Source organism: Antechinus flavipes, chromosome 5 (genome assembly GCF_016432865.1).
Source record: "Antechinus flavipes isolate AdamAnt ecotype Samford, QLD, Australia chromosome 5, AdamAnt_v2, whole genome shotgun sequence".
Classification (NCBI taxonomy): domain Eukaryota; kingdom Metazoa; phylum Chordata; class Mammalia; order Dasyuromorphia; family Dasyuridae; genus Antechinus; species Antechinus flavipes.
This window is the reverse complement of record NC_067402.1, coordinates 67,626,766-67,760,281: the sequence shown is the minus strand read 5'-3', so window position 1 is coordinate 67,760,281 and position 133,516 is coordinate 67,626,766. Positions and strand designations below refer to the sequence as shown.

Here is a 133,516-nt window from a genome sequence, read left to right as displayed (position 1 = left end):
AAATAGATATGATGAAATGGGGAAAGCATATAACTCCTTATAAAATAGATTTGATGAAATGGAAAAGGCAAATAACTCCTTACAAAATAGATATTAAAAAGAAAACAAATCACTGAAAAACAGAATTTGTGAAATAGAGAAAAAAATGCAATGAACAAAACAACTCATTTAAAAATTCAATTGGCCAAATACAAAAAGAACTAAAAGGTAATTGAAGAAAACATTCACTAAAAGTTACACTTGAACCGTGGAAATGAATGTCAATAAGATATCAAGAATGAGTCAAACAAAACCAAAAAAAAAAAAAAAAAGAAGAAGAAATAGAAAAAAAATGTAAAATACCTCATTCAATATTTTTTGCTGTTTCTCTTCTAGTTTTCATTTCTTGTATGATGTTGACTACTTTCTCATCTAAGCCACTCATTTTCTTTCCATTTTTTTTTTCCTATAGAGCTTTTCTTTCTTTTTTAAATCTTGTATCTTTTCTTCTAGGTATTCATGAAGTACTTGTGGAAAATATGTTTTTTTCCTTTGAATCTCTGCTTACAGTTGTTATAAAATTTATTTGCTCCTTGCTTAGAGGATATCAAGATTTGCAACAATTTTTCATATTGGTTGGTATTATGTTTGATTTCTTCATCTCTCTGGCTTTAGTTCCTGAACTGGGATTTTGTGATAAACAAACCATGATGGCCAAGTTCCATCTCTTCCTGTGCTTTTGGATGGTATGGCCTGCCCTGCTTACTATCACAACGGGCCCCAGATTTCTTCATCCATCTCTACTTTCTGAAGTTAAGCTTCCTGGACTTTTGCAGTTCAGAGAGCTAGATCTTCAAGCTCCTCTCTGGTATTAAGAAATAACACCAAGGATCTCAAATATGCTTCATAAATGTCTTCTGTTGCCTAAAAATATCTTGTATTTGGGATCACAGATTTATAGCTGGAAAGAATCCTAAACACTGTGCAGTACTGGGGTCCATAAGCTTTTTTATGCCACACTGGTGAAGTATATGAACTCTCTAGAATGTTTTCAAATGCATAAAATAAAATGCAAAGGACTCCAAAAGAAATCCTTTTGATGTACTTAGCAGTACATCAAAAGACAATTTTTAAAGTTCAGGGGCCCCAATGAGGAAACCAAATTATCACTCTTTGCTGATGATATGATGGTATACTTAGAGAACCCCAGAGATTCTACCAAAAAGTTATTAGAAACAATCTACACCTTCAGCAAAGTTGCAGGATATAAAATAAACCCACATAAGTCATCAGCATTCTTATATATCACTAACAAAACCCAACAGTTAGAGTTACAAAAAGAAATTCCATTTAAAGTAACTACTGATTGTATAAAATATTTAGGAATCTATCTGCCAAGGGAAAATCAGAAACTTTATGAGCAAAACTACAAAACACTTTCCATACAAATTAAGTCTGATCTAACCAACTGGAAAAATATTAAATGCTCTTGGATTGGGAGAGCAAATATAATAAAGATGACAATACTACCTAAATTAATCTATTTATTTAGCGCTATACCAATCAGACTCCCAAAAAACTACTTTGATGAATTAGAAAAAATAACAACAAAGTTCATATGGAAAAACAAAAGGTCAAGAATTTCAAGGGAGTTAATGAAAAAAAAAATCAAATGAAGGTGGCCTAGCTGTACCAGATCTAAAATTATATTATAAAGCAGCAGTTACTAAAACCATCTGGTATTGGCTAAGAAATAGACTAGTTGATCAATGGAATAGGTTAGGGTCAAAGGACAGCCAATAACTTTAATAAGATAGTGTTTGACAAACCCAAAGACACCAGTTTCTGGGATAACAATGCATTATTTGACAAAAATTGCTGGGAAAATTGGAAATCAGTATGGCAGAAACTAGGCATTGACCCACACTTAACACCATACACCAAGATTAGGTCAAAATGGGTTCATGACCTAGGCATAAAGAATGAGATTATAAATAAATTGGAAGAGCATAGGATAGTTTACCTCGCAGACTATGGAAGAGGGAGGAATTTATGACCAAAGAAGAACTAGAGATCACTATTGACCACAACATAGAAAATTTTGACTATATCAAATTGAAAAGTTTTTGTACAAACAAAACAAATGCAAACAAGATTAGAAGGGAAACAATAAACTGGGAAAACATTTTTACAATCAAAGGTTCTGATAAAGGCCTCATTTCCAAATATATATAGAGAATTGACTCTAATCTATAAGAAATCAAACCATTCTCCAATTGATAAATGGTCAAAGGATATGAACAGACAATTCTCAGATGAAGAAATTGAAACTATTTATAGACATATGAAAATATGCTCCAAATCATTATTAATCAGAGAAATGCAAATTAAGACAACTCTGAGATACCACTACACACCTGTCAGATTGGCTAGAGTGACAGGGAAAGATAATGGGGAATGTTGGAGGGGATGTGGGAAAACAGGGACACTGATACATTGTTGGTGGAATTGTAAACACATCCAGCCATTCTGGAGAGCAATTTGGAACTATGCTCAAAAAGTTATCAAACTGTGCATACCCTTTGATCCAGAAGTGTTTCTACTGGGCTTATACCCCAAAGAGATACTAAAGAAAGGAAAGGGACCTGTATGTGCCAAAATGTTTATGGCAGCCCTGTTTGTAGTGGCTAGAAGCTGGAAAATGAAAGGATGCCCATCAATTGGAGAATGGTTGAGTAAATTGTGTTATATGAATGTTATGGAATATTATTGTTCTGTAAAAAATGACCAGCAGGATGAATACAGAGAGGACTGGCGAGACTTACATGAACTGATGCTAAGTGAAATGAGCAGAACCAGGAGATCATTATATATCTCAACAACGATACTGTTTGAGGATGTATTCTGATGGAAGTGGATCTCTTCGATAAAGAGAGCTTTAATTGATCAAAGATGGACAGAAGCAGCTACACCCAGAGAAAGAACACTGGGAAATGAATATAAACTGCTTGCATTTTTGTTTTCCTTCCCGAGTTATTTATACCTTCTGAATTCAATTCTCCCTGTGCAACAAGAGAACTGTTCGGTTCTGCACACACATATTGTATCTAGGATATACTGTAACCCATTCAACATGTAAAAGACTGCTTGCCATCTGGGGGAAGGGGTGGAGGGAGGGAGGGGAAAAATCGGAACAGAAGTGAATGCAAGGGATAATGCTGTAAAAAAAATTACCCTGGCATGCGTTCTATCAATAAAAAGTTATTTAAAAAAATAAAATAAAGTTCAGGGGCCCCAAGTAAAGACCTCTGGTCCAGTCCAACCCTTCTTCATTTGACAGCTTAGGAAACTGATGTTTAGAGAGTTTAATGTCTTGTGTAAAGTAGTGAAGAGAGTTGGTAGTTAAACGTATGTTCTTTGACTAAATCTGTCATTCCTTCCACTTCTTACTGTTTACATATTACATCTTCCCAGAGAACAAGAACTTCAGAACAATTATTATTTTCATTTTCCCTGCATTCCCAGCATTCAATACATGGTCTTGAACCTAGTAGCTTCTTAATTTTTAAAAATTGAATCAAATCTATTCTAGGAAAAAACCTTGAAATATATGATAAATGTCCATTGTTCCAATTATGGTATGCAGACAGAAAACCAGTTGATTGAACTTATTTATTGGTACTTATATGTAGGACAGTCAGTGCAGACAGACCATGAGGTTATTTCAAAATTGAATAAAAGGAAGAGAGTGGAGTAGATTGCATTTGAGAAATTGTATAGTTCCTACCCTTAAGAGCTTACAGGAGAGGGGACTAGGAGGGATATGACATGCACATAGATAAGTATAATAAAAGCCGTATTGTGATGAGGACAAAAGAGAGAGCCACATAAAGTGGTCTATGGAAAATTTGAGGAGAAAGGAAACATTTTAAATTTGGAGTCACCAGCTGCTTTGCTTAAACTGACTGGCAGGAGGCCAGTCCAATTGAAAACTCCTATTGCAGTATGAATCCGAAATTTGAAAGAAAAGATTTGCTTTTGGATAGTTGCTGGCTATCAATGTACTAAAAAGTTGCCTGAAGAGCTTAGTTTTCTGGCTGCAAAGTCATAGTGAGTCACCTCACTGGCACTCCAGAAATTACCCTTCAGGACCTCTCCTTCCTTTATTAGCCAATTCAGCCACCAAAATAAAAGTTCCTTCATGCTTCTAGGATTGTAACACAACCTCAGACACAGACAAGTCATATCCCATACCTTCTGCCAGTCACGCTTTTGAGAAAGGGGAATTGAATTTAGTAATTGAAGGTCAGATGCACAGAGCTCAGGCTTGTGACATCATTTTTGCTTAGCTCCCCTTACAAAGCAGTATGGTGTACTAGAATGATCATTACATTTAACTTCAGAGGATATGGGCTTAACCCATATCCTGGACTCAAGTTTATTCATCTATAAAATAAGAGGGTTGAACTAAATAATTTTGACCATCTTTTGCAGCTGTAATTTTTTTTTGAAGGTATCAGAGGAGCAAATTGGATGAAGTAGCCTCAAAGCCAAGAAGAACTTGTCCAGGCTCAAGTTACTTAACCTCTCAATGTTCTGGGCAACTTAATAAATCTGTAATTGAAAAAAAAAAGATGCCACACTTTTAGAAATACAATTCCTAGTTCACTCTCTATTGCTATCCTTATTACTATGGACTTGACAAACATTAATAAACATAAACATTTCCATATCCAATAAAAAATAGAAAGTTTGCACATGAAATCACAGATCTTTAATATCTTTACAACTTTTCTTTAAAAAAAAAGAAAGAAATAGACTCCACACAAAAGTTCCAAAGCTTTCCTCTCAACTCTAATCTATCCAAGTTCTTTTTTAAAATATCTTCTGTCATTGGTTGTAATTCACTTGTTTCAATCCTGTCTGACTTTTCATAACCCCATTTGGGGTTTCCTTGGCAGAGATACTGGAGTGGTTTTCCATTTTCTTCTTTAATTCATTTTACAGATAAAGAAACTGAGGCAGACAGAGTTAAGGAATTTGCTAAGGGTCACAGAACTAATAAGTTTCTGAAGTCATATTTGAACTCAAGTTTTCCTGATTCCAGACCCAGTGCTCTATCCACTGCTAATTGCTCCAGATCTTTTGTCATGGTTTTAAGCAATTCAAAACTCAATTGTAGATTCATACAATTGAGCTTGTTGTAAGGGCTCCTATTCTTTTTTCCCAGTGTCTCAATAATCAAGAGTCATATACAATCAAATGCAGAAGAAAAAAGAAAAAGAAAGCCTTTATCATAGCCAAATCACTACAATGTTCCTCCCAGTGTTGCTTTAACACTTACTCATATATTGTCCAACACATTATGTGATGAGGGGTACCAACTGTTATTTATATTGACATCTATTATGTGCCCTTGCTATTCTTCAGCTCTGACTCCACCTTTTCCACTTCTCAGGTGCAGAAAGAAGCTTCTGGAGTTCATCTCCAAGGCAGGGCCCTAGTTGTATCCCTCCGAATTTATTCCTGACATTAGATAATTTGAATAAATTCCAATAAATGCCCAAGATTTAGAATTGACAAAATACAAAGCAGAGTGATATGATAGATGTTATTTCTATCATTTACTCATGCAAAAAGGTGGAGACTCAGGTTGTGGTAATTCATTTAGAAGCCTAAAGGTCAAGCTAACTTGAGAGTCTGTATTCATTATAGGCCCCCTACATAGCAGAGGCTCTATTAGCCCAGGCCTGGGCCCCAGTTCCCTCACAAATACACACAGACAAAAGAAACCTCATTCTCCCAGGAACATTTAGGACAGCATGAATGTATTCTGGACTCTTGCCAAAAGCCAAGAATAGGACAATAGAGAGAACCAATGTGCATAACCCACAACTCCATAAATGCAGAAGCAGATCACCTCTGCTTGTGAAACCCAGGTTCTCTGGGAAGCTTGGTCCTGAAAGTATATATAATACTAGCACTCAAATCTCCCATTATCACTACTTTGCAGAAAATTCTTTAGTATGCTAAGCAGCCTGGATTAGGGAATCTGTGCTTTGTTCTATAGGCAATGGACATTGTTATCCCTTCTGAGACACTGTGATGGCTGTCCAATACTGCCATGGGGTAAAGGAAGGAGTACTCCATTGATTTTATTTATAATATTTATAATAGCTCAAAAGAAAAACTTAACAGAAATAGTGCATTTTAAAAAAATCTAAAATAAAACAAACCACTAAAACTTGGCTATTTCAATACCATGAGTAATGATCCTACTTGTTGCTATTAATAGGTATGTGTTGGAGGTTGAAATTAAGTATGGGAAAGGAGGCTTGAGATAGATACCTGGAAGAGATTTTGTGATTTAGGCAATATGGGAACTCTCTCCATGACCAGCACTATCTTTACCAGGCCATATTACTTTTCAAGTGGTTTTTGTACATATATGCTCACTAAAATTCAGGTTAATACTGAGATAGGACTTTGTGTAGAAAGCAAAGTGATCATAATGTGAGTAAACATAGCAATTCTTTTTCCTGTGGGCAAAGGAAGCAGTTTTATCTAGTTCTTTTGCATAACAGGAAGCTCATAAGGAAAGGTTCAGAAAACAATACATAATGAAAGGAAAAAAATGCAAGAGACAACATCTACAGCAGTGGTTCTTAATCTGGTATCAATAAATTTTTTTAAACAATTTTGCTTTTTTAAAAATGTTGATTATTTTATTTTTCTATGTCAATGTAATTGCAGCTTTTTGCCATTCTATATATTTTATATAGAAATATATAATATTTCTGAAAATAATATTCTAAGAAGGAATCCATAGACTTCACAAGACTGCCAAAAAGGATTCATGACACCAAAAAAATTAAGAACACTTCATAGATGGTGACATATATCCTTCCCCAATATGTTGGGTAGAAAAAACCTGTGTAGAAGGTCATGGTAAAAATTTCCATATAATGAGCCTTTATTTATGGGTCATGGAAGCCTATCCTCAAGATCTAGTAAGATTACAAGTCCATCCAATTATTGGGATGTTTGTATCTCTACTAGCACCAAGTAGAACCCTGGGTATCTTATATGCTTATTGAAGTGATCAAATCTCCCGCCTAGTTGTACAGATTCATAATTATATTGAAGTACATTTTTTTAAAACCACTTTGAAGATTTATCTCATATCAATGCTTACAAACTGCTCTGATGAAAGATTTTTTTTTAATATTTTAAAAAACTATAATAGATGACTATGACTTGAAGTCATCTCACAAATGAGTACTGAAGAAGTCTTAATGGCATAGCCATTATTAAAATATTGACTTGTTATAAAGCTTATAAGGCATTACTTTAAAATATATTTTATGATGGCATAAATTTTATAAACCAATTGACAAGCATTTAATAAGCATCTTTCTATGAGCCAGGTACTGTGCTGGGTTCTGGGTATACAAAAACAAAACCAAATATCTCTGCCCTCGAGGGGATTATGTTTTCTTAGGGAAAACAACAAAAGGCTCATATGAGTAAATACAAAATACTTTCTAAGTAAATATAAAATAATTTGAATAATGGGTGGAGGGAGATCTTACAGCTAGAAGGAACCTGGAAAGGCCAGAGTCAGTACTGCCTAAAGTCAGAGGCAGTAGTTGATGTGAGAAGTTTGAAGGAAGTTAAGGATGCTTAAAAGTAGAGATGAAGAGTGAGTGTATTCTAGGCATGGAGAATAGATTGCAAAGGCACAGTGATGGAAAGAAAATAGAATGGAATTTGCCTGAAACAGCAAGGAATGCATGGATAGTGTCTGAAAGGAAGTAATTATGTGATCAATCTGGAAATGAAATCTGGAGCAAAATTGCAGAGAGCTTTAAATGTCTAACAGAAGAGATTTTTGTTTTATGCTTGAGGAAATGGAAAGTCACTGGAACTTTCTGAAGAGAGAAGTAAGCAACATTGTCAGACCTATGCTTTTAGAATTTCATTTTGGCATCCTAACATAGTAAAGAGGGCTTCAATGTAGGAAAAAATGAAAGGGAGATTATCCAGGAATGTTTTCATAAGGGCTTATAAATAATACATGGAGATCTATATGAATATTAGATAGATGTTCTACAACATGACCAAACTATACAAATATGCATATTTACCAATAGACATACCATCCAAACTATTAACTCTGACTTGAGCAAAATAGTCTCTTGCTAGATTGCTTTTCTCTGACTTCTAAAGTTGACAAAGTAAAATTCTTAAAGCCTTTATTTTCTACTTGTATCTCTTGTTAGTATATCATGGAACTTTCATTATTAGTAACCGTATTGAAAACATGTTAATATTTCAATTGGTAAAGAATGCTCTAAAATGATTTTTAAAAGTTTTTTCAAAACACATGCATGGATAATTTTTCAACATTGACCCTTGTATAGCCTTGTGTTTCAGATTTTTCCCTCCTTCCTCCCATCCCCTCCCCTATATGACAAGCAATCCAATATATGTTATACGTGTTACAATATATGTTAAATCCAATATGTGTAAACATTTATACAATTCTTTTGTTACACAAGAAAAATCAAATCAAAAAGGAAAAAAAATGGTAAGAAAACAAAATGCAAGTGAACAACATCAAAAAGAGTGAGAATGTTATGTTGTGATCCACATTCAGTTTCCACAGTCCTCTCTCTGGGTGTAGATGGCTCTCTTTATCACAAGATCATTGGAACTGGCATTAATCATCTCATTGTTGGAAAGAGTCATGTTCGTCACAATTGATTGTCATATAATTTTTTTTGTCAGTGAGATGTTATTAAATACTATATATACAAAATCAAAACCAATACAATCCCTGCTTTCAAGCATACTTTTTATAGGGATATATGGAAATGAAATGTCTCATAGCATTTTGATAGATGTACTATGTGTCTTTCTCATTATATTATAATTACTTGTATTATGATACTTATAATACTTGTATATAATACTTATATTACAATAACTTTTTCTATATATATATATACCACATACCACACATATGCATACACAATATAGTATATATGATATACATATTCTATATGTGTATATATGTAGGGGATTGTCATATAATATTGATGTTGCTATGTTACAATGATCTCTTGATTCTGCTCATTTTACTTTGCATCATGTAAGTCTTTCCAGACCTCTCTAAAATCATCCTCTTGATCATTTCTTATAGAACAACAATATTCCATAACATTTATATACCATAATTTATTCAGCCATTCTCCAACTGATGGGCATTCACTCAGTTTCCAGTTTCTTGCCACTATGCAAAGAACTGCCAAAGACGTAAAATGGTTTTCGAATAACTCGAGCAAGGTAGACATCCAATTGCATATTAGTCAGAAATAGTAGTATTAGCAAATTGATTATCTTCTTAATACTTCAGTTTCTGTAAGTAAGACTATTGGTACCTTGCTCTTTGCCTTTTTTTTTTTTCTTGTTCCCTGGTATCTTTCCTATGGAAATTCTCTTCTCTGGGTCTTGCATAACTCAGAAAGCCCCTAGTGCAAAGTCCTGAATGTAATATTTACTTATTCTTTAAATGCAGTAACTGTATATAGATGGTTAGCTCTGTGACAACGAAAGACATTTTGTTTACCCCAGTATATTCTATAGTGTTCTGAGTTTAAAAGAAATCTAGTAAATGTTGAAACTGAAAATGCTAACTGACCTGATTCCCTAGTATTGAATGTAAAATTTGTGGAATTCAAATATATTTATGCAGTATAAATGTTTTCATTAATCAATGACCATGGTGACCTGTTAACTAAACAAAATGAAAACCAAGTTCATGAGTTTTCTAGTTCTTATTTCCTACTCTAGCATGAGAGAAAGAGAGAGAGAGACAGAGAGAGAGAGAGAGAGAGAGAGAGAGAGAGAGAGAGAGAGAGAGAGAGAGAGTGTGTGTCAGAGAGACAGACAGAGACAGAATCAGAAACAGGAAGAGACAGAGAGAGGAGTAAATATTAGCAGACGTCAGTAGGACATTAATCAGATAATTGCCTAAAGTTCTCACTTTAATTTGCTAGTGTAACTGTGGCCTTTATGCCCTTGAAATTTTGTTGAATTGTCTCATTTTACTTATGTTTTACATTATAAAATCAGTGAGTGCAATTGTGTAGGAAAAAATGGAGAAAGACATCTCAAAATGTAGCACCAGCATCCTAATACAGACAGAAAAGCTGTGGAGTGCAGCTAAATGATACAGAATTGCCAAGTCAAAAACAATGATAATTTTTGACTCCTAGCCCTCTTTAAAGTTAAAAAGCATTTTACATACCTATTTCATTTGAACCTCCTAGCAACCCTGTGGGGTGGATCTACAGGTATTATACCCATTTTACAGATGAGGAAACTGAGGTTCAGAAGAGTTCGGTATCTTGCCAATAGAAATTTAAAGTTGCTTGTTTGTGTTATAATTTTCCTACCTCATTTCACTGTAAATTTCAAATGAGCAAAGAATATGTATAGTGTTTTTTGTGAGGATTATGTCATCAGATGTCAAAGAAACTTCTACTAAAGAATATAACATTATAATTATGTTCATATAATTATTTGTAATATGTATATAGACCTCATGTTTCAATATGCCTAAAACATACTAAATTAGGGATATATGTGTATATATAATATATATATGAAATGTACATGTATATAAATATACATACAAAGAGTGAAATGCCTCTATAAAAATGACTTGTATTGAAAGAAAATGTTTGTTCACAAATCACATCTCAAAAGGTCCATTTTCTTTACTGAGTTGAGATCTTAAGGAATTTTTGCTATATATGAATATAAAAGCATATCTCATACTTAGAATCAATTAACCTTAGATTCTGGGGTTTCCAATTCAGCCCATAGCACAAGTTGCCCACTGTTGGTTTTTGAATCTGAGCCATGTACAATAGTGTTTTCTGAGGCTTTGGTGTGTCTGTCAATTGATGGTCAGGGAAGGACCAGTACTTGCCAGCTCTGAAAAACAGTGCCTTCAGCTTCAGTTCGTGTGCTGCCCCTTGCCTACAATCTAAGACCCACTTCCAAAGAAAGGCCAGGACTTGCCTGTCAGCTAAAGGACAATGTTTATAGAAAATCAGGGTATCAATAGTTCAAGGAATTGTCCCCTGGAACCTGCAGTTGTCTAAAGCCCTATAAATGTGCTATTACCTGCCAGAGAGGGATGTACTGTGAGAGCAAGGGGCGTCTGCCCTGTATGATTCCACGCAAAACTCTTTTTCCTACCGACCTCCCCCATACCTACTACCCACCTCTTTCTTCAAGCAAAGCCAATCCTCAATTAACTGGAAATTTAGGGTACAAATAGCTAAGAAAACAAAACATTCTTTGTACAGTATTAATTCATTAACTCACATGTGCATGTATCTGTAATATCCAGCATATACTTTTGAATGTATTGACTTTTGTGAGCTTATATTTTCAAAACTGGTGTTGCATTAGTTTCATAATTAAAATTTTAAATTACTAGATTTTTGTCTGTTTGAAAAAGCACAGTTGCAACAATTGAGTAACTGACTCAGCTTACAACCAAAAAGAGACAGAGCATCAAATTTCCCAGTCCACTTAATTTGAAAGCCTGCCAAGATAGGTGAAAGACCTTATAAATATGTAAAACAGGAAGTTCAAATAACACAGTCATGTAAATTTCCAGTGATTGATGCACTTTCAAACATTTTTTTAAAAAGAAAGATGACCATTCAAAGCAAAGCCTTTTTAAAAAGTGGCCCTCACCAGGTGTTTCTCAAGAGTCCAAACTCTGCTTTGTACTTATAGAATTGTGTGTATTAGGGGTTAAAAAAATACATACATATATTGTATATACACATACATATACACATATACTTCCTGGAGGCTAGGGGAAGGCACGGTGGGAGGAACCAAAAAACTCTTTGCCACAGCCATTTTGTTTGTGGGCAGCATGGTAGAATTCTGTCAGTCAGTATAAGGAGGGGTTTTTAAATAGAATTTGGAGACCACAAATTATACCTGCTGTTTTTTAGGTGCCTAGTGAAATTGATATCATTGGCATGCATTTACATGCTAGGTAGTCGTATTCTTTGTTAACGAAGATAATTTTATAAACCTGAAACCTTAAACATTCCTGAATTTTGTTGAGGGTGGCAAGGCTTTATAGGTGGCCTAACAATATTGAATCTAAAAGACTCCTCCACGATGACTTTAAAATGACCACTTTTGTGTCCAAATTGCTGGGTGATTTAACAATAAAATATTTTTTAAAACTAAACACTTCCTTGAGTAAACCATATTGTCTCGGCAAGCCGCACAGTTTAAAAAAAAAAAAAAAGACAGAAATCCATTTCTTGAGGCCATGAGGAAGGTATTTTCTAGAGAAAGCAAGATAGTCATTGAGAGCTATTGTTTTGCAGTGTCACTTAATATCGAGCCCAGACTTTTGTCATTTGGGTGGCTGTGCTTTTAAAAGCCCAGTGTAAAATGGCACACACACTGCATTTTTTTTTCCCAGGCTGCAGGAGGGGGGGAGCGGGGGATAGTGCAGACTGTAGGGACACTGCCCTCCTAACCAATCAGAACACGCCTGTTTGCCATTGCAAAGTTGTTAACCCCAGAGTCTTCTGGCTGCTGGCTGCCTCCTCTGCTTTTAATCTTCTGTGGATATTGCTCCGATTTTTCCCAAACGCCCACAGATCCTGGGGGAAACCACCTCATGGAGCCGCTGGTCGTGGAAGAAAGTATTACTTTTTATTTACCAAATATTTCTAAAATGTTTGAAGATCCATATGCTGCATGGAGGCTGCTGTTTCTAAGGGCACAAGTATCCAGCTTATATTGTTACAATTATTTTGTAAGGACTGGCTTCTTTTCTTCCTTCACTTATGGTAAGTTTGTAATTTTAAACATCTCTATTGTTGAATCTTTGGAACGAGCCACCAGATTAAAAAGATTTTCATTGTGTTTTCAATGAACAAAACAAATCTTGGTGATTTTTTTTTTTCCTTTAGCTTTGGTCTCTGCATTTTCTATCTAATCCTATCTGGTTAATTTTGACAATTAAAAAAAGACCAAAACAGTTCTTTCTATTGTTAAAGCAAAATATTTTTAAAATGTAGATTATACTTCAATTACCGTGAACTGTAGAAGAACTCAAATATTTCAAGATGGACTTGTTTTGTGCCAGAAATGCTGGCAATGCCAAATATGTGCATATCCTCCTTTATAAAAATCTTGTACTACCTAATTTGTCCACGACTAAATAATCAGCATGCATTACGGTTGTAGTTTTAAACATTTTCTAAAACGATTCCGGTCGCTCTTCGTGGATTCCTTCGATACAAAGTACAGAAAAGCTGCCCTTGGTATAATGAAGGTGGAGATTGACATAACAGGGTTTATATTAAGTTATGGCTGTTACTAAATAGTGGGTCTTTTATTTGCAGGGCAGATCTTTTGTAAGGCTACTCCTTGGAAGCAGAATTTCTCACCAGCTCCTCATTAGGCGCCTTTCACAGATATTTTGTTTGTTTCCGAAAAGGTACATTTGGGAGACATTTTGTAATTTTTGGCATTTTTCTAGGGTTTTTTTTTTTTTTTTTTTTTTTTTTTTTTGCACACGGTGGGAGATCTTTTTTGTTTTGCATTGATCTGTGTTGGTGGCGCTGTAGTGCTCCTCAACAATTTATGTCAGTTTTCACTAAAAGAAAAAAGGAGAAAAAAAGAAAGAGGTGGGGCAAGATGGGATCTATTATCTTTGCTTTTTCTTTTATCGGAGAAAGTTCGATTTGGTCAGAGGAAATTATTCAGTTGCATTATCTCAGCTATGTTTTCTGTGAACCCTGGACGAGAGCAGACATGTCGTCACAACCCGTCCAGGAGCTATCAAGGAGAGGCGTACAGTTTGCAGCTGTGTTTTAGAAGGGGCTCAATGGGATGTGTCAGTAGATCAGATTTCTCCAGCAATAACCATTTTAGCTCCCACTTGCCCCTTCCCAGTAGGATTTTGTATTTCTTTGTATTCCAAAATCATGCCGCATAAAATATTCATTAAGCCATACACACACCTTCCCAACTTAGCAAAACATTTGCCTTAAAAAAAACAGTTGTGAAAGTTCAATTTCATATTTTTATATTTAAGTAACTGTTCTAAGTTTTCTCCACAGAATTACCTAATAATTTTGTAGATCATGTTAATTCATTTTTTGTTTTGTTTTCTTTTTTAATTAAGTTGTTTTTGTTTTGTTTTGTTTTGTTTTTAAAGGAGTTGCCTTAAAATTCATTTACACTGTCCTTTAAAATAATAAATATTTAGAGTTGGGATGATCCTTTAGATTTTTATGTACAGCTATCTCTGACTTAAAGGTAGTTGGACACATAACTAAGAGTAAAAATAGGATCTTCTTAACCCTTGTTCATATTGGGAATTTTTCCTGGTTAGAAAATATGAGATCAGGCCAAAGCCTGCTTTGAACAGTAATGTATAAGGATCTTAGATCGATTTTACTGATCTCTGCAAACATTTCTATTGTTTACAGAAGCACTAAGCAGATTCCTCCTTTGAAAAGAGAAAAGGAGCAATTGGTAATAATGATTTAAAAGTACATTACTTTGCCAGATGAAAGAATTTTAAAATGATTGAAATAGACCTCCCAATGCACTTGTAGGTGTGATTAAATGAATTCTTTCTAGAGAGACTGAAACCTCCAACTCCAAAAATAATGTTGGCATGATTGTTCAGTGATTTGATTCCCTTGGAAACTATACGAGTGCTCTTTTCCACTTATGCCATGTCACCAGTTAAAATATTTGAAGCGTATTTGAGAAGAATGTTTTAGAATTTTTTTTAAAGCAAATCATATCTATGTTATATATGGGGGCTTTTTCCTTTAACTTGAAAAATATTTTTCTTCGATGCTTATGTTTTGTTTGCAAAACAAACATTTATTTATATTAATTTTAAAATGTGCTGTATCTTTTATTTGAAAAGCTTTTAGATGGCTACAATGAGCCCTTTTGTAGACTGCTTACGAATGAAATATCGTATATGCATGTTTAAATCTTTGACATACTGCTAGGGAATTTAGCCTTCTGAAAGAAGTTTATCTACAGCATAGTTTGTGCTTTCTTTCAAATTTATTTGCTAAAGATTACTCAATTGGTAATATTTTCAGTCTACTTCATCTGTGAAAAATATATGTGCTTGTATAACCTCCCACCCTTTTAAAACAAACTGATGCTGTTAACTCCATATGTAGCTATGCCATGCTCTTTGTTCTCCTACATCATTGACTGTTAGTTACATCACTGATTATGAAGCATCCAATACAGTTGTAGATTCATTTGGATTCAATTCAACAAGCACTTATTAATTGCCTCATGTATGCAAAATGCTGTGTTAGGTGCTCAGAGAGATAAGTGTAGGTGAGATTGCTCTCATGTATATATTTGCTTTTTCAATGTGAATTTATAAATGACATATTTACACTATATAAGGTAGGTTTAAAAGGCTATCCTTACATATGTATACATGTATACCTGCATCACTTCTTTCACCTCTTCCCAATTTATAAAAGCCAGTATATCATCATGCTTCACTTATCTTTTGAGTCACTCAAATTTTTTTTAAAAATAATTTTAAAAAATTTAACATGTTCTTGTAAAAGTGTCTAGTTTTAAAATGTTTGGGTTTTTACTAGTACTATTACAGTAAATGATTCGTTAGTATGAAATTATGGAAAGATCACTGGATTTAGCCTTGGAAGACATAGGGAATCTAATGCTGCCATTTTTTAGCAACATGACCCTGACTTAGTCTTTCCTCTTATTGGGATTGTTTTCTTCTTTGGCAAAAAAGAGAGAGTTTAAATCTAAGGCTCCTTCTAACACAAACATTCTATAAGTCTGTAAAGGGAAGCAATTATAGACACATTTTTAATATTATCTCATATTACATGAAGTAGGAGTTTAATAAGGGTTACCTAGAATTATTGAAATAGAAAAAAATGCAAAAATAATATTTTCATCATTTAAACACTTCCCCTCTTCTTCTCAGGAGTCTTTAATGAGAATTATTAACTGAAATATACTGGATTGATTTTCACCCTCTTAGATTTCTTTCAGCCCTTGTAATTGAAGAACTAAGAAAAATAATGACATGGCAGCAAACTCACTGAATTTAAAGTCATAGGATCTTGTGTTTGAATCCTGAATTACTGCCTGTGTGACCTTGGGCAAGTAAGTCATACTCATCTCTCTGCATCACATTGTCTTCATCTGTAAAATGAAGGGATTAGATTAGATAATTGATCTCCAAAGTCCCTTCAGGCTCTAATTTTTATGATCCAGAGAGAGTTAACATTTTACTATATGGATAATCCACAATCCAAACAAATTAACCTCTAAGGGCTTTGAGTTGGCTGCTATTAAATGAATTAAACTTTAGTTTAAGAATTGGTTAGAATGAAGTTGGTAAATCCCAAGAACAAATTTTTCTTAGGAAAGAGACTTTACTGATTGAAAATATCATATCAATGAAATTGAAAATGTCATATCAAGTAGCAGGGGAAGAAGGTGCAGGACTTAGCATGGTGGAAGACTAGTGAACTTTTCTGGCTACAAAAAGTCTAATCCATGAAGAGTTAACAAAAAGCTAAAAAAAGCCTTATCAGAGAAATTTAAATTATTTAAAATAAATGTGTGAAATAAGCTCTAAAACCTATGTAGAACACACTGAAACAAACTAATATAAAAGGAAAAATACTGGCATAGAATAGGCCTGACATTTTTCAGAAACAAGAACAATAAAATTATAGGAATATTCCATCAGATTCTCATCATGTGATTGAAAAACCTGATCTGATAGGAAGAAAAAAGATATGATGAACATTTCTAAAGATTTCTTAGGCATATGATTCCATTTGAGAGATTTCTTATTTTTTTGTGAGACAATACAGATGAATTATTGTATTGGGGATTTTTTTTTCTTCAAATCACAGATTGCTTTTTGAAAAGGGAGTAATTGAATAGAGAATGGTGTTTGTGTTACATGATTTAAAAACAAAAACAACCGGGAACAACAAAGGGATGATACATTTAAAATGTTTATATATTTACAGTTAAAAGGAACTGTTTATTTAATTTTGCATTTTTCTGAGTGGCCTCATTTTAAAGCAATTTTAAGGCTAAGAATTTTAGAATTTTAGAATCCTCAGTTAAATCCTCAATTTTAGTGTAAAAGGTCAATTAGGCTCTCGAGTGAGAAATTACAAATTCAGTAATTTTTTAAAAAAAGATTGAGAAGAACCCAAGACCCGATCTTCTGATAATCATGGGCGTGTCTTTGGAAGATCCAGGTAATAGGCATTTTGTTTTTGAGAGCTTGATATAGTACTATTTTGAACAATTTGCTCACATTTTTGAGGGGAAATGTAGAAATAAATATAATCTGTAAAGATAAAAAACAGAAGAAATAATATCTAAAGAATATTTTTCTTAATGGCTCCATTCCTAATGTGCTACCATTAGACATTGTTATTGAGGTATCTTTAAAATGAGAATAAATTAAATATTTATGAAGATTACATTATAGAGCATTTTCTATAATGGCTAGTTAATTGAATGCATTGACCAGAAAAGTGAGATTAGAACTGTATGGATAAATTGGTTGACTTTGAAAGATTCAATAAGGTACTATTTGCTATGGCTTATCCACATGGTCTCATACTAGGAAGTGGGTATTCCATGTTTGTTTCACAGGATCTAGAGCTGGAAGAAAACTTAAAAATCTATTCCAACCCCGCCCTTCCCATCTTGAAAACCAAGTAATGGATGCCCAAAGAAATGGAATAGTTGACTAAGTAGCAAGTAGCAGAACTGGGATTCAGACTCATCTTTGGAATTCAATTTTATTGTTTTATTTCTGTAACAAGATGCCTTAGAAAGAAGGAGAAGGCAGAACTTCATTGGAATTAAAACTGGTGAATTTGCATATTAGACAGACATGTAAGCCAGTTAAAATAGAGAATGTTTATTAAGGTGACCTCAGAATTTATGTGATGAAAATATTTTTTTTCCTTACAGACTGAGCCATAAAGCAAGAGGATTAGCTTAGCCATAATTACCCATGCCAGCAGAGGGGCTAACACTAAAAAGATTGGACAAACAACAGGAAAGGCACCCCCAGATCAATTGTGACTGGGATGGAGGGACCCAGGCCTTGAGCTACAAGAAACAGGGGATGAAGGGAGAGACCTAGAAACACTATAAAGCTGATACTGGTAGAAGAAATAGGGTCAAGCCAAATCAAGGAAGGGATAACCTGGGGGATCCTGCCTCGGAGGAACTGGACCATTTAGTAACTTTCTTTTAACTAATGATTCATGCTTATTAAGGGTTAAGCTCAGTTTTCATCTGTGTTGGTTCTCTCTATATTTTGGGACCCCTTGTCAACCTGTTCAAGTGACTTAAGGTCCCCTCAGGGTACCGAAACTGAAAGTATACTAATGATATATATACTTCTTTAGCCTTTCTCATTAATAGTCAGGATAGTTAAAAATAGCCAGTTATGAGATGACTGGTTTTCTGTTCTCTTCCATCTGTAGTCCTACCCCATTGATCTTCTCCATCTGTACCCATTCCCAGAAATGGACTTCCCAGAACTAGCCTGATGATATCCCAGGATCCTGTAGATGCCTTTTATCTTAAAGTTTGAGGCTTTCTTCCCAGATCCCCCTATTTCCTCTGAATGTTTCTCTGAAAATGCAGCAGGTTGCTCCATTTGAATTTTACTTGCCCTGGGCCCCAGAATTCTCCTTACTCCTCTATCTAATTCTTTTACCCTTTCTTTTGACTCTTTTTGTACTTGCTGTCCCCCTAAATTGTTCTCACTTCTGACTTTAGGCTTCCTTGACTTTCTTCAAGACATAATTCAAAACCCACCTCCTTCTAGAACCTTTTCCCAGTTTCTTCTTCTGCTACTTCCTTCCTCTGGGAATATTTCTATGTACTTTATATTTAGCTTCTAGGTACATAGATATTTACGTGTTGTATCTCCTATTATGAACAGCTAGGTGGCAAAGTGAATTCAATGCTGGGCCTGGAGTCAGCAAAACTCATCTTCCTGAATTCAAATCTGGTCTTGGATACTTCCTAGTTGTGTGACCCTTAATCTGTTTGCCTCAATTTCCTCATCTGTAAAATGAGTTGGAGAAGGAAATGGCAAACCACTCCAGTATCTCTGCCAAGAAAACCTCCCACATGGAGTACCAAAAGGTTGAACAAGACTGAAACGATTGCATAACAAAAATGCCCTGTTAGATATGAGCTTCAAACACCTTTACCTTTTTTTTACCTTTAAACAATTAATAAATGTTTGTTAATAGAGTGGTTGACGGATGAGCAAATATTTTAAGGATTTTCTAATTCAAATTTTTGTGATAAGTGATCCATTCCAAGGAAAGTGCCAAGAATAGGTAGGTGTTGGACTGTGGCAGTACATTTGTCAAACTGTAAGCAGATGTCCTAAGCAGTCCTCAGGTAGGACTGAACTTTCTTACTGAGAAATGCAAAAGTTCACTTGATATTGAGGTTCAGGGTGAATACAAACCAGGAAAACACAAAGAGAAGAAGTGGCTTGGTAGATAGAGAGCTGGCCTCAGAATCAGGAAGATTTGGATTCATCTGCAGCTTATTGCCTCCTGAGCAAGTCAAGTGTCTTTGTGCCTCCAGACAACTCTATGAGACAATTGCATAATAATTGCTGATTTTTACTTTCTAACTCTAATAAAAGTTTATTTTATCAATGATATCACAGATCTGAACTCCAGAATATTCTGATACCATGAAATAAGGAAGAATTATTCATTTTAGCAGCAAATTTCTCAAGTATTTCATTATCAAAAAATAATACTTTAAAATAAAATTTGAACAGATGAATGTTTTACTCTCTGATTGCTTTGGACAAGCCATCCTGAGCCATGATATATTTATAATTAATAATTTCCATATTAAACTACCAGTAAACCTCATTTTATGTAGCAAGTATGTTCAGTAATGATGTAGATATAATTACAGTTATACGCATTAGGGGAGCCGTCTAAAGCAATATTTTATTTAATTATTTTGTAAATCATGTTTTGGTAAACCTTAATATTCATATATTGGGCTTACTTAAATCAAGGTATGCTTGTAACATAATTCAACTCTTAGAATTTTTCCTGAAACTCATTAAAATGCTGAAACTTTTGCAGGAAAAAAATGAATGGTAGAAAAAATACCAACCTAGAAGCTGAGAAATTTGGATTCTAATTTCAATTCTGCCCCTAACAAGCTGTTGTCAACAACATTGGCAAAGTTATTTAATTTCTTTGAACATCAGTTTTTCCATTTGTAAAATTAGGAGTTTACAATAAATCTGTATCAGACTGTAAAATTCTATTTTTCTATGATTGCTTTTAGAATTTAATTTTCCTACAGAAAGAAATTAGAAATACAATTTGACTTTAGTGAATTGAGTGAGATAAATATCATAAAACTGACCCAAGAATTTAGAGAACTACTTCTCAAAAGGTCTTCCTATGTCAATTGAATTGTCCTAATTCAGTTAAGATTTGGCAAAAGTTTAGGAGTCATTATTGGCTAATTCAGTTAAGATTTGGCAAAAGTTTAGGAGTCATTATTGGCTAGAAATTTTATTTTTCACACAGGAGGCAACAGTTAGAGAACCAGAAGAAATCTTTCTTGTTACAATATAACAATAAGGCAAGGAAATTTTAATTTACCCAAAATGAAACATATTTCCTGACTCTTTTTAAAAAAGTGATACCTTTTGTTTTTATTACCATCTTCACTTCTAAATATATCCCTGCCCCTTTACATATGCAGTCATTTCTTGTGACAAGATTAAATAACAAAAGGGAAAAAAAAATAACCATTGGGGAATAACAACCAAGTCAAACAATGTACAACATTTTATGCTCATAGTCATCTACTTCTACAGTGAAGGGAGGAGAATACTTTTTTTTCCAGCTTTTTTTAGGGCCCAGTTGGGCTGTGATAATCACACAAACATTCAGTTGACTATTTCCATCCTCTTTCATCTTTGGTTGTGCCTTACCTTGTGTGTGGAAAGTTTTTAGTTGCTGGTATTTGAAGGAAAGAATTCAACTGAACTGTTTCCACAATAATTGTAGAAAGCAATAGTAATATGAGACAATACCACAGTGACAATGTGATAAACTTTGTATTTACCAATAGTCCCCGAATTGACCAACTTAGAAAGTTAATGAGGAGGAAACTTCAGGAATGAGAGTCAATAAGGAAATGCAATATTATGAGAATATAGCCTGATATTTGAGTTATAGTTCAGAACAGTACATAGCCTAAAATCATGAATAATGTTGTCCTGAATCAGTCACTAGCCAGGGCTTTGTTTAGTCCCATTATTCTAATAGTAACATCAAGGAACATTTTATTCTCCATGATATTGTCTTTAGAAATTTGGTATGTTTCCCGCAGAGCTTTAACTTCCATTTGTTTTGCCCATTTTTGGTATTCCATATTTCATTCACCCATTTTTGGTAATTAAACCTTATCAGCTTCAATGTTTAGAAAGGCAGCATGGTGCAGTTTGGAAGTTCAAGGACATGAACTGGAATTGAGCTCTTCTGCAATGTGTGTCAAGGCCATATCATTTATCTTATGGTCCTTAGTTTCTTCATGAAAGGGTTGTATAAGCAGGCTTTAAGTTCCCATGGAGCTCTAAAACTGTGCTAGGTCTTGTCATTTAAATCCTTTTAAATCCTCTAGGTGACCACTTTAGATTAGAGTGTAGGAACTGGAATGGAGGAAAAATGATCTTGAGGCCTCAGACACTTACTGTGTCACCCTGGACAAGTTTGCCTCGTTTCCTCATCTAAGTTGGAGAAGGAAATGACAAACCCTTCTAGTATCCTTGCCAAGGAAACCCCAAATGGGGTTCCAAGAGTCAGACACAACTAAATAACAGTAACATTTTCAGTTTGCACAACTTCCAAGGACAGTGAATGAGTTCTAGATGTTTACTAGCCCCCACAGCAGAGTAGTTAATTTTGTTTGCCTTTAAAACTATCTTCTCCAAATTCCAGGGGTTTTCTCTTCTTGCTAATATTTTTGTATTGAGATTTCATGAACAATTATCTGGGTTTGTTCTTCTCATAGCCATGATAAGTTGCAGAAATAGTTACATTTTTGAGAAATCATTATTCCTTTTGCTTCCTGTTTTGTTCTAGTAAGTTTAGTTCTACTTTACTATCATAGTACTTGGAATTTATTTGCCAGCATTTAAAACCTTAGAAATATTCAAATTGATAGTTTGTTGTTTAACTTCTTTATACCCTGCAACTATGTGCTCATACAAATTTTATAAGTTATTTAGTAACAGTGTAAAACTGGTATAACCTTGATTTGCTATACAAATAGCAAGTTATATCTAGAAGCTCTCATCTTATGGCACTAGCAGGTCTTAGAATTTTTATCCTCTAAATCTTTATGCCTTCTATTACCCCTTACTAATAAATACACAAGAAAATTTCAGTGTTGTGGAGAAAAGAACACTATTGGGGAGGATGTGATGCTAATGATAGATTCGGGTTACATCTCAGGTCTTTTCCACATTTCCCCTTGGAATTAATTCCACATCTACCTTGACAGGGACACAGGTGTTACAAAACTGTGTTACAAAAACACTGTAATTTTCTGAGGGGTGAAAAGCATCTTTCCAAAAATCTAATAACCTTGCTTTTTTCCTCTAGGACTTCTTGGAAAATAATTTCAGTGACCTTTGTCTTGTCACTATTAAAGTGAAGATTGTTGAGAAATACCTCATCTTCACAGTTAGCCAAATATATGATCAGGAAGAATTGGCTTCAGCCCCACCTCTGACATCTATTGGCTGTGTGACCTTGGCCAAATAAGTTTCAGAGCTTGAGGTCAGTTGTGTCAAACTCAAATAGAAGTGAATCTTTATTGGCTGTATATTAATTTAGAAAACCCACAAATTAACACTACCTTCTACTGCATTTTTATTTATTTTGTTAATCATTTCCCACCAGTTTGACAGCTCTGTTTTAGACAAACTAAAACTGAAACTTTCAGAGAAGATGATACTCTTGGAGGGAGTTTGCTCACCCAAGAAGTTCCCTAGAACAGTGCAATCACAAGCACAGGATCTTAGTCCCTATACCTATCCAACAATGCTAGGACAAATTAAAAGAAAAATCTATCAGGTGAGTGAGTGGTCTCTTATTATATGTTCTTGACCTTCTGTTTCCAGAAGTCAGTTTTGTTCCAAATAATCAAAAATAGGAAAGAGATTGTGTGATGCTTCTAGAGGTCCAACTCATGCTTCAAACTTCAACTTCATTCCTCAAAGCCTTATGTGAAGCTCCCAAACCAACTCGGGGTTTCTCCTCTATTCTAGGACATGTCTGAGGTTTGATTTTGGCTTGTAAGGCTGGGATCATGTAATGAGCTCCCTAAAATAAATCTAAAACCTGTTGAGCCACTGTTAACCTTATCTAAATTTCTTTGGATCCATCAGACTGGGATAAGATTAAATTACCTTCAGAAAGCAGACCAGCACACTAGCTAGTCATTAGCCAGCATTTCTTATGGCACTAATCCAGTACTACTTAATCTCCATTTCCTACCCAATATCAAAGTATAGAAGGTACTAGAAACCTGTGTCCTAGTTTCAATTCTATCACTAAGTAACTGTGATTTGGGGACAGGTAGTGTCCTTCACATTTTTGGGTTTAATTTCTTCATCTGTAAGTAATCTTCAACATTATTTCCCTCCTCTCAATAGTCTATTAGTTTACTCCACAGTTGAACAGGTAGCCGCTCAACAATTCCTTAAGGAAATGCAGAAATGTGGGGTCAGGTCAGGACATAACTAATACCTTTATCTTAAATAAACAACTCTCTGAGAAAGACTTATAAGTAAAGGTTAGTTTTTTGGTTTTAGTTAGTTAGCTGACCCAAAAATACAACTTCATTGTTGTCAATTCTATTTACAGTATTAATTCTGTGCTTTCCTGAAGAAAAGGCTTAACTCTACAACCTTCCTTCTGCACGCAGCACTCTACCCACCAGAGCCTTTGAAAGCAATAGGTCTCACTCTACACAAAGAGAGACATTCCTGAAGATGTTAATTGTCTAAAATGAAAATGCCCAATATTCTTTCTCAAGTTTGTGAAAAAAAAAAGATTAAATTTTATCATTTGCTGAACATTTAGGGAAAATAAAAATAGGATTCCACATTTAAAACTTGAAGAAATCTGAATTAAAGATCATCTTGACTAATCCACTTATTTTACAGATGGGCAACTTGAGACCCAAGTAAAGTAATTGGCACAAGATAAAGAATAGAAAGAAGGAACTCAAATTCAGGCACTCTTGAGTCGAGGACTTTCCCCCATTATATACGTGATTTTTAATCTTTTTAATGTGTGTTATGGTCTCTTTTGGCAGTCTGGTGAAACCTAAAGACTCCTTCTCAGTTTAATGTGGTGGTAGTGGTAATGTTTTTTAGACTTAGTTTCACTATTTTATCCTGGCTAGAGAAGTATACAGCTTCTTCTTCTAGAGACCAATCCCACTGCTAAGCAGCAAGGAAGCTTTGATCTGTTGTGTTTTTGCACCCTAGATTAGTTCACCTAACTACGCATTAGAGAGCTTGGAGGCTCTTCACTCCTAGTGTATGGGAAATGGTAATATACTGGAACTGTACTTAATATGGACACCCCAGGAACTTTAGCCCTGCACTCAAGCATTCCACTAGCCTCAGTTTCCTCATAGTAGAGTTTAGAGGTATGGGCCATCACACTCAGACAGAATAATGTTTATAAATGTATGAAATAAAATATATAGGATTACAAAGGAAACTAATTTTATTCAAATGTAGTTATCAAAATAGTTTTTTGATTTAAAATTAAAAAGAAAAATTAAAAAACAAGTTCAAGAACCATAGTTAAGAACTACTACACCATCTTGTGAAGACACTATTAGACAAAACTATTGTATTACTTTCTCATATTCATCATTATCTTTGCCATTGAATATTAGACTTGGATGGTATCTCAAAAATCATCTCATTTTCCATATGAGAAAAAAGGAACTTGGAGAAAGTATGTAACTTGCTCAGAACCTTACAGCAACGATTACATATCCAAAGCTAGGACCAATTTCTGAACTATAGAATCACAATATTTTGGAATTGGAAGTCAATGCATACTAGAAAAAGAATTTCTACCACAACAAATCTAGCAAGTGTTTATCTAGCCTTGGCTAATAGACCTTCAGGGCGGAAAAAACCTGCCACTTCCCAAGGTTATCTCTTTCTGCTTTTGGTTGGCACTAATTGTTAGAAAGTGTGTTCCTATATCAAGGCTAAGTTGCCTCTTTGCAACTAAAATTTACTCTATTCACAACAAAAAATATAAATTGATGCGATTAATATGAATAACTCCCATCTTGCTGTGGTTATATTAAATTTTAGTTGCAAAGAAACAGTCATTACAATGTGTATATTGGACTCAAATGTCTGGATTCTTATTGGCTAGTTTCATTTCATACCCATACATATTTTCTCTTCTTCCTACTTTCCCCCATTGGGGAGAAAAAAACACTAGTTATAAATATGTAGAGTAAAACAAAAAAAAATCTTAACATTGGCCGTGTTCAAAAATGTATATCATCCTATATCATGAATCTTCTACTTTTCTGTCAGGAAATGTATAGCATGATTCATTTTTTGGTCTCCTGGAATCATGGTTGATCGTTGTATTAATCAGAATTCTTAAGTCTGTTAAAGTATATGGTTTTTAAAGGCTTTAATAATAGTGTCCTTACTCTTTTTAAATACAAAATGAAATGTGATATTCCTTACTTTCTAGAATAAGAAGTCAGGATTACTTTTTCAATGAAAAAGAGAACAGATAAGACTTCAAGAATGTTTAAATCTTAGGTAGAAGTTATAGACTGTCAAAACAACTATTATTGAAGCAGAAATCTAGATTATGGAGCAATGTGGGGATATAAAGTTATTTGGGAGCAGTTGGATGGCACAGTGAGAGCACACCTGCCCTAGAGTCAGGAGGTCCTGACTTCAACTCTAGCCTCAAACCCCTTAATATTTCCTAGCTGTGTGATCCTAAGCAAGTCACTTAACCCCAATTACCTCACCCCCCAAAAAAATACGTAAGCTTGATAACTAGCAGAAATTATTCTTTAGGCAGCACCTTAGTTTCTTAAATAAATTTCCTCTTTTCCCCAGACACATATTCTAAAATCTTTGGGGATTATATCAGCAATTAGGGCCTGATCTGTAATCCCTCCAGTTTAGTGTAAAATATTTCTCTACCTAAGGTGTTCTATATCTAAAGGTGATGATATATGTGGACTAACATTTTTGATAAGGAGATAATAGAAAATTATTTTCAATGTGATTTAGAGGTAGCATTTACATTTAGTATTATCTTTCTTTCCAAGTTTTAAGTTTGGGTTGGCATGGACTTGCTCAAGGAAAGAAAAGGTTACACAAGCATCCCACCCCAATACTATTACTCAGCTAAGAGTTTGAAAGTGCTTTGCTACTTGTTCACTTTATTCAATGACTAATAATCTAGTTCACAGCTAGCTAGCAGCATCTTAATTTTTAATCCTTTCCTGCCTTTCTTAGTATTCTGCCCCTAAACTATGAAAATGATTTGTTTTCTTAAAACCTCTAAATTGTCTTTGTTGGCTATTTTGGCAGCAACTTCAAAGCAAATGGGGAAAGAAGAAGAGGGAGGAATTTATGGGAAGAAAACATTTTTCCTTGGTTTTCTTTTAAAAATATGATTGTGTGAGGGGCAGCTAGCTGGTGCAGTGGATAGAACACCAACCCTGAAATCAGAAAGACCTGAGTTCAAATTTGGTCTCAGACACTTAACACTTCCTAATTGTGTGATTGCCTCAGCAAATATATATATGTGATTGTGTGAAATATATTCAGGGGATATATGACAGTGAACTGTGGTAACTTCTCCTTGAGAAGTACCAATAAAGAAACAAAGTACTTCCCACCAGACCTTGGCAGTGATCTGGTGTTAGAGTAGTTGTCCAGTCCTTTTTTCCCTTCAGCAAAGAAAAAATTCTTTTTTCTAATTTTCCTAATCTGTCTCTTTGATTGTATATCTTCATTATTTTCTGTGTACTTTGGGATCAGAGGGTTTGTAATTGGGATGATTACATATTATTTGTGATTATTTTAATTATGATTAAGAATATTTATAAATTTTAATTATAAATAATGTACTAATAGATTAAATAATATACTAATAATATAATACTTATAATAATGTAACTAATAATTTGTCACCTTTACTCGCATAAAATCTTATCCTGTCCAGCTGAATAGGCAAAGAATTAAATTAAAGGAGTAATGACAATAAACCATAGATTAAAGAACTAGAAGGGAAGCTAGAGGCTACCTGGTCCAACTACTTAATTTTTCAGTTGAGGAAACTGGGACCCAAAGAAATTAAGTGACTTTTAAGGACACACAAAAGTAACAAAAGAAAGATTTAAACCTCTCCCTGCAAAGTTAGTGCCATTGTCCTTTGTACTTGAAGAGAACCATGACATCAGGGAGATGATGCTATGACATGCAAGTGAGTTGGATTTGAAGACAGAAGGTTGGGCAAGTAACCATCCTCACTTTCTCCTCTGGATCCATCTGGCTTCAGTGGCCAGATACAGATGGGGCCCAATCAGTGATTAGGGCTAGGTAAGAAATGAGGTAAAGAATGGCCTTTTTTACCTAATCAAAAAAAAAAAAAAAATCAATCGAGGAGGGGAGACCCTCAATGTTTCTGGCCAAAAGAGAAACAGTGGTTATTTACATTCACTCTGAACCAATCAGGGCCCAAACCACAGCCAAATAGGGTTTGGCCTAGGTCAATTGTTGATCAATCAATGAGCTCCTGAGTAAGGGTTGGTCCTAGGGAACAAACTCTTAGATATCTTGGGAGATTTCTGTGGCCAAAATTTACATTCTTTTTGTAATCCTGGAGAAACTGAGGCAAGAAAGAGATTAGAGAGTTTTTAATATTTTATTTGAAAGGGAGAGATTGTGCTAAGGGATATTGCCCCCAGGGCTGATGTCTCAAAGTATCCAGCAGCAAATGTGAGTTCTTAATGACATATGTAAGGCTCTAAGCTTGGGTAGACAAAGGGAGGGGTGGTGGTGGTGATGGTGGTGGAGTTCAAACTCTGGTGATCAGGAATCTCCAGGCAGGGACCATCAATCCAGTTCTGACAGGTTGGGGTAGGGCCATAAATTCTAACAAATTGGGAGGACTTTAAGAGGTGTCCAACTAGAGCCAGGAAATCTGAAACTTAGAGGTACAATTAGGTATCTGAGATAAGTCATCTGGAGTCTTATCGTCTGGAATGTCAGATCTCCACAGCTCTAATTATTTTAGTTCTAATAATCAGAAAAGGGGAGTTGCAACCAGGGGGATTGAGGCAGAACAATTTAGGGAAACTGAGGCAGAGCAATTTAGGGAAACTGAGACGGGACAATTAGGAAAACTGAGGTGGGACAATTTAGGGAAACTGAGTTAGGACAATTAGGGAAACTGAGGCAGGACAATAAAAGGGAACTGTGGCACAACGCTTTAGACAGAGCATCAGCAAGTTAGGGTATGATACCCTCTGTGGACTGAAGGGAATGAAGGAAAAGAAGCTAGAGAAGAAAGGAAATATGTCTTGCCCCACCGGAGGGTAGGTTAGGAATTGACACAAAAGGTGGCCCAATTTACTATCCCAAAGATGTCAGTCTGGGCTGGGGAAGATTCTCTCAGTTTCTGGCAAGAATAGAAAACAAATGGCATTTAGACTCATTCTAAGTGTGTGCCTCTGGGACTTGGGCTGGACATATTATTGGTCATTCAATGAAAGCCAGAATGATTTCGATTTAAATGCATAGTCAGGTAGCTCTATTTAAATCACAATAAGCATTATTTTAAAGTCTGCTTTTCAGAGCTACATTTCAAGAGAAAAAAAAAAAACTAGACCCGTTCAAAATTAAATTATCTCAGCTGTTTGAGAAGAAGTAGAAGAGGAAAAGGAAGTCAATTGTACTATATTTTAAATGTGAAGTACTGAAGAAATCATCTTGTCCCTCTAGAAACTAATGCACAATCAATCCAAAGGATAATTATCATAAGTACCTGTGTAACAGGATGTTCTCCCCTTCCTGAGCAAAAAGCTTAGTTGTTAGTTTTTTTAATCCAGAAAATAATAAGGAAAAATAAGACTTAAAAAATATTCAATTTCACATAGAAATTAAGCATGTACTGGAAAGGAAATTATTCTTAAAACAAAAACTATAGAAGCCAGGAAGTAATGTCTTTACCCCTAATTATATGATCCCAGGTAAATCACAGTTTTTCAGTGCTTCACATTTGCAACTGTCAAATCATAAAAATATGAGTACTTCTCATCAACTCAGTGTGAAAATAAAATGAAATAATATAAATATGGTAAGAGGTTAAATATTCTATATAAATTGTAGTTAGCAAGATTCTCCTTCACTTTGGTTCTCCTTACTACCTTGATAGGAAAAAAAAAAAAGACATCTTAGGGTAGCTAAATGGCACAGAAGGTGGAGCACTGATCCTCGAATCAGAAGGACCCAAGTTTAAATCTAGTCTTAGACCCTTAACATGTCCTATTTGTGTGACCCTGGGCAAGTCATTTAGCCCCAATTGCCTCAGCCAAAAAAAAAAAAAAAAAAGAAAAGATGTATTTTTCAAAAAAAGTATGATTACTGACCAAAATAGTGTCATTTTATACAGGTAAGCAATGTACCATCCCAAAAGTAACTTGAGACCCAGTAAGTTATGTGGATATGGTCCTAGAGCAAAACTTTATATGGCCACTTTGAAGCTAGGAAAATATACAATTGTATTTCTTTTTTTGTATCTAAACATGTGCATATTTAAATATTAGTTGACTAAATGATTATTTAAGTGAATCTAGAAAATAACCATTGCTTTTAAATAGCAGCTAAATCTAGCAACTAGTTTGTAGATGGGTTTTCTTTTGAAGTCTTAATGATTTCATTTATTAAAAATTTCAAAATCTTTTAAAATGTTGTTGGGTTTCCAACTCTATATACAAGAAAAAAAATCCTCAGAAAAGTCAAATCACTTGTTCAAGTTAATTGAGCAGGAGATAAAATTAGGATTCTCAGTATTATGTCTTAAATTCATCAGGCTTTGTTAGTAGAGAGAATTTAATCCAATTGTGATAAGATCTCATTTCTACTTAGTTATACACTGGTCTAGACAATATTGGTAAAAATATAATTTTGATGCTACAAAATGGTGATACTTCCATAATTTTATGCTCCAATTTCTTGATGATTAATTAATTAAATCAATGTGAGTCCTCCTCAATGAAACAGATTGCAATCTTTAAATAATTTTTGTTGCAATTCTAGCTATATATAAGTACATAAATTTTAAGAAAGCAGTTTAGAAAATTGAAAATTGTGAATTAAATGAAAGAAACTTAATGATTTGCCTTTTCTGTGCCATGTACTTTGATCTTGATAAGTTGGTGTAGATGCTACCTAAAGAGCTCTTGAAGTGCTTTCTTTTGGGGGAGACAAGGGCATGGTAAATGAAGGAGAGTTAATGACAAAATTCCTTCCTTTCTTCCTTTCTAACCCCAATGTAAAGTAAGTGTAGAAGGATAAGGTTTGCTTGCAAAGAAAACCTCTTTTGGCAAATTTTGTTTATAGACCCAGAAATTAAACTAATAAACATAATCAGTGATATGGGCAGTGGATTGAGCACCAGGCCTGAAGTTAAAAAGCCTCAAATTCCCGAGTTCAAATTTGACTTCAGATACTTACTAGCTCTCTAGCAACCCCAAGGAAACCCCAACAAAAGAATATTACATTTTAAAGACAAAAGTCTAAAGGAGCAAAGGCTAGAGATACTCATGTTGTCCAGTCTTGTCTGACTTCATAACCCCTTGTGAAGTTATATTACATATAACAGCCAGCAAAGGCTGAGACAGATTCATTCCATCGTCCACCTTTGTAATAGCTGGAGGCTGAAGCACAAATCTTTGGATTCAGGGAGATTCAGAAGCCAGAGAAGACAAGCGGGAGCTCAAGCTCTCGGAATCAAGGAGAGAGATAGGCCTTTAAAAAAGCTAATCAGGCTCCAGGAAAAGAGAACAAGACTTTGAAAAAGACAGCAAAGGATTTGAACTTTAACACCTGGCGACTCTTGGGGTGATTACTGAAGTGAAACGAGGCTGCTCCCAGAGACCCCAAGAAAACAAAACCAGAGAACATTTTAAAATGTGGTTTTTGTAGGAAATCTGTGACTGAAATTTCAATTGAATGAGATTCCTTCAATATTGTCACTGCTCCCACCTAGATTTCCAGTTGAATAAGACCACAAGTCCAGCTACTAGTAGTGGACTAATTTTCAGCTCAATAGAAGATGCAGCTAGTCACCACCAAGATAACTTATCTTTATTCCCGGAGGTGGGAGCCTCCTAGAAGAGAGTTTCTCAGAGTTCACCTCATGGCTTCCTTCCCATAGTCAGGGAAGATAGTTTCAGGGTTCCCCCTGCCACATCTACATTTTTGCCTGTCTGGATCTTGCTTAGGCCTGAGCAATCTAAATGTACAAATTTGTACCATTTTTATTTTGTGCTAAGTAAGGATATTATACAACTACTCATCTGATATCTATTTATCTATATATATTTTTTAGTTCCAGGAAGAATTCTGTTTCTGCAGATCAATAATAAAAGTAAAAAAAGAAAAGAAAACTCAATGATTCCTAAGGTGTGTCAGAAAATTTGAGCCAAATTTATTGGTTAATTCTGGTGTCTGAAAGCATCAACTCCTGCTTCCTTTCTTCTAAATAGCATTTAGTTTTTAAACTAAAAAAAAAAAGTTTTAGTTTTAATTATCTTATCTCAGATAAGTAACTTTGCTTTTATAAAACCTTTTATACTTTCCAAAATCCTTTGTTATATGTTATCTTAGTAATCAAAGTCAGGCAGAAAATCTTGCACACATTTGAATTGCCTAAATTAAGCTAATATTGGGGAGAAAAAAGGGTATGCGACCCAAGTATTACCAAAACTATTTTATTATTTATGGAAAAGCAAACATTTGTTCTATATTTTAAATCAGAAAAAATGTTACATTTAGTTAAAATTCTCTATTTAGAATGCTAGGTTCTAGGTGGACAGGGATCATGCCCTATATAACTTTATTACAAAGTACCTAGCACAAGTACCTTACACATAATAAGTTCTCAATAAACATTTGTGTGTGAAAACATAATTTTTAAATGATTATACAGTGCCTCATCTAAAGCTTTTCTCTGATGCCTTATCATAAAACAGATTATCTTAGGTTAAAGGGTGTGCCACTGGAGAGTAAGACCTGGCAGATCCTCTCAAGCAGAAAAGGTTTTGAATATGGACCTGATAACAGTTATTGTTCAAGGACCTACTTGGCTAAATTCAGAGAAACTCATTCCCAGATTAGAAGAAAGTTGCTTAATTTTCCACTCATAGTTCACACCACTGACTGATGAAATCACAGAAGGTTAATGCAATGAAGAAAATAGTTTTGAAATAATTCAAAGTAATTTGAATACTGTATACCAAAATCTATAGTATGAGCTACACTGAATCTACTTTCATTGAATCATAAAATCTCAGGAGTCAGAATTATACTCATTTTGTCCTTGTAGACCCAATGAAATAATAAAAAGGCAATTGTTTTTGTTGTCTAGTAACTAATTGATGAAAAAATCTTAAGTCTTGAATTTGGCTTATAGCAGGCAATTTAAATAAGCCTAATTGTCCCCTGATTGTTCAAGAACATATGCATTCCTTAGTTACAATATGGGGTAGAAACAGTGTTGGTTTTATTTCTAAGGATGTGGATTTGAATCCCAGGTCTGTCACTCACCATCCCAGTGACCTTGAGAAAACCAGTTTCCTGAGGCTCCTTGGGCATTAGGTTCCTCATTTATAAAATAAGGGAATATGTGGCTCTAAAAGCCCCTTTCATCTGTAAAGTTACAATCCTATGATATTAAGGAAAAATGCCATCTTTGTGCTCCCCCAGAATCTGACCTGAAGTCAAGTGCCTGGGTGAATACTATGACTGTATGCAGGTAAGCACCCCTCTTTGTGTTGAGCTAAGTAAGCAGTAAAGTGACAGAGGGAAGCAATTTTCTCCTTTATTTTTGACTATGGACACTGATATAACTTCTGGTGTTTTTTTTTTTTTTTTTTTAATGGACTTGCTAAAAAATTTTCAGCCTTTAATGTTCATATCTGTTCTCAACCTAATTTTTTGCATCATTGATGGGTAATAAAGCAAAATTTAACTTCTTGAACTTGGTAAAATTTTAATATAATCCTAATTTATAAACCTAAATGTGGAATTCTCTGAGCACCCCTTTTTTGTGCTAAAGTTCTGACTGTTGAAAATGAAATAAACTGTTAAGGCTTCTTATGTAATCCTATTTGAGACTATAAATACTAGAGAATGTAAAATCTAATACTCTGAATAACAGTAATTCCTATATATGTAGATCAGATTTGTTTATGCTGAGCTATAAGGACTTTTCCATATTTATTTCCTTATATTGAATATCATTTGGTATAATTACTTAACTAGTACTTAAGTTGGAGCTTAAAACAAGGTAGGTATTCTAACAGAAAGATGGTAGAGGATATTTCACAAACAAAGAACAGTGTAGGTAAAGGTATAGAGATGGGAATGAGGAGAAAGAGAACAGAAGAAGACAGGAGACCAGTTTCATTTCTGTTCTTGTATTCTCTAGATCTAGCAAAGTATTTGGTGCATAGTAGGTGTTTAATTAATAGTTTTTGATTGATTGATATATTAAATTGTCTCAAATAGTATTCATACTACAGGATTTGTCCAATTCTTCCATGATACTCTGTTGTGAACATTCTATACTTCTACTGGAGAAACTTTTCAGTGATTACCCATTGTCTAGAATAGAAACTTCTCATGATGAATGGCAGTATCATGGTACAAGGCCAGGAGGAAGGTTGGAATTATATTGTAGAAAGAAAACAACTGGGAATAACTGAAAGTTTTTGTCTAAGGGTAGAACATTCAGAACAGAGTATGTTAATATTATTTGGGCAGAGAAACCTGGGAAGCCATGTAAGAACTGACTCAGAGTGAAGTAAGCAGAACCTGGATAATAAAAATAATTTGTACTCTAACTTAAATATTGTGGGAAAAACTTAAAAGAGTTAAGAACTTTGATCAACCATAATTCCTGAGGACCAAGAATGAAGAATGCTACATATCTCATAACAGAGTAGTAATGGACCAATATATAGAATAACAAACATTTTTGAACATGACCAATATGTAGCATTTGATTGTTTATTTGTTACAAGGATTTTCTTTTTTCTTTTTCTTTCCAATGGGATTGGGAAAGGTGGAAGGAATAATATAAATATTTGATCATTGAATAATTAAAATAAATATTATTTGGACCAAGTTAATAGTTGTCCAATTAATGGAACATTGATTAAATGACTACTATGTGCCAAATACTATATTCAGTTATGGAGTTATAAAGGCAAAAATGAGCTTTTCCTCATTCTATTTTGGAAGATCATAGGTTCACATTTAAGTATATACAAAATATATTAAAAGATAAATAGAAGGTAATTGTAGGGGTGATATTAACAATTGTGCAGATGAATAAAGGCCTATAGCTATCTCTTTCTTCAAAAGATTCAGTCTTTAAGGAGCTCAAAAACCACATATTCTTTTTCCCTTTTATTTCCCACAGTAGGCTACCAGCAGATGCTAAGATATCAGTATTTGTTTTTACAAAACTCTCGCTAAGAAGGATTGGGGGGGGGGGGAAGCGGGGTGGCAATTTGGGAGCCAGGACAATTGGATTGTATTCAATTGCTTTTCTCTTTCCCAATAGATGTAGTTATGCTCTTTTAGGAAGACTTTCTTCATGGGAAAAGGAGCAAAATGACTTTCCATGTAACCATAAATGAAAGTTATTCTCCCCAAACTGCCTTAGGTTTTCAGAAATTTATTTTTTCCACTCAAATGAAGTGAGAAGGAAGATTTGAGCTTAAAGTATACACCTTTATTCAGTAATTCTTTATACTGTATTATATCATTCAAGATTATATTAAACTAAACTACTTGATCAATTGATACATTGCTTCAACTAAATTAAGAATAGCAGAGGGTGAATTTTTAAATTTAAACTTACTACATTTTTAATGATTTGATACCAAAGTTCACAGAATGTCGTGACACTGATTCTAAAATATTTTTCTATTGAGCCATGGTATTGTATCAAAAGATTCTTTCCGAATCACTTTCTCACTGTTTTAATCCTAACCCAGCCTTTACCCTAATCTTCTAATAAGGTTAGATCAAACCTTCCTCTAGACAGCTTAACAGAGGACAATAAATTTAGATATGAAAAAGGATTTCAGCAATAAATATTCATGAATGAGTATCACCCTGATTTTATTATTCTTCTACTTATGATATATATCTATTTGGTATCTACAACAATTGTGTATCTTTGCTGATATATTTCTTGGTAAAAGTAAGTTTAGTAGTTTCATGTATGTGTTTTGTCAAAGATTTTAAGTTTCATAGGAAAGTTATTTTTAAATGACTTATATGACATAGATGGTCTATTATCAGATTTGTTGAAGGGATAGGTAAGAAGTAGATGACAGCTGCTATCCTAAAAGATATTAACATGCTAGAATGATCGATTAAATCTTAATTATATGAAATTCAGTAAAGATGAATGTCTCAAATTTATACACACAAAAATCATTTGTACAAGCACAAGATGGTCGAGGTTGATATAGTCAGAAGTAGTTCATTTGAAATACCCCCCGGGGGTTTAGTGAACCACAAGATGAGTATGTCTCAAGAATGTAATGTTAGGGGTAACTAGGTGGCGCAGTGGATAGAGAACCTACCCTGAAGTCAGGAGAACCTGAGTTCAAATGTGGCCTCAAATACTTAACACTTCCTAGCTATGTGACCATGGGCAAGTAAGTCATTTAACCCCAATTGCCTCAGGAAAAAAAAAAAAAAAAAAGAATTGGCTCAAAGAAGTGGCAATGTTAAACTTTAAGAAGTGAAGACTTAGGAGAACTAGGAACTGTCATAGAACAGTGTTACTGAACTTGTTTTACTTGATCCCAGAGGGAAGAACTAGAGTGAAATTTGTAGAAGTAGATTTCATTGTCACATAAGGAAAAATTACCTAATTAGAACCTTCCCCTTTTTCTCCAGTCAAAGCTGCCAAAATGTTTTGCCTTAGGCACAGGTCTGACCATGTCATTCCCAGGCTTAACAACTTCTGTGCCTCCCTCTTGCTTCTTAAGATAAAACTCTCTGATCTGGCTTTTAAGGCATTCTGCAATCTAGTTTCAACGTATCCTCCCAGCTTCATTTTATGTTACACCGTTACTGCTAAAAGAGACTATGTGAATCAGACATTTCAGCTTTTCCTTTTGTGTACTCTCCCCCCCTTTCAGCTTTCTTTCACAATCATTCTCTTCCTTTAAGAGTTACCACTTAAAACAAGGGCTCTTAATCAGAGAGGAACTGGGAACAGATTCCCCATGGACATACTTCAGTGAGTCCCATGAATGTGGATGGGGGAAAAATTAGCATTTTTATTTTCATTGACCTATAACTGAAATTTTCCTTTTTCTTCTATCATAATTTTAAAAATATTTTGAGAAGGGATCCATAGGCCTCAGTCAACTGCCAAAGAAAATAATGCACAAAAAAGTTTAAGAAAACCGACCACCTTCATTCCCACTTGAAAGTATTTGCACACTATTCAAATTGTCCCCAACATTTTGGATCTCTCCTTCACTTCCTGCTGTGTTCCCTATGTACATACTACATTCTTCCCTTGTTGCTTTGCCTACTCGCACCTAAGAAGAATATGAGTTTCTTGTGGGCAAATCTTCCATATAGTAGGTGCTTAGTAAATATTTGTCACATTTGTCACTTCTCTGTAGTAAGTCATTGATGACTATCCCTGGCTTTAGTGATATAATACTGTTGATGTTCTTCCTACCACCATTTCCATGTAGGTGATTATTCCCAAATCTTTTTTCCAGGCCTGAGATCTATAATGAGTTCTTGTCATCCCAAACTTAACACACTTGAATGAAACTTGTTTCCCACTAAATACAGTGCTCCTTTTGTTTTCACTTGGCAAATAAACTCAACAAGTAGTGTGCATTAGCCTTCTCCTAGCCCTTTATCTCCCAAAGCATTGACTCCTTCTCTTACCTCACCACTTCTATCCAGCCATGTTACTATGTTCTTCTAGTTCCTCCCACGTACCTTTCCCATGTCTGCACCCATTGCTCCCATAGGAGCACATTAATATTCACAGGGCTTAGTGGCTGGTCTGTCAGAATCTAATGCAAACCATTCAATATCACAGGAATACAAATCTATGCTCCAACCACTAATGCTGAAGAAGTCAAAGTTGATAGTTCTATGAACACCTACAACATCTTCTAGAAATAACATCAAAAAAAGATATCCCATTCATCATAGGGAATTGGGATGTTAACATAAGAAATCAGAAGATAATTGGAATAATAGACAAGTTAAACCTTTAAGCACAAAATGAAGAAGGGCAGAGACTAATATAATGTTGTCAAGAAAACTTGCTGGACATAACACTCTTTTTTAATAATGAGATGACTCTATATAAAGACATCACCAGATGGTCAATATAGAAATCATAATGACTATATACTTTGCAACTAGAGATGAAGAAGCTCTATTACAATCAGCTAAAACAAGACCTGGAGTTGGCCGTGGATTAGATCATGAGCTTCTTATTACAAAATGAAGACTTAAAGTAAGGAAAAACATCAGTTTATATATATATATATGGCCTAAATAACATTCCTTATGAATATGAAGTAAAGGGGATGAATACATTTAAGAAATTAGATATGGAAGACAGAGTGCCTTTACTACTATAGATAAGAGGTTTGCAATATTATACAGGAAATATCAACAAAAAATAATCCAAAGAAAAAGAGGCACTAGAAAGCAAAATGGCTGATGAACTTTTACTAAGATTTTCTTAAATGAGCAATGCATAAAAATAGAAAAAAAAACAATAGAATGGAAAAGAGGATATATCTTCAAGAAAATTAGAGATATCAAGGGAACTTTAAGGAAAAAGTGAGTATAAGGAAAGACAAAAATAGTAGGAATTTAACAGAAACAGAAGAGATTAAGGAGAAGTGGCAGGAATACATTTAAAAAAAAAAACTACAAGAAAGAACTGAACATCACCAATAGTCATGATAATGATGTTGTTGCTGATCTAGAGAAGGACATCCTGGATAATGAAGTCAAGTGTGACTTAAGAAGCTTTGTTAACAGTAAGGTTAGTAGAGGTGATAGAATTTCAGCTGAGTTCTTTAAAACCCTAAAAGATGATGCTGTTAATAAAGTGCTGCATTCAGTATGCCAGCAAATTGGAAAACACAACCATCACCACTAGGTTGAAAAGGATCAATTTATGTCCCAGTCCTAAAGAAGGACAATGCCAAGGAATGTTCAAATTAGCAAACAATTGCACTAATTTTCACAGGCCAGCAAGATTACACTTAACATTCTGCAAGCTAGGCTTCAGCAATATGTGAACTGAGAATTACCAGAAGAGCAAGCTCCTTTTCAGAGAGGCAGAGGAACCAGAGACCAAATTGCTAACATTCACTAGATTACAGAGAAAGAAAGAAAAAACATCTACTTCTGCTTCGTTGACTATGCTAAAGCCTTTGACTATTTGGATCACAACAAAATGTAGTAAGTCCTCAGAGATAGGCGTCTCAGATCATGTTATTGTCTTTTGAGGAACCTGTATGAGGGTCAAGAAGCAATAATTAGAACAGAAGATGTAACAGTTGATTGGTTTATTATGGAAAAGAAAGAGGCAACTAGGTGGTGCAGTGGCATCAGCCCTGAAGTCAGGAGGACTGAGTTCAAATGTAGTCTCAGACATTTAACACTTCCTGTGTGACCCTGGGCAAGTCATTTAACCCCAATACCCTAATTGCCTCAGCAATACATATATATGTACAAGGCTAAATATTGTCACATTTGCTTAACTTATATGCAGAACATGTCATCTGAAATGCCAGGTGGATGAATCAAAATCTGGAATTAAAGTAGCTGGTAGAAATATCAAAAATCTCAGATATGCAAATATCTATCACTCTGGTGTCAGAAAGCAAAAAGGAATTGGAAGCCTCTTGATAAGGGTGAAAGAAGAGAGTAAAAGCTTCTTGAAGCTTAATATAAAAAACAACTAAGATTTCAAAATAAAATATCTAAAATATCTAAAATTGGATAGCAATGAGATCAAATAAGGTGATACTTAAAGAAATCAATTCAGACTATTCCCTTGAAAACCAAATACTGAAGCTGAAGCTTAAGTACTTTGACCAAATAATGAAAAGATGGTATTCATTGGTAAAGACCCTGCTGCTGGGAAAGACTGAAGATAAAAATAAAAAGGGATGAAATAGGATAAGATGGATAAAAGTATCATGGAAACAAACAAACAAAAAAAGAACTTGGACAGACTTCAGAAGATAGTAAATAGAAGGGCTTATAGTACTTTGGTCCATGGGATCACAAAGAGTCAGATATGACTGAACAAGTAAACAACAATAACAACTCCTGACTTAGAAGCCAGGATTCTTTCCATAGGCAAAATTCATATTCATATTTGTTCAAGCCAAGTTCATATTTATTTGTCTATCATTCAAGGCCCTCCACAATCTTGATCCTTTATTTTTCTGTACTTCTCTCATACTAGTCTCCTTAAATACACTTCAATAGGCAGATGAAGTAGACCATTCTCTTCCTTCAAACAAAACAGGTATTTTCTTGCCTCCATACTTTTACTTATGGTCACTTGGAAAACTTTTTTTTTTGTCTTTTTTTAAAAATTATTTTATTTTATTTTATAATAACTTTTTTATTGACAGAACCCATGCCAGGGTAATTTTTTTTACAACATTATCCCTTGCACTCGCTTCTGTTCCGATTTTTCCCTTCCCTTCACCCACCCCCTCCCCTAGATGGCAAGCAGTCTTATATATGTTAAATATGTTGCATATATCCTAGATATAATATATGTTTGCAGAACCGAACAGTTCTCTTGTTGCACAGGGAGAATTGGATTCAGAAGGTAAAAATAACCCGGGAAGAAAAACAAAAATGCAGATAGTTTACATTCATTTCCCAGTGTTCTTTCTTTGGGTGTAGCTGCTTCTGTCAATCATTTATCAATTGAAACTGAGTTAGGTCTCTTTGTCAAAGAAATCCACTTCCATCAGAATACAGCCTCATACAATATCGTTGTCGAAGTGTATAATGATCTCCTGGTTCTGCTCATTTCACTTAGCATCAGTTCATGTAAGTCTCTCCAAGCCTCTCTGTATTCCTCCTGCTGGTCATTCCTTACAGAACAATAATATTCCATAACATTCATATACCACAATTTACCCAGCCATTCTCCAATTGATGGGCATCCATTCAATTTCCAGTTTCTAGCCACTACAAACAGGGGTGCCACAAATATTTTGGCACATACAGGTTCCTTTCCCTTCTTTAGTATTTCTTTGGGATATAAGCCCCGAAGTAACACTGCTGGATCAAAGGGTATGCACAGTTTGATAACTTTTTGGGCATAATTCCAGATTGCTCTCCAAAATGGTTGGATTCGTTCACAACTCCACCAACAATGCATCAGTGTCCCAGTTTTCCCGCATCCCCTCCAACATTCATCATTTTTTCCTGTCATCTTAGCCAATCTGACAAGTGTGTAGTGGTATCTCAGAGTTGTCTTAATTTGCATTTCTCTGATCAGTAGTGATTTGGAACACTCTTTCATATGAGTGGTAATAGTTTCAATTTCATCATCTGAAAATTGTCTGTTCATATCCTTTGACCATTTATCTATTGGAAAATGGCTTGATTTCTTATAAATTTGAGTCAATTCTCTATATATTTTGGAAATGAGGCCTTTATCAGAACCTTTAACTGTGAAGATATTTTCCCAGTTTGTTGCTTCCCTTCTAATCTTGTTTGCATTAGTTTTGTTTGTACAAAGGCTTTTTAATTTGATATAATCAAAATTTTCTATTTTGTGATCAATAATGGTCTCTAGTTCATCTTTGGTCACAAATTTCTTTTACCTCCACAAGTCTGAGAGATAAACTATCCTATGTTCCTCTAATTTATTTATAATCTCATTCTTTATGCCTAGGTCATGGACCCATTTTGATCTTATCTTGATATACGGTGTTAAGTGTGGGTCTTTGCCTAATTTCTGCTATACTAATTTCCAGTTATCCCAACAGTTTTTATCAAATAATGAATTCTTATCCCAAAAGTTAGGATCTTTGGGTTTGTCAAACACTAGATTGCTATAGTTGACTATTCTGTCTTGTGAACCTAACCTATTCCACTAATCTATTTCTTAGACTTGGAAAACTCTTTAACTATTTGCTTGTTGCTCTCCTATCCAATACATACATATGTCATTTCCTCCATGAAACTTTACTGATGTCCCCTTTCCAGTGATGACCTGTTTATATTTTTGTTTTGTGCATTTATAATGTACATGCTATGTAAGTACAATGAATTATACTTATTTGTGTTTTCTTCTCATGTTAGCTCCAAGAGTTCAAAGATAATGTCTTATATAAACTTTGTATATGCAGTGCTAACCACTGGACTCAGTACATAGTAGATGCTTAATAAATGTGTGCTGAATGAATGACTTATAAATTTTCTTCCAGCTCTGAGGTTCTATAAATTTTTGATTCTTGAAAATGGAGTGTTTCCTTCAATTGTTTCAATTTCTTCATGTTAAATGCCTACCTAACTTGGTGGTCTGCATACAGAAGACTCTCAATAAATTTATTCAACATCAAGTTCAATATAATTATAATTCAATGTAATTGTAAATGCTTCTACTTATCTGATTTTTAATTCTTTAGTCTTTTATTTAGTTTCCAAAGATACCCTTTTATTTTTAATAAATTAACTATTGGACTTACCAATAGTCCTTTTAAATCAAACCATTATTAAGAGAAATGTGTTTCTGTGGAAAGTATGATATATTTAAGGTCAAGGAATGAGAATGCCTCCTCCAGCACTTATAGGGTGGATGAATTTGGAAAAGTCACATCTTCTTTGGGCCTCCTCTCTAGAATGAGGACATTGACCTTATGATGTCCCTTCTAGCTCTAAAACTGTGATCTATGAAAATCTGTAACCAAAATATCATAATGCTTTCCAACTATTTAATTTTTCATAAAAGCCAGCAACACTTTAAACTGTTGGTTTCACTTGGCAGAGAGACATTCAAATCATAATAAAAACCAAGACTATTTTTACTATTGAGTAATATTATCAGTCAATATATGGTTGTGGGGTTATTTTAGTGTCTCAGATTATAATCCCTATTTCACTACTTTCTCTCATCAATTACACTAGAAATAACTTGGAATTTGAGGATAAAGGCATTTGGAAATCCATTATTTAAAAAAAAAGATATCCTAATATTTTAAGACACTATTTTTCATCAATTAGGATCTTTACAAGTGTTGATATTTAAAATGTGTGTGTGTGTGTGTGTGTGTGTATATATATATATATATGTATATATATATATATATATACACAAAACATGATTATATACAGGCACAGACTGACAAACACTTAGCAAATAGCTATTGTGTACTCAGCACTGTACTAGACATTTTGGGAGAATATAAGATATTGAAGACATAGCACCTGCCTTCTGGAAGCTTATAATATTCTAGTTGCAGAGATAAATCATAAAACAACGTTTTGTACAACTGACTTTGCAAGTAATAGGGGCTCAGCGATACAAGAGATTATCAGTCTTTTATTGAATTTTTAGAACTGAAAAAATCTTGGAGATGAAGTACAACCCTCCCATAATACAGATAAAAAAACTAAACCTCCTCCTCCCACCCCCACCCCCCAAAGTCATTAGTGCAGGATGAAGGTTAAACTTGAAATAGACAAGGATGTTGAAAGGGAGACTGAGGAAGGATGGATGACTGCCCTAGGGGAGAATGAGCAAAGCATATGCTAATGGCAATGAACGGATTGTTCCTGACACTTGGCTTTTGGATAGCAATGAAAATTATGTTGGATATTAGGGCAGTATGTCAGTAGGGAACCATTGTAGATGTTGGATCTGAGGAGGAACAATAAAAGTATTTTAGGAATATTGTTGGATAGGCTGGCAAGAAAGAGGACAAGGTAAGAGACAGAGAAAGTAGAAAGTCCATTCTGGACTAAGTAGGATGCCATTGGGACAAGAGAGAATGAGTTGTATAACAAATTGTAGATATATTTTGAAGAAGTAAATAAGACAGGACTAGGTAACAGATTAGGTTATGTTTGTAAGTGTTGTAAGCATGGTTATGCGTATATATGTATATGTGTATATATATATATATACACATATACATATATACACATGTGTGTGTGTGAGGGTACTATCATTAGGTTCTGTTGATTTGATTCTTTTGCTTTTCCTGCTAAAAGTTCATTAATATTTGCATAAATCCCAAATTTGGAATAGAATCAATGTTTTGGGTTTTTTAATTTTTTTCATAATTTATCAGGATTATCACTTCATCATGTGTCCTTTCCTACCTGTCCGCTGGACCGGGACTTGAAAATAGACCAATATTATCTCATGCCTGGACCATTATGTTTATTAACTGTTCTTCCTTGTAGTCTTCCCCATACCATATATGTCACATCCCAAGCTATTCTTCTTAAGGGACAGTTTCAAGTACATTAATCCATTACTCAAGAATGCCCAGTGGCAACCAAATAATGTTCAGATTCCTGATTGGATGTAAGCATATCTTTCAGCTTTAAACAAGCATTGTGTTCTAATATCAGACTTCTGGCTATTCCCCAAACATATTTTGCTCTCTCATTCATCAACTCCTCTGCTTATTAAAGCAACATCCTTGACTTTATTCCAATAATTCAACCTATTGAATTTCTATACATTCTTTAATATTAAGCTCAAATGATACCTTTTCCCTTAAAGTTTTTCATGGCCTAAAGTGATTGTTCCTTACCCCGTATTCATGGTACTTATTTCTACTTAGAAGTAAGTTATGTATTGTACTTATCTCCCCTACTAGGCTATTAAGTATCCTGAAATTAAAAGACTACCTCTTTCATCTTTGTATCACAGCTCACATTTATATATTTACAAGGCATTTCCCTCATAATTCCATGAGGTAGATAATACATATATCCATTTTATAGATGAGGGAATGGAGAAAGAGAAAAGTGATTTGCTGTTACAAAGTGGCTTTCCAGTGTTTTGATACCCATTTTAAGTAACACTTTCAAAGTACCTTGGATATAATAGTTTGTATTCGATAAATATTTGTAAGGTTATTGTTGTTTTAAGAGGATTTACCTGTCTAAAGCAGTCATCGAATTTATTTCTGGAGGAGGAAGGCTTTTTGTACAACACTAAGGAAAACTTGAGTCTACCTTCCGAAGTTTGTTGAATCAATACAATTTATATTGACATAGTCATGGGTGGAGGGAAGTGGTGAATATTCCCCTCTCCGGGATGGGCTGCAGGTCAAACCCAAGCTAGTAAGTAGCAATTTGCCGGAAGTAAGTCCTAACCCAGTACTTAATGATATTGATCATATTTATTTTTATGAGATGTGAGTTGTATACCCTGGGGAAATGAACTGATAAAACGTTTTTGAGTGACTGTTTGGAATTTTTCTGCAAAACCAATCATGACGTCCTAAAACGGTTTTAAAGCATATCAGTGGAAGGAGCTCTTGAAACACCTATTTAAGTATCTGGAATAACCCTTAAATGACAAGTTTGTCTTCGTGCCCCATCTAAATCGTTCCTGCTAATAAATACACGCGCCCTCATGTTCTTGATATTTTGGTTGGAGCATTTGTAGGTATTTTATCACCCTTCTCACAATCGGTATATAATGTTTATAAAATGTTTTAGCAGAAGGATGCCTAAATAGTTAAGAATAACCATCCATCCCGTTTACTTTGGAAGCAGCATTTTCTTTTCCAGCCACCAAGAAATCAGCACTTGATAACCTAGCTTTCTGTCCCAGGAAAATTAGGGGAGTGGGTCATTGCTTTTGCCAAGATTAAATTCTTTCCGTAAATTGCCGTTATCTAGGGGGTCACATTAGTTAATTGCCTTTCCTCCAGTTCCAAGGTGGGAAACGAATGTCTGTCTCCTAGAATCACGAAATAAAATAAAGCCGAGCGCTTCATCCTGATGCTTCCGCCCACTGGCGCTCCTTCACTTGGGGCACTTTCCCAGTAGACGGTGAGCCCCCGAGGTTTGCACCCAGTGCAGGCACTTAATCCAGGCTTACTACTTGACTGACTTGACGACCGTTTCATTTAGGAAGAAACTCCGGAGTTGTCTGGGCGCGCACGCGTCTGTGTGTGTATGTGTATGTGTGTTTGAGTGTATTCACTCCACACCTCCGTCGCTAGGAGGTTTTCTCCCCGCGGCCCCCCAAGTTGCTCGGCGGGCAGGAGGAGCGCGCCCCGGCCGCTCGGAACGATCGAGCTTCGGAAGGCTGCCCTCCCTCGGCGCCCGCGGCAGCAGCGGTCGCGCTCCCCCGCGGGCGGCGGGCTCCGGGGCGGGGGGCTCGGGGGTCGGGCCGGGCCCCCCGGGCTGGAGGAGCGGCCGCGATGGCCCGGAGCCCGGCGGCGGCGACGGCCGGATCGAGCGCCCCTGCGAAGCCTCGGCAGGGAGCGGGGAACCGGGCGAGGGGCGTGTGGGGCGCGCTGGAGGCGGGGGAGCCCGAGGTCCCGGCAGCGCGGTCCTCTCCGGGCCGCGCCGGGAGGGAGCCGAGCCGGGCCGGGCGGGGGAGGGCCGGGGGGAGGGCGAGACGAGGCGAGGCTAGGCGAGCAGGCGACGGTAGCAGCCTCGGAGCCTGAGCCGGAGTCGGAGCCGGAGCCGGAGCCAGCCTGGGAAGCAGGGGTTGGCGGGGGCGCGCGCAGCCCGTGCCGGCGCCCGGCCTCGAGCCCGCGCTCCCCCCCTCCGCCGCGTGCCCGCGCCGCTGCGCGATGCAGTGTGGGGAATGGCTGGGGTTGGCTGAAGAGCGCACAGTGGAGTTTTAATGTCCGCCATGTTGGCCATGGCGTATTGAAGAGAGCGAGTGAGAGCGGAGCGGAGCGGCACAGGCACCCACCCTCCCGGCTGCTGTGAGGGCCCGGACGGCGGGCTCCACGCTCCGCCCCTCAAGTCCCCGGCAGCGGCAGGCGAGTGGGGACCGAACCCCGGGTTCTCCATGATCCCGCTGGCCGGGGCCGTTTCCCCAGAGCGGAGAGGTTTCTGCTGCGCCTGAGATGAGTAAATTGTCGTTTCGGGCGCGGGCGCTGGACGCCTCGAAGCCGCTGCCGGTGTTCCGCTGTGAGGATCTGCCCGATCTGCACGAATACGCCTCGATAAACCGGGCCGTGCCGCAGATGCCCACCGGAATGGAGAAGGAAGAGGAGTCGGTACGTGTAAACTCCCCTCCCGACCCAGCGCCAGGCCCCGCTCCCCCTGCTGCCTGCGGCGGCGACGGAGCAGCCAGCCCCACACAAAATGGCCGCCATCTTCTCTTCCCCGCCGACATTCAGTCGCCGGCCCGGCCTTTGCCCCGACTCCCTCGGCCTCGACCCCCGGCCCGCCGCGGCCCCGCTGGGCCCGCACCAGCACTGCCCACCGCCCCCGGCCGCTTCCACCCGGGACCCGCCGGGTTCGGGGGCCCGAAAGGCACAAAGGGGGTCACGTGACGAAGCGGCCGGCAGCCATTTTGTGGTCTTTAGTTCTTGGGTTGGGCCTTGTGCAGCGAGAGGGGAACGAGGTGGGGGGGGGTGGCGCGGGGTGGGGGGAGCGGGGAAGGAGCGCCCGCCTGCAGGGCTCCCGGCTCGCCGCTGGGTGGCGCCGTCAGGTCGTCGGGGCCTCGCGCCGCTGCCGGCGCCCGGGCGGCACGCTGGGTGATTTTTGCTCTGCTGCTTTGATCAGGAAAGCATTTCCGTTTCTATGCAGTTCCCACGTGGGGCTCCTCTCAAGGTCCCCGAAGCTCCTGTTTTCGCAGGACACCCCCTCGGAAAGGCCGGGCTGCCGCAGGCTAGCCTTGCTTACCCTGGCCGGAGGTCGGTTAGATCCGAGCTCGGGACTCCCGCCCCGGGCCGCCGCCTCCCTCCCCGATTCCCGGAGCGCCGCGGGTGAAAGCCATGCCTCGGCTGAGTCCCCCGGAGCAAGGGGCCGCAGGTGTGTGGGGAGGAAGGACGAGTCTGGCGGTGGTGACATCCCCGGCAAGCCGCGGAAGTGCCCTCTTCGGCTGCCCACTTAGCCTTGTTATTTTTTTGTGATTGCTGTAGGCCGACCTAGAAGCACAGGCAGAGCAGAAACTCTTTTCTTGGATAAGTGGGGTTCTGACGGGAGGCTCCTTACGCTCTTCTCGTCTCTTGCCCTCCTCCCCTCTTTCCCCCCATCTTTCACCGCCTCACTTGATGACTTCTGACCCTAAGGAATTGCATACCTTGGTTTTCAGGTACCACTTAAAACAGGGTGCAGTGTATTGACAATTCCGGGAAATCAACGAAGCACACATAACAGCAGTTTGTGGAAGTTATCCAATTATAGAACACAGTACTTTTAACAGACTTGTGTATTATTATACTGTAATCTTTGCTTTAGTACTGTAATACAAAGCTTAAATTGTATAGTAGTGATTACACATTGTAATGTTAACTCAAAAAATAAAAAACTGATTAAATTGTTTTTGGTTGCTTAGCATATTAAAGTAAAATAGTTGTGTATCAGTTGAATGTTAACTTTTTTTGAAAAAGAATAGTGTCGTAAAGCCATCAAATTTTCAGACTCTGAAGGAACCAAGTGTAGTGTGAGGCATTAAGCTCTCACTGAGTTTCAGCACCTTATCTGTGAGACAGTACCTCTTTAATTTTTACTTGTGTTAACTATAGAGTAGAATAGTACGATTTTTGTTTTTGATAAGTGATTTTAAAAAAAAAATTAAAGTACTTGTGACTGCAGTTTCTTGTCTTTTTGTTTTATTTTTATTTATATGTAGGCTTTGCAAATAATCTGATGTGGGAGGGGGTTAGTAGGTATTAGTATTACACTATTTTGGAACTGAGAAGAGACCCTTAATTGCTTAATTTGCTCAATAGATAACGCTTTTTAGGAAGGTCTTACGAATTAGTTTAAGCATTCCCAGAAGTGCCTCAATTTTGCTAATCTTGAGTATAACTGTTTCTTAAGTTGGCATATATTTGATTTCACATTTAAAGTTTTTAAGTTTATGAAAGGAAATTGCATCAGTTACAACATTCCAGTTCTGTATATTTGCTGTACTTATAGCATATGCACAATTGAAGGCAAAATTCTGTTTACCATTTAAATTATTTTTTCCCTTTCCATTTCGACATTTGCCTGATAACCACTAACTAGAGAAAGAATTGACCTAAACATTAGAAGCTAGACTGAAGGGGAATGACAGCCATTAAAAGAAATTTTGTAGTAGACATACTTTTCCATCTTCAAATATTAGTAACTGGTTTCCATATTAAGCCTCTAGAATAAACACAGATAAGCATTAACCTTAAACCACAGAGAATTTTTTAATTCCTTTAAAATATAGATTGACATCTAGTTTCAAGTGTTAGATACTCAAGGTTGAATTGAATTGGGGTCCTTCAGAATTACATTCTTGACAAGCTAAATGAAACTTAATATCTTAATAGATTTATTTAATTATTAGAAAAGAATTTCCCATTAAGCCTATCAAAATTCTCTCAACACCAGAAAAGTAGTACTACTGCTGTAACTATAAACTAAACAATTCTAGTAAATATAGGCCAGTTAAATACACTTAATATGTTATTGCCATGCTTATTAAACGAAGACATTTTGGTGGGAAGTGGACAAAGATATTAAGATCTGGAATGGAAGTGAGATGTCTTAATTTAGCTTGATCTTTTTATCAGAAGAACTATGTTCATAGCTATTTTTCTTTTAATTGTGATAGGGTTGAAAAGAAGCTCCAGTGTGTAAAGGAATTGGTTTCAAAGGATGTGACTGAGTCATCTGGGTGGACCAAGATGACTGAATTTATTACATAATCACCAACAGAATAGAAATACAGGAACAAATGAAATTGAATATATTACTCTACTTTTAGGTAGGGAGTTTGGCATGACATGTTCTTAAATCAAACATTTATGGACAAGTGAAAGCTTTTGTGGTTATGAGATCTTTTCACTTTATAAAGTTAATGTTTTGTGTAAAGATCAGAATAAAAAGTCTGGATATTTGAGCTCCTTTAAAAAAAGCTAATTAAAAATCAGCTATTTTTTACACTGAATTAGGAAGCCAAGGCTTATGATCCCAATGTTAAGGACATTAAAATTAGTGTATGGGATTAGGATATAGATTGATGGGGATAATTTTTTTCAGTGAAATAGAAGAATTTTTTTACAGTGGCAATTCCAGATCATAGAATCATAAAGTCTAAAAAGAGCAAGAAGAGACCTTGGAGATTATGTCCTAGAAACTTTCATATCCTGAACCCCCTTCTTATTTAATTAAAAAAAAAAGTTTTACCAAAAAGAAGATGAAATTATTTGTTCAAGATCATTTAAGTAGCTTACATTATTGGTTTCCTATCCTCTGCCCTTTCTATTATGTGACAAATCTGAAAAAAAAACAAACAAAAACTATTCCTCTTCTCCCTTTAAATTTCTTTTTGTTGTTAGTGAGTCCTTGCTTAACTGTTGTGATAGTCTATAGACTTTTTTTACACCTATATGTGTTTGCATATATTGCTAGAGCATGCTTGCAATTTGGTGTACTTTTTTTTATAGAGTTGCATTCTGCAAAAGTTTTGCAAATTGTATCATTTTTTATCTTGGTGTTATTTGTAAAATTGGTGCAGATTCATCCTTAATAAGAATCGGCATGATTTAGAAAGTGTAGATATCTGAATTTTGTATTTTTAAAAATTGGATTGTATATATATTCTTTTTCAAGAACTGGAGAAATTCTATTCCCCTTACAATTAATTGTATTGATTTGGGTTTGTGGGATGGGGACATCAATGGTAATGTCACATTTGTCCTGACTAGTTCAGCTTGTAGTTAACACCATCACTCAGTTAAGTTTCAAATAATAATGATCCCAACCTTTGATTTGCCAGTTCCAGTCTTCTCCAGCATAAAAGTTCAGTTGAGTTTACTCAGTTACTTTATGAGAATCTCAACTTCCAAAAAAGTATAAGGGGAAAATCTGTTTTTCTAATCTTGTTTTTCATTGAAACAAACCAAGTAAATCTAATTTTTAAAAGACATCACTCTCAAGTGTTTTTAAACAAGTAGTCTGATTTTTGAGGGAAAAAGAGAAGAAATTTGTTGAGGGTGGAAGAGTAAAGTAAGTCCTGGTCCTCTGCTCCTTTGCTAAAAGATGCAATTTTTATACAATTGCCATTCCACTTTTGTAAATAGTTAAAAAATCTGAAATTATTCTTGGCATAACATTAAATGCCCATCATAATCTGATACCACTCTAGCTTGTCTGCTTTGATTCATACTCTTCTTATCCATAGATTAGATTATTTTCACATAGATACTGTCCCCTGTACTTCAGAATGTTTTCTTCTCCCCCAGCTCCTAAACTCTTGTCATCTTATTTTTTAAAAATAATTTGTTGTTTTCTTAAATTTCAGTTTATCAGAAATAAATATGTAAATATCTATCAAACAAATAATCTGACAAATTTTGGCAACTTGGTACCAATCTTTCATTTTTTAAAAATTATTTTTATTTTAAAAATATTGATTAGTATGCTTTGTTTTGTCATAGACCATTGAACCAAGCCCTACTACAAAGTGTTTTACACAAAATTAGTTTGTCTTGTAAACTTTATTGGTATCTTTTGGTTTTATACATTCATTTTTAATATATTCTTCCCCTTTCTTTACTTGCTGGGCTGTCCTATCTAATGAATGAATAAAACAGAAGGGGTAGAGGAATGCCAGTTAAGATAAATTAGCTAACACATCAGTGGTAGATAAAATGTTGTATATAAAAGCCCAGTCTCACACTTATGCAGAAAAGGAGGCCATCGTCCCTGTCTTTTTGGAGATTAGCTTATTATATGTGACCAGACTTTAGTATTATTATTTTCTTTCCATTTAGATGATTGTAGTTATTGTTTTCCTGGCTGTGCTTTGGCCACTCAGAAATCTTTCTATACTTCTCTGAATTTTTCACATTTGTGATTTTATGGGATAATAATGTTTTGTTGCAATTTTAACTTTCCCCCAGTTGGTAGCCATCTATTACTTTGTTAATAGTTCATTGCTACCACAAAAAAGTGCTGTTATAAATATTTTGTTCTAAATGAGCCCTTTTTGTTTTTGTTCTTCTTGGGGCTTCTGGGTCTAAAGGTAGACCCATCTTAATTGTTTTCCAGAATAATTGTGGGACCAACTTACACCAATTAGTGGTCGCATTTTTCCACTATCTCTCCTTCATTTTAAAGCACTCTTTTATATGATTTTGTTAATTGTTTCAAAATCTTGTTCATAGTTTCCAGGTCTTTTGAGAACTATTTATATCTATTGTCTAGTTATTTTTGAATGATTGACTCTTGGTATTTCCTATTTTTTTGTTAGTTCCTTTTGGAGGTCTGCAATTTTTAAATTGGTATCAGCTAGGATGTAAAGATATTTTTTCCCCCAAGTTGATAATTTCTCTTCTTTGGGTATTAAATTTGTGCAAAAGCTTTTCGTTTTGATGAAATTGAGCTTACTACTAATTATTTTATCTTTCACTTCTATCCTTTTATTTTAACCAGAGTTGTGATGGGTGTTTGTTTGCTCTGGATCTCTTCTAATTTTTTCTTTTTATAGTGTGATTTTAAATATTTATGTTAAATATCAATTTCTTAATAACAAAGGAGGGATGTCTTTTTTTTTTTTTTTGATGGTATAATAACATTTACCCATTACATCCAAACAGCAAGATTTGGGTACACATTTTGTTTTTATTAAACATGATGCTATCATTTTTGTACTTAATAGAGCTATCTCTTCATACTATCTGTGATTTCCTTTGGAATGTATAGTTACTTAGCAGTGAAATCTGAGTCAAAAGGTGAGAACAATTTAGTAAGTTTTCTTTTATTGTTCCAAATTGTTTTCTAAAATGGTTAAAACAAATCACAGTTGCACCAGTAGCAAATGGTGTCTGACTTCTGGCAGCCCCTCCAATCTTTGTTAAATTGATGGCAGTAAGAAAATCTTAGAATTGTTACTGCATTTCTCTTATTAGTTGATTTTGGATGATTTTAGGTAATTACTGATGATTGTTTTAATTTGTTGTGAAATTTTTCTTAGAAGTTTTCATCCTATCTAATGATATTTAATCTTTTTGTCAGATATTTAATATATAGATTTTTTTTAAGTTATATATTTGTGATCTAATTTTTTGGGGTGTGTGACAGCTATACATTCTTCCCTTAACTATGGTGGGGAAAACTATAACTTTGAATTCTTGCACAATTTTTTGAAGTTATGACTATATTTTATATAGTTATTTAGATTTTAACTTGATATTTTGTATATAATACTGATCTAAAACTGATATCTGTCAGGCTTCTTTCCAGTTGCCTCAGTAATTTTTTTGAGGGAGAGGATAGGATAAAGTTCCTTCCCTTGATTTCAATCCCATCCTCTCCCTTGGTTTTGAAGAATGTATTATGCATTTGTTTTTAGATCTTGCTCATCTATAGCTACTTCCCCTGACCAATTTTTCATCAGATAATTTAAATGTTTATTGCTCTGTAAGATAATTGGAGAATTGCCTAAAAACTTGTTTTAAAGTTTATCTGAAGTGCTTCTGATTCTCTACACTAACACCCCTGTCCTAAGTTTCCTCTGACTTGAATCTTTGTATCTTTGTATTATTCTATTGTACTCTTATGTTAAATAGGTAAAGTAGGTGGTAAATAGGCCTTGGTGATATGGGAAAAAAACTAATGCCCTGTCCTGGAGGAGTTTACAGTTTACTGGGAGGGGTTAGAATATGTTTTCATGTACAAATAGGTAAACAAAGTAGTATCTGGAAAGATTTCAAAGGAATATTGGAATTTTGTGGAGCAGGTAAAAAGAATTTGCATCCCAGTTGTGAGAGAGCCCAGAGAGGCAGCCTGGTGTAGTAAATGATAAAGACCTTGGAATCCTAGTCATGAAAATTGTGGTTCAGACTCCACACAACTCAGACAAAGCTCTCTGAGCCTCTGTTTCCTCACTTGTAAAATAAGAGGATTGAATCCAATGGTAGTGTAAGAAAGCTCTGAATCAGTGATATTATATGACCTGTACAGAAGTTGGATGATGAAATGTCTACAGGCAATAGTTTTAGGCTGTTGTGAGAAGAAGAATGATGTAAAATCAAACTTGGAAGGCAAATGGTAGGAGTCTGATTGTGGCAGGTATTTAAGACTGGTCCCAAGGATTTTGTGGTTTATTATAGCAGCAATTTGAGGTTTTAAAACTAACTTGAAATTTTTTTAGTAGCAGGATTGCATTGTCAAAGCAGTGATCTAAGAACATTTGTTTGGCAGATGTTTGAAGGATGAAGGTGAGTTCAAATAAGAGATTACTTCAGTAATCCAGGTGAGAGATGAAGATCACCAGAACCTAGGTGAAGATTGTATGAGTAGAGAGAAAGAGATAGTTGCAAGTACTATAATTTTGCCTCATTTACTAGATTGTAAGCATGATGAGAGTAAGGATTATCTCATCTAAACTTTGTGCCTTCTCTGATGCTTACTCTAGCTCAGTCCTCTGCACACAGCAGGCCCCTATATTATTGAATTGATCATTACTAAGATGTATAACTTTATGTTTTGCTGCTTTGTGCCACCTAATATTTAATAACGATAACATGATACCCACCTTATTTTGGTGGAAAGATATGCAAAGTATCCTTGGCATGTGTTTGTTCAATAAAGTTTTACACAGAATTTCAGTAGTAGTACAGTGAATAGTTGGCATGTCAATTATATCTTCCATTTGTACTTGAAAATTCTTACTCAAAAGTTGGGTGTTTAATTTATTAAAAGCAGTTAAAACAGTAGAGGGGATGTAAAAAAGAAATTTGATATCATAATGTCAGTGAAAATGTCTGAGTTTAGCTTATTTAGCTCTGAAAACACCTATGTGGTCTTTCTAACTTGCTAAAGGAAGTCATGGTAGGTGCAGTAGGACACTTAAATATTCAAATCCGGTGGAGTGACTAGAATAAAAATTCACAGGTCATATAACTGTAGAGGTTGTGAAGTTATGATTTATTATCAGTAAATGTATACCCACATACCCAGGGTCAAGTAAAGGGCAAGAAGGGGTCTCAAGTGGAAAAAAGTTTTTAAAAGTATGGTCTAGAGGAGAAGCTCTATTAAAGAAGTTATTGAGAGGCCTTTGAATTGAACTAGGAAGGCAGTTCAGGATTCTAGGAAGTAGAGATGAGCTAGAGAATTCTGGGCATGGAGGTTGGAAGGTGGGCGATGGACAAGAAGAGTCCAGCCTACGTGCAGAAAATGTGGTGCACTGAGAATATGTAGAACAGTTTGGCTGAAGTGTATAGTGTGGAGGAAAGAGGCTAGCAAAGTGTTGTGTAATCAATTTGAAAGCCACATTATGAAGGACTTTCAAGGCCAAAATGGGGATTTTGTGTTTTATTCCAAAAGCAGTGAAGGGGGGGGCTTCATGAATAGAGTACTGACCGGGCATTAGGACTGATTGTTGAGAATAGATTGAAGAGGAAAGACAGTACCAAGGGAAGATCAAATTGAACACTATTAAATTAGTTCAGGGAAGTGACTATGAATGGTGAAGAACAGTTGTGGTTCTGTAGATGCAGGTAAGGAGATGGAATTGAGAAATGTTGGGGAGATAGAGTTACGAGTGAGTCTGCATGAGGTGGTTCTTTTGATAGAATAAGAAAGTTACCTGCTTTGGACAGGTTTAGGGGGAAAGAAAATGACTTCATTACAGATTTATTTACCATGCATATGATATATCCACATAAAGGTGGGGTCTAACAGGTATTTGGAGATAGAAGTTTTAAACCCAGGAGAGATGATGCCTAGATTCAGATACTTGGACAGTCATTTGCAATAAAAATGATTGTCACAGGTACTCGTGAGATCTCTAGAGAAGTGGAATATAAGGAGAACCACCCACATAACAATAGAATATTGATAAGTGATTTCACCAGCAAGTGAGATCAAGAAGGGTTGGTTGGTCCCTGAAAGGTAGTTTCATGAAAAGTCCCAACAGAAGAGAGCATCCAGAACAAGACTTTCTAACCTGGGATTCCCAAATTTGTTTTTTTTAGGAGGAGGGGTATGATTAGAAGCATCAGATGTTGCAGAAAGGTCAAGAAGAGTGAGGACTGAGAAAAATTGCCCATCAGATTTAGCAATAAAAAGGAGGGAGAAGAAGGAGCAGTGTTAGAGGGAGTGGTGCAGTGGAAGCCAAATTATGGGGGTGAGTATAGAATATGAGAAAGTGGAAGCAAGGAGTATAGCTAACTTTTTCTAGGACTATGACTGAACAAGAATTTTAGGAATTGGGATGGTAAAATTCATATTGTTTAAAAGCTGAAATGATACAAGCAAAGACCTTCACTTTTTCTTTAAAGCTAGAATTCCCAAATGGAATCAGACTTACTATGAGGTCTTCAACTTTTAATGGAAATAAAAGGAGAGAATATAACATTTTTAAAGTATTCTAAAACAAATATTCAGAATGCTTTTCTTGGAAAAACCAAGGTCACACTGTTAAATGTTTGAAACACATTTACAAATTCAAGTTGAGTATCAAAACTTGAAACCCTGTGGTTCATAGGTAACACTTAAATGTTTAGTCTTTTTTTGTTGTTGTTGTTCCTTAACTTAATGATATTCACTGGATAGATAGTTCATTTTTATGCTCTGAACAAATGTAAAACTAGTGGTTTGCCTTATTTTCTAAGTATAAGAAGGGAATTTATTCATACTCTTTTTTTAAAAAAAGTCTTTCCTTTTGTATATTATCATGGTTTCACATCCTTGATTTGGGACTGGTGAATGTTAATGTAGAGATATTTCTGAATTTTTATAATATTTATGTAATGGGTTTAAGGAAATAAACGATCAATTTGTCTCTAATAATGAAGGTACAAAAAAAATCATTTTGGTTAAGTTTTTAAGTGCCACTCCTACTCATAGCAAATTAACAGATTATATTTTTGTTGCCGCAAGATTGTACTGTTGCTGTAACTTGGAATCCCGTTGGGCTCTGAGGCATCTGCTATTTTGATGACGTTATTGTATTACTTGTGGGAATCAGAAGCTTTTTATATGGTGGTGAGTTAGGAAGACTGTCTTGGAATGATTTGTAGTGGGTTGGGTTTTTTTTTTGTTTGTTTTTTTTTTGAGGCAATTGGAGTTAAGTGATTTTCCCAGGGTCATACAGCTAGGAAGTGTTAAGCATCTGAGGTCAAATTTGAACTCAAGTTGGGTGCTCTATCCACTGTGCCACCTAGCTGCCCCCTCATTTGTAGTTTTGAGATGGAATAATACCTAATATATATTTTCTTGGGAAATATACCATAACGACAGAACCTGAATTTGAACATGCTACAATTTATTTAGACTTTGCTAGAAACTAGCTTTGGGAGCTTCCATTCTACTGGAGGAACCTACTATATATATATTAATGAATCATCAGGTATTTAATAAAAACTTTTTTTCCCACTATGCCAAGCACTTTACCAGGCCACTGGGGTACAAAGAATGCAGGTACCAAGAATGAAATAATCTATGAATTTCTTGGTAGAGAAAACATTTGATGTTCAGAAATGAGGAAAGATTTCCTGAAGAAAAGCTTGGGCAGCATCTTAAAGGAAGAGCTCATTCTGAGGCAAAGGCACAAATTCTGAGGAAGGCAGAGGCAGAGAGCAATAGGCCGGTGCAGATTTCAGAAAGTGGGAACAAAGGGAATGGCTAGTGAGAAAGATAGGTTGAGTCATATAGGATTTTAAAAGCTTAACAGAGGAGTTTATATTTTCTCCTAAAAAATTCCAAATTGGGTCTCAAAGTGAGACATGGTCAAAATGACTCAAAAAAGAGGCAAAAGGAAGCCACTGGAGTTAAGTGGCATGTGGGTCAGATCTGCATTTAAGGAAAATTATTTTGGCTGCTGTGGAGAATACACTGGAGCAGTGAGGTTTGTGTAGATGGGAAATGATAAGATCCTGAACTAAGGTTACCTTAACTATGTCAGTGGAGAGAAAAAAGGTCAAACACAAGGTACTTTGATAAGGCAAGATAAGGCAACTGAGTGGATTAAGGGAAAGCAAAGAATATTCGATCACTAACTTAAGAGACTGGAAGATGGTGCTATTCAACAGAAGTAGGGAAATTTGGAAAGGGAACTTGTTAGGAGGAAAGATAATTAATTCAATTTTAGATACATTGTGTTTGAGGTCTCCAAAACATGGTTTAAAATCTCCATTAGGCAGTTGATAATAAATGACTGATGCTCATGAAAAGTAATAGGGCTAGATATATAGTATGGCACTCATTGTGGGAGATATTCATAGATGATAGTTAAGTTCATGGGCTTTGATGAGGTTACCGAGAAAGTGAGTATAAAGGACAATATAGAGGCCCTTGAATAGAATTTTAAATCATGGAGGTTTGACTATCCAGTGAGGGGACATATTATCTATAGATCAGCACTATCAAACATATGGCCCACCACACTTGATTGTAGCCTGAATGAGATTGAAGTGTAATTGGAAAATAGTTTACAAAATAAATATAATAAAACATCAGTGATATTACATTGTAAAATTCAGTCAACATGTGTCCCCAAGGATCTTGTATATACTGATTACTGGCCTCCTACAATTATAAATGCTGAGCTTATGAAGAAGACTGAGAAAGAGCAAATGGACAGAAGTAGGAGAGAATGGTATTAAGTCTAGAGGGAAGGATTTGGTAATTAATGGGTCAAAAGTATAGCTCAAGCCTAGCGGAGTTCAGATCCAGCCTTAGTACTGTTAGCTAAGTGACCCTGAGCAAATCATTCAGCCTACCTCCTGTTTCCTCTTCTGTAAAATGTAGTTAATAAAAGTGCTTAATTCCCAGGGTATTATGAGGAAAAAATATTTATAATCTATTTTGCAGTAAAGTGCTAGCTATTTATTAACAAACATTATGACCAAGGAAAGACACATCAGATTTGGTGATTAATATATTTTAGATAACTTTGAGAGAACAAAGTCTTAAATGAGAAAGGAGATAAAATGGAGGCCAGAATCAAGGAGTTGGATTAAGAGAGGAAGGAGTGATACAGGACAACTGTTTTAAGGAGATATAGCATCTAATAAAGGTTTAAGGATTGGAGAAATGGATATATTTGAAGACCAAGAGAGAATAAATCAGTTTATTATCTAAAGATGCAAGAGAGAGGCTAAGTGAAATGATTGAGGTAAATCTTTGGATAAGATTGGAGGGAGTAGGAGTAAACGTACTTTTAAAGAAACTGGCTTTGGCACAAACAAAAAGAAACCATCTCTTTGTCAGAATGGGAGAAAAGAGTATGAGATGATGTCACAGATTTTAAAAATGGAGGGAAGAGAGAAAAGAGATTGCATATTGAATTATTTTTGGCAAAGTAAAAGGTCTTATTAAAGGTCTTCAGCAGAAAAGGTATTTGGTAGAGAAAGAGAAAGCTTGGCAATATCCTTTGAGGATAGGGAATATCTTGCCACCATGAGCCTTGAGTTGAAGTTGGATTACTTGAATGTATAATGGATTATTAAATGTTCTTGAAAGCCAGACAGGAATTTTGTGATTGTTCTTTTAGATTACTAGAAACCTTTTAATGTGGAACACAATATGATGTCAAGGGATTTAGGAAATTCAATTAGACTCATCACAACAAATAGAAAAGTTTTTTATAAAGTCCTAATTGTGTTATTTTCCATGATTTCATTCTGCCTTCTTTGTACATTTGTACTTGCTATCTCCTTCTGCCTGAAAATCAACACTCTTCTCTATAAAAACCTTCTGGATTTACACATTGTTTTCTATTTTCCTTACTGGATTAAAACTTGTTTGCTTATTAGTAACTAAGAGGAGACTAGATTTATGATCCTATTTGTCACTAGTTCTTGTAGAATGGAAATTCGATTTTTCTTTTAAGCAATTATAATCATTTTATTGGATTTTCATTATGTTAGCAAGTTTATTATCTGGCACTGTGCTAAGTTCTCAAAATCAAAGGAAAGTCAGAAACTAGCTCATACTCTCTAGGAGCTTACTTTTTAATGAGAGAAACAACATGTCAATAACTAGATACATAGAAGATATTTATAAAGCACATGGAAGGTAAGCTAAGAAGTGAAAACACTAGCAAGCATCAAGGATAGATTGAGACCAGCCTTCAGAAAGTGACATTTTAACAGAATCTTGAGGAATGACAATATGGATAGCAAAAAAACCCAACCTTTTTTTTTTTTTTTTTTTAAATCTTTCCCCCCACCATTGCCTTTCATGATATTGATTCAGATATTAGGTTTTTTGTTTGAGCCACAACTTAAATATCATGGTGATTTGTTTTGTACTTTGAATTGACTGCTTTGTTAAATATTGAACAGATTGCATTCCTCTGATTTAGAAAGTATTTTGGTTTTTTTCAAGTAATGCTTTTGGAAAATCTGTGCATTTTATTTTATTTTATTTTTTATTTCCTTGACTTATTTGATCAGATAAGATGATATTTTGGGGAAAAGTGTGAATTTGAAGTCAGAAGCTTTGATATGGCCTGTGTTGGCATTTTAATGCCTTTATTGAGATGTGAGGCCCATTTCTGACTGGTATTCTGGTATTTTCCATCACTTAATTAGATACCACATTTGATAAGTTACTTACCCCTTTATCAGTCAATGATCAGCAAGCATTTATTAAGGACTTATCAAGCATAGTAATGCAAAGGAAAATGGAAAGTCATTGTTGTAAAAGATATGGGAAGAGATATACATATGTAAGTATAGATTTCTGCACAAAGTATTAAGGAGGTAAGGACCAGAGTGGGAGAGAATGGAGGACTTCAAGGACAGGAAAAACATCATTTAGAGAATGTTGGCACTTAAACTGATTAAAGGAAATTAAAAATTGTGAGAATCCAGAGGCAAAAAGAAGTGCATTTCTGGTATAGGAAATAAACAGTGCAGAAAAGCAGAAGTGTAATACCACATATGAGGAACAGCAAGGTGACCAGTTTTGTTGGGGCTGTTATACAGGAAGATTTTATAAGGGTGATGAGGATTGAAAGAGCTTTAAATGGCAAACTGAAATTTTTATTTGTTCCTGATGGTGAATGAGGTGTTAACAAAGTCATCAGATTTGTGCTTTAAGGAGAATCAATTTAGTAGCTATATGAAGGATAAATTAAGAAGGGAGCAGTAGAAAAGCTATTTGAATGATAGGGTATAAGAGAGAAGTGATGGTAACTGAATTAAGTTGAGTAGAGTAGGGCTTCTTAAACTTTTTCCACTTGCTGCCTCTTTTTTTTTTTTTTCCCCTGAGGCAATTGGGGCTAAGTGACTTGCCTAGGGTCACACAGCTAGGAGGTGTTAAGTGTCTAAGGTCACATTTGAACTCAGGTCCTCCTGACTTCTTGGCTGGTGCTCTGACCATTACACCAACTAGCTGCTCCTTACCACCTCTTTTTATTTAAGAAATTTTTATGCAACTCTGGGTATATAAGTGTACAATCAAACATTGATAATAAATCATAATTCATGACCCCCACATTTCAGTTAAAGACCCCATAAGGGGTTGTGAACCACAATTTAAGAAACTGGGGGGGGGGTGGTAGATATGAGATCGATATGGGAGTATATAAAAAGGGACAAGAACATTGAACTTAGGCATTTTGGAAATCAAGTAAGACTATAATTTAAAAATATTATAACCTAAAATATTAAGTTTGTTTTTTATTGCTCAAAAGAGAAAATAGGTTATTTAGAATTTTTAATAAAGGAAATTGTCCAGAGATTAAATGTTAAATCCTTTATAGAGAGGACATTTTTTTCTTTTTTATTTATATTTTGAACATTGGTAAATATAAATGTTTGAACACATCTAAAGTTGAATTCATTTACATTTACATGTCTACTACTTCACTTTAGTCCTACTACATTGTAATGCTGGACCTTTGGAAAAATTTATAATTGTTAGGTGGGGTGGTGTTTTTTGTTTTTTGTTTTGTTGAAAGGGTCTGGGAACAGAATTTTGGTCTGTTTTTTAAAAAATTCAAATGAGTTTTATAGACTAGAAGTAAAGGATTTAGGAATAAATTTACACCAAGATGAAATGGTCAAGTGACACAAACTGGGTTTTGAGGGAAGGGAAAAGATTTTCTTACACTAAAGGGGAGAGAAGGAAGAGGTCATTTAAGAATGCCTTTGTTATTATTCTCCCACAGACCCAGAGGTGAGAATGGAGCTAACCACCATGTTTTTATAGTGATTGTTGTATAGTTTTGATTATTGAGGTTTTTTGCACTACTTACAAAGTTTAGATTTCCCATTAGATAACACACAACAGTTATTGGAGAATTTTGAGCATCAGTGTAATGTATACAATTTGTTGCACTTTGAACAGGAAAGAAAATTAGGACAAGGAATCTGGTTAGATTCTTTCCATTAATAAGGATCTGATAACTGCAGGAAGGAGAAGAAAGCAATAGATTTCAGTTATGGATATTTAAATGAGTAATTTAATGTTCTACTAAAGCTCTAATTTGATGCCTCATAGTGTGGCAAATTCCAGCCCTCCTGAAAACTAGTCAGAGAGAATTCTGCACAGTGAACTAAAATGGGAAGATTAGGGTACAGACCTGGGGATTGACTTTAATTGGTTTGATCCACAGGTAACAAACATAAAATTGGAGAGGCTCATTATTTGATGTGATGCAGCCTGTTGGCTGCAGGATCTCAAAAAAATTGGGGCTCAGCAGTAAAAAGAAATCAGAGAGCTGGTTTCAATTCTACCTCTTGACTCTTATTCCCCATGTAACTGGGTAATTTAAAAAATCTGTCTGGATATGTTTTCTTTATAAAATGAGGGGGGTGGACTGGATGGCCTCTGAGGTTCCTAGATCTGTTGTTGTGATACTATGAAATTGCCTACCCAATAAAGCATGGGAGAAGTGTCCATCTTTGGAAGTTTTGAAGTAATGCTGATAACTGGGAATGGGACTGATACCCACCTTTAAATATCCTTACTATTTTATGTGGATTTTAATTTAAGTATTATTTCATATGCCCTAATTTAATTCATCCTTTAATTAAATTAATATGGATCTTGTTGGAGATAGGTTTAGTCGCATAGTAGAAGTCAGGAGACGGGTATAAATCACTCACTAACATGTATGACGTGGACAACTGCCTCAGAGGCTCAATTTCCTTATTTATAAAATGAGAATGGTGATTGTACTGCCTACTATGTAAGGCTATAGTGAACAAAAGGCCTATCTAACCATATTTAATTTGATGGGTTTTGATACTGAGTTCCTTTTAATTAAGCCTAAAATCACACAGGAACCAAATTGCAACTTAAACTATTGGTATGTAGTATGGCAGTTAATCATTTATGACATATTATATAAAGAACATCAAGGTCGGTGAAAATTCATGAAATATTTTTCACTGTTTTTACTTTTATTATGAGAAACTATCTTTTTCAGAGCTAGTACAATAAAGAAAAAATAATTCACCTTAATAAAAATTGAGCTCTTTAAACCTTAAAGTGTGTGTGTGTGTGTGTGTGTGTGTGTGTGTGTGTGTGTGTGTATAAAGTATGCATATATGGATAAATGGATGCTTGATTCCAGAATTCCTGTTCATGTAACTGGTAAGCAAACCAATACCTTGTTAATCTTTTTTTGTATTAATAGGATCAAAAATTTAGAGCTGGAAGTTATCTAGTACAACCTCATTTTGCAGATGAGAAAACTGAGGCCCAGGAAATTTAAGTACTTGGGTTTACTTTGGTAGTAAGTTCATCTTCTCTTACATTTTCTTTCTTGGTGTTTTCTCTTTCTCCTCTAACCCCCGCCACCTTCAGTCCTCCTGGACTGCCTGTAGAATACCATCCGGATATTCCACAAGTATCTCAAACTCTTGAGCCACCCATATCTGAACTCTTCATTTCCTCAACCCTTCTCTAGAATCCCCCCCTTTTATTTTTTTATTTTTTTTTAATTTTATTTTATTTTTTTTTTTTTTTGATACTACATTGATCTGCTAGTCACCCAGGTTTGAAATTGGAGTAAAAGATAATTTCAACTTTTCTCTCACTCTCAATCTAATAGGCTCTGTCCCATCTGCATTTGTGCCCCTCTCTTGGTTCACACTGTTACTGTCTTTGTTTTTAGACCTGCTTCCCCATCCCTGGTTTCTTGGCTGGCCTATCTTAAAGAGTCTCTTTGTCTGTCTCTGGCTGTATTCTTTCTCATCTACAATATATTTTCCACATAGGTATTAAAATTGGCTTTCTGAGACTTGATTCTAACCATGTTAACCCAGCTCAGAAATCTTCATAGCTTCATTCCCTATTGTCTCTAGGTTATAATACACAACTCTTTAGCTTGGTTTTTAAGTCTGTCCAGAAGTTTACAGAACCTAACTCTGGCTTTATTTCACATTACTCCTCTAAATTCTGTTCCAGCTAAGTTGAACTATTAGCTCTTCACTAAACTCCATATCTTTACCTTTTACATATTTATACAAATCTGGAATCTGGAATCCCCAGCCTTCTAGAACTTTCTCTTCAAAGTTCAGCTCAGGTATCACTTTATCCTATGGTTTCCCTGTTTCTAAAAAGTATTCTCGTATATCTTCCTATAGCATTTTCTTCAGACAACTAATTTGTTCTTCATCTCTCACTGTCTTGATTTTAATATATTTATCTTCTTTATATTTTCTCCCCAAGTAATAAAACAAACAAACAAGCAAACAAAACTCTTTGGTAACAAGGATAATTTTTTGGTCTTTGTTATTCCTTTGCCTCCCATATATACAGTAGGTACTAAATGAAATTTATTGAATTAAATTAATTGAACTGAAACCACATTGACAATAGTTTCTTTGTTAAGCATCTTCTAAAAAAAGATCTTTTTATGGAAAAAGTGTATCTCATATCTGAGTATTTAAAGCAAGTCAGTATGTTTGGTAGCTTATTTTACTTCTTTTGAAACCAAGAATATATTGAAGAAATTCATATTAATGAAGGCATGACATTTTATGTGTGTTGAACATTTTATTACTATTGACTTTATATTTACCATATAGTATTCTGTGGTATGATTTATTATCCATTAGAGCTGAAAACAAACTTTTTTTTACATTTTTTATTATAGCTTTTTATAATAAAAACATATGCATGGTTAATTTTTCAACATCAACCCTTGCAAAAACGTTTGTTTCAGCTTCTCTCCTGCTTCCTTCCACTTCCTCCCCTACATGGCAGATAGTTCCATACATATTAAATCTGTTAAAGTATATGTTAAATACAATATATGTATACATATTTATACAGTTATCTTGCTGAACAAGAAAGATCAGATTTAGAAAAAAGGTAAAAATAATCTGAGAAGAAAAAGCAAAAAGAGCATATTTTTTAATATGCTAGTGCTGCTTTTGAATTTTTTTTGTCCACAAATTTTGACCTAAAACTTGGAAACAGTGTGTTTTCTGATTTAAACAAGAGAAAAGCCCAGTCTTGTTCCTTGAGAGGGTTTCCATCAGAAGAGCAAATAGTGTCTATATGTCTGCAAGGACTTTTGCATACCTAGAGTTGAATAGGGCTTCTGCTTTGCTAGGTCTATCCCTAACTCCACCCCTGTCCTCCTTGGAATGACTTAATGATGATGGTAGATATTCTAGTGGAAATAAAGCATTATATGAAACGACCTCATTGGCTATCGACCAGGAGTTTTTAAATCTGGAAAACATTGAAATAATACAGTATGAAAAAACACAAGTTAAAGATCAAGAAAGATGAAAATGTCTGTAATAGATTTGGATATTAACACTTTGCACATTAACAACTTAAATAATAATAATTAGTCTTTTTTTTTTTCCCAGAGCAGTTTACAAAGTGGTTTATCAAGATGGGGTTGAAGTCATTGGAAACATATTTTCCAAACAGAACTAACTTTGTTAGATTGTTATGTCATACTTTTTTACTGTATGTAGTTGATACATTACTTAGATATTCCTATAATAATATAAATATTAACAAGTTATACTGGTTGTCATCTTGCTATAATCTTGTTTGTCATATGTAAATATATATATATGTATATGTGTGTGTGTATGTATGTATATATATATATATATATATATATATAAATAGCCTGACAATATCCACAGTACTGTTGAGATTTATCTTCTTTAGAAAGAAAAAAGACAAATGAATAAAAATAGTATTTAGCTCCACTTACAGAAAGGAGTAAGACAGGCATTGCCCTTAAGAGAGTTGATGTTATAGCAGAAGAAATAAAACAAAATTGTAGATAATGGTAATGTAAGGCAATAGGTACAAATCTTTGCTGAGCAGGTGACTAATTTTTAAAATAATCACACTTTAATCAATAGCTTCAGGAGCTTGAAGGAATCATAGTACCTTTCCTGTCAGTTTAGAAATGACTAGACATGTTTTTTTTCACATGACTAATATGGTGGAAGTATGTTATGCACATATATAACCTATATCAAATTGCTTGCTTTCTTGATAGAGGGGTAAAAAAGAAAGGAAAAAAATTTGGAATTCATTTTTTTTTAATGTTAGAAATTGTTTTTACATTTATTTGGGGAGAAATAAAATATTAAATTTTTTAAAATTTAAAAATATGATTAGAGTAGCTAACAGAATATAATTTTGAATTTAAAATTTTAGTGACTAATCGAATAATATACAAAATAAATAAGTTGATTTTTTTTTTCCTTAGGGGTAAAGTTTAGAACATGGGAAAAATTGTTTATTGGAACAATTTCATCTGTTTGGGTGCTTGGTAATTACTTAACCTGAGACCCCAAAATAACACTAATAATAACTTCATACATACTTGCTTTCCATTTAAGTTTGTTAATACTTATCCTAATACTAATAGCTAGTATTCCTATAATTAAGGTTAGCAAAGCTATTTACATGTTAACTTGTTTAAAGTTTATCTTTTTGCAATAACAATAATAGCTCCTTGAAAAGCTTAGGCTGCTACTATTGAAAAAAAGGACTGATACTTTTGCATTTTCATATTCCTGTCATTTTTGACTTTCAGAATTTTCATGATAGGCAGAATTGTAATATAAAACTTTAAATTCCACTAAATTATTTCAAATTGACATGTGTGAATAGCGCACAAATTACTGTTTACAGCCTATCTAAATTAGCCCCTTTTATATGATCACTAATGTAATTTTCAATAGAAATTAATTTTATGTAAAAGAAGATATGATAAATGAATATAAACTGAAAATACCAGTTCACTTAAATGACATTTTAAAATGTTTACTCCTTTAATTTGTGAATTCAAACCTTTTCTCCTATTTGAAATGGTTTGAAAATTAAGACTTGGATCGCAATTAATATTTAATAATTCTTTTTTGGTGAGGCAATTGCCCAGGGTTGCACAGTTAAAAAGTGTTAAGTTGCACAGTTAAGAAGTAAGAGATCACATTTGAACTCAGGTCTTCCTTACTTCAGGGCTGGTGCTCTATCTACTGTGCCACCTGGTTGCCCTGGCATTTCATAGTCTTTATTAATTTGTAGCAACTAGATTTTGCTACAAATTTCATTTTGACAGTGTAAGTGATAATTTCGTATCTCTAGTCACTCCATTTAAAGGAAATTGCTGTTTCTTTTTTATAGGAAAAATATCAAAATCAGCCTGAACTTCATTTCATAGATGAAGAGAGACTAAAGACTAATTCTAATAATTCTAGGCTTATGGATTCTAAATTACTGGAATTTATTATCTTTTCTCACATTCAAATAGATGACTAAATTCTAATTCCTTTTAGTTCTACCTATCTAAATATGCAACAAGTTGAAATCACCAAACTTAGCTGATCCCAGGATAGTAAGAAAATAATATGCTTGTTGTATGTTTGGTTCAGTAAGTGTTAGTTGCAACAAGAGTAGTATGACACATTCATTCCAGGTTCAACAAGCAGTTGGCAAGTGCTGTGCTCAGGGCATAGTGTTAGACCCTGGAGATATATGAGCAAAAAACTTACAAGTTTTCTAGAAGCTGACATTCTCCTATAGTACTTGAAGATTATGATTCTCCTTATTGGGCAAATGAATGATACATACAATACAGCAAAATACTAATGTGCCTTTGTCAAATGAATAAAATTTCATTGGATTCATTTTTGGATTTCCCTTTGATGCACTGAATTGTTTTTATTACCAGATTGTAAAGTAGGTACTTTGTTAACTTATTCTTCCTACCTTAATAAACATCAAAATTCAAATTAAAGTGTTATTAGCCCAAAAAGTTGCACTGCTGCAATGAAAGTAAAGTAAAAATAACTTTAATCGAGGACAGGGAGAAGCACAATTCAATTTTTCTTTATATCTCAACTTACTGCTATCAAGATATAGAGGGTTAAGTTATGACATCTACCAGTATTCAAATTTTAAAGTCCATTCATTATATAGAGGGCAGACTAAGTGGTCAAAGATGACAGAAGTGCTCCATTTGCAAGAGTATTATCTACATCCCTCAGCAAATCTGGGGAATCAACTCTTTTTACTATATCACACCTTTCTAGTAACTTGTGGGTCCAGAGGTGTGATTTCATCTGTGGTTTGATGCTATAAAAGGAATTTTTGTTTGCAGCTGAATGGGAGCAGTGTGTTTAGACTAGTCTCAAGTCTTCTTCCTTCCTCTGTTTGCCCATTTGCAGAATGAGGGAATTAGATTAAGTATTTAAGATCCTTTTTTGCTTTAACACTTTGTTGAGGGGCTGTAGATAAATAAGAAATGGCTCATTTCCTCTAGGAGTTTATAATCCTTTAAAGGAGATAAGATACCTGAGAAGTTTTGTTTTTACTATTTTTGCTGGGTGCCTGACACATAATAGATGCTTAATAAGTATTTGTCAGCTGACAAAATTATTTCTAAGGGTATAAAGTGAAGTACTTCCAGCCTTTTTTAGGAACTCAGAAGAGGGGAAAGGTTAAAGCTACATGATGAAAAATAGGAGTAATTTGGTCATCTGAAGCTTGTGGACCCCCTTCTCAGTATAATGGTTTTAAACATAGTTTACACTTAAGTACTAATATGGTAGCTCCATTCTATGCTACCTTTTTTTCTTTTTCTCTTTCTTTTTCTTTTTTTTTTTTGATAAAGTAAAAAAAAAAAATCTGAAGAAGCTAAATACATTTTAATTCCTTGTTCTTACAATTGTATGCATACCTTTAATTTGTAAAAATAAAACTAGTGCCTCTTTAAATTCTTGACATGGTTGTTTACAACCAGTGTTTTAATATAGAGACTTTTGGAACATTATGTATACATTATTTGTTACAAGGAATTGCGGAAATACAACACACACACACACACACACACACACACACACACACACATTTTGCATTTTGGTCAGCATTATTAATGACTTTGCTCAGTAAAGTACTCTGTAAGAGAGAACTCTAAACATATCTTTTAGCATAAGAAAATTATTACTGTATTATATCTAAAATTCTGAAATTGTACTGGATGTAACATTTGGGCTTTGTGAAATCTTCCACCATCCTCTCTTCTCTATGTATGCATATTGGTATCCCACACACACCCCTAGACTTAATTGAAAAGGTTATGATTTTTAAATTGCTTAGGAAAAAGCAATTTTGACAGCTTACTTTGCTAAAAACTCATTTCTCCGGGGTTTTGTTTTTGTTTTTGGTGGGGGTGGGTTGGTTGTTTTTGTAGAAGTGCTGTTGTCTGATTCTTTTTCCACAGAACAGTGATTAATCCTCTGGGTAACACAGTGGAGTAAGCATTGCCTGGATTTGTTATATAAAGTGGTGATGATTACTGTTCTTAATTCCTTCAGAAGTACTACAATGCTGCTCTTTTGACTTTGACAATCAGCTAACAGGAGTTATGCTGAGGAAGATTCTTTTATTAAGATTGATAGAAGGAAGGTATTCAAAGAAAAGATGTTATAGGAAAGTGGAAGCTATTCTTGGGCTTAAGCTTATTCTTGTATATTGATTTTTATAAATTATACACAATAAAATTAATGCTATGCAGTAACACCTCTGTTAATGAAGAGAATGTATTCCAGCCACATTGTTACCAGAAACTTACTAGATTGTTCAAGATATTTGTAAGACATCAAATTGGGAGGTGGGGGAAGTAAGTGAATGGTACTAAAATATCATTTAATGCCAAATAAAATAATTTCAAATATTTTAGATTATGTGAAATGTTGTTTTTTAAATTTTAATGTTTAACATTTATCCTGACACATATTCATCTAGGAATGATACAACTGTATTATAGCTAGCGTAGTATCTTACTTCACAGTATGTTCCTCATAAGTAATCAACTTGTTTTTGTAGTACTAGACTACAACTTTTGCTATAGTCTACCTCCTGTTTACAAGCAAAAGTTTTAGCTTTACTGAAAGTACATGAATTGACTAAGATAGTAAAATTAAGTCGCCTGCAGAAAGATTTGCTCTTCTGGTGACTTAAATATGAAGAAATCCTCACAGATCAGGCAGCATCTCTCCTGCTGTAAGTGAAAGTGAATGTCCTTCTTCAGGTGGACAACCAGGATACAGTTAGATGTGGAGATGACCAGAGAAGAAAGAGGTTCACCTATTCTCGCATTTCCTTAATGGTTTTACCACCACTTCAGTCTCAGGAAGATCCTATCTTAAAGGGCCTCGTTTTCAGAAGATTTGCCAGTTGAAATATTTGTATAGTTATGTTAGAAAATAATTTATAATAATTATTTTAAAATCCCTTATAAACAACAACAGATGGGATAGTTATCTTCAAGATATGACAAAATTTATATGGGGGGAAAATTCTGCTATGACTTTTATTGAGCATGTATTTTAGGGCTTTTGTTCATCAAAGAGGGCAGATAATCGATTTATTCCCATCAAGCTGTACATTTATTTATATTAACCATGTCAATTCAGGTATGAAGTTCAATAAATATTCATGGAATGAATGAAACTTGTGCCATATTTTTGTTTTTTCTAAATTAAACTTTAAGTTTCTTCTTTTTTCAGCTTTCCTTCTTGGGTGACTTGTTGATTGTAGTTAATTTATGATACCCAATAGAGCAATATCTGAAGCAAACTCTTTGAAGAGGTGTTATTGCTATTTCCTCACCATCTTGTCCTTTAACTTTTATGAGTGGTCATAATGGTCAAAATCCTGTGCAAGACTTCACACTAATTAGAAATACCTCATCTCCTGTAACATAGTCTTCTAATTTCCCAGTCTCTGACTCTGATTCATGAGATCTTTTTTTCTTTTTTTCATCCTTTAACTGTGGTATCCATAACCCAAGAAGACTCTCTCCTTGGTGATCTGCTCTTCCTGTCTTCCATTGCTTTCAGCTATCATCTCTACTTTAGGACATCTATAAGGCTAACCTTTAGCTCAAATTCCTTATTTCCAGGTGCTCACTTCAAAGTGTTTCAGAGTCAAATGCTTCAGATGGAAAGCATATTTGTTAAATACCTGCCATTGTATTGTTCTAATAGCTGAGAATACAAAGGACAAAAAAATAAATAGCTCTTGCCCACAAGTAGCTTTATAGTCTACTGAGGGATATAACATTTAGGGAACTGTTATGAAAAGAGTCTTGGCCCTGGGATCAAAACTCAGCTTAGCAGCTTACTATTTCTGTGACTTTGGGCAAGTTGCTTAAACTCTCAGTCTAAGTTTCCTCATCTGTACAAGGAGAAGATTGAACTATAGGGTTTCTGAAATCCCTTTAAAGTCTGGAATGGGATCCATTATAAACAAGAGAAGTATATAAAAGGATATACAGGTGAGCTGATAATTTCTTCCTGTCTTACCCCTCAAAAGATATTCATTGGCTCTACCTTTTTTGGATTTCTTTTTTATGAGAAACTTCATTATTACCTTATGCCTATGCTTTCTCATATCATTTGCAGATTTAATTTTTTAAAAGATGAGTTCCCTTATTTAACCCCAATTAAGTCCAAATTCCTCAGCTTGGTATTTTACTTTGTCCACTGGGTTCCAGCTTGTCTGTCAGTCTCACCCTCACCTAACATAAAACCTTTTTTAAGTCATTTAGACCTAGTTCCTCGGTGTCTTCCATGCTGAACCCTGTTTCTATGGTTTGTCTAGGCTATATTTTGATTTATTAAAATGAACAGATATAAAGCATTTATAAGATAAAACCTTTCCTATCAGTCCAAATCTGATATTTTCCTAAAAGAGCATCAAACACAAATAACAAAAGAAAAAATGTTTCGTGCCAAGAAGTGTTTTAGTGCTAGGGACACAAAGACAGATGAAATAATCCCAAATCCCCGGGAAAGCCCAGATTAAGAAATTCTCCATTTAAGAAGTCTTCCCTAATTAGATGAGCACATAGTAGTCTTCATTGCTTCTGAAGTCCCACAGCATTTGAGAATTGCCACTAGACAAGTTATTGATTTATATGCAGTCTTTTTCTATTCTAATCTTTGCAACTAGATCATTGATTCACAAATTTAAAACTGGGAGATGCCTTAGTTTAATCAGCATATATAGTTTAACCTTGATTTTATACATGGGGAAAAAAACTTTGAGAGATTAAGAGACTGTCCCAAAGTCACATAGCTTTGTTGTTGATTGTATCCCTATTCTTTGTGACTCCATTTGGGTTTTTTTCGCACAGATAACTAACAAAACCAGGGTAACAAGTTCATTGAAAACAATATCTGTGTTTACCAGATTTTTTTTTTCTATTTACTTCATAGGGCCTTGAACACACACACAACAAAGGTCCTTAATGTTTGTTATTAAGCAGTTCAGAAAACCCAGGTTTCTGATATGTGGAAGAGGAAGCTTAGTGAATTGACTGTTTTACTGAGTTTAAAGGTCCATGTAACACATAGTCTGTGGTGATCTTTTGAAATAAGTAGAATAGTTCTCTCTGGGGGAGAGAGCAGGTTTCTCGGGGGAGGTTTTCTTGGAGACAGCCTTAGTATCAGTTCAGATCAATAATTACCCCAAATGCAGCCAGCTGGTAAAAATACAAATGTTTATTTCTCCTTCCAAGTCTTGTCTCTTTCCTTGAGCCCGGATAGCTAGATTCTTACAGGCCTATCTCTCTGCTTGATTCCAAGAGCTCCCTCCGAATGTCTCCAAATCCAAAAGTTTGTCCTTCAGCCTCTGCCTCTGCCTCTGCTTTCTTCAGCCTCCAGACAGCTCCACTCTTCATGTAATTCTGGTGAAATCTGTCCAAGAGCTTCTGTTTCTTTTATACAAGAGAGAGGAATTGTGGGATACGAGAGAGAGGGATTATGAGTTTTTCTCCCATAGTGCTCTCTGGCCCTAAGAGCTTCAAGGGAGGTGTGAATTCACAAAGTTACACAGTTAACTTTGTGAATCTCTCATACTTGTGAACTCCAATGAGTAAAGGTGTGAACACAAGCATTGTATCAATTAGTTCTACTTAGTACCTTGTTTTAGGTTCTGGCCCAAAACATCTTGTAAGATCAGATCAATAATCTATCAACTCTAATGAGTTAGCAGTTTGTAAAGATTCCAACATCTCCCCCTTTCTTTTGTTTTAGAACATAGGGTGGTCATGACCTCTCTGACTAATCAAGGAGGTGAGAACCCCCCCAAAAAGGTGATCACGCCTTCCCTGACACCTCAGGAAGGGAGGTGAAAACACCAAAGGAAATATGAAATCAAATCAGATTGGCGGGTTTCTGAAGGGGCTCACTTGAAACAGGTACACATAAATCCATCAATATGGGCCAGAACTTGAAACAGATATACATGGTATACATAAATCCATCAATATGGGAGGCATTACACATAATTTACATAAGCTCATAATATAACACAGGCTAGTAGTAATGTAACAAATAACATGAGTCAACATGAAAATTTAAGTACTGTAATAGTCTCATCAACAATTTTTCATCTCAAGAAATCCAATGATTCTTGCAATTACATAAAATACATAAGCACATAGCATTATAACACAGGCTACTAGTAATGTAACAAATAACATGAATCAACCTGAAATTTTATACATGTCCATAAGTCCTAGAAATAGTCCAAAAGGATTCCATTGTCCATTAGTTCATGTGCCAGGAATCCAATAATTCCTGTAAGCTCTGAAGTACTGCAATAGTCTCATCAACAATTTTTCATCTCAAGGAATCCAATGATTCTTGCTGGTTTTTCAAGAACTAAAACAGTCTCATCTTTTGTTAGGGAATCCAATGAAAAAGTTCTTTTAACAGTCTCATTGTCAGCCATGCTCTTTCAGTGTCAGATGTTTCTTAATTCTCCTTTGTTTTGAAGTTTTTTTCTATTTCATCTCAAGAAATCCAATGATTGTTGCTGGGTTTTCAGGAACTGAAAGCTGAAGATTTTTAAGTTCTTTTAACAGTCTCATTGTCAGCCATCTGATTCCTTCTCCACCTATGGAAATATAAGCAGACCCTCTTCCCCAAGCAGTTAACCTATCTAATTCCCTTCTATTTACCACTTTTGGGATTTCTCCTCATCATCTGGTAATGACATTGGAGCTGCTTGCACTGGATATTGCCTTGTTGTGTTAAAAGGCCTGTAACCTCCCCAACTGTAATCCTGATTGCTTTTCTGTTGGTTGATGACATCAGAGTCCTGAATTTCTAAAGTCTCTCTGGGTGTAACCTCAGCTGCTATCATGCCCCACTTGTCCTTTCAGTGAAAGCCTTGGTTACATTATGGACAATGGGGTTTTGGGTTTTCTCTCACCTTGTCTTCTCACTCTATCTCCATGTCTACATTGAGCTCTCAAATGTCCAACTTTTCCACACTGAAAACATCGACAAATTTCTCTAGTAGTTCCTTGCCAAGAGGGACCCTGTCTTCCCACATTCATCATAATTTGGCCATAATAAGCATTTGTGCCCACTGTGGCTCCTCTAAAGGAGCATTTTTGTCTAGTCCCCATATAATTCTTTTGCAAATTTCATTGGCATTTTCCTTAGCCAAATGTCTAGTCATTATTTCTGTTGCTGCATTGTCTCCAATGGTTCTTATTACAGCTGTTTGCAAACGTTCCACAAAATCTGCAAAAGGTTCATTGGGACTTTGCTCTATTTTTGTAAAAGCTTTACTTCCATCTTGCTGACCAGGGAGAGAATTCCAAGCTTTTATTGCAGCCTTAGAAATTTGCTCATACACAGTTATGGGATAATAAATCTGTTCTGAACTCTCTGCATACTGACCTTCATCAGCTAGTTGGTCAAAAGTGATTTGTCCAATAGTTCCTGTTTGTCTATTGCTTTGGTCTTGAATCCTACATAATTCATGAAACTCCGAAAGCCATAATAAATTTTGTCCAGGTTCTAGACATGTCTTAGCTATGGATTTCCAGTCATTCAGGGTTAAGATTTCATAAGACAAATTATCTAGTAACATCTTAACATAAAAGGATGTAGCCCCATAAAGAGTGCAACCCTTTTTCAAATCTTTAATTTTTTCCAAATTAAAAGGAGTGTATTTTCTCTCTTTTTAACCTGAAGAATCAAGCTTTTCAATCACAGGATATGCATTTATAAAATCAGATATATCTTCTCCTTCATTTTTTGCCTTAATTAATGCTTTTTTCTAATCTTCTGCTTTGCTAATCAAATTCTGCTTTACAGGAGAGGCTGACTGTGTTTCTGCCCCTCTTCCTCTCCCTTCTTCCTCTACCCTATGAAGGGTTAATTGAGGGGGGAGGGTCATGAGATGTGGAATGATCTAATTCCTCCTGTTGTAAAGTATCACACTCAGAATTGTACTTAACTCCATTCTTATCTGGTTCTTCCTCCTTTTCACTTAGTATAGTTGGCACCTCTCCCTGCTGCTGTTTCTTCTTTTTCCTTATTTTAATACTTATAAAATTTCCTAAAGCTAGTTGGCGCCAAAATGTGGTGATCTTTTTTAAAAATAAGTAGAATAGTTCTCTCTGGGGGAGAGAACAGATTTCTCGAGTGAGGTTTTCTTGGAGGCAGCCTTAGTATCAGTTCAGATCAATAATTACCCCAAATGCAGCCAGCTGGTAAAAATACAAATGTTTATTTCTCCTTCCAAGTCTTGTCTCTTTCCTTGGCCCCGGATAGCTAGATTCTTACAGGCCTATCTCTCTGCTTGATTCCAAGAGCTCCCTTCGAATGTCTCCAAATCCAAAGGTTTGTCCTTCAGCCTCTGCCTCTGCTTCTGCTTTCTTCAGCCTCCAGACAGCTCCACTCTTCATGTAATTCCGGTGAAATCTGTCCAAGAGCCTCTGTCTGTTTCTTTTATACAAGAGAGAGAGGAATTGTGGGATATGAGAGAGAGGGATTATGGGTTTTCTCCCATAGTGCTCTCTGGCCCTAAGAGCTTCAAGGGAGGTGTGAATTCACAAAGTTACACAGTTAACTTTGTGAATCTCTCATACTTGTGAACTCCAATGAGTAAAGGTGTGAACACAAGCATTATATTAATTAGTTCTACTTAGTACCTTGTTTCAAGTTCTGGCCCAAAACATCTTCTTGTAAGATCAGATCAATAATCTATCAACTCTAATGAATTAGCATTTTGTAAAGATTCCAACAATAGTCCATGTAACAGGCCTAAAAATACCTTGATCATAAAATAAATTGAATTCAATTAAAGCATAATTGTTAAATCAATGATAGTATAGATCTTAGAGGTTTAGAATGCTTAAGCCATAATTATAATAAAGGAAGGCTTTTAATTCAGGGATTGACAACCTCTTCAGCGATGGTATCAAGTCTTTATATACTCCTTTGGTGTGGAAATGGGTAATGACCTCCCATAACTCAATACCACTACCATCACCTCAAGAAACTGCTAGTGTAAGTTGACCTAAATATTTGCAGGAACAGTTAAGATCCCAGGCCACAAAGCACATAGATTGATGAGAAAAGAGTGAATGATGAAAGCTTTTTTCCTCAGAAATATTAACCTATTTATCTTCTTCTCTACAACTCTTGACTACTGTACCAAAGACTGGGCATCTTCTGTAAACCCTATTACCTGTCATTTTTGTCATGATGGCCTCAATTTTTTTTTATTTTAAAGACTTTCTCTCCTGAATATCTCTTTTCAAAGTGCATGTTCTCTTGAAAATGCTTTTGTCATTTGGGAGTTAGGGACTTTTAAAGTCTTTTAAAATTAAAAAAAAAATGATATTGAACATAACAAAAACATTAATTAAACAAGCACTTTATAAACACAACAGAAGAGGAATGTTTCAAGTATTTAATAAATTTATCATGTTAATTTAACTTGTTCCTTCTTGCTTTCCTTCTACAAAACCTGTTTGTGATCTTTTCTTTTATTTATATTATAGTCAGGTGCCTATAGTTCAGTCCAGAGTGAACATGACTCAAACTATATTCTGCACATTTTACATTTAAGAAGATTCCAGTTTACCACTGTCATTAGAAATTTGAAACTGATTTTTTTCCCCCACAGTATTTAATATTAGCCCTTGTTAGTCTCTAATAAGCACTGTCATAATTCCTGTCATTCGGAGACATCATCTTGAAAACCCCTTTTCCAGTCTGCTTTCATACTCTCATCTATATCTACCTCAGCTATGTTTCTTCCTTTAATTTCTCCTCCTACTGAACTCCCCTCAAAAAGGGGGGGAGATAGAGTCTTTCTTTTTTCCCCATCTGTTGTTAACAAATTTCCTTTTTATGCCTGTTAGTCATGACATTGATTGAAACCTGATCTTTACTGCATCTCGTGCCCTCATCTCCAATACTGTCATGATAGTAGGCATGATAGTCATGCCAATACTTCTCATGATAGGCACAAAGGTCCTAGAGTGGTACTAACTGTGTTTCTAGCTCAACCCGCCCAACCATTCCCACCAGCTGCTACCCATAGAACCAACAAGTCAGCCTGTCAGAGGGGCAGGAGTTAGCATGTGTCATATACATCAGACACCTTGACCACCATTTCCCCTCAGGTTAATGAGGCAGCCCAGGACCATGAATTGTGGGACCAGCCATACTTCCCACCTCACCCAATGTCTCAGCCAACCCCCAAGGAAGCAACCCCTGTGAAGATACAGCCTGGCAGCTATTCCTGCCCATACTGTGGCCCATAGCTAATGATGATCTAGAAAAGCCACCAAAAGCAATACCAGAAATTGGTTCATCTTTTCAGTAGTAATGAAGACACAGAAAAATCTGCCTTTCTACTGCAACCTACAGATCATGAGATTTGCAATTGACATCTTCTGTAAATGCTATTTCCCCAGTAGGCCATGAACTCCTTAAAAGGAGGAACGGTCTTTTCTGTTGGTAAATTTAGCCCCTTTGCACAGGGCATTTCATATATTAAGTGCTTAATAAATGTTTTATTCATTCATGCCTGCACTACTCTAAGGCCCTAGAAAGGGTATTCATGTTTAGCCCATGAATAATTTTCACTCAACAACCAGCCGTACTTTGAAATTTGTGCCACCTCTCTACATCTTATTTTGATCATCTACCAATCCTTAGGACATTCTCCTATCTTCCTCAATGTCTTCAGCACTTGTTGTATGGTCTTATTTCAACCCAACACCAACATTATTTTTGGAGACTTCAATATGTGTACAAATCAGGGCTTCTTAAACTTTTTCCACTTATGACCCTTTTTTGCCTGAGAAATTTTATATGGTTTACATAAGTACATAAAATAAGTATATGAAAACATTTACTGATAAATCATAATTTCATAACTACTACATTTAGCTAAATGACCCCACATGAGGTCATGACCCACAGTTTTAAATGTCCTGCCCTCTTCAAGTCTCATGACAGCTTTCTCTCTACTGCAGCCAGCTTAGAGAAGTCACTCTAGACCCTAGTATTGCTAGAAACTCCCACGACGCTGACCCTCTCTTCCCCTCCAGCTTTCCTCTGAGCCTCTTATCTTTGTGGCTTCTGGTAGTGGTTCATCCTTCCTAATCAAAGTGATAACAGTAGGGTGGTGGCTTGGTTTGAAGGGGGTGGGGAAGGCTGGATTTAAAGCAGATGGAGTCATCATCCTCATTCTCTCCAGAATCACTGGAGTCATCAGCACAAGACCTAAGGCAAGCCTGGCAGTGGCCCCGGAGGCTCACTCTGGATACAGGCGAGGGAAGAATAGCGGCCAAAGCTGGCCCAGTTTGCCAGACCTTGGCTTAAAAAGGCCACAGGATCCCCTGGCATCCAGGGCTCACGGCCAAACAACTGGCTCGGACTCCACGACTGGAAGAGAGAGTGAGGCTGATGACTGCATAGCTGTGCCTCACCGAAATCCAATATTCATGCCTGCTTGGTGTCATTTGGGTTGGTCCCAACTTCCATATTCTTCCATCTTACCCTTGTTTTGATTATACTTTTATAGTTATATAGCCACAATGATACTTTCTTCTCTAGTTTTAAGTTTCTTACTCCTCTGCCCTTTATCCAGCCCTAATAATTCTCAATCTGGATCACTTCCACCATCTGCCTTTGACCAAACACTACTGGAGTAATTCATGAAAACATGCTATCTGATTCCTCTAGAGATTCATGCTGTCTATCTTATCTGGCTTCACCTGGGCCCTGATGGCTACACTCCATATTAAAATTTTATTTGTGATAGATTTCCAATATACCAAATTTTAAGAAGGATATTGACAGGCTGGAGTGCATAGAAGATCATGAAGGAACTGTGAACTCATGCCATAGGAAATCAGTAGTAGGACATGGAGACTAGAGATGGTTAGCCTTGAGAAGAGATGACCCAATGTGTGATCTCTGTACCCAGATACTTGAAGAGTTATCAAGCAGAAGAGGAACAGACTGGTAAATTGATACACGTCCCCAAAGGAAAGAAGAAATATTAAGAGTAAGAAGAAATTAAATTAGAACAGTTTCAGATTTAATGCAAAAAAAAAAAAAGCTTTCTCATAATTGGCACCAATTGTGGAAGACCAACACTGTCCTCCAAAAAGTGAAATATACTGTTGTGTGGGACATAATGTGCCTTGGAGATCTTCAAGCAAAGGCTGTGTTAGATGATTATTTGTTAGGGATAGTATAAAGGATTCTTTAAGGACATGTTATGGCTTCACCTGGGCATAGCTCTTCTGAAGTCTTTTCCCTCACTGAGATCTTGGAGTCCTACAACAGGTGATCCATATCAATTTTTTCTTAAACCCCAAATTTTATCCTTCCTTAACTTTCTTGACTTGTATTTGTTAACAGTGTTATCTGTCTTGAATTGTCTGACTTATCAACAATTCAAAATCTACCTATGATCTCTTCCTTCATTTCAGCCTCAGATTTAAATTTAGCTACTTCTGTTAATAGCATCATCATCCTATAGTCATCTAGACGCCAAACTTTATTATCATTCTTCGTTCTTTCTCATTTCTCACCTAAAATCAATTGCCAGGACATGGCTAATTTAACTCTAAGCCTTTGGTGTTGAACTTGGATAGAAATAGGGTAGATTGACTTAGAAAACCACATATTAACATTGTTTTGTGGTATTGTTTGTTTATTTTGTTACACATTTCCCAATTCTGTTTTCATAGTGGGGGTGGGCCTTTCACCTGTCTCCTGCTCCTTATTCACAACAGCTACCGTGCTTGTTGAGGCACACTTCTCAGCAGTGCTTACAGTCTTGCTATTTCAGTCTCTCCTTTACATCTTTAACTGCCTAAATAATACTTTGTGATGCTCAGATTTAAATAGAATGTTAATCTTTGTTGATTCTAAGGATTCCTAGGTTTTCTCATCTGACCTTCAGGCTTTTCCATCTAGACTGTGGCAGAACTCTATGTATTTTGTCTTCTATTGAAGTATAGACTTTTTGAGATGGATTGTCATTTTTTCTCTATTTGTGTCCCATTTAATATAGTACTTGATACAAAGTAATTGTTTTAATGAATGTATTTTCATTCATTTGTCCTTAATTGCCTTCCTTGTTGCCTACAAAATACTCCTTAGCCTAGTATTTAAAAGATCCACCGACTCCTTCTTAAATCTTTCAAGCCTTGTTTCACTCTAACTTCTTCTTTATGGACTTTTATATTCCATACAAAACAAATATTAGCTGTTCCCTGATTGCTTTTACTAAACTTCCTTATGTCTGAATTTTTACTCCTTTTAGTATGTTCTTTAATATTTAGTTCATGTGCTACTTATTCTGAAGCCTTTCTTGAGTCTTTATTCCTGCCCCTCTCCTGCCACTTGAAAGATCTTCCCTTTTTCAAGTTTTCTTAGAGAATATTGGATTTCATCTACACTTTTAATTATATTCTACCTACATTGTACTCTTAATATGTACATATATTCTTATATTAAATTATGAACCCTTAAAGAACAGGGACTATGCCACTTTTCTATCTTGGGCTGCACAGGGCTTAACACATGCATGATACATAAGGTTTGTTGAATTGAGAAGAAATGAGTGTTGTATAGGTACATATAAAGGAAAAAATTGCATTTAAGACAGTGATGAAATGAATAAAAACTCAATAGAAGGAAATTAAATGATGAATAGATGGAGAGGGTAGCTAAGCCATAAGGGTTTGGAAGAAAAGGAAATGTTTAGATGGAAGGGAAGAAATAGTAAAAATAGATGTAGCTAGAGTCTGAGGCTAGTTTTGAACTCAAGTCCTCCTGACTTGCCTCTGTACATAATGCCATCTATTGTGTGATTTAAAGAGGAAGAATGACCCAATAGAAGAGGAAAGAGGAGGGAAAACATGAAGACAATAAGAAAAAAAAATTGGTATCAAAGGGAGAGGGAAAGTGGAAAGGAAAGAAAAAAAGGCTATTTATAAAATATAGCAATAGAACTTATTAGTGCATGTGATCTTTCAAAGTTAGACTTGTAAAAGAAGTACAGCCTTTTCCTGTGCCTTTTATAATTCTTGCTAATATAACTCTGCTTGAAGAAATATTAATGTCCTGTTTAGGCTGTGTTTTATATAACTATGATTAATGTTAAAGTCCTTCTTTATTTTCAGCCTGGTAAATTGTAATTTATTTGAACTTCTTAGTTGAAATGTTAGGAAGTCATTTAAATTGTTTTGTCTTTGTAATACTAGAGAAATTCCTTTTGTTGTTAACTTGCTATTAGAAATGTTTTAGTATAGAACATTCCTTGATAAGGATACTCCCTTTACCAGTGCAGGGAGGCACCTTCTCTACAATTTATAATCTTAGATAGTTGCCTAGAGTGGAGGTGTGAAAACATAGGGCTCCCAAGAGGCCAAACCCCAAAATAAACTACAACTGGGAAGTCTTTAATAAAATAAAAAATACGTAAATAGTATCAATATGTTGTATCAATGTGAGCCTTATGTATTGTTTAGTGGGATTATGTTTCCACTTTATTTTGATACCACTTGCCAGGGTTTCACAGCCATTATTTAGCAGAGATGGAATTTTAGGTCAGTGGCACAGTTTATAGATAGAGTGCCAGGCCTGGAGTCAGGAATGTCTGGTTTCAGACACTAGCTATGTGATCCTGAGCAAATTACTTGACCCTGGGCAAATTACTTAATCCTGTTTGTCTCAGTTTCCTCACCTGTAAAATGAGCCAGAGAGGGAAATGACAAACCACTCCAGGATCTCTGCCAAGAAAACCCAAAATGGGATCATGAAGAGTCAGACATAACTGAAAATGACTGAACAATTTCTCTTGACTCCCTGTGCCAGCTGTCTCTGCAGAAGCCACAATATCCAACTACATAAACGTTGCATATTATTAACTCTAATCATTGTAACCACGTATTTTATGTAGTGATTAAGTTAAAATATTTTTAATTGCTAATTTAACAAAAGTTAGCTTCTTTAATTTTGAGATATATTTGCTGAAAATTAATCTTTATTTAAAATTGGATTCACAAAATATTAATTATTATAGCAAATGAATGCTTGTAGACCAACTCCATCTTCATCTTAATTAGAATTAAATTAAACAATTTGCAGTTAATATCTTATTAGTATGCCTAGTTTTCCCAAACTTCAATGATGATTTAGGTGGTTGTATGATCTTTCTTAGAACGAGTTAGATAGATTTTGAATGAAGCACACGGATGATCCAGCTACATGGTTGGAATCTGTACCTAATGAATACATTTTCTCTCTTCCTATTTTAAAAAATAAAAATAGCTTTTTATTTTTCAAAGATAGTTTTTAACATTCAGCCTTGCAGAACCTTGTATTGCAAAATTTTTTTCCTCCACTACTCTCATCCCCTCCCTAGACGCAAATAATCCAATATAGGTTAAACAAGCAGTTCTTCTAAAATTATTTCCACATTTATCATGCTGTGCAAGAAAAATCAGATCAAAGTAGGGTGGGAGGGGAGGATGAAAATTCTCTTCCTATTCTTGAAGAATAGTCTTGTATTTATTTTGGTTTTGGAATAAGTCTGGCTCACAATTCAAAACAGAAATCCCTCCTTATATAAAAACTGATATATGCATAACTGCTTCTCATCTGCTCTTATGCTGGTCTTATTTGCTGCTTCTACCTCCTTATTGGTAGAATGCAGTACTTATTCTCCCTCTACTTAGAATTCTTAGCTTTTTTCATTGCTCTCTAAGTGCCCACCTCCTTTCCTGTTCAGCTTTTTCTAAACATTACCTAGCATAAGGAAAGTAGTCTGATTCTTAAAGACTTCTCTGTTAAAGTAGAATGGAGAAGAAAGATAAGTAAAATCCAGTGCCAAGTAATGTTAGCAACAGGAATCTATATAGGTAAAGAGTGTGTGGGCATCAAACCTTGACAAATTTTAAGTTTTTTTCAAATTTCATAAGCAAGTCATCTTCCCTACATACTGATCCATGTAAACTGCAAAGTGGATAATCCCAATAGCTATTCAAAAGTTGCTGTTAGGTTTTAATCATTTTTCTGTGCTATGATGTTTTGCTCTGACTGTAGCATTCTAACTCTGTTTAAAACAATAAGCAGAATATCAGACTTCTGGTATGACCTGTTTAAATATAATTTGCTTTTCTGTTTTTTCACCTTTGTTTTTAGGAACATCATCTCCAGCGGGCTATTTCAGCACAGCAGGTATATGGCGAGAAGAGGGATAATATGGTTATTCCCGTCCCAGAGGCAGAGAGTAATATTGCTTACTATGAATCTATATATCCTGGGGAATTTAAGATGCCAAAGCAGCTAATTCACATACAGCGTAAGTTATTATTCTGTTATAATTTCTAAAAATTGTCTGTAAAACATTTTCATTTGTTGCTTTTTTTTTTTTTTTTAATGCTTTTTTCATTTCTGATAGTGAACTAATAATGGGGGTGGATTTTGATTCTCATATTATTGGGGATTTTTTTCCTATGTAAAAGTGTTTTTGTTGATGATTATTTTTAAAATTATGTTTAAAATATTTCAGTACCAAAATTAACACACAATTAGTTTTGAGTTTTCTAAAGCATTTTCTCATAGTGAAAGGGATGCTTATTTAACAATGGTGACTTATAGTGGTTTTAATGAAAGAAATGTTAATTACAATGAATTTCTGGTTATAGTTAATAATCATGGATTTAGGCTGCTTGGTAGTTAAAATCAAAATTTGTCTTATGAATAATAAATCATGTTAATGGAATATAAAAAACCATATTTTGTGATCTGAGTTTATACTAAAAAAAATCTTAAGAAATCTAACCAAAAAAAAAGATTTAGAGTAATAGTGATATTATACTTTTTTTTTTTTAATGCTGATGAATATTTCCTAGCATATGAAATAAATACTCCTTTAGGTATTTTCACATTTGATACTGAAAAATTTCCTGTGGTGATTTATACTGTCTCTTTGGACTTCGGAGTTATACTGTCTCTAGTTAGTCTGAACTTCAGAAACTTGAAGCACCTAAATTATAACAATGTTGAAAACAGTTTGGAGGCACTTTGCTTTTGGAAAGTTTTTTATTTTAGGGTGAAATGCTAATCAAAGAGCTGAGGAATTCATATTATCTGGTAACTGTTTCATGTTTTTTTGTTTTTTTAGTTTTTTTTTAAGTTGGAAAAATGTTTGCTACAAAAAAAAATTTCCTGTCATTTGTTACATTGGGTATTTATTTTATAATAACACTTTAATATGCTGTCAGATTTTTCTGTTTCACATTATGAAGAAAAACTTCAAGTAGATCAATCAAAAAAGTTCCCTTTTTCCTATTTTAGCTTGCTATAAGCTTTCAGATTGGTTCTTAGTTCTGGCTCCTCTTTCTACTCCCCCACATATAATCCCTTGCCTTTTCTTATATTATATCTGTTAAATTTCACTGAGCCATTCACTCCTTTTCATTTCTACTTACACTACCCAAGCTTGAGTTATCTTAGTGTCTTATGTCTTACTACTATTTTAGTAGTCTTTTCAATCTTTAACCACTCTACGCCCATGACCAGATAATTAATGTTTCTATGGTACAGTTTTCAAACGAGTAGATCCAAACTCTTCAATGGAAAAACAGTGCAATGTAATGGGAAAAATAGTAGATTTAAGTGAGTAGAGAAAGCTGGATTTGAATTGTCTCTCAAACAGAAGCATTTGATTTTTTATTTTCCCAATAAGATAATAATAGATTTTTTTTTCTACTGTATAAAAGTTTATAACAATACTTGTGTTTACTACCTCACAGGACTGTTGGAAAGATCAAATGAGACAAAGTGTATAAAACACTTTTTATGAAATCTTAAAAGGGATTAAGACTGAATCTTAGATTTCACTGATCAAGAGAATTCTATATTAATCTATATCATCCCTTCTCTGAAACTTCAAGTCTTAGTTGCTTAGAGCATAGATAGTTTAGGTGATCTTACGTCTAGGATCTTAGTCATTATTGCAGATGCAGTACTTGAACCCAGGTCTTCCTGGCTATAAGGCCAGTTGCTTTATTCATTATTCCACAAAACCTCTCTGTAAAACTTTAAATATTATATAAATATCACCTAGTCCTGATGTCATATGCACTTTTCAGGTGAACATAATAAGACCATAAACATGTCCCTATTTAACCTATGATGATTTTCAGTTTTCTTAACAGAGTAAAGTTCAAACTTGTAGCTCAATATTAAGATCTTTAAAAATGGACCCAGCCTCTTTGCAGCCTTACCTCTCAGTTCTTTACAATATCAACAATATATGTTCCACATAAACTGGAGTAGTAGCCATTCTCCAGATATCACAGTAACCTTCCTTTTTGCCCATGGCTGTTCATACTCCCTCTGCTTGGAATTTCCTCCCTACCAGTCTTTGCTTTTGTCTCCTATTCTTATTAAGGCCCACTTCTGATGTTTTCACTCTGCTTGTACTTCTTGTATATCGTTTGTCAAATTATGCCTTACAGATCTTTGTGTGCAGGTGTTAGAGATCTTGCCTTCACTCACAAGTGTCTCAGTTTCATTTTTATGAGCTCCAAAATTTCTTTTATTTGATCAAAATCTTGTGTCATTCTGTCTTTTCCTCTAACGTCTTTTTGTTGTTCAATCATATTTAACTCTTCATGACTCCAGGGTTTTCTTGAGAAAGATACTGGAAATCTAGATGGATAATGACCATGACTATTGCCAGCTCTTATTACAGATGGGGAAACTGAGGCAAACAAGATTAAGTGCTTGCTAGGGTCACACAGTGTCTAAGGTCTGATTTGAACTCAGAAAGATGAGTCTTCCAAACTCCAGGCCCAGTACTTTAGCTACTGCATCCCCTAGCTGCCCTTCATCTCTACTGTTGCATCTAATCACCCCCTTCCTGTTATTCTTTCCCAAACCATCATCCTTACATTAGTCACGCTACTTTCCCTGTTTCCACCTTGTAGTGATATTTTCACCCCCATTAAGTTCAGTTCATCCTTTACCTTCTGGTCCTGTCACTAGTCATGTCTTCCCAAACTTCAGCTTTAGATTACTCCCATCTTGTTACTGCCTTCACCAAAACTGATAATCCTAACAGATGTAGATTAAAAAGTATCAGCTGGGCTCTCAAAAAAGAGAATCCTTTTATGTCTTCCTAATCTCTTTGCATTCCACTCCCCACAGCTTGTTCTAAATCTCTGTGTGCTTTTTATTCTTCATTTAGGCTTCCTACACTACCCTTTGACCTACAATACCCATTCAGATAAGAACCTTATAACTCACTGGAAAAAAAGAAGCCATTGTCTGAGAATTTCTTTTCTTCTCCTTTTCTGCCCCCTCCAGATCTCTCAGATAACCTCATTCTCTTCTTTATAGAACCTTATCTCATGAAAAGGTGATCCTTTTTGTCTAGGCAAGCCCTTTTGTGCACACTCATGATCTGTCTTTTCCAATAAATTGCTCCTGTTGGTATTCCAGCAGGACTTCTTTTTTGCTTTGCTAATCCTTTGTTGGCTTGTGTCCAGTTCGAACCTGACGGTTAAATCCAGAAAGGAGTCTCTTCTGGCAGCCTTGTGCCTCTTTTTTATCAAGAAGAAGAAGTGAAGATTGTATTTAGGGAAAACATTCTTGTTGATTTTTCTTCTGAGAAATGTATAGGGATGGTGTCCATGAAAGAAACATGCTAGTAAATGCTATTGAAGTGTTTTTTTTTAAATAATTTTTTAATAATTATTCCTCTAAATCATAAATAAAAATAAATAATTCAGTCTTTACTCCTCTCCTCTCCTTTTTTTCAATCTAGTGTGATTTCTGAGACCAACAAAATAATCTTGATTCACTGCATCTGTTCTTTCACCTGTGCCCAGAGTTGGTCTTTAGTTCTGGCAATGACTTAAAATGTAAACCATTGGTTATTGAATTTGCAAAAAAAGTATCAGATCCAATAATAATAAAAAAATTTTTTAAATGTATTTGAACCTACAAAGTTTTAGTAAGTTTAAATATGTTTATGAGACATTTTGCTTTAAAATAAATAGCCAAGGTGACAAGATGCATAAAAATAGTCATGTTTTCCCCAAAAATGAAATGAGATTTGATTGATGACCTTTATGGGTAATTATTTGAGAATGAGTTTAATTGGTTGTTGTTTTTTAAAGACTTTTCCTTTTGAAATGGAAGAGTATCACGTGAAAACTTGGCCATTCACAAAGTACCAGTCTCTGCTATCAAGGAGCTTTCACATAAATGCAAGGAGATATGTACACATACAAATAAACTTCAAATATAGATCTATATGTGAGAAATATAATTCCCAGGGAGAGTAGAATAGCAGATTATGAGAAAGATATACAAGAATCTATATGAGAATCAATTGGAGAATCAAGAAAAATCTTATGTTGATGCTTGATGAACTTTTGAGAAAAATTACAGATTCTAAGAAGCAAAAATGAGAAAGGAGAACTTCCTAGGTCTTTTTAAGATTGTGCATATGTACAGATGTATACAAAGTTTTATGCATGAGAAACAATAGGAAAGTCAATTTTGATCATAGATTATGTCAAGAGGATTGATGTTTTAATATAGGGGACCTCAAACTTTTTAAATAGAGGGCCAGTTTACTGTCCCTCCGACTGTTGGATGGCCGGACTATAGTGAAAACAAAAACTTTGTTTTGTGGGCCTTTAAATAAAGAAACTTCATAGCCCTTGGTGAGGGCCGCATCTGGCCCGCCGGCTGTAGTTTGAGGACCCCTGTAATGGAAAGCAGATTGTGTACGACTTTAAGACTAAAGAGAATAGTCTGTATTATTCCTAGCAATAATAGGGATAATAAGTTTGTACAAGGGAATTGTGATTTGGACCCACACTCTTTGGTAAATAGTATTTCATTTGAGGTGAGTGAAAGATGCATTGGAAGGAGAGGCAGAGTGATAGGTTGCATAGTTCAGGTAAGAGATAATGGGGACCTGAATAAAAATAGTAAAAACAGAAAAGAATGAATGCAAAAGGTGTTGAAGGGGGGGAGACGGTAGGTTTCAAAAGAATTGTTTTCTGATTAGATATGAGGGTTGAGAAATGGGATACTCCAGAGTATCTAGACAAAAAAGGCTGACTTTATTTTTAACAGAAATTTTAGGGACTTTTGAAGAAGCATGAGGATTTTTAAAAATAGTATTTTATTTTTCTAAATAAATGCAAAGGTAGTTTTTAACATTCACTTTCACAAAACCTTGAATTCCAGATTTTTCTCCCTCACTTTCCCCTTCTCCCCCTTTCCTGAGACAACTAGCTATCTGATATAGGTTAAACATATTCATTTCTTCTAAATGTATTTTATATTTATCATGCTGCACCAAAACAAAATCAGATTGAACAGGAAATACCATGAGAAAGGAAAAAAAAAAACTAAACAAGTAAACAACAACAAAAGGTGAAAATACTGTGTTTTTATCTACATTTAGTTTCTATAGTCCATTCTCTAGATGCCAGTGACAGTTTTATCATAAGTCTATTGGAATTATCTTGAATCACCTCATTGTTGAAGAGAGCCAAGTCCATCACAATTGATCATCACATAATCTTGTTAATGTGGACAATGTTCTCTTGGTTCTACTTAGTTCATTTAGCCTCTATTGGTGTAAGTCCCTCCAGGCTTCTCTGAAATCATCCTCAGCATTTCTTATAGAACAATAATCTTTTACTACCTTCATATACCATAACTTATCCAGCCATTCCCCAACAGATGGTCATCCACTCAGTTTCCGTTCCTTGCCACTACAAAAAGGGCTGCCTTTTTTTTTTTTATTAAACTCTTGTGGATCCTTTCCCCTTTTTAATGATCTCTTTGGGATGCAAATCTAAATTTCTTTGGGACATTGTTGGATCAAAGGGATATGCATAGTTTAATAGCTCTTTAGACATAGTTCCAAATTGTTCTCCAGAATGGTTGGATCATTTCATAACTTCAACAACAATGCATTACTGTCCCAGTTTTCTCACATCCCCTCCAACGTGAGGATTTTTTCTGTGGTAAAGATAATATTCTAGTTTAAACATCTGGAATTTGACGGGCCTTTAGGGTGTAGCCAAATTCAAATATCAATAGGCAGTTGATAATGGAGGATGAGCTCAAGTCAGAGGCCAAACCAAAAAAATCTACTTGGCATAATGAGGAGCTTCCAGGGAAAAATTTTCTGTGGAGATTGATGCCTGCTGTGCAGTTGACGGTTGTAAAGAGTAGCTTGTGGCACTGACATTAAATGATTACCCTAGATAACCCAGCTAGGACCCAGGTTTGGATGGCACTCTGTCCATTTTCCACACTGGCTTTCATTTTTTTTAAATAGCTTTTTATATACAAGTTATATGCATGGGTAATTTTACAGCATTGACAATTGCCAACCTTTTGTTCCAATTTTTCCCCTCCTTCTGCCCACTCCCTCCCCTAGATGGCAGGATGATCAATACATGTTAAATATATTAAAGTATAAATTAAATACAAAATAAGCATACATGTCCAAACCGTTATTTTGCTGTACAAAAAGAATCAGACTCTGAAATATTGTACAATTAGCACACTGGCTTACATTTAAGATTTTTATATTTATTGATCTTGTATTTGAACTAATTTCTTTTCACCCCTGTTTTTTCTTCTTTGAGATAGTATAATCATCTATATAGAAATATCTAAATATTCTAAAGCGTGGATTTTTATGACTTTTAGCAGAAGCCCTTTTATTCTTAAAATAGGCTCTAAATTTATTTGCATGGGTCAGCTATGTAGTGCATTTGATAGAGAGTTGGACTTGGAATCAGGAAGACCTGAATTTGAATCTACCTTCAGACACTTATAGCTATTTGAGCCTAGGCAAGTTGCTTTACTCTGTTTGACTTAGTTTTCTCATCTATAAAATGAGATGGAGAAAGAAACTACTGTAGTATCTTGTATAAAAAAACTCAAATGAGGTCTTGAAGAGTTGGACAGAACTGAAAAACATCTGAATAGTAAAAACAACATTTATTTGCTTTGTGAAACTTATTTCTTTTATTGGTTTTCATAAATAAAGTCTTGTCTGCAGGCTTTTTCTTTCATTAGTCTTACTTTTATTAAAGATGTAATATAAAACCAAGATAAGTAAGTAGCTTTAATATATGGCTCCCAAAAGAATATAAATGAGATCCTAGTCTTGAGATTTCCATCCACAAACCTAGGTAGTTTTATTGTTTTAAGGGGTAAATGAATGGTCACGTAAGATTTTCATTATGCTGTTAGCTTTTAGTTTGGATGCTGAGCAGCCTGATTATGATTTGGATTCTGAAGATGAAGCCTTTGTGAATAAGCTGAAGAAGAAAATGGACATCTCTCCTTTGCAGTTTGAAGAGATGATTGACCGGCTTGAAAAAGGCAGCGGCCAACAGGTACAGCTCTATTGCAGATTCAGTTTAAAATGTAAGTACAATCAGCATATGCACAGGTGTATGCACATGTAAAAATGACACTGTGGATTTTACATTTAGCCAGTCAGTCTGCAGGAGGCCAAGCTGCTGCTGAAAGAAGATGATGAATTGATTAAAGAAGTATATGAATACTGGATTAGGAAGAGGAAAAACTGTCGAGGTCTATCTCTTATCCCAACAGTAAAACAAGAGAAGAGGGATGGCTCCAGCACAAATGATCCTTATGTGGCTTTCAGAAGACGTACTGAAAAAATGCAGACTCGAAAAGTAAGTTAATTTGGCAGCATCTTTGTTAAGAGAAAAAATAATCTGTTATTACAAATAGGAACTATTTATATAGGAAATAATGTTTGCTCTTTGTGTTTTAATCTTTACTGTAGTTTACTTAGAAGTGACTTTATATAGAATTAAAGCAAAATATTGCTTTTTCTCTAGACTATGGATATATTTTTTCAACATGTCAGATTGTTTTCCTGGTAATTAGAGTTCCTTTTATATTTAACAAATGTAAAGATTTATGCAGTTCCAATATGTGTTCTTTAAAGTATACTGTAATGGGTTGAAGCTCGAGTTGATGCACTGAGGTCCCAAGCACGTGAGGCTAAATAGTAATTGGACCATACTCTATTAATATATAAGCTTGGAGAAAGAATGGCCCCCACCCACTCTTTGTGCAAGTCCTGATATGTTGTATAGGAAATGACTATTTTGGTGGGTGGCAGATAGAGAGGCAGAAGAGACTGCTGGCTGGTTCCTGTCGCAGCTGCTCACATTGCTAATCCCCCTTCACCTCAAAAAGAATAAAGATTGAAGATTTTCCCTTAGCCTGAATTCCTGACTCCGGCTGATTTTAAAATACACGGTCATCACAGTATACCACTAATAATTTGTTTGTTTGTTTGTTTGTTTTTCTGGAATAAAATCATTTACAGCTGAATAAAACTGACACATTTCATATTTACAGAATCGTAAAAATGATGAAGCTTCATATGAAAAAATGCTTAAATTGCGTAGAGATCTGAGTCGGGCTGTTACTATTCTAGAAATGATAAAAAGAAGAGAAAAAAGTAAGAGGGAACTATTACATTTAACACTGGAAATTATGGAGAAAAGGTAATGTGTTGTTTTATGGTCTAAAATACTTAATGAGTTAATAGCCATAAATTTGACTATCATCTTAAATGTTAATTTGCACAATTACATATTTGTTAATCTATTCATGTATATTTCCAAAGTGGCCAATTCAAGAAAATTAAATACATTCTATTCCCTGTGATGTTACGCTTAAGATATGATTGCATATAAAGATTCCACTGTGTTTAATTCAATTTAGATGTCAGTTTTCATCTAACCACCATATTTTCACTATACTTGCAGGTTTAATTGATTGGAACTTCTACTTCCCTCTCATTTCTATCCTTTTTTGAAGAATAGATATTTTAAAATTACAAAACAGCCAAATAAGAAGGAGGGGGAAAAAAGGCAAAAGAACTGAGTAAATTCACAAGCTACGTAATTAGCTAGTGAATAATCAAGAGTTGCTTTTAATCTTTAAGTGATTCTAATAACTTATTAACAGTTTTTTGGCTGACTCTTGCTTAGCTTTAAAGTGACATCATGACAACATGGTGTGATAGGAAACAGCACTGAACTTAGTATTTAATCGAACCTGTTTGTTTATCTCCAAACAAGGATGCTGGTTGATAAGACTTCTGAAGTTCTCTCCAGTTCAAATTTGTTGTCTGTGATATATAGCCCTGCCTTGGAATTATACCCCTAATCATATCTAAAGTGATTACCAAATATTTATAAATTAACCTTCAGAAATATGTCTTCTCTGTGGTCATTTCAGGTATAATTTGGGCGACTACAATGGAGAGATCATGTCTGAGGTTATGGCACAAAGACAGCCAATGAAACCTACTTATGCCATCCCCATCATTCCCATTGGTAATAGCAATCAATTTAAACATCAGGAAGTGATGGATGTTAAGGAATTTAAAGTTAATAAGGTAATTCTATGTATCTTTTATTTATTCTTACAAATTTATTTGTCTACATGCCTAAACGTCTACATTTATCCCTGCTAGAATGTAAACTCCTTGAGGACAGAGACATTATTCAGTTGATTTACTCAACAAATTCAGCAATTTATTAAGTACCTCTTATAAGCAAGGCATTGAAGCAAGCACTGAGGATTTTAAGACAAAATCAAAATGCTACCTTACCTTCCAAAATTTTATATTCTACTATCCTCTTTACCTAATAGGGCACACTATCTTATTTTTTAGTATACATTCAGATAGTCAGTTGAGTTTTAATATTCTAGCATTTTAAAAAATAAACTCATGTTCCTTTTATCTGTACTTTCCATGATTTTATAATTGTAATAGTATACCCTTGATCTTTATCTTTAAACTCTTATTGTTGTTAGATTGAAGGTTCTCACTATGCTCTACTCCAGAAATATGAACTCTCCATAGAAAATGCTCTGTTTCCAATTCTTCCTGATTTATCAAGATATTGCTAACAACATATAAAATTACATCTCAATTAATTAAAATTATGTACATAAGACTTCATAGAATAAGACCAAGCCTTTAAATTATACTTGGAAAACAAAGTGGTACAATTAATAAGATATCAGCACTCCCCTACACACTTGTTCCTTTGCAGTCTCATTCAGGGTCATAGGCTCAAACTCCTTGCCATACTTGCCAAACTTGAATGCCATAGCAATAGAAGGGCTCCTTGACCAACAAGAATCCAGAATGATCTATCATCTGAACATTGGTCCCCAATGTTCCCAACTCTCTCCCAAAACTCTCCCAACTAAAAGCACTCACAGGATGCATCACAGATTCTTTAAAAAATTAATAATAGCTCCTAGTTCATAGTCCCATATGGTTTTCAAAGTACCTTCCTCAAGACAATCCCAGAAGAGATAATGCAAGTTTTATTTTGCCCATTTACATGAGGAAACAGGTGCAAGAATTTTATCCAAAGTCACCCATATGGTTAATATAAGAACCAGACTCAAATACATTGAAGTTTCCATGTTCCCAGATTTATTTCCCAGAACATTCTGTCTCTCTGGATCTCTGTCTCTTTGACTTTGTGTCTCTGTGTCTCTATCTCCATCTCTGTCTCTATCTCTCTCATCTTTCTGTATATCTCTTATCTTTTTTTTCTCAGAAAACTGGGTTGCAAACTTCTTTCTCTAAAGCCCTGACCTCTCTCTTTCACCATTCCGAGGTGTGATCTCCAATTGTTTCTAATACCTCACCCTTAAGCTTAATATGTTTAACATCCATTTTATTAACTCTTCCTCCCTAAACTTAATCTCTTTGACTGTTTCTGCTAGTGAACCAGACATCTATGTATAAAATTTGGGTGTGATCTTTGATTCTTTTATCATAATCACCTCTCCTAGACAGTTCCTAAGCCTCGTTAATTCTATTGCCGTGTCTTTTGCATCCATATCTGTCTCTCTCTCTTTTCCATCATCCTTGTACAACAGAGCAGTGTACTAGGTTTATTGCAATAGCCTCCTAATAGATTTTCCCAGCACTACATTCCCTGTCTGCACTATCTTTCAAGTTGCTTCCAAAAATTAACTTTCTTCATATGTCTATCCATGTTGTTTTTCTGACTGACCTAAATGTTTTCCTATAGCTTATTAAATAAAGTTCACACTTTATTTTATCTAGCATTCAAAGCCTTTTACAAATTAATATTAGCAATCCCTTTAGCAGATTAACTCAGTATTTTTTATTAAGTTATACTGTTCACAAAATACTTTTTCTTTGCAAATTCTTACCAGTCCTTTGAAGTCTAACTCAAGGGCCATCTACTCCTGAAGTCTTCTCTGATTTCCAATAATTGGTTGTGACTTTTGTCTGTCCTTAGACTGCACATAGTACTTTCCTCATACTTCTCTAATGACTATTTTGTATTATCTATGTTTGTCTCTTGCTAGATTATGAACTTTGAATGCAGAAACTGCTTACTCCAATTTTATATGTCCCTACCCCAACTTTTAATAGTCTACATACAATAAATGTTTTAGAACTTGTAGATCCTTTTTTTCTCTGATCACCTTGGAATAGTGGTATTGCTTGGGTCAAGGGGTATCCACAGTTTAATAACCTTTTGGGCTAATTCCAAATTACACTTCAAAATGGTTGGATTAGTTCACAGTTTGACCAACAGTGTATTAGTCTCCTTTTCCCCCCTCCATATCCCCTCCAACATGTCATTTTACCCTTGTATCAGTTTAGTCAATCTGATAAGTGTGAGCTTTTATCTCAAAGTTGTTGTAATTTGCATTTCTCTAATCAGTAATGATTTAGAGCAGTTTTAGTGTTTCTACATATAGCTTTGCTTTATTTTCCATTGAAAATTTGCCTATTCATATTCTTTGACCATTTTTCAATTAGGGAATGACTCATATTCTTACTTATTTGCCAAAGTTTTATATAAAGTTGGGATATGAGACTTTTATTAGAAACAAGTCTATAAAATCTTCCCTCCCCCAAAATTCTGTTTTGCATCTAATCTTGGTTATATTTCATGATTATTTGTTGAATTATTGTCTATGGTCTATTATACTCTCTATAATAGTCATATTTGTGACTATTATAGTCATATAGTCATAGTCTCTATGTCTATGACATAGACTCTGTTTTATGGTTACATTATCATTCTCTTGGTATTCAATTCAACCAGCATTAATTGATATCTTCAAAATTCTGTTCAGAATTCTCATCCTGTAGAAATATAATATTGAACAACTACACAATACTTTTTTAATACTCAAATTTTCACTTTAGTTGCTTTGTAGCTGTTAAACCTGTTTTACCACTTTTCTTATTATGTAGATGACATTCTTTGAAAGCAAAGACCATTTCTGTTTCTTTCTTGTCCTCTCCTAGTTTATACTTAAATGTATTGATTGTATACTGTAGTGATGCATTTTATCAAATGGAAAGCTCCATAACACTGAATGGAATAAAGAGTATTAAGGGTCTTGTGGATATGTAATTGATATGTGTGATGTACCGGCCCAGACCCTTGAAACTTATACATAATGCACTTTACATTCTGTGATGAAAACCTCAAAATGCCTCCCTTTTATTTTCCAGCAGACTTTTCAGGAAACTCTAACTCAATTAAATATAACTTTGAGGAGTTTACTTAATTTGTGGTTTTATTGTAGCAAGAAAAAACGGATCTTATAAGACCGAAAAGGAAATATGAGAAAAAGCCCAAAGTCTTAGCCTCGTCTGCCACTGCTGCTCCTCAACAGACGAGCCCTGCTGCACTGCCAGTCTTTAATGCTAAAGATTTAAATCAGTATGACTTTCCCAGCTCAGATGAAGACCCCCTCTCCCAGGTAAGTTTTGACATCTTTGTGATCAGCATCCAGGAGGAACATGATGCTATGGTTGTCATGTATGGTTTAATTCTCTCTATCTGGTATATTCAAAGGTTTTGTCTGGTTCTTCTGAAGCTGAGGAAGAGAATGATCCTGATGGTCCTTTTGCTTTCCGTAGGAAAGCAGGCTGTCAGTACTATGCTGTAAGTGGAATACTTTTTTTTTCACTTACTGATTTAAATTTGTTAATGCTAATATAAAATACTTAGTTTGTATTGATTGTCTTTTAGCCTCACTTAGACCAAACTGGCAATTGGCCATGGACTAGTCCTAAAGATGGAGGATTAGGAGATGTGCGCTATAGATACTGCTTAACTACCCTCACTATACCCCAGAGGTGTATTGGATTTGCACGAAGACGGGTTGGGCGTGGTGGAAGGTAAGATGTTATTTAGTTATTAATATATGTATAAGACCATTTTAGATTTTGTAACTTCTAATACAGGTTTCTATGGTTATATGTGTCTGGGTATTATATTCAGTTTGATTGCTGACTGGCTGAAGTTTTTGTTATTTACCACCTGGTTTTTGTCTCTTTGTGAGTCTGCAGTTTATATTGGAAGCAAATCTATCAAGACTTTAAAGATTTATTTATCTTAATGTATAACAATAGGAGTCAGACTTTAAAAAAAAAAAGTTTTTTAATTTGTGGAGAAAGAGAAAGAGCCCATTCAGTAGGCAAATAATGAGGAAAGTATCCTAAACACAAGGACTGACATAAGCCCAAGATCCAAATGCATTATTTCCTTTCTATCTTTATTAGACTTTACTCTTATTCACACATTATGTGATTTCCCCAGACATGCTTAGTTCATACATAGTCTGCCATCTCTATGTCTTTTTCACAGCTCCTGCTTCCCACCTCTCCTCACCTCTGCTTCTTAGTTTTCTTTAAAGCTTAATTTAAATGTTGGCTTCCACAGCTTGTTCCTTTAGCTGCTAATGTCTCCCTCAACCATGGTGCCCCCCACTTAATGCATATTTATACATTTTGCCTAGGGGCAGCTAGGTGTTCTGCAGAGTAGATAGGCTGCTGGGCTGGAGTCAGAAAAATGTAAAATCAGATCTGGCTCCAGACACCTAGCAGCTGTGTGACTCTGGGCAAGTCACCCTATTTGCCTCAAGCAACTTATCTATAAAAATGGAGGGTGGTAATGATAGCATCTACTTTCCCAGTGTGGTTGTGAGGATCAAATGAGATAGTAATTGTAAAGCATTAGCACAGGGTTTGGTACATAGTGGTTGCTATACAAATGTTAGATGTTATTATTTATGTGCATACAGTGTTCCAGTGATAAAAATTTAAATTCATTGAGTACAAAGACAGTTTCATTTTTGTTTCTGTGTAGTGCCTGGCCCACAGTAGGTATTTCATAAAGGTTTGTTGATGGTTTGATGATGTCCATAAGAGAAAAAAATTCTCTTGATATTTTGTTGTGGAAATCTCTTTAAAGTTTTTAAATCAATTACAACATTGATAATTTGAGATGGATTCATACAGAAAGGAATTCTCTTGTCAGTGTGAAAGATGTCTTTTTGGGACTAGGATACAAGGTCTCCTGCCCTCATTGTTCCTATTTGCCCCATTGTTCTTTCCTAAGTCAAGTTTCCCTTTCCTTACCCCATCAAGAAGAATCTGGTGGGTTTCTTTTCTGGATAAACACGATGGTTATGTTTTGAAATGTGGTTTGTGATTTAAATCAAAATGCAGTGAAAAATTATATTTGTTTTAGGAAAGAAAGCACCATGCATATTTTTAGATGACTTGCATTTTTGGAACAGATCATAGAGTAAATGCCTAAAAAACATTGTAATATAGAGGGAGTAAGTTTTCTCAGCTAGATAAACAAACATATGCACACATGTTGTGTGTTTCATTAATTTTAATAAGTACATGTATGTTAGCATTAATTGGGGTTTGAATTTTCATAAGTGAAAAAGAAAATTTGCTTTTATACAAGATGTAGGGCCTGTTAGGGCATGTACTAGGCTACAACAAAAGAGTACATATGATTTTTCAAGCTAACTTTTGAATTATGGTTCCTTTTGATAGTTAATAAGAATAGAAAAAATTATTCCCCTTTGTCTATTTAATAGGTAAGTAAATTTTTATGCTTTTATTTTAGGGTATTACTGGACAGAACTCATTCAGACTATGACAGTATGTTTCGCCATCTGGATTTGGAAATGCTTTCCTCCCCACAACACTCTCCAATCAATCAATTTGCCAATACCTCAGAAACAAATACCTCGGACAAATCTTTCTCTAAAGACCTCAGTCAGATACTAGTCAATATCAAATCATGTAGATGGCGGCATTTTAGGCCTCGGACACCATCCCTACATGACAGTGACAATGATGAGCTCTCCTGTAGGAAATTATACAGGAGTATAAATCGGACAGGCACAGCACAACCTGGGACCCAGACCTGCAGTACCTCCACACAAAGTAAAAGTAGCAGTGCTTCAGCACACTTTGGTATGTTTATTTTAATACACATTTCTGTTGAAATATAAAGTTCAGTATAGACACTTTTTAAAATATGCTCAGCAATTGTGTGTGTGTGTGTGTGTGTGTGTGTGTGTGTGTGTGTGTGTGGTTTTTGTTCAAGGTAAATTTTAACTTTCTTTGAGTTGCTGAAAAATCATTTGAGATCTAGTTTTATTTGTCTTTTTTTTTTTTTAACATTTTGTATAGTTTATATACAAAGGCAGTTTGTCACTTTATTTTTTTAAAATGTGTAAAAAAAATTCTTCTCTAGAATGCACTTAATAAATTATAAGATAAATAAACTATTTCAATTTTATGTCAGAAGTCACCCTACTGTGGTCTCTAAGCTGTTCCTTTTTTATACTTGAGTAATTCTTCAGTCTTTCACCTTGTCTAACTATAGGCAAAGATCAGTAATGATTTTCATGGCCTTCATTATGGAGGTAGGCCATAAGACAGGAAAAAACAATACTTTGGAAAAGAGCAACTATCTAATTTCTGAATGATGCAATACTTTTAAACAAAAGATTATTTCTATACTTCTTTTCAGGTGACTTCTAATTTATGACTAATACATCATAGTAAAGAATGTCTGCAATAAATACTTTCCACCTTATAAACTGTCCATATAATCATAAATTTTGTCTAAAACTTTTTCATAATTTGAAACAATAAGAATATAGAAATTCACTGAAAAGGAATGTCACCACAGATTTTTGTCACCACAGATGAATTCAGGTATAGAATGAAAGATGCTATAAAGTGAATCAATTCATCCCTTTCACAATTTCCAGGATTTACATTTAAATCTTCCCAGAAACATTAAAATCTATTGTATTTTTAAATACCCCAAGAGAAATATATTTTACAAGGTCCCCCAATAATCTAGTCGAGTGTTTTTAATGACCTTTTCTGTGAAGAAATTTGAACTTCTAAGGAAAGTTTGCTACTGTCACGCACCGTTAAGAACCTGTTTTAACAGTCAACTAGTAAGTAATAATTCAGATCAACATTTGAAGTCTTAAAAGGGAATTTTTGCTAAAAAGGGAATGTTTATATCATTTGTCTTGACCTAACAATTTCGTTTATAATTTGTTGGTAAATGTTTATTAACATATGTAGTTTTATTAAATTTAACATTGATACTGCTATAGAACCAGTCATTTAAAAATTAAATCAGTATATCAGTTTTGCATGAATTACTTTTTAGGGTAAATTACTCTTTTTTTGGATTTTTCATAAGACAACAGACTAATATTTTTCCTGATTATTCATATTTCTAAAGTTTTTTTAAGTAAGATTCTTCCCTCCTTACCCCCCATTATTCTACTGTTTTCATACTGAAAAAACAACATATACCATGGGAAAGAAAATCTTTCTCATCAAGATAGAGGAATTGAAATTGGGGATGAGTGCGTCCCTGTAATATCTCTTCAGTGTAAATGGATTTTTATATGCTGCCAAAGTAGGCATTAGTTTTCTAAAATTAATCTGCTGAAGAATTCTATTGTGCTTTTCTGATAAATATTAAAGGTTACTTTTCGATTACTATTATCAAAAGATTACCTGAAAATCTTTAGTAGTTGGCCTTAAATAATGAAGCATAAAAGTCTTCCTTTTTTTGGTGTTTGCTTCATTTACTCATGTAATTTTAGTGGACTAGCAGGTAAAACTCATTTTCTTTTGTAGTTTAATCTGCACTATGTGATTCTGCTATATATTCTTTAACTGTTGCTTAGGGCTTCCAACATATTTAAGGCAACTGTATCATGGGTATCAAATGTACAAAAAAATGCTCCATTGTTTTTATCTTTATCTAGGAATGAAATGTTCCTCAAAGTAAATATTCTAGATGTCTAGGGGTTTATATCTTTCACATTGAAAACTTTTTAGCATTTCAAATATTATAGACTCCCCCCCACCCCAACCTCCCGTCTTCTTAAATACACTGGACATGATTTAATTTTTTCATGATTAGTCATCATTATAAACATATTACATTTATGTAAAAACCGCTCAGGATTTTTGGCTATTTATCCCCATGTTAAAGAAACCCAAATTGCTTTTTGACTTTTTCTGAACCTTGCTATGAAATGTCACTTCTGTTGTCTGTTTAGCTTATTTGCATGTATGCTGCCCCCCTCTTCACCCTACTTTGTGCTGTTTCTAATCTGTGCTGACAAGAAACTGGATGATTAACCTTGTTAGAACTATAGGTAAAATAAGATTATAAAAGAGGTGTCAGAATGTTGACCTGAAGGTCTCTCTTATCGCCAAGATGCACGAACTCTTAATGGCATAGACTTGCTAAAGTCTGTTTTGACTTCTAACTTTTTTTTTTCCTGAGTAAATCCTGTTTTTGTGGATAGGTGAGATAGATGAATGACCTGGATAATAAGCAAGGTATTACTATCTTTATTCCTCTGGATATGTGATGCCATAATTTTAACTAATATTAAAGGAAATTGGAAATAGGCTTATTATTTACTCTATATCCAAAAACGGTGAAGACTAGTTGTTAGGTTCTCATAAATAAGTAATATTGTTAGTCTCTTAAGTTGAAAGTTTCATGTAGATTTCTTTCAGTAAATAGCCAGTGGATTTTGTTATCTTAATTGTCCATATCAGTGATCTAAAAGCACTGATTTAAATTAGTTTGTGATAACAATGTGGTAAATAACTATACCTGTAAAATCATAAGCTTAAATTTTTTTAAAAAGATAATCATTATTCAAAGTCTAGCCTACATTCAAAGTCTTCTTCCAGATTATAACATTTTTTTAGCATCCATAAAACAACAAATATTAAACTTATTATAGGGGGAAAATGATATCACTATATTAATAATATTTACTTTTAATATCTTGCTGGCATAGGTGACAAGTAATATTTTTATTGAGAAGCACTTATAGAAAATTGGTGTTAACTTTTGTACTTTTTAATAGAGTATTGTATGTGTGTGTGTTTATTTGTATTTTTAATGTTTGTGTATACACACCACACATATATTTGTTTGCCACTTACCAGTTGTTAATAAATTAATAAATCCTGTCTTTTGAAACTAAATCTCAGAAGCTTTGATTTGCCCCATATCCTGCTTGGACTGGTTCATTGCTTTTTAATAGCCCCCTGATTCTAAGAGTTCCTTACCACATTGATGCCAGACTTAGTGCAGAGCAGATTGCTTAAACTCTGCTGGAGTTCATAAGTTCCACAGTCAAGCAATCCCATCAGCCTCAGCTTCCTTTACTTGCAAAGATTATAGGTAGTACCACATCCAGCAATATTGATCTTATTTAGGTGGCATTTTATGTAAAAATCAAAACACAGAGGGAAACTATTTTTGTAATAGAATAGAGACTTTTAGAAATTATACATTTTCTGTAGAACCTCAAACTCCTAGTTATTGAGATTTCATCATCATTTTAGGTACATGTTTTCTAAGCTTCATGTTTTGACTAAAGTTTTGGTTTTCATGGGTGAATAAAATTTGTAGCTAGAATGAGTCAAGTCTGAATAGCTGAAATCCTTATATCTAACCATTGATGAAAATGACTTCATTTTCAGTGATGAAATTTTATGTTTATGGATATGAACAAATTAGTTTTTCAAAATTAAGTCAAACAGGCCATAGAGAAAAGCTTTACTTTAAAATAGTTTATGCGTAGTAGCCACTTTGATTCTGACCTCAGTTTAATATTATTATGCACTTCCCTAATTCTTCATTTTAGAGTACTGAATTTTTATTTCTTAGTTTTTGGTTTATTTCTACTTTTAGTAATGTTTCTAACTAGCTTTCAAATAGAAACTATATGAATACTTGTCTACTTGTGTTATGACATAGGATATAGTTGTGCTGTAGTCAAAATGGGAAGAACTTTGTAGGGTTATCTGATATTATAAACAACTCAACATAATGATATCCAAATGATTAATTCATTGCTGTAAGAAAACAGTTAAATTTATACCCAATTTAATTTAAACTTTAAATGGTACCATTAATATAGAACTGAATAACCTAAGCAACTAAGAGCTTCTTAGCTGTCATGTGAGTCATGATCAAAATAGAGTTGTTGAAATTTTATGTGTGAATGAACATTGCTTTAGGATATCATATAGTATAAAACATTATAAAGTAAAATGTTAATTGGGGAAAATAATTTCAGAATAGCACTGACTTCTTCAGTCATCATATGTCCTCAAAGAAGACATTTTGAAATCCATACTCCCTCTTTAAAAAAAAAAAAAATCCAAACTTTAAAATAAATAGAAGCTAAAGACATTTTGGTAAATTATTTAAATTCCTCAAAGAAACCTCTTTTTTTTTTTCTTTTAAAAAAATTTACAAACTCTTCAAAAAAAGCATTCTGGTTCAGAAGTACTTCTTGATGCCTGGGTTTTATATACTTGCCACAGTGTAATAGCAGTCTGGTAACATTAACTAAAATCTTCTTTAAAATAAACATTTAATGTAAAAGCACCGAATCAGGCTCTAGTGCCTGCAGCCCAGGATAATTTCTCTGACTCTGATAGTATCTATTTGTGAGAGGTAAAAAATGTCCAACCTAATCTCAAACTTCAAAATATAAGAGATGTGTTCAAAGTCATCCTTCTTTATCTTCCTTTCTTTGTGGTTTATCATCTATGAATTTAGTAGCGTCTATTTACATTTTCAGCTTTATACTACCTCCTTGGGTAACGATACAATATTAGTCCTTATCTGTATGTTTCAAGTGGCCTAATACCCTTATGGTCATCTTACCCATGTCTTTCATAATATTATGAGACACTGATGATTTTTTTTTTTTTTGCTAAGTTTTATCATTACACACTGAATATCTACATTTTTGATACCTACGTAATACAGCAATTACTATTTCTTTATCTAGAATCTCTTCATTATTTTAGTTACTCCTTTATAGGTCTACTTTGTCTTGAGATATAGCATGCTGTCAGGACAGCACAGTGTTTCAGTTTCAAGCATATCATGATTTTGTCAAATAGGTAGAATCTTTCAATCTTGGAGTAGAGGGAAAAAAGGATATCATATATTATCTAACTTCCCAGCAGATTTAAATTTTAAAAAAAGACAATGTCCCTTGAAGATGAGGAGTCTGTGGTTTAGCAGTTCATTTGTTGAACAGTTGATCTAGAAACTTTATGTAATTCTTCCTATTAAGTCAAAATTTCCTTGAAACTTCCCACTAGTACTAGTTTTGACCATTTAGAGCAGGAGTCCTCAAACTATGGCCCGCGGGCCAGATGCGGTAGCTGAGGACAATTATCCCCCTCACCCAGAGCTATGAAGTTTCTTTATTTAAAGGCTCACAAAACAAAGTTTTTGTTTTTACTATAGTTCAACCCTCCAACAATCTGAAGGTCAGTGAACTGGCCCCCTATTTAAAAAGTTTGAGTACCCCTGATTTAGAGCAACAGAAGATAGTCTGGTCTCTTTTCAAAGTCAATCCTTAAGATAATTGAAAAAAGCTAACATGATTTTTCCTTTTCTTTCCATTTTTTTCATATGAAGTACTATCATGTTAATTCTCCCTCCTTCTCTACTTGTGCTGTATTTTTTATTTTTAATCCCAGTGTAGGACTTAATAGTTATTTTAAAATTAAGTCTAATTGGTTTGTTGCTGTCATTGCAATTTATACAGATTACTCTATATCTTGAGTTCTTTGATTTATAAGATATACTTCTAATTTTGTGTAAAGTAGAAATTCAAACATACTCCCCAAATGTCCCAGACATGGCTTTTTAAATGAGTAGAAGCTAAAGATCTTTTGATAAATTATCTAAAAGGGCATTTTACTTTTCTGGAAAAGATCTTTTTTTTTCCCTTTTTTCTTTTAAATGTGTAAACTTTTTCATAGAATCTTGGGATTAAAAGAGATCTTAAACAATCATTCTAATTCCCTATTTGAAACATGAATCCCCTCAATAACATCCTCAAGTTTTCATCCAATTTATACTTGAAGATTTCTAGTTATAAGGAATTTGCTGCATTTTAAGGCAACTCATTTTGCCTTTAAACAGGCCTAATGATTAGAAATTTTGACGTTATTTAGCTGAATTCTTCCTAGAAAGTTTGACTTAATGTTTAGCTGAATTCTTCCTCTTTGAAATTTCTATCCATTGATATATTAATTCTGTCCTGTAGAGCCAGGTAGAACATGGCTAATTCCATTTCCCAATGATAATCTTGCTTTCTGAAGGGACTGAGAGAAGAATTGTCTCCTCATCTCCCTACATAAAAATGTTTTCACTAGGTGAAGCATCCCCAGTTCTTTCAGCTAATCCTGGTATTTTTTAAAGTCCTATAATAATAACCCTTTATAAGCTATCAGTATCCCTCCTAAACTGTGGTTATCTACAGATCATCTGACCTAGAACAGAATATATTTGTACCTATTAAAACTGTTTTCAGAATTGGACTATCTTTCTAGGTATCTTTGTTGGATTTGTTTTTTCATGTTCTCTCCTCCAACTTGACATCCACACATTTGAAAAGTAATGTAACAGTTGGTCCCTTTAGACCAGCTTTCTTTGGTTCCTAGGTTCTTTTTGGGGATTAAAATTTGGAGAATCTATAATTAAAATACCTGAAAGCATTTTCTTATTTTTGTGTGCAGTATAGCACACATACTATTTCTCCAGCTAAGTTAGACAGCTCTTGATAATATTGTTGTCATGGAAGGAAAATCCATAAGATTTATAATTGGAAAGAAATCTCAGGATCCTTTAGTGTTGCCTCCACATTATAAAATGAGAAAATTGTGGTCCAGACTAGAAGAAATAATTGGCTATAGATTACACAGGGCAGGTAAAACTGAAGTTCTGGAACCTTGATCCAAATTTTGTGTGTGTGTGTGCTCATAAAACACTATAATTTTATAATGAGAAGGGCTCTTAGAGATAATTTTGTTCAGTGCCATCAAATAGTGAGTTCAAAGTATTTGTCCCATGCAAACTTAGGGATTTTACTGTATACTTCCTCTTTTGAAATACTTATCTACATGCAGAGACCAAGGCAAGCATAGGTCTTCAATGGAGTTTTATGTTTATTAGAATGTCTTTATTTTTATCTAGCCTTCAGTTTCTACTATAAACATATACATCTTACCTAACTCAATCTGATGTCGAATTTTTCCTCAGCCATTAGATTTTAAAACTTGTTAAATTCTTTAAAAATAAAAACAACATAACTTCCTATATCCATATCACTTCTTTTCTTCCTAAATGTACTTATGGATAATTTAGACATAAGACCTCCTAGAGAATTTGTGATTGTTTATATTCTTTCCAGTAAGATTTTTAATGAGCCTAGCCTGCCTTTTTTACTTACTGTTCCACGTAAGCTTCAAAGTTGTCTATGATGCTTCCCTGTTTTGTAACACTACTTACACATTTGAAATTTTAAATTGAATTTTGACATTTCCAGTATCAACTAAAAATAGGCATGGCTATCATAGAGATAGTCACATAAAAAATATGTGGTGCTTTTATTTCTAAATCTACAACATTAGTAAAATATGGCTTTTTTAAACAGTTAAAATACACAAGACTCAGAGAGAATATATTGAAATACACAAGACTCAGAGAGAATATATTGCTAAATTAGCATTTTGAGATGAACCAGTGAATGGAAAAATAGACTTTTATTTCCCATATTTAATTTGGACAGAAGTGATATTGAAATTTACTTCCTTAACTTCAGGCTTCTTATTTATTACAGCTTGCATTTCCATTTCATTGAAAAGTAATATTATCACAATTTTAAAAAATAAATCCTACATAGTTATTACTGAACATAGTCTCATAATTTATTAGCTTTTTAAGAAAAGTAATGGGGTGGTCTTCTTTAAATTAAAAATTATTTTAAAATTAAAATTATTGACCATGAGGTGGTCATTTACTAAGAAGAAAGATTTGTGTTATAATTAAGAAATTCAGGTATATCCCTTATTTCCTTTAAATGTTCCCTTAAGCAATTTAGAATACCTTATTCTAAGCATATGTACATGCTTTTAGTTGCAAACAGAAATAACCCTAAATCTTTACAACACCAGACTGTATACTGTTTGTCTTTCTATATACCTTACTGAGCCCTCACAACCTATTTCAGAAAGCTCTATAGCAGTAGTCATGTTGAGAGAACTACTTATTTGCTAATATTAAGGGATAAAACAACATCAAAAATGTTCCTTATAGAAAGTTCAAACAAAATGTTTAGGGAAGGAAAATCATTCAGATTTGTCACATAAGATATAGTTGGTAGGAACATCTAGTAACAGATCTTTTTTCCCTTAACCATACAGATGTAGTTCAGCTAAGTACAAAAATCACATACATATATGCCAAATGGCCAAAAATGTTATATACCTGTCTATTATTTTCTAACCCCATCAAAAAAAATAAAAGAATTTATACCCAACTAAGAGTAACTTATTACTGTTTGCTAGATTGGAGCTGGGTCCTGGGGAAGAGAGATCCTTCATGAGTTACATTGAAGAACTTCAAATTTGACTGAATTATATTTGGCTAACTTTATCAAAATGCAATTAGGCTATTTTTACTTTTTATTTTTATTTTTATTTTTTTGTAAAAACATATTTTGAAAACATAATAGCCTTTGGATTCAGGAAATCTGCACAAAATACAGATTCCCTGCAATCCCTAGATATAAATGCATGATAAACTTTTTTGTTTTTACTCTTACCCGAACATTACAGACTTCTTAAAGAAGCCTTTAAGCCTGATGTATTGTGATTGTATGTGCTTTTTTTCCTTCCTTTTTTTTTAATTGGCAAGAAAGGTTTCCTTTAAAAATTGCACACACCCTTTTTGGGGGGTAATAAATGAAAATTTTTTTGTTTGTTTTTTTTAGAACTGAGCTCTCCATAGACAAACATAAGTAGCATAACACAGTGTCTTTCCTCAGACATCATTCTGTACAGTAAATCAACATAAACAACTCCGTTCTTATTGACTGGATTTTTTCCAGGTGGGTTAATTGGGTGGGGAAAATTGGGTAATTAACCTTTACTTTTGGAGCCTCCTTTCCTCAAGTTGTGTTAGAGGATGAATTCTTTAAAAAAAAAAAAAACACAGCAAAACCAACAACCTTGTATCCTTCATATAGAGGGAATTTGTGTGATAAGTAAAATTGGAAAGAATGTAAAATGATGAGTATCTGTAACAGAACTGTCAGGGGTCATCCAGATGCATTGGAAATATAATGCGGATGAAGTAGAAACTGGTTTTAATTAACAAATTTATTGCTGTTAAATTCTTGAAAATTTAAATCCAAACCTGTGGGTATAAAAGCTGGTGTGGGTATAAAACCTTTTACACTGTCTAGCAAAGTGTCACCGCTTTACAGAAATAATTGTGTGAAACCTGGGAAATGAGCATTTCACTTTCCTAGGGTTAGGTCAGGAAGTTATTTTGACTTGAGCCACTCTTGTAAAATGTGACAGGGTGCTTGCCAACTTTAGCAAACTGAGATAAATTTAGTTTGGAGGTGATCTTTATCAGGATTATGAACCTTTTAGGGACTCTGATCTTGATACACGAAGGCTTTTTTGTGTGTGTGATGTTGGAATCTTTTTTTGTTTTAGGATCTAAAAATTTTTATAACTTTTTTGATGGAATGTTTTCTCGTTTTGTATTTTGTTCAGCATTTACAGCCGAACAATACCAGCAACATCAGCAGCAGCTGGCACTCATGCAGAAACAGCAGCTTGCACAAATCCATCAGCAGCAAGCAAATAGTCATTCCTCTACCAACACTCCACAGGTGAGGGATTTGTCTGTCTTATGATTATCCCTCATTGTTTCCCACCAGAGTTCATCTCTAATTGTCACCTGTTGTCATAGAACCTTGCATCTAACCAGCAGAAAAGTGGCTTTCGCCTGAATCTACATCATAGCCATTGTGTACAGGGTTTAGAAGGGACTCTACAGGTGAGTGTGGCAGGTGTTGCCTCTGCTCCCTCCTTTAAAAAAAAAAAAACTTAAGAACATGGTCTTGTCTCCAAATTAGTGGACCTCTGGTCCACTGATTGTTTAAACATGTCATGTTTAATTTCCAAAAATTGAAACTTTTGGTTTTTCTTGCACTAAAAGTAGAGATAAGTGGGCCTATGAAAATCAGCATTTTGTAAGAACTTTCCTTTTGTTAGTTTTTATTTGAACCTTTTTTCTAATATCTGGGCTAATATTATGAAGATTATTCTCATTCAGGAAAAGCATTTAGCACCCACCATGTGTAAAACACTTTGCTTAGGTGCTAAGGATTTCTCCAGGGGGGAAAAAAAGCCCTCTACAACAAGATACTTATCTCATTTTTAAATTCTCAAGGATCTCCAGTAGTACATTTGGGAAGAGAATAAGGAGAGCAGTTGTAGTAAAGAGGTTATTTTATTAGTCTTAGACCTAAAGTTGGAGAAGGGTTAACTTAATCTTTTTTTTGTTGTTTGTTTTTGGTGTGGTTGAGATATTTTAATAACTTTGCTAACTATTTTTCATATAGCCCTTTGAAGTGAATTGATGCTGATTCCATTTACCGTTTGAGGATACTTGAGATTCATTGACTTGAAGAGATTATTCAGATAATAGAATAAAATTCATAGCACTTAAGTCCTTCCATATAATACTGTTTCTCACCAGATTTTTCTGAATGTCAGAAGGCATTAGTTTTACTAGTTTACTAAATCTGTTTTTATTCTATCCTAACTTTGACTTACCTGTCCTGTGCACCTTTAAGCATCTATTAAGCAGTGGCTAAGTGGTACAATAATTTGTGCTTTTTTTTTTTTTTAAGGGTTTTGTTTCCAAGACATTGGATTCCGTTAGTGCTCAGTTTGCTGCTTCTGCTTTGGTGACATCAGAACAACTGATGGGATTCAAGATGAAGGATGATGTGGTGCTTGGAATTGGAATGAACGGCATCTTTCAAGCCTCAGGTAAAATGATATAGACATTTAAGTTGATCTTCCCATTTAAAAATGCATTTCAGTATTAGGTACAGCAGAGTTACATATTTTCTGAATTCTGATTCTGTTTCTTTCTAGGAGTATATAAGGGCTTACACCTCAGTAGTACTACACCAACAGCACTTGTACATACAAGTCCATCATCAACAGCAGGTTCGACCTTGTTACAGCCTTCTAATATAACACAGACTTCAAGTTCCCACAGTGCACTGAGTCATCAAGTGACTGCTGCCAATTCTGCAACAACTCAGGTTCTGATTGGGAACAACATTCGATTAACTGTGCCCTCTTCAGTTGCCACTGTAAACTCTATTACCACCTTAAATGCACGACATATACCTAGGACTATAAGTGCTGTTCCATCATCTGCCTTAAAGCTGTCTGCAGCAGCAAATTGTCAGGTGCCCAAGGTTCCGTCTTCATCCTCTGTAGATACAGTTCCAAGGTGAGTAGGAAATGCAGGCTCTCTGCCTTTTGTTTCATTTTCTTTTGGAATTGAGAATAATGAACTTAAAGGGTGCCAATTGTTAGTGCTCCAAAGGCATCCCTAACAGTGACATCCCTAACAGTGACAGTAATAACAACAGCCACTCTATTGGTTTCTGTGTCTCTCTCTGTATATTTACATATAAACGCGCGCGCGAACACACACACACACACACACACACACACATAAAATATAGATTTAAATCAGTTCTTTACTTAGCTTGGCAGTTGAATTAGGGAATATTTCAATATTTTTAAATGTACAAAATATTGTTTTAGATTTTGAAGTGATACTGTGGAGTTTCAAAATCTTTCTTGCATGCATGGTTTCCCTTGTTTCATCAAAATTTCATAACCTTCTTTAAATCTATATCATGACTCTGGGGTATTTCTGCCTTTTCTTTTTCTTATGGACAGTAATAATCTTTAGGGCACATTTGTTGGATTTGTTCCATCTCTCTACAGCAATTAGCAAAGGTCAGTACAGGACTGACTTGCATATTGCTCAGGCTCATACAGTGTGACAAATCTGGGGCTAGACTTGTCAGGTCTTCCTGACTCTGGGCCCAGTGCTCTATCCACTGTATCACCTGACTGCCCAGAAAACCATGAAAATATGTTTAATGAAACAGTAACTAAGCCTGTCTGGTTCTAATTGGAGGATTTGGGAAGGGAAGCAGCTAGAAACAAGGCTCAAGCAATAGGTTGACAGGGAAACATTTTTTAGGAGATGATTGTGACATTTCAGATGTGAGGTGATAGGAATCTGAAACACAGTATAAAAAGAGCTCTGTATTTGGTATGTGAATGACAGTTCTGCTACTTAGTGTTTGTGACCTGGAATCCATCTTCCTGAGTACAAATCTGACTTCAGATGCTCACTAGCTGTGTGACCCTGAGCAAGTTGCTTAACCCTGTTTGCCTCAGTTTCCTCATCTGTAAAATAAGTTGAAAAGGGAAATGACAAGCTACTCTAGGTTACTGCCAAGAAAACCCCAGATGGAGTCATGAAGAGTTGGACAACAATAACAAAATGACCTAGAATAAGTAAAGTAAGGGGATTAGCCTATCTGATTTCTTGAGTTCCTTTCTAGCTCTAAACACTGTGATCCTGGGTTGGTAGCAGTGGGAAAAGAAAGAGGGAGGATGGTGGGGTAAGTAACAGATTTCAAAAAACACTTAATAGGCAGATGTGGCTCAAGGAGTAGATAGAAATTCAAAACAAGTTTTAGTTAAAAATTATTCTTTGACTTTATTGATGTACCTTCAAAATATCATTCCAACTCCCTGATTGCATGCAAGGCTGCCCATATCTGTCCTTTATCAGGATCAGATCCAGCCTTAGTGTACTTACTAGTGTGTTTTCTTCTGTTTACTTATCTGTAAAATTGGGATAATGATAGAACCTATCTAGCAGATTTGTTTTGTGAGGGTCAAGTGAGCTAATAATTATAAGCATTTATCATTATGCCTGGCACATAGTAAACATTCTATAAATGTTAATTGTTATTGTCATCATTATTATCTCACAAACATTCTAGTCCTTACAATTAATTGTAACTAATGTAAATTTCCTAATTTTCCTAAATTTTCAATTCCTCTTCTCTTCTATTTTGTCCATAATGGACCCGATAAGAACAAGTGATTTGCATAATTCATATTTAGGGAAAAAAAAAGAGATTGGCGAACTGATTGTCAGGTTTGTGGAGAATCACAAAAGCAAAATATATCTTATGGCATTACTGTCAAGAAGCAGCTGCTTATCTTTAAAATGACAAAAATAATGTGAATAGTAGGTAATTCTTTAGTAGTTTTTCTCTGCTTCCATAAACCTTGTCAGATAGTAGTTTACTGTCCCTCTAGGTGAGCCACCACCTTATTTTGTACCAATGTTACAGCACCTAAGAGGGCAGATTTAATTTTTCTTGGCATCTTACCTAAAAATGTTGTGATTGTGGTTGCTTTAATAGATTGTGGTTGTTTTAGAGCTGGAAAGGAGGTTGTCAAATAGTTCTCTCCATTTTATAAATAAGGAAACTGATGGTCCCAGGGGCCAAGTGAGACACATATAACCAGCAGAGCCAGAACCAAAATCCAAGTGTCTGCAGTCCCACATCACTTCAGTGTTTTCATAAAGCCTGTGACCTAGAGATTCTTCGAAAAAATAATCTGCCCATTTTAGAAGAGAAAAGTTTTTTATCTCTAAATATAGCCATATAAGATATATTTGAAACAAGTATATGGTATGGTAGAAATAAGTTAACCAAATCTGTGTACTCTATCTGGTAAACTGTAATAAAAATCTGAACCTCAGATGTAACTATTTAATATGTATTTCACACTTCCTTTCTTAAATGGTTTTGATTGCTCAGAGGCTCTATAGTGAATGTTTTCAAATTCCATTATTAAACAAAATTTTTAATTCTAAAGTCTAGCTTTAGAATGGGACTGTTCTAAATGTCTAATTATTTGCTTCCCTCTTCTCCAATTAGTTTTGAAGCATTTTTTTCACTCATTGATATTTCTTATTAGGGTCAAAACAAGGAAAATTAAAGGTGCCTTTTAGCATTATCTAAAGGTTTTGTAGAAGATAGAAACTATGAATTAAAACTCAAATAATTATCTTTTTAGTAAAATTCTCATAAGTTATTCAAGTGTAGGATTATCAGCAACATTATTGACTAAGTTTCATAGGAGATTAAAAACGGATTATTTAATAAATATTTATATACTTTTGTTAATAACTTAACCTGGGAGGGGTTAGTATTAGTGTAATTTTCTGAGATAAGCCAACCTTCTTTTCTTTTTTTTAAATAAAATAATAGCAAATTTTGTGATGAAAGTGTTATTGGTCCTTTGAATTTTTGTGTTACATATTAAGTAAACAATGTATCTTTTTAACAGGGAAAACCATGAAGCAGAAAAGCCAGCACTGAACAACATAGCAGACAATACAGTCGCAATGGAGGTGACGTAGTTTCCACAGGAATGAACTGCAGCCTTGGGGACTTGATTAGGTGCTATGCATCAGTAGCATTTTGAATGCAAGGGATGATGGGATGCAACACATGCGTTTCCGTGGCAGCTGTGGGGACTAGACAGCAATGCACATCTCTCATGCTTTGATTTTCTTTTCTTACTGTTAATAGGAAAGAATCAACATCTGTAAATTAAGCATACAGCAATTATCTGTACAGTACTGCATATTTGTAATACCCTTGTATATATGTTACTTGAATACAGAAATGTTCATTTGTGATGCTTTGCACTTGGGGTGGGGGGAGGGAGGGAGGGAAACAAATTGCAACAAAGAGTGTGAGATGTGAGATTGTATAGAGATGAAGTGTCATCACATCATGTGCATGGTGCGGAACCTGCTGTTTTATCTATTTATTGTGCCGTGTTTACAGTTTTTTGTACACTGTACCTTCATTGGTTCCTGTGCTGTAGTAAATGTGTTAGGTAGCTGTGGACTCCTTGGTATTTTGTAAATGGTATAACATAACTTGGTTCCCCTCTGGGTCCCTGAGTTTTCTGTGTATCATGTGAAAAAAAATGGTGACATACATACAGAATTAAACAAAAAAAGGCATCAGTTTAAAATGGGGAATGTACTATTAAATGGGGATCTTCCTGATCTACTCTCATTAAGACAAGTAACAAGCTAAAGATTGAAGTCTCTTGAATCTTCCCATCCCCACCCGCCCACAAAGCTGTGGGTGGTCTCTGGTACTGAAAGCACTAAGGTTATGTTGCTGCTCCACAAACAGCCCAGTAGTCCCATTTCCTTCCACACCAAAAAGTGTTAAATCAAGTATGCAAATGGAGTCCTTACAACTGGAGTTTATGTTGTCTTGCCCTTTTTTTAGCACACAAAATTGTATTTTTTTTAATTGTCGAATTGTTTAAAAGACTTCATTCTTTACTTGTTCTTCAGAAAAAGGATATAAGGGAGAAGAATGCAGTAATTGCTGTACGTGTATCATCATTCCAGTTTCTAAAAACAGCCAGCCAGCTTTTTTCCTTTTAAGATTCTCCAGAAGGCTGCAAGGCCAGAACCACAACTTTCGGGTGCCTTCCTTTGGAAATATTGACCTCTCTTCTGTGAAGAGAATGGTACTTAACAGACGACTACTAGACTAGTGCTTTGTCAGTACCGAAGTCTGAATGCCCAGGCCAACGGCATACATTATCCTTAAGGTTTTTAATCCCACCTGGAAAAATTGTGACAGAACTCTCACAAAATAAACCCAGGGCATTACATGTTGGCTAATGTGTGGTGGTGTTCAATTTTCTTTTAGATATATATTCTGTTATATGATTAATTTAAAAGCTGTGACTAATAAAAGGAGGGAGGCTGGGGATGGAACACTTAACTCATCACTAAAATCATGGGACAAACCAGAGGTCACTATTGTGGGTACTTGGGATTCCAGTTTTATGCCAGTACTTTTGAGAAATAACTGAGAGTGATAAATTTCCAAGGTAATCAATTCTAGTTTTCTCCAAAACAACTTCTCTCTCAGGGCCACCCTATCACAACCCATCCTTTCACTCCACATCAAGCAGCAATTTCATAGTATAAATAGCCCCAGACCCTTTAGAAATTCCATCTTGGCCTTTGCAGCAGTTGAGGTGAAAACCCTTTTCCTTTGCTTTAGACCTGCCTAGTTTCTGAGAAAGCTAGAGTGTTGTGTAAAATGTATTTACCCTAAGGCCCATAGTTGCTAATGACTGCTTACTCGAAAAGCAGCAGAAATAGGTAGTGCTTGTAGATCTAGGTACTTAATCCTGTCATTCAGCAGTAGTCCTCTACTAAGGGGTAGCTGGTAGGTAGTAGTGGATGGTCCCCAGTTGGCTGATAATCTATGACTGTATAAACTTTTGTCCAGTTCTGTGCTTTAAGTGCTTGAGGCCACACATAAATCTTCTACCTCCTCACTGACATCTGGACTACTAAACAGGAGTCGGACTTCAGCTACTTCATGGACCCTTCTCAGTAGAGCCTTGAGGTTACCCTTGCCCAGGAGAATGATGTTGATCCCCACTGATTCGGAATGTTTGGGGAAAATAAAAATTCACCCCAGGGGAGGAGTGGAAGAAAAAAGAGGTGTAAAATTGGTTGTGGATTCTTGGATGCTTTCCTCTAAGATCTGAAATCCTTGGCATTGACGGTGCACTGAATTGCGGGTTAAGTGGCCATACAAAAACTCGAATTTAATATGGCTAGAACATGGGCTCTGCCCTAAAGGACTACTAATACATACATTTGTTTTGATGGTTTCTCTTGGGTTGGGCTTATCGGTAGGGCAGCTAGAAATGTGGAGAAAGGAATCCTTGAACCAACATTTCCAGTCTGGAAAGGGCAACGTGGGAGATCACTTGGCCTGAAACTAGAAGAAATGTGGAACAGAGGTATCTGCTGAACAAAATGCATAAGCAAAAAAAGGAAGAAAAATATATAAGTGGGATGAAAACTTTTGACCTTCTATATAAACTTACTAAATTGTAGGATTTTAGGTCAAAAGAACTAGAATGGACTTCAGGAATCATTTAATTCAGTCCCCTCATTATATACATGAGATTGAGAGCCAGAAAGACATGTTTGTGTTATATAGAGGCAGGATTTGAATCCTGGTCCTCTGAGATCAAATCTGGTACCTTTTCCATCTAATCTTATCTAGGGATAGATTTTCCTGGACAGAAAAACGTGTTTAAGAGACTTTTACCCTTTGACTAGAAATGATTTGAAACCAAAAATCTTTGATAGGTATTTCCTGACAGAATAGAAATGTCAAGTTACTTTGAAGATACATACATACACACAAATTTATAATATTTACTATATACTTTGTATATGTGTGTGTGTGTGTGTGTGTGTGTGTGTGGTATATATATGTAGTAACTTAAAACCAAAAAAAATGAGAAATTAGAAGATAATGTGTGCTGTCAGGTGCAATTTATTAGAAGGAACTGTAGAAATCATTTTAAATTGTTCTCAGAAGATACTATATAAAACAAAACATCTTTTCCCTCATGCAAAAGCCGCAGTGATATGTGAACAACTTTATATGTAAAAGTAGTTTGGGATAGAGGTAGAGACTCATTTTTCACTTTTCACTTCTAATTACCAAATATTTATTAATAATATTTATTTATTAAGCACTATGTATTAAGTGCACTATGCTAGATCCTGAGGCTATAAAGACAAATATATGAGTCACTCCCCTTAAGGAGTTTATATTCTGAGCAACAGAATCTCTAGATAGATATTTGATGTTTTTGTATTTAATTATTTCTGGCAGGGCATTAACAACTTTTATTCCCAGCCCAGCTTTAAAATCTGGGTTCTCAAATATTTATTGAAGATCTGTAGCCAAAGATAATCAGATGAAAAAGAACTGCATTTGAGTAACCTCAAAAAAGGCTGACATTCTAAGGACTTTTCAAAGCTATATTGAGGGCAAAGGGATTAGTAATTAAAGGGTAGGATTACTCTTGGGGTAGGGTAAAGAGAGAATGAGAGGACTACTTTTGGGGAGGGTGGAAGAGAGGCAGTATGGTTATCATACTGGATTTTCAATCAAAAGGCTTGCCTGAGTTCAAATTCTCACCCCTTTATAACCAGTGTGACTGTACACAAAAAATTTTTTGTGGCCTTGTTTCCTTGTGCAAAAGTAGGAGAGTTTATTAGATTTCTAAAATCCAATGCTAACATATGATCTTAAGACCGTAAAAAAAGAGAACAAAATGATCAACAAGGAACTGAAACATAAGCGAAGAGTTGAGGGCATCTAGAGTCGATGAATTATAGTCTGATCTAGGGGAATTCCAGCTACGATTCTAAAGTAGGATTGCAAACCTTGGTCTGCTGATACTTGGGGGTTCCTGGAGAATAGACCAGCTGCCCCAGGCCTCTTGAAGACAGGGCTGGTTGAATTCTGAGGTTTCTTCCAACTCTTATAAAGCCTCCATGCATCTATATTTCTGTAAGAAAATTGGCTTCTGTTTCTCTTGAAAACAAAAGTGCCTTGCTTTTTCTTTGTAAAAATAATCCATATGCTTTTTCTCTTGGGGTTCAGTGGCTCATAGGGGGAAAAAAAGATACTTCCTCCCCTCTGCTTTTGTCTAGAAAGTATCTGAAATACAAAGACTTCAAACTTATGTCCAAAGATGTGGAATCACAGGATTTATAATTGAAAGGTATCTTAGAGGACATCTAGTTCAATCTCTCATTATACAGATAAGAAAACAGAAGCTCAGGTTAAATGGCTTGCTACACACACACACGCACACACACGTATACAAATAGATCACCTATATATGTGTGTGTGTATAAAAATATATTTTTCACAAATATATATGTATTACAATATATTTGCACATATGCATACATGTTCAGGTTAAGATTAAGTCTGTATTTTGTTATTCTCAAAAATCAGTTTTAGGAATTATTTAGGGTCAGGAAAATTTTTAGTAATTCGTTGTCTCTAGGATCATGAATTTAGAATAAAACCTTGACAACACCCACAAGAGCCTGATTGTAAATGATGAACCTGTGAAAGCAACTGAGGAAAAGTAATCATAAAAGTAGGAAGTGAACCAGGAAAGAACAGAACTACAAAATCCTGGAGAAAAGATAGTGATCCAGGAAGGGATGCTGAGCAGGCCAGCTTCTGTAACTGTGGTTCATGCCCTCATATGGGATCTCGTAACAATGTGGGGCTTGTGAAATTATGATTTGTTATTAGTGTTAGATTTGTATACTTTTTATGTGCCTACGTCTTTTGGGTCACTAGTAGAAAAAGTTTAAAAATCCCTGGTCAACAATATTCAAATTAGCAGGTGAGATTAAGAAAGGAAAAAGACTATCACATCTGACATTTAAGAAATCAGTGGTAATTTTTTAGAGATCAGTTTCAGTTGTGATGAAGTCAGAAGCCAGATTGCAAAGAGTGAAGTGTGAGGTAGAGTAAAAGTGTAGGCAGGTATAGACAAGTTTTGGGGTTTTTTTTAAAGGAGTTTTAGGGAAAGGGGAGAAGAGATATAGCAGATAAGGGATAGTAGGGTCTTAGGAAAAATGTTTATATTTTTAAGGACTTGAAGTAGGAAAAGCATATTTGGATAGAGAGCAACTGATGTGAGAAGTTTGGGAGCAATTGATGTGATAAGTTTGGGGGAAATTGATGGAGAAAGCAATTTATTGGAGAAGATATGAGGGGATATGACAAGATGTACATGTAGAAGGGTTGACAAAAAGACTTGCAGATTGGGGTGAGGGGAATGGAGAATGAAAAAAGGTGACAAAAAGTTTTGAGGTGAAGAGAATTAGAGGTAGATCACATTTAAACAGTCTGTTTTCTTAGGGATTGTGTTCAACTGATTAGGGGTTAAATGGAGATATGGGAGATTTGAAGAAGTAAGAGAATATTCGGAATAGTTTCTGTGGACGATAAGGTAAGGAGTAAATTAGGAAAGAATAAAAGGTCCACTTTGTTGCCCTGAGAACCTAATTGAGTCAGTCTGCGTGGTTGTGGAACTTGAATTCAGTAGCTCTTCAAGAGAAGTAGGGGTAGTAAGTAAGGGTTGCAGGGCTGAAGTTTGGCAAGAGATAGGTATCCATGACATACAGGAGCAAGAGAATCAAGAGCAAGAGGTGCTGTTGAGCTGAAATGGCTCTCTTGATTTGAGTTTGGAAGAAGGTGAATCATATTTAGGAATTGTATGCGAGGGAGAAAAGAGATAGTATCTCTAGCTTTTTTCAGGAGTTAATAAATCTAATTAGAAAACTACTAGTGATGCAAAACAGGGGAAACAGAGGAAACCAAAAGGAGAAATAAGAAGGCAGAGCTATGACAGAAGAAAGAGACTGGGTCTCTATAGGTTCCTCAGAAGAGAAAACTCAAGCTGAAGCTAAAAGTTGTATTTACCTCTTCATGACAGAATAGATCTGATCTTTCCCTGTTACCCTTTCCATTGGCTCTTTAGTAACAGATATTATAAGATTGTGCTCATTTCTTTAATCTAAATGGTTCCTGTGCCCTGTGTCTCATACATGCAGAAGCTGGGATTAGTTGGTGATAGTAGGAAAATTTAAATTAGAGCAGAGAGCTGAACATTTGAATGTTAGGATTTTTCCTAACTGGGGGCTATTATGGTGCCATTAACTTTTCATTTGATATCAGTTGATAAGTTATTGTCCTTTATTCTTGAAGAAGACCAAAATGTTATCACTATGTTGAGTCAAGTTAGTGTATCTGACTGTCAGACCACCATAAACTTGGAATGTTCTCTGCCACAGATTGGACACAAATAGTCCCTATAAAATTTGGGTGGATTCTCTAACTTTGTGCATCTCACTGAGTGAATTCAATTCTGCTTTGCTCAAAGAAGCCAGCATCTTCTCTGATAAGGGCACGCCATGCTGGGCAGTCCTGTATCAGTGGTTTCCAGGTTGTCTAACTATTCTAGTGTTCTTAAGAAAGACCTTGAGAGTGCCCTTGTATACTGTTTTTCTGACCACCTTGTAAATGCTGTTCTCCTATGTGAGTTCTCCATAATATAGTCTTTGGCAAATGCACATTTGGCATTAGAACAGTGTAGCCACCCTGGACATATAGATCTAAGAATCACATTGTCCCTAGGCTGAAAAGTAACTTGTAATTGTTGAGGATGCTTGATTCGATCCTTTCTCCCCTTTCTCTTCTCCCAAGGATGATAGGAAATAGAGGTGGCTAAAACAAAAAAGATCACATCTGAACTACCTTCCCTCTCACTTTCTGCCCATATACATACCCAGGAAAGAGATAAACAAATTTATGAAGAGTCATTTCTGGACCTATACACTAGAGAAGAGAGGAGAGAGCAGAAATCAGATTTTTGCCAGGTCAATTCTACCATACACAAAAATATTCAATGATCAGACAAAAAGTAAATGAACAAAGCAGTGTGCCATTAAAATTGTTTTAAATGCCATAGAACAAATGAAATAAAGTATCAAAAGCAATGCAGACAGAAAAAAATAATTCAAGGCATCTCAATAGATATCCTCAAATATGTAAGTAATATATATTATTTATAATTAAAGACTTCAAGCAAAAATTGCCACCAGAAAGAAAATCAAAAGAGCAAGTAAAAGTAGGCCTTCTTTTGAAAATTTAAAATCAATTTTAAAGATGCTAAAAATATTGAGAGGAACTACTTAGGAGTTATCTCTTAAGAGAACAGAATATCTGAAAATTTCTCTAGTGAATAGAAGCTACCAATACTGCTGTGGTTAAAAACAAATTTGTAAACATCAAAAACAAGCTCAGAGGAAAAAAAAATTTGTTGGGATACCTGGAAAAAGCACAGATCTCCCAGCTGGCATATGTTTCCCTCCCTTTCCCATATCTGGAGATTACAAAGAAATAGGAAGCATGGGACTAAATAGGTTTACATTATTGTAAAGGGATTTTTAAAAGATTGCACCAAATGTGCCTGAGGAACCTCTAAAAGGATGACATAGTCCTTTGTACCTCCCTAGGTGTGCTGTGCTTGTTAGCACAACAGGTACTCTGAAGATAGTCCCTCAGCTTTGTGGACTGACCAGGAGAAGGAAGCTGAGCACTCCATGAGGGCTTCAAACAGGGCCTTTATTCAGAGCATGTTTGGGTCATGAAGGAGGCACTCTGCTGAAACAGCTTTTTTTTTTTTTTTTAAACCTGTGATCCTAGGGCATGTTTGTCTTTTGAGTATATCTGTGAAATCCAGGCTCAGAGATGAGGGAGCTAGACTGCCCATTCCCTCACTCTAACTTTTATTCTATTTGTGCAATTTTTTTAAACCTAAATGCCAGAGAATAATAAGAACATTGAGAGAAGAAAAGAAAGTGATCTGAATGGGATGCAAACTAAAACGAAGCCAGTGAATTGTAAAAGAACACCCTGACCCTTAGATTTTAATCTGCTAATGAAAGTACTAAGAGGGAAAAACCTGGAAGACTCCTGAATTACCTAAGCACATACACAAAGCTCCCAATTTGTGATTGGCAGCTTGTGACCAAGTCTTTCATGACCCCCTCCCTTAAATCCTAGTTCCCTTCCTTTCAAACTGTCTTGTATTTAACTACGTCACATCTATTTCTATTTATTTATTACATATTTATGCTACATTCATTCCCCCATTTGAATGTAAGATTGAATATAGGGATTGTTTTATTGTTTACTTTTACATCACCTAGCCCAGTGACTGGTACATAGTTAAGAACTTAGTGAATGTTTATTGGCCAATTGTTTGATTTTCAGACTTTTCAGTAACAAAGGCTAGGAGCTGATATCACTGTTGAAGCAGGCAGTCACTCCTGAGAGGCTAGGGTTTTTGATTAACTAATTCCTCTCTCATCCCATGGCTGTCAAATTCCCACATCCTGCTCCCTTGCTGTCTTGAGATCAGTCACTGATTCCTAAGGCAGGGAAAAAAATCCTTTTTACCTGCTACATCTCCCACTCTCACATTTATCTGTCTCAGTCCTACTTCAATCCTTTGCCCACCCATTCCTTGTACACTCTGGACCTCATTCTCTATTGTTAAGAACCTCCCCTCTATCCTATAGAATCTAGGGGTCCTCAAACTACGGCCTGCGGGCCAAATGCAGTAGCTGAGGACGTTTATCCCCTTTACCCAGGGCTAAGAAGTTTCTTTATTTAAAGGCCCACAAAACAAAGTTTTTGTTTTTACTATAGTCCTGCCCTGAGGGACAGTGAACTGGCCCCCTATTTTAAAAGTTTGAGGACCCCTGCAAAAATCTTTATCTCTCATGCTTTCTGACTCTCTTTTTCTCTCTGCAAACTCCCCATTAAATTTGCAGTAGAGTGGGACATTATTGGTGTTCTGACTAGTCTCCCCTTTGCTAAATTGGGTTCTTCTGGATCATGGCTGGGTCAGTCTGCTGTTGGGGTGAGTCCAGAACTGAACCACCAGATTCCCATCGGATTTTGCTGCTGGGCTAAGCCACGCCGTGGCACATCCTGCAACTTCTCTAGACTTTGCGTTTCCCACATCCATCTCAAGGTTACTGCTTGCTTGTGGCTACTGTTAATCGGCTCCTCTAGACTAACTACCGACTCTTCCCTTCATGGGATCCCTAGATCTGGTCAACTCAATGACAAGTCAAGACTCCTATCTCAAAAGGTTGACAAGACTTATCTCAGAATTCTTTAGGATATATCTAAAATCAGGAAAGAGTAAACACACACCTACATGAACAAACAAGGGGCATAGATTACAAACCGGAGGTGACCAGGTGGGAGAATGCAGCTGGCTGTCTCTCTCCACCTCGGCACTTCAAAGTGATTTCCCTGGCTCCAACCTGACAGAAAATGAATGAGAGATTGAGGGGTGGGGGAGGAGTTGGATTCAATTCTATACTATATGGTACATTCAGTTCTGCAGTAGGAGTTTCTGAATCCTCATTTCTTCAAACTCCACTGTCAATGAGAAGACTTGATCAATATATAGTACCAGCCCCGAGTCATCATCATCAGAAATAAGCTCCCAAACTTCCATGTGCACTGAGCATTTCCGCACTTAGAAAGGAGGCAACTGAGATTCCAGATAGTTAAGGGGCACACACAAACACTCTCTCTCTCTCTCTCTCTCTCTCTCTCTCTCTCTCTCTCTCTCTCTCTCTCTCTCTCTCTCTCTCTCTCTCTCTCTTTCTTTCTCTCTCTCTCTCACACACTCACTCTCTCTCTCTCTTTCTCTCTCTCTCTCTCTCTCTCTCTCTCTCTCTCTCTCACACACACACACACACACACACACACACACACACACACACACACACAACTTGATTTTGCCCTCGGTTTTTGCCCTATGGCTTGTTTACACTTCTATTTCTACCGCTTTTTAAAAGGCGGATAAAATTCAGCAGGAAGTCTGCTGGGGCCAGATGTTTTTCAGTTTTCTGTGATTAAATTGCTAATTCAGTCTCCAGCTTCAAAATACTTGCCATGATTTTTTTTCCTTACATGAGGCAGCCTCCACCTGAAGGAAAACTGCGAGATGCTCCATCGTGCTCCCGTTCATTTGTTATGAGCATAAAATGATTTTTCTAGCACATTATTTGCCAAATGATTTTTATTTGATACTTACAGAAGATCTTTTCAAAAACTAAGCACATATGTGAGGGATAGAAAAGAAAAAGTTTCGTTATATGTAATCGGCTTGCAAGGGATCCATCATTACTATTACTACCATTAATAATAATCATAACAGCTAGCATATATAAAGCCCCTAAAAACATGCAAAGCGCTTCCTTGAGTTGTTCAATTTTTTTTTTATTTTTTCAGTATTTGTATCCCCAGTGCAAATACAACTATCATGTAATAGACCCATGAGCTATGTGTAACAGCCTAATACCAATTTTTTCCCACCATTTCGATTATGTCCGACTACTCATGATATCATATGGGATTTTCTTGGCAAAGATACTGGAATGATCTATCATTTCCTTCTCCAGTTCCACAGGGATAAGTGGCTTGTCCATAGTCACACAGCTAGTTTCTGAAGCTGGATTTGAAGTCAGGTCTTCCTGACTCACTCCAGACCCACCACTCTATCCATAATGCTTCCCCTTCATTCCATTTTACAGACAGAAAATGAAGCTCTGAGAGGTTAAGTGAGTTTTCCCTTGACCATACAGCTAATAAATCAAGATTCAAATCCAGGTTTCTTGATTATACTATCAACTATATCAACTTTCCTGAGAACATCAGAGTATCATAAATTTACACTCAGAGGCCATCGAGTCCAACTCTCTCCATTTAAAAATTAAGCTTTCACATTACCAGCATTATTCTTACAGAATCATGTCATGTTTATAGAGCTTCATCCTCTGTTACCTGCTTGCTTCCTTGTTCAGTACATATATTTTTGGAAAGTTAGAAATATCTCTTTGTAACCTTGTACAAGTTTGTTTCTCAAATATCTATTATCTTCTGCTTTTACAAAGTATCTCCTCCCATCTGTTTAAAGAACTTAATCATTTCTTTTTCTCAGTCCACATATTTCTTCCCCACTGCTTATAAGCAATATCCTCTGCTCTTAAAAAGAAGAAAGGAAGGAAGGAAGGCAAGAAAGGGAAAGAAAGAAAAAGAAAGGAAGGAAGGAAGGAAGGAAGGAAGGAAGGAAGGAAGGAAGGAAGGAAGGAAGGAAGGAAGAAGAAAGAAGGAAGAAGGAAGGAAGGAAGGAAGGAAGGAAGGAAGGAAGGAAGGAAGAAAGAAAGAAAGAAAGAAAGAAAGAAAGAAAGAAAGAAAGAAAGAAAGAAAGAAAGAAAGAAGAAAGGAAGGAAGGAAGGAAGAGAAAGGAAGGAAGGAAGAAGGAAGGAAGGGAAAAAAAGGAAGGAAGGAAGGAAGGAAGGAAGGAAGGAAGGAAGGAAGGGAAAAAAAAAGGAAGGAAGGAAGGAAGAAAGAGAGGAGGAGGGAAGGAGGAAGGAAGGAAGAGAAAGGAAGGAAGGAAGAGAAAGAGAAAGAAAAAGGAAGGAAGGAGGGAAAAGAAAGAGAGAAGGAAGGGAAAAGAAAAGAAGGAAGGGAGGGAAGGAGAATGGATGGGAGAGGGAAAAAAAGAAAAAAACTTTACTTTTCCCAGTTTTTTCCTCAAATGAATTTCTTCTCCTTTTAACAAATTCCTACAAAAAAACTTCATATATTCATTGCCTCCATTTTATCACAAAACACTCACTTCCCAATCTCCATTCAATTGAAACTGGGCTATCCAAAGTTATTGAAATCTTTTTTTATCACTCCACAGATCATAATTTTTGATTATTTGATTTTTCCACAATGTCTCACTACTCCTTAAATCTATTCTTCATCTTGACCTCTACCCCCCATAATCCTTTTTTAAGCCATTAAATCTCTGATCACACTCTGCTTCCTTAACAATCTTGACCCCTTGATGAAACAGTTCACTTCTACTATACATTCTGGGACTGATCTAGTGTTCCATTACCTGCTCACACTTTGTCAAACCCTAACCATGGATTCAGCCTACTAACTGCCTCACTGGCTCTTACTCCTAGACTGTTGAATGGAGTTGGAGGAAATTGCAAAGCCAGTTGCAAATATTGGATCCACTAAAAATTTATATTATCTAATATCAACTGGGTTGAGATCACATGACCAACAAGATGGCAGACTGGATTTGAGAAGTTGTGGTCTTCTCAGACTTCTTCAAAATAGAAAACTTTTCAGCTATCTCTGTGGTCTAGGACACCAAGAATCAAAACAAAGTAATAATTCAATGAATTAGCGACAAAGAAGGCTACTCAATAGATCCTGAAATACTTGCTCAGCACTCTTTCCAGCATTATCCACTATGCTCCTAGCAACGGGGCTGCCCAAGACAAACCCATAGGCTTACAGCTCAACTCAACACTTCACAATCCCTGTTCCTCCAAAAGGCAAACCTTGATCAAGCCACAAACAAAGCTCAGCCAGAGATCTGAGAAAGAGAGAGAACTGGACAGGACATGTTTATGTGGAAGTTTTTTAAACTTGAAGGAGAGAGACCAGAATCTAACTGGAGGCAGACAATAAAGTTGGTGAACTGTGAATTGATTTTTAGGTCTGGCCCCCAGAGAAGTCACACTCAAAGGGGAAGGAGTCAGAAAGTGAACATTAAAGATTATAAAGGGAAAAAAATGAAAGCAGAGGTCAAATAGAAGTGATAGTGGAGAAATTGTCCTGAAACATCATTCACTAAATCTCACAACATCCTCCATAAATGCGAATCTTTTTTTTTTTCTTTTGGTAGAATTAAATTATAGAAGGGAGGTCTTAGAAGAGGAAGAGGAAATAAAGAAGATAGGGAATATGTGTTATACCCTGAAATATCAAATATGAACAATGAAGGGAAAATAACTCCCTGTAGTCTTTCAGGAAAAAGAGACCCTACAGAGGAAGAGGTTAGGAGGCAACAATGGGTATAATACATAGGAATTTTGTTGCTCAAAGAGACTATTGCTCTGGCCTCAGGAGAAAGGTAATTAGAGCATCTAGGGACAATTATTACCAGGAAGAATGGAAGAACTAAGACACAGGGAAAAGATTTCAAGGCAATTGGGGGGAGAAATGACCAAGGGAAAGATAAAAGTCAATAATAACATACAAATAGTGACATAGAAAAACTATTACATAGAAAAACTAGTATTTCTAAGAGGCACAGTAGGAAAGAGAGGGCTAGGGAGCAAAATCTATAAGGAAAAAATGGAAACTGCTTAGAACCCAAAATAGGTAACTTAGGAGCTTTAATTCTATCAAGACTATGAGGACTAAATAAATATGAGGATCTTGAATCAAAGAACAGAAGTCTAGAATAGAAAAAAATGAAAATAAATAATAAAGAAAATGAAGATAAGGAAAAAGTTTTGAAAATTAAATTTTAACAACAACATGTTATTTTACTTAACTAAGGGGGAAAGAGGAAGGCTTAAATAGTTATTTAAATTAATAATTAACTTATTAATTAATAAGTTAAATTCTTAAATTAGGGAAAGGGGCAACAAATTGAAGGGATGGGGCTAGAGAATAAAAGGATAGGAAGAGGGTTGTCCTAAAATAAATTAAACTAAAATAATTGACACGGTATAAACATTTACAAAGAAAACTGCGGATACGAATTTTGAAAAAAAAAAAAAAGGGATAAAGGGAAGAAAATAAAAGCACCTCTCCTAACTTTAAATATGAATGCACTAAACAACCCAATAAAATGTTGAATAGTTACAGATTGCATAGGAAAAGAAAATCCTACTGCCCCACACAAAATTTACAAGAAATATTAAAAAAAAAAAAGTAAACACAGACAGGATTAAAAATGGACTGGAAAAAAATTGCTATGCATCAAGTAAATCCAAAAAATCACAGTTGCAATCATGTTATCATAAAAAGCAAAAGTAAGCATTCAAAACATTAAAAGCAATAAAAAAGATAACTAAAATGCTGACAGAAACCATAGAACACAAACCAATATCCATATTAAACATATACTTCAAATGCTTTAGCATCTAAATTCAAAGGAAAAATATACTGCATTATAAGAAAACGTAGACAGAAATACAAGTGACATTCAGTGTTACTCTTTCAATTTTGAGTAAGTCCTGTATGAAGAAAAAGAAAAAGAAAGCACTTGACATTGAAAAAAATCTACAACTAACAAACAAAGATTCCTGGGAGCAGCTAGGTGGTATAGTGGATAGAGTACCAGCCCTGAAGTCAGGAGGACCTGAGTTCAAATTGACCTCAGACACTTAAACAGTTTCTAGTTGTGTGACCCTGGGCAAGTCACTTAACCCCAATTGCTTGGCAAAAAAAACAAAAAAAACTGCATTATGATGCAGTAACATAAAAATGATTCCGACCATCTCTTAAATGGAATTGCTAAAAAACAAATGTATTTCTCAGTACTATATAGAATTTTTTTTTAAAGTTAACATTTATTAGGGAACAGAGACATTGCTAACATGTAAAAAAAAGTACAAATAGTAAATGTATCCTTTATAGATATAATTAAAATCATTATCAGTTTAGAAAGTACAAAAAAAATAGAACAAAGCAGAGACTTAACAATGAAATTCTAAATAATGAGTGTGTCAAAGAACAAATGTAGAAACAATAATCATGTAAAAGAAAATGATAGCAATGAAACAACATACCAACAATTCTGGGATGCAGTCAGATAAAAAACCAATATTTCTACAAAAATACGGTAACAAAATAGAACAGAAAAGAATAATGTACTGAATATGAATTTTCAAAATTAAAAAAACTACAAGAAGCATAAAGGAGGAATTTATTTTAAAAAACAGGAGAAATGTTAAATAAAATAAAAAACTTATTCTATAAAACACTAATAAAATTGATAAACTTAATTAAAAAAAAACAAGTTGACAAAAAATTAAAGAAACAAGGCAAAATCACAATAGAAGCAGAAGAAAGAGAATAATCAAAACTTTATGCACAATTATATGATAACAATACTGAGAAACAAAGAAAATAGAGGAATAACTTCAAAAACAGAAAATACTAATATTTACAGAAGACTAAATAGAGATTTTAAAGAACTCAATTTCAGAAAAAAGAAAGAAAAGAACTATTTGTAAAAGAAATACCAATGGAAAAAAGGATCCTGTGATTATGATGAATTCATATGAGAATTATATCAAACTTTTAAAGAAAAATTAGAACCAATACTAAACAAATTATTCTCAAAAATTGAGAAGGAAAGCACTTTCCCAAATTTCTTATATGAGACAAATACAGTTCTAATACTTAAATTAGGGAGGAATAATTTTTTTAAAATGTTTTATTATTATAGCTTTTTATTTACAAAACATATGCATAGGTAATTTTTCAATGTTGACCCTTGTAAAATCTTCTGTTCCAACTTTTCTCCTCCTTCTCCCCCACCCCCTCCTTTAGATAGCAGGTAGTCTAATACATGTTAAATATGTTAAAGTATATGTTAAATCCAATATATGTATACATGTTCATACAGTTATCTTGCTGTACAAGAAAAATCGCATCTAAAAAGAAAGAAAAAACCCTCCCCTAGATGACAAGCAGTACAATATATATTAAACAGGATAGAAATATATGTTAAATCTTATGTATGCATACATATTTATATGATTATTGTGCTGCACAAGAAAAATAAAATCAGACCAGTTTAAAAAAAAAAAAAGAAGCAAAATAAAATGCAAGCAAGCAACAACAACAAAAATAAAATGCTATGTTGTGGTCCACACTCAGTTCCCATAGTCCTCTCTCTGGTTGCAGATGACTCTCATTATCATAAGACCATTGGAACTGGCCAGAATCATCTCATTGTTGAAAAGAGCCACATCCAACAGAACTGATCATCATATAATCTTCTTGTTGCAGTGTATAATGATCTCCTCGTTCTGCTCATTTCACTTACTATCAGTTCATCTAAGTCTCTTCAGGCCTCTCTAAAATTATCGTGCTGATCATTTCTTATAGAACAATAATATTCCATATCATTCATATACCATAACTTATTCAGCCATTCTCCAGCTGATGGGCATCCACTCAGTTTCTAGTTCCTTGCCGCTATAAAAAAGAGCTGCCACAAACATTTTCGCACATGTGGGTCCCTTTCCTTCCTTTAAGATTTCTTTGGGATATAAGCCCAATAGAAAAACTGCTGGATCAAAAGGTATTCACAGTTTGATAACTTTGAGCATAGTCCCAAATTGCTCTCCAGATGGCTGTATCTGTTCACAACACCACCAACAATGCATCAGTGTCCCAGTTTTCCTATATCCTCTCCAACATTCATCATGATCTTTTCCTGTCATCTTAGCCAATCTGAGAAGTGTGTAGTGGTATCTCAGAGTTGTCTTAATTTGCGTTTCTCTGATCATAGTGATTTAGAGCCCCTTTTCATATGATTAGAAATGGTTTTAATTGCATCATCTGAAAATTGTCTGTTCATATCCTTTGACCATTTATCAATTGGAGAATGGCTTGAATTCTTAAAAATTTGAGTCAATTCTCTATATATTTTAGAAATGAGGCCTTTATCAGAAGCCTTAAATGTAAAAATGTTTTCCCAATTTATTGCTTTTCTTCTAATCTTGTCTGCATTAGTTTTGTTTGTACAAAACCTTTTTAATTTAATATAATCAAAATTATCTATTTGGTGTTCAATTATGAATTCCAGTTTTTCTTTGGACACAAATTGCCTCCTTCTCCACAGATCTGAGAGATAAACTGTCCTATAGTCTTCTAATTTGCTTATAATATCACTCTTGTGATATTATCATGTTTATCAATATTATCATGTTTAAATCACGAACCCATTTTGACCTTATCTTGGTATGTGATGTTAGGTGTGGGTCAATGCCTAGTTTCTTCCATGCTAGTTTCCAAAGTGATATTCTTTTAATTGCCATATCTAATGGTCTTTTCTCAATCTTCATCCTTCTTAACTTCAATGCAATGTTTTACACTTTAGGATCACCCTTTTCTCTTTGACATTCTTCTCTCTAGATTTTCCTGGCATTACTCTATCATGATTCTCCTCCTCCTCATCTGATTTTTGGATCTTCATCCAGGTCACACTCACCAGCCATGAATTTCTTTCTTGGACCCTCTTTTCTATCTCACTTAATGATCAGCTTTCATGTTTACAGTTATCATCTTTATGCTGATGACTCTTACATCTATATGTTCATCTCTCCTGGAAGCAGTTTCATATTACCAACTACCTATTAGATGTCACAAACTGGTTGTTCCATAGACATCTCAAAACTCAACATGTCCAAGACAGAATTCATTATCTTTCCTCTCCAAAACTTTTCCCTCATCTCAATTTTTCTATTGCTATTGAGAGCACCTCCATCTTCCTAGTCACATAGGCTCAAAATCTCCTTTTCCTCCTCAATTCCTCTCTCAAATTTATCCACTCCAGGACTTGCCCTCATTTCCTTACTCCTGGACCATTTCAAGTTGCCTGCTTGTTAGCTTCTTGACATATCCCTTTTTATTTTATTCTAGCCTTTTTTCAGCTGTCAAGTTGTTTTTTCAAAGTGTCTTTTGGATCATGTTTCTTCCCTACTCAAAGGACTCCGGTGATTCCGTTTTACCTCCAAGATCTAATATAAAATCCTTTCTTTGCTATTTAAAGACCTTCAGAGAGTGACTATTTTAGCCTTCTTACAAATGATTATCTAAACATAATCTACAATCCAGGCTCACTAGACTATTGATACTGTTCTCCCTTGACACTCCATCTCTTGATTTTGTATTAGCAATTGCTCACACCTGAAATATCCTTCTTACTTTTATCCTCCTGACTTTCCAAGATTTCTTTAAGACTCATCTCGAATCCTACCTTCTCTATAAGGCTTTTCTTTGTTATGGGCCAGAACTTGAAACAAGGTGCTAAGTCACTGGAATTGATAGAGACAATGCTTATGTACTTAGTACTTATTAGAGTTCACACCTTTAAGAGAGCATATATAAGCTAGGAGCTTCAACAAGGATGGACTCCAGGAGATTCACAAGTCGGAAGTCCACAAGCCCACTCTCTTAGAGGCAGAGGCAGATTCATTCCATTTTCCACCTTTGTGCTGGCTGGAGGCTTTGGATTCAGAGGGAGCTAGAAGCTGAAGCTGTAAGAGATAAAGGACTAGCAGCAAGAGCTTTCGGAACCAAGGAGAGAGATAGGCCTCTAAGAAAGCTAATCTGGCTATTTTGAAGGAGACTATAAAGGATCTGGACTTTAATCCCTGGCTGCATTCGGGGTAATTACTTTGAACTGAAACTAAGGCTGTTCCCAGAAGCCCCCCAAAAAACCTGCTCCCAGAGAACATTATATTTTAGAGAAGAGAATATTACATTCTTCCCCTTCCTTTCTCCTAATATCTGCCTTCTGAGGTTATTTTCCATTATATTTACATACATACATATATATGTACATATATGTATAGGACTTGATGACCTTTAAGATCCCTTTCAACTCTAAATTTATTACAATCTCTTGCTGCTTTGGGTCAAATGTGAGTCTCATTCCTGTTTTTTTTTCATGTTTTATAGTAAACTTGTTCTTTGTTCAAGATCCTAGGATCTTAAAGCTTGCATGTGTTCTGGACTGAGCCAGTGCCCTAAAAGCTTAGGGTCAGTGTTGGAACAAACTGAGGCACTCAGAAATCATTCAGCACTTAACAAAAGGAGATTTGCTTAGCCATAGCAACAGAAGGATATTCAACAAGGGTAGACAATGAAGACATCCCAAGTTAATTCAACTGAGGGAAAGTTCCTTATCTGATCTGTCCATCATTTTCCACAGCCAATTATCAGAAAAGGCTCCTGAAGCTCCTTGAGGTTGTTTTATAGTCTGGCAACCAAGAAGTGACATCAATGGCCTAAGCCTTTAGTCCCCTAAGGCAAGTAAGTCTCATAAAGGATCTTAATATCTTTTAAAGAAAGATTAGTCAAGGAGAAAAGAGTTAGGATACTGCTCTTCTCATACATAATATGATTGAATACCCTTAGGGAAAGACTAGAAATGAGCCAAATTAAGATGCTCCTAAAAAAAATTCTGGTTGGGACAAACTTCAAGGTATACTAATTGATATTAGAGCCAAGTTGACACACAAGTTACATTTCTTTAGTTGATCATTTGTATATAAATCAACACGATTGTATCTAGGGATGCTGACTGGACATGACTTTAACGATGTAGGGAGCTCTGGGACAAGAAAACTCCCTCTATTAATTCAGCTAGGCACCTTCTCTGCAACTTACAGTTTTGGAGAGGTATCTAGAGCATTAAGGAGTTAAGAAACTTGCCTGAGATCAAATATTTAGTATATCTCAGAGGGACAACTTGAACCCATGTTTTCCCCAGGTACAGATGTCTATCCCCTAAGGCAAAAACATGATTGTATATCTTGAAAGTCCAAGGAAATGAACTAAAAACTGAGTGAATGGATGACTTAAACAGATCTGGAAATCATCTAAATTCACACTAAATATGTTAAATTTATATTTACCTGAAACCCAGGTGGAAAATATAGTTATAAAAAAGATTCTTCATAATGACACCAAAAATACGAAACACTAGATTATTAGCTTGGGGCATAGAAAGAGATTGAGTTTTTTATGTATAACATGTGTGTGTATGTATTCCTAATAGTGAATACATATTCACTAATGTGAAATAATATGTGAAATAAACAAATATGGGGATAAATAAATTGTTTCTGTCTTGAAAAACCAGACATAGTAAAAATTGCAATGCAGTCTAAATTGATATGCATTTAATATAATGTCACTTAAAATATCCATGGAATTTGTAATAGAATTTAACAAATTGATAGTGAAATCCATCTGAAAAAAACCCCCAAAAAAGTATTTTAAAAATCTAATTATGGATGATAGACTTGCCCTACAAGTTTTTTTGTTTTTTTGGGTTTTTTTTGGTAGTATTTCAACTTGATAATCATCAAAATGGCATTGGTTGAAGAAGAAACAAAAAAAATAATAAAATAGATTCCAGAAATAACTACAAACTATGATAGAACTTAATAAAGGACAAACCAGAAGTAACAATGAAAAAAGTAATCACTTTTAAAATAAAAGTTGCTGTGGACATTAAATGATAATATGGAGAATTAGCTTC

General features: G+C 35.1%; 1 protein-coding gene across 3 annotated transcripts; it reads left to right on the top strand.

The window, feature by feature from the left end:
• The first annotated feature begins 12,606 nt into the window (after positions 1-12,606).
• EPC1 (enhancer of polycomb homolog 1) lies at positions 12,607-114,600 on the top strand. Of its 3 annotated transcripts, XM_051961895.1 has the most exons (15): positions 46,512-46,755; positions 83,629-83,788; positions 90,733-90,878; positions 90,978-91,184; positions 91,882-92,030; positions 92,770-92,929; positions 96,136-96,312; positions 96,408-96,497; positions 96,585-96,733; positions 98,481-98,833; positions 108,530-108,648; positions 108,729-108,815; positions 109,675-109,816; positions 109,925-110,291; positions 113,237-114,600. In XM_051961895.1, the coding sequence occupies exons 1-15, from the start codon at positions 46,603-46,605 to the stop codon at positions 113,307-113,309; spliced, it is 2,532 nt and encodes an 843-aa protein (XP_051817855.1). In that variant the 5' UTR covers positions 46,512-46,602; the 3' UTR covers positions 113,310-114,600. The 3 variants fall into 3 exon arrangements, with proteins under 3 accessions (XP_051817854.1, XP_051817855.1, XP_051817853.1); XM_051961894.1 differs by lacking the exons at positions 46,512-46,755; positions 108,729-108,815 and adding an exon at positions 12,607-12,884; XM_051961893.1 differs by lacking the exon at positions 108,729-108,815.
• The last annotated feature ends 18,916 nt before the right edge of the window (positions 114,601-133,516 follow it).

Excerpts from the sequence above, each read along its gene's own strand:
- EPC1 (XM_051961895.1), top strand. The coding sequence starts at position 46,603 with ATGAGTAAATTGTCGTTTCGGGCGCGGGCGCTGGACGCCTCGAAGCCG. Across the intron at positions 83,789-90,732 it reads GCAGCTAATTCACATACAGC|CTTTTAGTTTGGATGCTGAG; the intron begins GTAAGTTATTAT and ends TTATGCTGTTAG. Across the intron at positions 96,498-96,584 it reads CAGGCTGTCAGTACTATGCT|CCTCACTTAGACCAAACTGG; the intron begins GTAAGTGGAATA and ends ATTGTCTTTTAG.